The 131,679-nt window shown below is 42.5% G+C and overlaps 1 protein-coding gene across 1 annotated transcript; it reads left to right on the forward strand.

Annotated features, from left to right (window-relative positions):
- Positions 1-67,825: 67,825 nt before the first annotated feature.
- On the forward strand, positions 67,826-112,778 carry LOC122236312 (vomeronasal type-1 receptor 90-like). The gene is made up of 4 exons (XM_042977174.1): positions 67,826-67,875; positions 93,475-94,204; positions 112,182-112,295; positions 112,674-112,778. The coding sequence occupies exons 2-4, from the start codon at positions 93,491-93,493 to the stop codon at positions 112,776-112,778; spliced, it is 933 nt and encodes a 310-aa protein (XP_042833108.1). The 5' UTR covers positions 67,826-67,875; positions 93,475-93,490.
- The last annotated feature ends 18,901 nt before the right edge of the window (positions 112,779-131,679 follow it).

Below are 131,679 nucleotides of genomic sequence, written 5' to 3' on the forward strand. Positions count from 1 at the left end.
CTATTTCTTGGAATAGCTTGAGAAGGATAGGTATTATCTCTGCTTTAAATGTCTGGTAGAACTCCCCTGGGAAGCCATCCGGTCCTGGACTCTTATTTGTTGGGAGATTTTTGATAACCGATTCAATTTCTTCGCTGGTTATGGGTCTGTTCAAGCTTTCTATTTCCTCCTGATTGAGTTTTGGAAGAGTGTGGGTGTTTAGAAATTTGTCCATTTCTTCCAGGTTGTCCAATTTGCTGGCATATAATTTTTCATAGTATTCCCTGATAATTGTTTGTATCTCTGAGGGATTGGTTGTAATCATTCCATTTTCATTCATGATTTTATCTATTTGGGTCATCTCCCTTTTCTTTTTGAGAAGCCTGGCTAGAGGTTTGTCAATTTTGTTTATTTTTTCAAAAAACCAACTCTTGGTTTCGTTGATCTGCTCTACCGTTTTTTTAGATTCTATATTGTTTATTTCTGCTCTGATCTTTATTATTTCTCTTCTTCTGCTGGGTTTAGGCTGCCTTTGCTGTTCTGCTTCTATTTCCTTTAGGTGTGCTGTTAGATTTTGTATTTGGGATTTTTCTTGTTTCTGGAGATAGGCCTGGATTGCAATGTATTTTCCTCTCAGGACTGCCTTCGCTGCGTCCCAAAGCGTTTGGATTGTTGTATTTTCATTTTCGTTTGTTTCCATGTATATTTTAATTTCTTCTCTAATTGCCTGGTTGACCCACTCATTCGTTAGTAGGGTGTTCTTTAACCTCCATGCTTTTGGAGGTTTTCCAGACTTTTTCCTGTGGTTGATTTCAAGCTTCATAGCATTGTGGTCTGAAAGTATGCATGGTATAATTTCAATTCTTGTAAACTTATGAAGGGCTGTTTTGTGACCCAGTATATGATCTATCTTGGAGAATGTTCCATGTGCACTCGAGAAGAAAGTATATTCTGTTGCTTTGGGATGCAGAGTTCTAAATATATCTGTCAAGTCCATCTGATCCAATGTATCATTCAGGGCCCTTGTTTCTTTATTGACTGTGTGTCTAGATGATCTATCCATTTCTGTAAGTGGGGTGTTAAAGTCCCCTGCAATGACCACATTCTTATCAATAAGGTTGCTTATGTTTATGAGTAATTGTTTTATATATCTGGGGGCTCGGGTATTTGGCGCATAGACATTTATAATAGTTAGCTCTTCCTGGTGGATAGACCCTGTGATTATTATATAATGCCCTTCTTCATCTCTTGTTACAGCCTTTAATTTAAAGTCTAGTTTGTCTCATATAAGTATGGCTACTCCAGCTTTCTTTTGGCTTCCAGGAGCATGATAAATAGTTCTCCATCCCCTCACTCTCAATCTAAAGGTGTCCTCAGATCTAAAATGAGTCTCTTGTAGACAGCAAATAGATGGGTCTTGTTTTTTTATCCATTCTGATACCCTATGTCTTTTAGTTGGCGCATTTAATCCATTTACATTCAGTGTTATTATAGAAAGATATGGGTTTAGAGTCATTGTGATGTCTGTATGTTTTATGCTTGTAGTGATGTCTCTGGTACTTTGTCTCACAGGATCCCCCTTAGGATCTCTTGTAGGGCTGGTTTAGTGGTGACAAATTCCTTCAGTTTTTGTTTGTTTGGGAAGACCTTTATCTCTCCTTCTATTCTAAATGACAGACTTGCTGGATAAAGGATTCTCGGCTGCATATTTTTTCTGTTTAGCACACTGTAGATATCGTGCCAAGCCTTTCTGGCCTGCCAAGTTTCAAAGGAGAGATCAGTCACGAGTCTTATAGGTCTCCCTTTATAAGTGAGGGCACGTTTATCCCTTGCTGCTTTCAGAATTTTCTCTTTATCCTTGTATTTTGCCAGTTTCACTATGATATGTCGTGCAGAAGATCGATTCAAGTTACGTCTGAAGGGAGTTCTCTGTGCCTCTTGGATTTCAATGCCTTTTTCCTTTCCCCAGTTCAGCGAAGTTCTCAGCTATAATTTGTTCAAGTACCCCTTCAGCACCTTTCCCTCTCTCTTCCTCCTCTGGGATACCAATTATGCGTATATTATTTCTTTTTAGTGTATCACTTAGTTCTCTAATTTTCCCCTCATACTCCTGGATTTTTTTTATCTCTCTTTCTTTCAGCTTCCTCTTTCTCCATAACTTTATCTTCTAGTTCACCTATTCTCTCCTCTGCCTCTTCAAGCCGAGCCATCGTGGATTCCATTTTGTTTTGCATTTCGTTTAAAGCGTTTTTCAACTCCTCGTGACTGTTCCTTAGTCCCTCGATCTTTGTGGCAAGAGATTCTCTGCTGTCCTGTATACTGTTTTCAAGCCCAGCGATTAATTTTATGACTATTATTCTAAATTCACTTTCTGTTATATTATTTAAATCCTTTTTGATCAGTTCATTAGCTGTTGTTATTTCCTGGAGATTCTTCTGAGGGGAATTCTTCCGTTTGGTCATTTTGGAGAGTCCCTGGCGTGGTGAGGACCTGCAGTGCACTTCCCCTGTGCTGTGGTGTATAACTGGAGTTAGTGGGCGGGGCCGCAGTCCGACCCGATGTCTGCCCCCAGCCCACTGATGGGGCCACAGTCAGACTGGTGTGTGCCTTCTCTTCCCCTCTCCTAGGGGCGGGATTCACTGTGGGGTGGCGTGTCCCATCTGGGCTACTTGCACACTGCCAGGCTTGTGTTGCTGGGGATCTGGCGTATTAGCTGGGGTGGGTAGGCAAGGTGCACGGGGGCAGGAGGGGCAGGCTTAGCTCGCTTCTCCTTAGGTGATCCACTCCAGGAGGAGCCCTGTGGCAGCGGGAGGGAGTCAGTTCCGCTGCCGGAGGTTTGGCTCCGCAGAAACACAGAGTTGGGTGTTTGCGCGGAGCGAGCAAGTTCCCTGGCAGGAACTGGTTCCCTTTGGGATTTTGGCTGGGGGATGGGCGGGGGAGATGGCGCTGGCACCTTTGTTCCCCGCCAAGCTGAGCTCTGCCATCCGGGGGCTCAGCAGCTCTCCCTCCCTTTGTCCTCCAGCCTTCCCGCTTTCTGAGCAGAGCTGTTAACTTATGACCTCCCAGACGCTAAGTCGCACTTGCTGTCGGAACACAGTCTGTCCGGCCCCTCCGCTTTTGCCAGCCAGACTCGGGGGCTCTGCTTGGCCGGCGAGCCGCCCCTCCGCCCCGGCTCCCTCCCGCCAGTCCGTGGAGCGCGCACCGCCTCGCCGCCCTTCCTACCCTCTTCCGTGGGCCTCTAGTCTGCGCTTGACTCCGGAGACTCCCTTCTGCTAATCCTCTGGCGGTTTTCTGGGTTCTTTAGGCAGGTGTAGGTGGAATCTAAGTGATTGGCAGGACGCATTGTGAGCCCCGCGTCCTCCTACGCCGCCATCTTCCGGAACCTCCTCTATTTAGAATATAAATAATTTCAGTGTCCCAAACAGTAACTTTCTTTTTTTAAATATGAAATTTATTGTCAAATTGGTTTCCAAGCAACACCCAGTGCTCCTCCCAACAGGAGCCCTCCTCAATGCCCATCACCTAGCCTCCCCTCCTTCCCGTCTCCCATCAACCCTCAGTTTGTTCTCAGTTTTTAAAAGTCCAAAGAGTAACTTTCACTTCAGTTTTTCTTCTCCATGGTGTTTACTTAAGAGTAATTTTAGCATACGCTAAAAGTGAAACTTATGATTCATATATAGTTATGCTATATTTCAGGTATGGAAGGCTGAACATAAGTAATTTCAACCTAGAACATTACTTGAACATCACAAAAGAAAAAAGAAGACAAAAAAGATTTCTCCTCACATCACTTGGACTACTAGACTATTCATAGAAAAAAAGAAAAATATAAAATATATAGTTTTCAGCTCCATGTAATTATCCAGAAATAAAATTCACTAAATGAGATAAGACACCAGGATTATGAGTATGGAGTACTCAGAATCGTTCAAAGCAGATGAGAAGACACTTTGGGGAAATGAAATCCATCCCAAACAATATAATTTTATCTCATCAACCCTCTAAACACCACAACTTCACCGCTTATACCATAAGCTTTCTCAACAGTTCCCATTTTCTTCTTCTCTAAAAAAAAAAAAAAAAAAAAAAAGTTTTAGAGTCCTAATTTCCCAGTGGCATTTCAACCCCCTTATTTCACCCTAGTTCTATACTCCTCATTTATAAAAGACCCTAAAGTAATCATTTTCGTCACCTAAGAAGTTAGAAATGACCATGTATTGACTCAAAATTGAGAAATTAAAGGTTAAAAAAATCAACTGAAAATACACTTATTAACATTTATACTTTTATGTAGTAGGGACAGCACATAATAACTCATTCTGATTAACCTCTGGCTCCTGAGATAGTGAGGTCAGAAAATTAAAATGAGTAATAGATACGTAAAATACTTGAAGTGTGCATCTATCTTGAATAGGATGAGTTAATAAAGTGACTGAAATTATATGATTATAAATGTTTATTCTAAAACAGTACAAGATTGATGTTGTCAAATGGGGAAAAAAGAAAAACCTTTAACTTAGACTAAATATCTTCAGTACTGTGGAAAAAGGTCTCAAGGTTGAATAGTAACTAGAGAACAACAGCCACAAAGGAAGACCCTTTCATGCATGCACACACATGAAATAACAAATAAGGAAACCCCAACTCAGTACAGTACATCAATGACTGATACTTAAATGATATTTTGATATATAAAGAAAAGCTAAAATGTTGACTGCCATTGATAAAAAAGCATTTCACCAATTCATACAAATGATACTAAACATTTTTTTTAAAAGATGTCCTGTGAAAACCAAGCCACAATAAGTTACTGTTTTCCATTAAACATGCTGAATTATTTGATCCCATATCCATACACTGTTATTGTGTTAAATCCTAAATGTTGTGACAGCATGTTTAGTAACTAGGATACATTAGTTTACATCTTTTTATAGATAATCTAAGAGGGTTAATTTTTCTTTTCCAGTTTTTAACCTTCTTCACCTCCTCCAAAGAAAAACAAAGGAAACATTCCTAGAATACTCACACCAACAGCTTTGCTATGTTTCTACTAACACGTATTTACCACGTGTCCACTTGTTTTGGTGTAAAATCAGGAACTGACAAGCCTAATCTGGAAGCAAAAGCTTCAACTGTGCCTGCAAATTCTAGTCCAGATAAATCTGACAACAAGATTTCCCAAAGCAGCAGCTGCCATAGTTGATATTCCCCCAAAATTCCAATAGACATCTCAATATGCCTGCAACAATCGTAATCGCATTATCCAAGAAGCCAAGCACTATGAAAGATATTGCAATGTGGATGAATACCTCTCTCAGTTATCCTGTTGTGGGTGATGGCGCTTCCAATTTTTCCTGGGCGATGGTAATGGAATGGAAGGGGTGCAGCTCCTTCAGCAGCCAGCTCCTCTCTGGAGTGCAGGTTGTACATGAAGTTGCATGCATGCCTGGAGCTGTGTTTGGCACCTCCATGGGCTCCTTGGGGCGGTTCACCAGGGGCCACTAGAACCAGCAGCCCCCACCCACAGCAGCACCAAGACTGCGGGTGGGGCGCAGCTGCCTGACCAGGCCTCAACCTGCAACGGTGTCAGGCTCCTCAGCAGGCAGAGCAGCCTGGACCTGGCTGGCTGAGGAGCAGTGACAGGGAGCAGAGAGCAGGGACCGCCCACCCCTCCCCCCCCACCCCCGCCTCCGTGGCAGTCCCAGAGAGCAATTTCTGGCAAGGCGGGGGAAGAAGGAGCTTGACTCCCCCTAATATACATTCTTAAGAAGACCCAGACTCTTTGTTCAAGTTCTTCTATAAGCGCTTCCCCACTTACAGTGGACCTCCCTTTTCTATCTCCTACTTTCTCAGGGTGGGCTCACTCCTGTGTCCAATCACCAAGTGGCTCTCATCTTGGTGTCACTCCTGTATCCATCAAGAGGAAGTTCTCAATGTATCTTGCTCACTTGCCCAATCACTAAGAGCCTCTCATATTGATCTTAACCAGGTGTCCAGTCACCTGGTGGCTCTCACCTGGCCCTCCTCCCTTCCTCCCCCAGGGGTCATCTTGGATCCGCAGTGCAGGGAGGACACACGACAGCCTCTTGAGCGTCCTCTTTCAGCACAGAGCCTGGCTTTCTCTCCCCTGTGGCCCAGCCTTCCTGTCCCAGTTGAGAAACTGGAGGTGAGGTCAGTGACCTGAGGCTCACAGGCCCTGGGAGATATGGTGTAAACGGGTTGGACATGCCCTGCAGTCGTGGTGTTTCCTTTGTCATCAAGGCAGGTTATTTAGTCCTACAAAGAAGTCAGCGTCCTGTGGTTGTGTCTCATTTCAGGAGGTGGGGCTGCAGGTGCACCAAAGTTGGGGTGTACATGTTTGTGTCAGGATGTTAAGGGGTGTTTCTGTGGAAACAAAAGGACAAAGGTTAAATATTGGGGCAGATTATAACCCCAGTTCTGAGTTCTGAAGGCAGCATGTGGAAATTACTAGATGTTGGTTTGGAAGCCTCCTGTTGTCCCACCTCAGCCTGCATGGCTTTGGGAAAAGGCCAGTTTAGTCCTCAGCGATTCCAAATCAGAAATAGGAGAAAATTGCACACATGGGTTTGGAGACTTTTTGTGAGATGTTGCAAGAGCCTGGAAGGATCCAGCCCTCACATAGTTTACAGCAAACAGTTTACAGTGAACAGGTTTAGAATCCAACATCCACACGAATGTGTGGTGAATCTTCATTGTTCTCTTAAGTTAATCACCCCAAATATACATGCTAATGGTCTCCAAACTCACTCTGTCATGACTTGAATTCCATTTTCTGTGATCCCCGTCCTGCCTGTGGGGACTGAGGACCGTGGTACTGTGTCCACTCATCCTCTGTCTGTCTCTGTCAATTGAGGGTTTTCTTTACAAAAACTGTAGGAAGGTCTGTACACAAAAAAACTCTATTTGCAACTACTCAGGTCATGGTAAATGCTGAAATCACAACTACGATAACCTAAATTATTCTCCTCACTTCCAACTATGGTGCAAGTGAGACTAATTTGTTTGCAAAGTAAGTGTATTTTCACGTCTTGTCCTGGTTCTTTACATAAGTGCAACAAGGATAGCCCTCGATCATGCAGGCTATTTTCAACCCACTTTGCTGGAACTTATCCTATGAAATCTCAGATTAATTTCTAACAGCTGCTCAATGGCAGAGGCCAAGCCAGATACTTGCCATCAGACGTTGCCTACAGTTCCCACTGATTTGGGTTCACTCTTTTCTTCTCAAGGTCTCCAAAATATCCCGAAGTTCTGGCACTTTCCCAGAAGTGGGTCCTTCACTCACCTGAATGGGCTGCTGGGAACCTTGCAAGCAAGGTATCTGGCTGCTGTTTCCTGGGGCTTCATTCCTTCAAACTGTCTGGTCACACCTGAGATAGAGAGAGTGTGAGCAGGGGAGGGGCAGAGACACAGAATCCAGTGCAGGTTCTGTGCTGTCCCCACACGGGACTCGATCTCACATGCCCTGATTTCATGACCTGAGACAAAATCAAGAGTCCTACATTTAACCAATTGGGCCACCCAAGCACCCTTCGGTTTACTGTGATTCATGAATATTGTGTTGGTATTATTTTGGTATCTCCTCTGCAATGTCTAGTAAAGATTTACTAGCCCATCATTGCCTTGGATGTGGCATGAAGAACTTCTGGGCTTCTCACTGAATCATTGTGTGCCTGGCATGGGTCCTGATTCAGTTCTTTGATGAGACCTAGTGGGTGTGCCCCTGAGGGCCAAAACCATGGGTAGGGTTAGGATCAAGCCACTGGAGGACATAGCCTCAGAAATAACAGCCATGTAGGGATTAACCTTCCCAGAGGAGTGAGTTGAGGGTGTGTGTTAGTGTTCTGGTCAGGCATAGCATTTGGCTCCAGGGTGTGGCCAAGTGTTTCTGAAAGACTGAGGTCTGGACTCATGATGAGTTTCTGCAGAGCCATACAGCCTTGTACTTGTCAGGACAAACTTCTGGCTTCCTCCCTGAAGAAATCTCAGGTGGCCATGAGCACCAATTCAGTTCCTGGCCCACAGAAGCTTAGGAACAAAATCGGCTTATTTCTTTGAGTTCTGGAGGCTGGAAATGTGACATCCGGTTCTTCTGAGAGCCCTCTTTCAAGGTACCGATGACTGACTACGTGCTGTGTCTTCACACGGTGGAAGGGACAAGGGATCTCTCAGGAACCTCTCTGAAGTTGGCACTAATCTCATTGATGAGGGCTTCACTTTCATGACCTACTAATTTCTCAAAGCCCCTTCCTCCTAACATCATCTCCTTGGGGGTTATCATCTCAATGGATGAATTTGTGGGAACACAGACATTCAGAGTGCAGAAAGATGAGTAAAATATTGTCAATCTGCCAAGAAAAGTTGGGTTACTGAGGCACGAAAATCACTGTGTGCATCAGACAAGGAGGTGGGAGAGGGAGGCATGGAAATCCCAAATGTGGCCAGAGTTTCAATGGCCTCAGAGACAGGCCATAAAGAGAATACTTGCATGCCAGAGGAACAGATTTCATTCTACATGATTGCATTTTTGCAAAATCCATTCTCTGCTGTGGGGAATCATTGCATGGGAGCTAAATCAAGGAGAGGAAAATCAGAAGAATATATCAATAATGCAGCATGCTAACAAAGTAAATGGATCCAGAGGGATGCCAAGCCAAGAGGGAGAAAAGGAGAAGTCGCTCCAATTGGAACAGTCATGCTCTAGGAAACAGTGTAGTTGATTGCTTTTAATTTGTCTGGGCCAAGTGGCCAGATAATTGTTCAAACATCATTGTGAATGTTTCAATGCGAATGATACTTAGATGAGATTATGAGTGAAATCAGTAGACATTGAGTCAAGCACACCATTCTTCCCATTGTGGGTGGACCCCATCTAATTAGTTGAATGTCTGTATAAAAGGCCAAACTCTCACAGGCCATGAGGCTCTCTCCAGCAGAGTACCCTTGGGTTCCATCTGCAACACTGGCTCTTCCCAGTTCCATGGTGGAAAGCCTTCGAATTTGAACTGCAACTTTCTCTTGAGTCCTCAGCCAGCAAGCCTTCCCCTTCAACCGTAGGACTCACCAAACTTCCACAGCCCCAAGAGTGCATTATTTTAAAAGAATCTCTGATAGATAGATAGATAGATAGATAGATGATAGATAAATAGATAATATATACATAGATAGATAGTAGATATATAGATAAGCTGATAGATGATTGATGATAGATAGATAGAAGAATAAGAAAGATGGGTGACAGGTGGATGAGAGCTAGCTAGCTAGATTGATAGATATGTGATAGATAGGTGATAGGAAGCTAGATAAGATAGGTGATAGATAATAGATAGATGATGGATAGATGGATGGATGGATGGATGGTTGGATGGATGGATGGATAGATAGATAGGTAGATAGATAGATGACTATTTATTATTGGTTCTGTTTCTCTGGAGTTCCTGAAGGCAAATTGCTTAGAGAGAAAGAAGCAGCATCTCGGCTTATTCACTCCGTACAATGAACACTGAAGTGCATAGCTGAGTGATGCCCCATAAATGACATGGTAAAATCCAGGCACACAGCAAGGGTGTGTGTGGTGACAGTTATCTACCCTAGACTGCCTTTGATGACCTACAGAATGAAGACTACCCTCAGCTTCCACAGCTTCTTTGTTCTTTAAAGAGCTCCTGGATGGTGAAATGGGAATATTGGAATAAAATCCCTTCCCAGGGGCAGGGTCCTTGGGCATGAAGATGATGTATTTGGTCCAGTGGACACACAGGCTAGTGACAGAAGTGCCCCTCAGGTTGACCTGGATCATTTTCCTTTATCTTTTCAAATATTTATTTATTTATTTATTTATTTATTTATTGAAAGAGAGTTAGAACATGACCTGGAGAGGGGCAGAGGGAGAGAGAGTCAGAATCCAAAGCAGGCTCCAGGCTCTGAGATGTCAGCACACAGCCGACACAGGGCTTGAATCCACAAACTGTAAAATCATGACCTGAGCCGATGTCGGAAGCCACCCAGGAGGCCCAGTCTTGGGTAATATTCCATCCACTCCCTTTCCCTGCCTGTGGCTGTAAAACCCATCTTGTATTCAAAGTAAAGTTCTCTCTCTCTTCCCTGTTGCAGGAGTCTTGAATAAAGTCTCACTTGCCTGTTCAGCTGGCGTGGTGTGATTTCTCCTATACAGGTCTGTGACACATCTGGAGTTCTCTTTGAGTCCTGTCTCCATACCGCACACAGATCCCAACACATATGACTTTCCTTTGCCAGCACATGCATGATTCCTAATGCTAGGTGTGTTTTTATTTTTGGCGTGTTTAGTTTTGAGAGAGAGAGAGAGAGAGAGAGAGAGAGAGGAAGAGGGGGAGGGGAAGGGAGAGGGAGAGGGAGGGCAGAGAGAAGGGAAGACAGAGGATTCAAAGCAGGCTCAGTGCTGTTAGTACAGAGCCCAATGTGGGGCTCAAACCCATGAGCCATGAGTTCATGACTTGAGCCAAAGTCAGATGCTTAACTGGCTGAGCCACCCATGTTCCCCTTGATATGTTTTCATACCTAGAATTGACATATCTTCTCTTGTTTAACGGTCACTGTTTACTGTTGCCCCTTTTGCATCTTATGCAGAGGAGGGAAGTAAAACCAAATGGGCCTACTGGGAGGAAGCAGCTAAGAGTCCTTGGTCATCTGGTACTTACCCCAGTGCAGAGTGGGAGCACCACCAGAAGCCTGGCTGCCTGGCAGTCACTTACAAGCCACACACCTTGGGATCAATTTTAACCTATTGCATGCTTTGGATACGTCATCTGTACCAAGGGCTGTAAGGGTTAATCATGTGAGCCATAGGGTTTTGGGGATTCGAGATAGAACCTGACACTTGGAATTGCCAAAGTGTGATTCTGATCTTGGTGCATCAGGTGAGTACCTGGAACCTAAGACTTAGAACAAGGAAGACCTTTCTAATTTGTGGGATCATCAGACAGTGAAGGGGCGGGTCTCTGAAGCAGTGCACTCCCTACCCTGCTGCAAGATTTCTTGCTGACTCAGCAGGCAAAAGAAAAGCTCCCCATGGTAGCCCACACAAGATGTCAGACAGTCCTCATCCCGCAAAAGCTGGGGGAAGAGGTCAGGCAGAAGCAATTTCCTGCCCACCCATACAGCTTCTGTGTGGTCTGTGGTCTCACCTCACTTGTCCTTTAGCTAAATTATTTCTCTAGGACCTGACAGAGGTAGGGTCCTCTGGTTTGGGGGAAAAGGTGTCCTACTGTCTGGATATTGAGAGTCTGAGACCAGGATGCCAGCATGCTGGCATGCTTGGGTTCTGGGGAAAGCTCACACAGCTGAGAAAGAGAAAACAAAAGAGCAAGCTGTGTACTGACTTTATAAGGCTGCTGATCCCATGGGCTCCACCCTAACCACCTCTCCAAGGCCCTGCCTCCTAATACTTTCCCACTGGAGGCTAGGGCTCCAACACAGGCACTTGTGGGCAACACAACTCAGTTCACAGCAGAGGGGATCTCAGCTGTGCCCTGCCTGCAACTCAGGATCTCACCTTAAGAAGGCACCTAATGTCTCACTTGTCTTGGCCAATCCAAGCTTAGACCGGGAGCTTACAAAAGAAACACTTGCAAAATCCCTTGTCCCTCAGAGTGTCCATGCATCTGTGCTGGCCACTCACGATCTGAAAGAAGTGTCTTCATAGGACCCATATAAATGAGGAGGACATGATACAAGCAAAAATGGGCCAGAAGGACAGCCAGTGGTCAAGTATGTAGTTACCTACTGGGAATTCTTCCTCTCCCTGCACCCCAGCTCCAGAATAACCCCACTCATCTCCCCCCACTTTCTCTCTTTCCCATGGTGACCCCATACCCTGAGAGCAGATGCAGGAGACATCGGCAGAGATGTGCCTCCACCTTATTGGGCCTGAAGTAACCAAACAAGGAAGTAGACAACTCCTCCCCCTCCAATTTACCCAGGAAACACCTACCTCATTTTATTGTGCTTTGCTTTCTCGGTCTTTGAGGACACTACGTTTTGTGCAAATTGAGGGTTTGTAGCAACCATGAGTAGATCAAATCTATGGGGGCCACTTTTCCTAGAGCATTTGCTGCCTCTAGGTCTCTGCTAAGTTTTGCCCCTTATTATATTCTTTTCATTATTATATCTGCTCTGGTGATCTACAATCACTGATTACCTATTGCTGAAAGCTCAGGTGAAGGTTAGCATATTTTTATAAAAAGAACATGTTTTTAAGGGGCACCTGGTTGGCTCAGGTGGTTAAGCATGTACTTCAGCTCAGGTCATGATCTCACAGCTCCTGGGTTCGAGCCCAGTGTTGGGCTCTGTGCTGACAGCTCAGAGCCAGGAGCCTGCTTTGGATTCTGTGTCTCCCTTTCTCTGTGTCACTTCCCCACTCATGCTTCATCTCTCTTTATTTTTTTTTCCCATGTCTATTTTTTTTTCAATATATGAAGTTTATTGTCAGACTGGTTTCCATACAACACCCAGTGCTCATCCCAAAAGGTGCCCTCCTCAATACCCATCACCCACCCTCCCCTCCGTCCCACCCCCTATCAACCTTCAGTTTGTTCTCAGTTTTTAACAGTCTCTTATGCTTTGGCTCTCTCCTACTCTAAACGCTTTTTTTTTTCCTTCCCCTCCTCCATGGGTTTCTGTTAAGTTTCTCAGGATCCACATAAGAGTGAAAACATATGGTATCTGTCTTTCTCTGTATGGCTTATTTCACTTAGCATCACACTCTCCAGTTCCATCCACGTTGCTACAAAGGGCCATATTTCATTCTTTTTCGTTGCCATGTAGTACTCCATTGTGTGTATAAACCACAACTTATTTATCCATTCATCAGTTGATGGACATTTAGGCTCTTTCCATAATTTGGCTATTGTTGAGAGTGCTGCTATAAACATTGGGGTACAAGTGCCCCTATGCATCAGTGCTCCTGTATCCCTTGGGTAAATTCCTAGCAGTGCTATTGCTGGGTCATAGGGTAGGTCTATTTTTAATTTTCTGAGGAACCTCCACACTGCTTTCCAGAGTGGCTGCACCAATTTGCATTCCCACCAACAGTGCAAGAGGGCTCCCGTTTCTCCACATCCTCGCCAGCATCTATAGTCTCCTGATTTGTTCATTTTGGCCACTCTGACTGGCGTGAGGTGATATCTGAGTGTGGTTTTGATTTGTATTTCCCTGATGAGGAGCGACGTTGAGCATCTTTTCATGTGCCTGTTGTCCATCCATCTCTCTTTCAAGAGTAAACTGAATATATTAAAAATGTTAACAACCATAAAGTGCTTTTTAATTATGGTATGTACGTTATTTTTTCAACATAATGCTATTGTGCATGATAGACTCCAGTCTAGTGATAACTTTCATGCCCATTAAGAAACCAAATGATTCATTTGAGCTGCTTTGTGGTGGCATTCATTTTATTGCAGTGTTCTGGACCCAAACTCACAAATTCCATGCATTCCGGAGAGATTTCTCAATTCAGACCCCTGGGAAGATGCCTGCAGTTGTGCGGGATCAGGCATTGCAGCCAGATTTGGATGGAGGAAATGACTCTGGACTGTTCCTTCCTCATGAGCTTAGGAATGACCACGGTTGGAAGGATTGCACTGGGTCTCAGTGAACCTAAAAAGGAGGTGGCATGTGTCACATGCTGACCTCATCCCCCCAATCCATCCCCTGGGTGAGCTGGAGTAATCCACCAGTTAACATGCTGGACCACAAGGGGGAAAAAAAAAGACTATGATTTTGTGTTTTAATTTAAATGCAATGCTAAGCCATGAACACAAGCTGACCTATTTCATTTTCATTTCTTATTGTCTCTCAAGTTGCCAGGCCACGCATTCTTTCTAAACCCGGTGATCTAAAGGACCACCTTTTCCTCCTGCACACTGCATGGCTCACCTTGCCGCACCAGATTTCTTCTCAAATCTAGAACAAACAATCCTAATATTTGTATGGAACCACAAAAGACCCCGAATAGCCAAAGTAATATTGAAGAAGAAAACCAAAGTGGGAGGCATCACAATCCCAGACTTTAGCCTCTATTACAAAGCTATAATCATTAAGACAGTATGGTATTGGCACAAAAACAGACACATAGACCAATAGAATAGAATACAGACCCCAAAATTGGACCCACAAATGTATGCCAACTAATATTTGACAAAGCAGGAAAGAGGAGCCAATGAGCAAGACAGTCTCTTTAACAAATGGTGCTGGGAGAACTGGAGAGGAACATGCCGAAGAATGAAATTAGACCACTTTCTTACACCATTCACAAAAATAAACTCCAAAAGGATGAAGGACCCGAATGTGAGACAGGAAACCATCAAAACTCTAGAGGAGAAAGCAGGGGAAAAAAACCCTCTTTGACCTCAGCCATAGCAATTTCTTACTTGACACATCTCCAAAGGCAAGGGGATTAAAAGCAAAAATGAACTATTGGGACCACATCCAGATGAATAGCTTCTGAACTACAAAGGAAACAATCAACAAAACTAAAAAGCAAAGGATGGAATGGGAAAAGATATTTGCAAATGACATATTGGATAAAGGACTAGTATCTGGTATCTCCAAAGAACTCACCGAACTCCACACCCGAAAAACAAAGAATCCAATGAAGAAATGGGCAGAAGACATGAATGGACACTTTTTCAATGAAGACATACTGATGACCATCAGACACATGAAAAGATTTCAACGTCACTCATCATCAGGGAAATACAAATCAAAACTACAATGAAATGTCATCTCACGCCGGTCAGGGTGGCTAAAATGGACAGATCAGTACACTATAGGTACTGGTGAGGACGTGGAGAAAAGGGAACTGTCTTGCACTGTTGGTGGGAATGCAGACTGGTGCAGTCACTCTGGAAAATAGTGTGGAGTTGAGTCCAAAAATTAAAAATAGAACTACCCTATCGCCCAGCAATAGCACTGCTAGGAATCTGCCCAAAGGATACAGGAGTGCTAATGCATAGGGGCACTTGTACCCCAATGTTTATAGCAGCGCTTTTAACAATAACCACATTATGGAAAGATCCTAGTCCAACCACTGGTGAATGGACAAAGAAGATGTGGTTTATATATACAATGGAATATGACTTGGAAGTGAGAAAGAATTAAATCTGGCCATTTGCAGCAATGTGGATGAAACTAGAGGGTATTTTGCTAAGTGAAATAAGCCAGGTAAAGAAAGACAGATACCATATGTTTTCACTCATATATGGATCTTGAGAAACTTCACAGAAGAACACGGGGGAGGGGAAGTAGAAAAAAAGTTACAGAGAGGCAGGGAGGAAGACCATAAGAGACTCTTAAGGACTGAGAACATACTAAGGGTAGATGGGGGTGTGGGGGAGAGAGGAAAGTGGGTGATGGGCAGGGAGAAGGGCACTTGCTGGGATGAGCACTGGGTGTAGTATGGAAACCAATTTGACAATAAATTATATTAATAAATATTAAAAAAATAAAAAATCAAACCTTCAAAAAATAAAATAAAAAATGACCTCCATGCAGGGGAAGGGCTTCTCCCCATGTGACCTATGGACCCCTTGGATCTCACTGCGTGCTTCTGAGGATTTGCCTTGCTTCCTCACCAGAGAACCACCTGGTATTGAGCTCCAGAATTTCTGACTTTGCACTCCCCTGTTTATAGAGTCCTAATGGTATTCAAACTATCTCCTTTATCACTGTCAGTGGTTTTGGGGAACAGATTTCTTGTTCAGTCCATTGTGACTGTTTCTACTCTTTCTCTTTCTGTCCAGCTACTTTTGTGGGGAGTACTTTTCCTGTACTGTCCCTTTGTACCATACCCTCCCCCCCTTCTCTGTCCTCTTGCTGAAAAAACAGCTCCCTACCCTCCATGGCTTCTCTCTCCCAGTTCACCTCTCCAGAGCACATACCTGCTGAATTCTGAGGCCAAGTTATGCAGATTGTTAATGTCAATCCTCAGATCAATTTCCTAGGTAGGCAAAATGGTTTGGAGATGCTGTAGCTGCGTTTCAGAAGCTGAGAACATCCATGCTGTTCAGCCATCTTGGCCTCCTTTAAAACTATCCCTCAGTGGAGATTTATCTGATGTGTTCCCTCATAATTAGAAAGGGGTATGGGTTTGAGAAAATACAGAGATCAAGTGTCATTCTCCTCACATATCAAGGGAGCATGCTATCAACACGATGTATCACTGTTGATAGTGACCATAATCACCTGGCTGAGTTCATGCTTGTCAGTGTCTCTACTGTGAACTGACTCTTTTCCTCACATTTCCATACTGTATTCTTTGGAAGGAAGCTACTATCTGCAGCCCATGTTCAAGGCTCCTGAAAACAGAGTATTTACCTAAATTATTTAAAAATTTCCTACATGGAGAGTTGTCTCTTTTCTCCCATTTATTTATTTATTTATTCAGTCAGTCATTTATTTATATCAGTATGGAGCTCTAAATATGTCTTATTCTTGGGTTAAATCCAATACTAATTTACTGATTTTCCCCCCTCAGATTGTTTAAGCTTTGTCTAATGCAAGCTCTTTCAGTTGTCTCTTGTATACCTTTGACATGTCCCCCATCCTTTTCCAAGCTCTTCTTTCTTTGTGGCACTACAAGATGTTCTTGTATATTCCTTGCCATAGCCCTGGAATCAGGCATTTCTCCTAGGACCCTTGTTTCCTTTTATTGGAGAATGGAATTAGAAACCAAGATATGGGTGACAAGTGTGCTCCTCTCTACTCATGTAGTATTGTATCTTGGCTCTCCCAGATGACAGAGAAGAAAATAGATCTATAGCTATCACTCTGTATATATACCCATGTGTATCTATCTATCTATACATATACACACACACACACACACACACACATTTATGTATATTTATTCCCCCCTCTATATCTAGTATATCTGTGTGTATCATCATGAGGGTGTGAGGGACTCTGAGACAAAGCAAGTAATGTCAACAAATTTCCTCAATTTTTATTTTTCTGAGAAAGTCTTTATTTTTATTTCACTTCAAAGCATTTTTTAAAGTTTTTTTTTTTATTTTTATTTTGAGAGTGAGACAGAGAAAGAACTGGCCAGGGACAGAGAGAGAGAGAGAGAGAGAGAGAGAGAGAATATCCCAAAGCAGGCTCCATGCTGACAGCAGAGAGCCCATTGCAGGGCTCAGTCTTCCTAAGCATGAGATCGTGACCTGAGCCAAAACCAAGATTCAGAAGCTTAACTGACTGAGCCACTCACTTACCCCTTCTTTCGCTTTTTAAGAATAATTTTGCTGTCAGGGTGCCTGGTGACTCAGTTGGTTCAGCGTCTGACTCTTGATTTTGATTCAGATCATGATCTCATGGTTTCATGAGGCTTAGCCCCATGTCTGCCTTCACACTGATAGTGCAGAGACTGCTTGGGATTCTCTCTCTCGCTCTCTCTCTCTCTCTCTGCATCTCCCCTGCTCATATGTGTGCACTCTTTGATTCAAAATAAATAAATAAACATCTAAAAAAAGAATATTTTTCTGGATACAGAATTCTATGTTAAGTTCTTTCAATACTCTAGATAGTTCACTCCATTCTCTTCTTACTGGCATGGTTTCTGAAGAGAAGTCCAATGTAAATATCACCCTGTTCTTCTATAAGTAAGACACTTCTTCCTCTCATTTCTTACCAGAGTTTCTCTTTATCTTTGATTTTCTACACTTTGAATATGATGTGCTTATGTATATATGGAGTTTTTGAAAAAAATAGTATTTGGTGTTCCTTGAGCTTCCTGTATCTGTGATTTAGTGTCTCTCTTTGATTTTGGAAAAGTCTCAGCAATTATTACTTCAAATATTTCTGTGATTCCTGTCTCGCCTTTCCTTCCAATATTCTAATTATGTTTATGTTATTCCTTTAGTAATTGTCTTACAGTTTTGGACATTCTGCTCTTTTTCATTCCTTCTTCATTTTGTGTTTTTGTTTTACAAGTTCCTGTTGACTTGACTTTACACTTACTGATTCTTTTCTTCCTTCTGTCCAGTCTACTGATGAACGCTTAAAGGCATTCCTCATTTGTTACTATACTTTTTATTTCTAGCATTTCCTTTTCATTCTTTCTTAAAGTTTCCATCTCCCTGCTTACATTGCTACTGCTTTATTGCACATTGTCCACTTTTCCCATTAAAGCCCTTATCATATTTCATATATTAATCTTTAACTCTCGCATATAATATTCTCAAAATGTGCCATATCTGAGTCTGGGTCTTATACTTTCTTGGTCCCTTCTGACTGTTTATTTTTACTTTTAGCATGGCTTGTATTTTTCTGTTGAAAGGTGGATGTACAATATTGAATGATAGAAACTAGAGTACATAGGCCTTTAGTGTGAAGTTTTATGTTTATCTGGTTAGGGGTTAGGCTGTGTTATAGCTGTAGGTGTCAAAGAATAAAACTTCTATCATCTTTGTTTTGGTGTTCTCTGTTGTCTTTGGGTTTTCCTAGAGACTAATTAAAGAGAAGCTGCCTTCTTTTCACAATAACCACCTATTATTTTGCATGAGTGCTCTTCATACAGTGTTAAGATGTGGTGGGAAAGGAAACCTTGGGTAGTTGTATGATTAGGTCTCAGTCTTTCAGTGAGCCTGTACCCCTGGGATATGACCTTCACAAGTGCCTTTCAGTTCTCTATTATGGTATTGCAGGGAAGGTCTAGAGGTATTGCAGGGAAGGTATAGAGGACCAGAGGTGGGTATTACCCTTCGCTCACATTTGTTACCTTCCAAAAAAACAGTTTCTCTTGAGGGCAGGCCTTTTTAAGAGCAGAAGGCTGTGGGGGCATCTTTTTTTGTGTGTTCCCTGTTGTCTTTGGGTCTTCCTAGAGACTAATTAACGAGAAGCTTCCTTCTTTTCACAATAACCCCCTATTATTTTTGCAGGAGTGCTCTTGATACAGTGTTCAGATGTGGTGGGAAAGGAAACCTTGGATAGTTGTATGATTAGGTCTCAGTCTTTTAGTTATTCTGTACCCCTGGGTTATGACCTTCACAAGTATCTTTATTTCAGTTCTCTATTCTGGGGTTTCAGGAAATGTGGAGAGGGCCACAGATAGGTATTACTCTTCCCTCAGGTTTGTTAACTTCCAATAAAATAGTTTCTCTTGAGGGCAGGCTTTGTTAAGGGCATAATGCTGTGGGGGGGGGGTATTTCAGAATGGTTACTTTCCCCTCCTCCTGCCAGAAGCACTAAGGGATTTTCTTCCCATCTTTCACATGAGAACTTGATTTGCGACTCCTGGAGGTAAAACTCACAAAAGCATGGGTCCTTCATAAGACCAGATCCCCAGGAGTTTTTAATTCTCAACTAGTTCTCAACTTACTTTTATTTGGTTCTCAATAATTTTAATTCCCAATTAATTCACGTGGTGCCTCCAGCAATTCTTGAATTACGGTTTAAAGTGTTCCTGTCAGCAACTTCTACTTGTGCCTTTCTGCTCAAGTAAACTGTGTGCCACTCTGTGTTGGGGGCAGCACTCTGCCCTGTGACCTCAGTTCTCTTGTGGATCCTAGAAGAGTTTTGATTTCAAGTTTTTTTTTTCTTTTTGTGAGAATGGGAGTGATGACCTCCCAACTCTTTACATGCTGGACCAAAATTTGGAAGTCTACAATCAATCGCCTCTAAATCATGCAAACAACGTGGCTTATGCTGAGCACTTGCCTTGTACTGGGGAGTCGTTTTGGTAAGTACAAGGCAGCGGGTGTCTAGATGGCTAGAAGGCACCTTAAGGTGTTGAGTCTCTGGGGACACGGTGTAAAGACCTGTGTTGTCACAATTCATTGCTGGAAGAAGTAAGCATTGCCTTTGTGACTCCACTGGGAGATAGTCCTTGGCACCTTGCACCTGGCTTCCCCCTGGCTTTGATCTTATGCCTACTTCTTTTGCTATTTTTCCCTTATTTCCTTTTCGTGTAATAAATCTGAGCGACAAGTATGACTGTATCATGAGTTCTGTGAGCTGTCTTGGGGAATCAGTGGGCCTGGGTAGGTAAAAACAAAACAAAGGAAAACAAAAGAAAACCAGCAAACGTGTTCAGATTTTAATAGAGGTATCATTGAAACTGAAGATCACTTTGTGTAGTGGTTCATCTGAACAATATTAAATCTTCTAATTGAGGGAAATGAAGATTTTTTTTTCCATTTTATTCAGGTCTTCTAAAATTTCCTTCAGCAATAGATTACAGTTCTCAGTGCACAACTCTGTTGTCTCCTTGGTACGTTATTGCTATTTTATTCCTTTTGATGCGATTGTAAGTGAAATTGTTTCCTTACTTTCATTTTTGTAGTGTTCATTTCTACTGTATAGAAATGCTACTGATTTTCACATATTGCTTTTATACCCTGAAACACTGTGGTGTTTGCTTTTTAGCACCAATAATATGTCAAGTTTTTCTTTTTTAAATATATAATATGCCGGGTTTTTTTTGGGGGGGGCGGGGGGAGGATGTTAAATCTTTGCATGTGTGTGTTCCAATCAAACTTTATTTATAAAAATAGGCTGTAGCAAACTGATTTCTGCCTTAAATAAAAAAACTGGGGATAATTTTTTCTGACCGTGAAAGAGGCACTGAGGACAGAACCCAGTTGTGCTTCTTATGTGAGCAAATAAGCCTTTCTTCCTCCATTACTGCCTTTTCTTGCTTCATAGCATAAAAGTCATTTTATTATTTTAACTTTATTTAATAAAATGTAAATATTTAAGGTATAAAATATTATACTTTGAGACATATATACATATATATAGTTATGTATATATATATAACTATATATATACTATACTACATATTGTTATATATATATAGTTATATATATACATATATACATAGTTAACTATATATATATAGTTAAATGATTATATATATAGTTATATATATACATATATACATAGTTAACTATATATATAGTTAAATGATTATATATATAGTTATATATATATATATATAGTTAAATGATTATTACAATCAAACCAATTAACATGTTCATCTCACATAGTTACTTTTAGTTTTTGGCAGTGAGAGCATCTGAGAACTACTCTTTTTAAAATTTTTTTAACATTTATTTATTTTTGAGACACAAAGAGAGACAAAGCATAAGCAGGAGAGGGGTAGAGAGAGAGGGAAATGAATCTGAAGCAGGCTCTAGGCTCTGAGCCCGATGTGGGACTCGAACTCATGAACTGAGAGAATATGACTTAAGCTGAAGTTGGACACTTAATCGACTTAGCCACCCAGGGGCTCCTGAGAGCTACTCTTCTGGCAAATTTCTAGTACGCAATACAATATTATTAACTATAGTCAATCTGATGTACATCAGATCTCTAGAACTTGTTCATCGTGTATAACTGAAACCTTGCCCCGTTGACCATAAGGTAAACCATCCTTGCAACTGAGAATTCCACTTGTTCAAGGTGAATTCAGCTTGCTAGTATTTTATGGAGGTTTTTTTGCATTTTTATTCATCAGGAATATTGGCCTGGAGTTTTCTTTCCTTGTAGTGTCTTTTTCTGGCTTTGGTATCAGGGTATTTTTGCCCTCATTGAATTAATCAGGACATATTCATTCTTCTTCAGTTTTTATGGGGGGGATGATTTAAAACATTTTTCTTTTTAATGCTTATTTATTTTTGAGACAGAGAGAGACAGAGCATGAACGGGGGAGGGTCAGAGACAGAGGGAGATACAGAATCCAAAGCAGGCTCCAGGCTCTGAGCTGTCAGAGCCCGATACGGGACTCAAACTTACGGACCGGGAGATCATGACCTGAGCCGAAGTCGGACGCTTAACCGACAGAGCCACACAGGCGCCCCTATGGGGGGGATGATTTTGAGAAGGATTGGTGAAGTCATTCAGCCCCAGGCTTTTCTTTGTTGGGGGTTTTGTGATTATTGATTTAATCTCTTTACTATTTATGGGTCTATTCAGATTTTTTACTACTTCATGAGTTAGTTTATGTTGATTGCATGTTTTTAGCAATTTGTCCATTTCACCTAGGTAATCAAATTTTTGGTGTATAATTTATCACAGTATTCTCTTATCCTTTTTATTTATGTATAATTGGTATAATCACTTTCATTTCTGATTCTAGTAATTTAAGTATTTTTCTGTTTTTTCTTTTTTTGGTGAGTCCTGTTTGTCAGTTTTGTTGATTTTTTTTTTTTTTCAAGGAACCAACTTTGGTTTCAGTGATTTTATGTATTGTCCTTTTATTCTCTCTTTTATCTGTATCTGCTCTGATGTTTATTATTTCCTTCCTTCTACTAGTTTTGAGTTTAGGTTACCCTTTTAAAAAATTCCTTAAGATGTACAATTACGGTATTGACTTGAGATCTTTTTCAGTGTACGCATTTACAGATACAGATTTCCCTGCACTACCTTTGTTAAGCCCATGAGTTTTGGTATGTTGTGTTTTTGTTTGTGTTTGACTAAAGGCAGTTTCATTTTCCTTGTCATTTCTTCTTTCACCCATTGGTTGTTTAAGCGTGTGCCATTCAATGTCTACCTATTTGTGAATTTTCCAATTTTTCTTTGGCAACTGATTTCGAGCTGTGTTCCACTGAGATCAGAAAAGATGTTGTATAAGTTTGGAATCTTTTAAAATGTATTAAGACTTATTGTGTAGCCTGGGGAACCTGGGTGGTTCAGTTGGTTAGGCATGTCACTTTGGCTCAGGTCATGATCACTTGATTGGTGGCTTTGAGCACCATGTCGGGCTCTGTGCTGACAGCTCGGAGCCTGGAGTCTTCTACAGATTCTGTGTGTGTGTCTCTCTCTCTGCCCCTTCCCTGCTTGCACTCTATCTCTCTCTCTCAGAAAAATAAATGAAATAAAACACAGCAAAAAGACTTATTGCATAGCCTAACAAATAGTATCCTGGAGAATATTCCATGTGTTCTTGAGAAGAATGTGAATTCTTCTCTTCTTGGGTAGAGTATTCTGTATATGTTGGTTCTGTATGTATACAATTGGTTTATAGCATTGTTTAATTCCTCTGTTTCTTTATCATCTCTCTGGTTGTTGCATCCATTATTGAAAGTTAGGCATTTTAATCTCCAACTACTATTGTAGAAAAGTCTATTTCTCCTTCAGGTTTTGCTATATATATCTTGGGGGCTGTGTTGTTGGTGCCTGTATGTTTATAATTGTTATATCCTCTTGTTGTGTTGAACCTTTTATTAATAGTCTCTGTTTCTCATAACCTGTTTTGATTTAAAGTCTATTTTTTCTTTTTCCTTTTTAAAAATATTTTTAATGTTTATTTATTTTTGACAGAAAGAGAGAGAGAGAGAGAGCATGAGCATGAGTGGGGGAGGGGCAGAGAGAGACACACAGACTCTGAAACCTGCTCCAGGCTCCAGTCTCCGAGCTGTCAGCACAGAGCCCGAGTGGGACTCGAACTCTTGGATCCCAAGATCATGACCTGAGTCAAAGTCAGATGCTCAACCGACTGAGCCACCCAGGCGCCCCTAAAGTCTATTTTTTTCTGATAGTAATATAGAAACCCAGCTGTCTTTTGGTTACTCTTTGCATGAGATACGTTTTCCATCTTTTTACTTTCAATTTGTTGTGTGTACTTACATCTAAAGTGAATGTCTAGCATCTGGATGGAGGATGTATTTTATCCCACATTTCAATTTATGTTTTAATAGGAGATTTATTTTCATTTAAAAAGTTTGCTAATAAAGAAGGATTTACTTCTCTTTACCTGTTTGTTTTTAGTACATCTTTTATGCTTTCTGTTCCTCAGTTTCTTTATTACTGCCCTCCCTTTTCTGGGTACTATACCACTTTGATTCCCTTTTTAAAAGTTATTTCTTAATGACCTTAGAGATTACAATTAACATATAACAGTGTAATTTACATAATGCTGATTTAGTTTCAATAGTGTATACTCTGATCCTGTATGTCTCTATTCCTACCCCAACTAGTATTGTCACAGATTAATCTTTATGCATTTCATAGACATTAATATTGATTTAAAATCATTGTGTTCTGCATTTGGCTATTATATAGGAAAAAGAGAGAAGTTGCAAACGATACCAAAAGTACACTAATACTGGCTTTCATATTTACCCCTGTGGTTACCTTTACCAGTGTTCTTATGGTAACCTTACCTTTTTTCTTATGACTTGGAGTTATACTCTTTAATGTCCTTTCATTTTAGCCCAAGAAATTCTCTTTAGTGCTCCTTTTTCGTATGTATAACTTTTTAAATGTTCTTAAAATTTTATTTTTGAGAGAAACTGGTAGTGGGGGAGGGGCAGAGAGAGAGGGAAAGAGACAGAATCTCAAGCAGGCTCTGAGGCTCTGCACTGTCAATGCAGAGCCTGATATGGGGCTCAAATCCACAAGCCATGAGATCCTGACCTGGGCCAAACTCAGTGCTCAAGCGTCTGAGCCACCCAGGCACCCCAAGGGAAATCAGCTCTTCATTTTAGGGAGGATCCTTTGTAGGTGATGAATTAGTTTTCTCTTCCTGCTTTCTAAATTCCTTCTTAATGTTTCAACAAGTTGACTGTAAAATGTGTCATGGTGTAAATCTCTTTGAGTTTATCCTCCTTGGAATTGATTGATCTTCTTGGATGTATACATTCATTTATTTCCTCAGACTTGAGAACTTTTGGAATGTGATTTCTTCAAATATTTTATCTGCCCTTTCTATCTCTCGTCTTCTTTGGAACTCCTAAAATGAGAATGTTGATGACTTTGATGATGTCCCACAGACTCTGTTCATTTTTATTCATCCTTTTTTTTCCTTCTTTTCTTCAGACTGGATAATTTCAAGTTCACCAATCCTTTCTTCTGCTTTCTCAAATTGACACTGAACCTCTCTACTGAGTGTTTTGTTGTAGCTATTGTACTCAGCTTGAGAATTTGTTTGGTTTATTATTAAATTTCCTATGTCATTATTGATATTCTCCTGTTTTTCTCACATCATTTTCCTTATTCCCTTTAGTTCTTTGTCCAAGGTTTCCTTTAAATTCATTGTACATCTTTAAGAGAGTTGATTTAGCATCTTTGACAAATAATTCTAATATTTAGTCTTCCTAGAGGATGATTATTTCTAAATTCTTATGTTTTTTTTCCTGTAAATCAGCTGTATTTGCCTGTTTCTTTGTATGTTTTACTATTTTTTGTTCAAAACTGGACATTTTGAGTGTTGTGTAATTCTGAAAAAGTAATCCTCTCAGCCTTCAGTGATTGCTAAGTCTTGCTTGTGAAGGGTTGAATTTATCCATTTGTGACTTTTCCAAACTTTTTTCTTTCTTTTCTTTTCTTTTTTTGTAAAGTGTCTACTCCTCATTGTATGTAGTAATTGAAGTTTATTTTCTGTTACCTCTGTGATCAGCCAGTGGCCTAAAAACAATTTTCTTAAATGTCTGACTCCCAAAAGAGCATGGGGAAAGTACTGCCTTTTAAATCTCCTGGGAGCTGCTTCAGTCTTTGAGGGTTAAAACTGCAGCTGCCAGTTTTTGTGCTGGCCCCTCAGTGATCAAAAGGAACATGGGCCCGAAGAACACACAATCTAGATGTAGGGAGGGGAAGGTCCTTACTGCCCACCCTGGCTCCAGAAAGCTGTACCAGGAACAAGTTCAGCTTCCCCCAATGCCTCCTACCAGGAGGATGGGGAGTAACACCCCACCAAATGCTGAAATTTGCTAACATTTATCAGCCTCTTCATCATCTTCTTCCCTGGGTGTTGACAATGTTTGACTGACTCGTAGAGTTCTAGAACATTTGATTCAGACAATTATGCCAGTTCAATACCTGTTTACATGGAGGAATGGATCTTTGGAGCTTCCTACTCTACCATTTTCTTTCTGTAGGTAGGTTTTTACTTCTCTTGAGTAAATATCTGGGAGTGAAATGGGAAGTACATGTTTAATTTTTGGGAAACTGCCAAACTGCTCTCCAGCATGGTTTCCAAAGTACCATTTTAAACAAATCCACCAGCAGTGTGTGAGAGCTCAGTTGCTCTGTATCTTTACCAGTGATACATATGGTCAGACTTTAATTTTAGATTTTCTGGTAAGTGTGTAGACATATCCCATTGTCATTTTAATTTGCATTTCCCTAATAACTTGTGATGTTGAACATATTTTCATATGCTTTTTGCATCTGCATTTCTTCTTTGGCGAAGGATCTGTTCAATCTTTTGCCAATTTTCACTTGGATTGTTTGTTTTTTCCTTAGTATTGAAAGTTGAGACATCTTTATATATTCTGAGTGAAAATCCTTTATTAGATATTTTATTTGGAAATATTTTCCCCCAAACTGTGGTTTGCCTTTTCATTCTTTTTATTATTATTATTTTTTAGAGAGTGAGAGAACGAGAGATTGGGGGAGAGGGGCGGAGGGGGAGAAACAGACAGAATTTTAAGCAGGATCCACGCTCAATGCAGAACTCAGTGTGGGGCTCTATGCCATGACCCTGGGATCATGACCTGAGCCTAAATCAAGATTTGAACTCTTAACCTCCTGAGCCGCTGAGGAGTGTCAACCTTTTCATTCTTTTAACATATCTTTCAATGACTATTCTTAATCTGCTATTGATTATTCTCAAAATGTAGATTATCTCATTTACTTATCAGAAAATAGTAGAGGAGCTATTGTAGTTTTGCAGGTGAAGAAACTAAGGCTCAGAGTTTTCCACTTGTGCAAGGTCATGTATTAGTAAGTAGTGGAGCCATAGGTTGAAACTAGGGCCTTGTGAATCCATGGACTGGGCTCTTAACCCCAGTTCAAGATTAACACCGACAGTTTGGTTGTTGAGATTAAGTTTCCTTCTGGGTAAATGTTTGGCACCATAACCTCTGCTGCTAGAATGACGCAGGTGTGCCAAGCCTCTTCCATGCACCCACTTTCCCATCTTCTTTTCTCCAGACTGGTTGAGGAAGTGAAGGAGATGTGTGATGGACTGGAATTAGAAAATGAGGATGTTTATGTGGCAACGACCTTTGGGGACTTCATCCAACTATTAGTGAGGAAGCTACAAGGGGACAACAAAGAGAGCGAGTGAATCATTGACTATGTGAGTCCTGGGACCCTCCACGTGGCCTTGGCCCTGAAGACCTCTCAAACACTCACATCCGTGATCTCAATGACACATGGGGAAAAACTGAGCATCCCAGAATCCAGGGCACTCAAGAGCCCACCTTCAATGTCCCAAACTCTCCCTGGTAACCCTGATAGCCTGAGGCTGCCAGCACAGGTAGGCAAATGCAACAGAGGAAATTGTTGTCTATGGGACAAATTTTGACCCCCAAAGATATGAGAGTAGGATATTAAGAAGTGACATTTACAGAGTACTTCCTACCCTCTATGTCCTATGGTGATTTTTCCAAGTAGTTGCCTCCTCGCTGCTGTGGCTCCAGCCTCTGCCAGATCACCCTTCCAGTATTCTAGTTTTGCTGGCGGACCCTAAACCCTAGTTCTGGGACCACCACTTCCTCCATTTGTCCTTTTAATCTATTAATGACAGGGGTTTCCTGCTGTTATCAATCTCTGGTTTGACTCATAGCTTCTCAGCTCTTTCATCACCTCTGTAATGAACTGCATGCATTAAATTATTTTTGTTGAAACGTCAAAAGAAAGAGAGAAAGGGAGAGAGTGAGGTAGCTATATGGAAAGAGAAGGAGAGAAAGAGACAGAGAATGAGTAATTGAGAACATTTTCCCAATAAGGGAAACAAGTGATCTTATACATTCAACTTGCATATATGGAAGTGTGATGGTATAATTGCAAACTTATTTTTAATTTTTAAACATTTTATTCAATTTTTAGAGAGAGAGTATGCGGGGAGGGACAAAGAGGCAGGTAGTGGAGTATCTGATGTAGATTCTGTGTTGACCGTGGAGAGCCCAATGCAGGGCACTAACTCACGAATCTTGAGATCACCCAAGCACCCCTGCAAGCATATTTTTAAAAGAAACTCTTGAAAAATCATCCTGAGGTGTCTTGGCAGGCTACGAGCTGCCATAGGAATTAAATTTGGGATACTTTGTTTGGATCAAAAGCTGATGAAGAAAGTGTAGGTGGCCAGGATGGATACCAGGCTGGCCTTAGGACTGTGGTCAGATGACTGATGAACAGATTTCAGGAGACAGATGGTGTTTCAGAGGATGCCATTCCGTCTGGAATTTCAGGTCTACAGGGAAATGAGCGATGGAGTTGGTGTCATGTCTGGTGACTCACAAGTGTCTGTCTGCCAGCTGGCACTTCCTACTTGCAGATGCCTAGCAACCAATCTGAGATCACACAGCGGGTAAGTGGCAGGACAGAGGTTGCAGCCCAAGCAGCCTGACCTCAGATTCCATGCTCATCATCGCTTCTTATTGTTCAGCTGCCACCACTGCCTACATAACAGCTCCCTGGGATAAGGAGGGCAGAAGGACTGGATTTGGCTAAAGAGACCTGACAAGGCCAAGGGGCCTTGAGCCCTGACCCTTTGGTGTGTGTGTGTGCGCGCGCATGTGTGCATGAGTGGTTATCTATCTGTCTGTGTTTCCTGTGTCTCTCTGTGGGTTCATATCTGTCACTAATGCACCTTGTGAAGACTCCACACTGCAGTGAATCTGTGCAAAAATTCCCTTCCCAGGTGGAAAAGGTGGTGAAAAAGCTGACCCTCCAGATGCCCAGAGCTCTTCACTCGGGACGTGTTTGGGGTGCCAAGACCTAGAAGACCGTCAACCCAACAGATTGATGGGTAAGTACACTTCCTGCACTCCCTCCTGCTCTCCCTCCACCTTCCCCCTGCAAGGCCTCCTCTCTCATCTACTCCACCTGTTGTCTGGGATGCTGGATTAAGGAGCCTCTACTTGCACACAGAATGGTTGCAGTCAGTTTACACTCCTTCCACAGGAATGGCTCAGAGGGGAGCTGGAGCTGGGAGGAGGGAGGATTCCAAAGGTCTGGAGCCTGCTTCAGAGACTGGGACCAGACCTAACATCCCCATGGAAGAAATGAAGCCATTCCTTCCCCTTCCACGTGTCAACAATAATCTCAACATGGGTGTTCCCTTCTTGAATATGTGACACTCCACTGTTGAGAACTCTTCCTTGAATCCCATGTTTGTCAGACTTTCTGGACCTTGGCCTTTTTATGTCATGACCCAGTATGCACATATCATATTCACGCACATGCACACACGCAGACACACACACACACACACACACATACACACACCTACCTGAAACAACACTTATTCCTACAGGTGCATACTCAGTTTTCCATTTTGCCCTACCTATATCATCCCTCAGGGCCTGCAGAAAACAGCACAATCAAATGGGTCAGTTGAAGGTAGTTTAAAGAAAATAATTGACAAAGGGGTATACCGGGTGTGGGGACACAAACAAGGGGATCCTCAGGCAGAAACATGAGCTGCTACCACCTTGAGGCCTGTTTGGGGAATCCCAGAAGGGAAGCTGTCTGGACAGGGTTGCCTGGGTTCTGGGCCCTTGGGCAGGGAGGGTGTACCATGCCTGTGGTAACAAGCAGGGTGCTGGCCTTGCTGCCTCATTCAACCTCCAAGTCCCCATGGTGGAGGTTCACCCATTGCTGGTTCAGAATGGAGCAGCCCCTGGTTCAATGAGGAAACTAGACCACCATGGATACATATTATGGAATACAGAATACATTAGAGGGTTGAGACATTTTGCAATTGTGGGAGATACTAGGAAGAAAAATCCAGGAAAGTAGTTAAAGTCAATAGACAGGCCGCAAGAACCATTGAGGGAGAAGATAGAGCCTCTCAGGAACCTAGAGGCTAGTGTCCACAGCTGCCAGAGTGGGGCCACCAAGAGCTGGTGGCAGAGTCTGTAGGAAGCTGTCACCTTTTCTTTAGACACTTCCTTAGGTTCACAGACAAGCATCTGGTGGTGGCCCAGGTTGATGGGAGTGAGGCTGAGCCTGTGTGGCACCACACACTTGCCCTTCCTCATGGCTGTCCTGAGGACCTCTGGGATGATGGTGGTTGCTTCACTGCCTTCCCCCTGGTGCTTTCTGTAGACAGGATGCTGGAGGCAGAGGTACAACTCAACAAAGTTGACAGTGAACAATCCTACTCAGTTCTCGTTGAGCCTCCCAAATGGCGTGCTCAGGTGATAGTTACTTCAGGGCTTTATGACATGGCATCATGTGCACGTGCAGGTGACATTGTTTGGAAGAATTGGAGGGATTTGGGGCTAATCGAGGGGAAAGATCAGATCAGACTATGAGAAGTAGAAACACGCAACAGACTTCAGGAGGCGACATCCCCTTAGTGGGAGACCCTCCAGAGACTGTAGTGGGGCGGTCTCTACTCAAAATGGGAAGGCTGCAAAGGAACTTTTGGAGGAACTCCCCTGCCCAGGTGTCAGAGTGTAGAGTGAGAGCCCTGCATAGCCCATGTGCTTGGAGCCCTTTCCTTGGGCATAGGCCTGAGAAGGGCTGGACAGGGGGACCAGGGCCCACTTGGCTGCCAGTCACAGGAATTTTCATGGTCACTGCTCTTCCAGATGCCTCCTGAGGAGTCTGTCCCCATCAGACTGAGGAGGATACTAATGCAGAGCCTCCCAGGGAGTTGGGGGACTGGGAAAGCTGTCCCTATATGGGCGGGTTTATGTGTCTGCTAGAGCTGCCATAACAAAGTACTGAAACTAAGAGACTCAAGCAGCACACATTTGTTGCCTTAGCATTCTGGGGCTGGAAGTTCCAGATTTGGTTGTCAGAGTGTTGGTTTCTTCTAAGGGTATGAGGGAGAATCTGCTCCAGGCGTCTCCCCCAGCTTCTGGTGGCTTACTAGCAGTCTTGGGTGTTCCCCAATCTCTGCCCTCATGTTCACTTGGTGTCCTTCTTGTGCATGTCTGTCTGTTCACATGGCTCTGTTTTTTGAAGGACATCAGTCCTATTGGGTTAGGTACACACCCTATTTCAGTATTACCTCGTCTTACCTAATTACATCTGGGATGGCCCAATTTTGAAATAAGGGCATTCTGGAGTTAGGATTTCAACTGCGAATTTTGGGGAGTACAGTTCAGCCATGACAGTGGGACTTTCTGACGTCCATTCTCCTTTGGAGCCTCCACAATCCTGATGACCTCACCCTCTTCTCTAGACACACTCACCGTGCTCCATCCTCTTTCTCATCCTGTTGGGTCTACTGGATGTACATGGGGTGGGGAGTGGCTCTCCAAACCCCTGAGTGTACCATGTTGTTCCCAGGATGGTGTGCTGGTCCCCAGATTGTCCTGACCTCAGCCTTCACACACGATCTTCCCCCTTCCTGCATTCAGCTAAGTCCTCTTTTGGGAAACATTCTGTGGTGATGATGATCATTAATATGATGAAGAATACAAGCTAGGCAGCCTGAGCAGCTCTGTGTGGATGGGCTTATTAATTGTCTGACACTGATAAAGACAGTGCCTTGTGTTTTACAGGAGTCAGGGGAAAGTAGGCTGCTGGGACCACATGTGTCATCATTAGGCCCCCCAGGACCATGAGGGGCTTCGCTTTGATGGAGACACTGCTCACCCAGAGGCTTTCTCTGGGACCAAGGGGGAACAGAGATGCTGGGTACCATCTCTTAATGCAAAGCAGACAAGACTTTTTAGGCCTCCTCAGCTGACTGCTTCCTTTTCTCCATGGAACTACACCCTGGCCTCACCCAAGAGGACCCTAGCTGACTTCCTCCTGGCCCACCCATTTCCAACTCCCTCCCATATTCTTTCTGCCCACCTGGGTGATCCCTGTCCTTCTCCCTGGCCCTGCCTGCTGTCAACCCCTCACTGCCTGGTGTCATGCCCTACTGGACTGTCCTTAGGCAGGTCTGACAGTTCCAATGAGAAACGTGTTCCCTGGCATTGTGCCCTGCCAGGAAGAGGGGCTATTGCCACACCGGACATACTGCCCATCAGGGACTGGAAGGCCAGGGGTGAACTCTCTCAGGGGGACCTTGGGCACCATATCAAGATGCTTGTAGTGGAAAAGGGGTCAGGCTGGGGGAGAGGAAGCAGTTGGCAGGTGCAGTCTGGCACCCAGGCCAAGTGGAGAAACGAAGACCCACTTCTTTGTACCACAGGGTCTGTGGCATCGTCATCCCCTGGAACTACCCCCTGATGATGCTCTCCTGGAAGACGGCTGACTGTCTGGCTGCTGGGAACACAGTGGTGATCAAGCCTGCCCAGGTGGGTCTGGGCGTGGTCCAGGTGGGGCCTATGGACTGTAGAGGAAGAGACAGGTGCCCCGTTGGGTCCTCTGCCCACCCAGGACTGGTACCTCTTCAAGGGAGGAAGGGTACTGTTGATGAGGGCTGGCCTTCCGTGGGCTCCGCTCACAGTGGCAGAGTCAGCACGCAACAGGGGTTAGTGTGGGCTATATGCAGTGTCTGTCCACTTGACCAGGGGTGGCTGAGTCAGGTTAGCTGTGTGTGTACCTGCAGCTACTTGGTGAGCAGAGTTAGGGATTTTCCCATAGACACCAGCCCTCTGGATTTGGGAGAGAAGAAACCCTGTTTCGTATCCCTTGTCCAGGCCACATGCTCTGAGAGAGCTTTGGTGCTTTATTTGGCTTCAGAGCCTGAAAGTCCTGGAGGGAGCAAGGGAGTGGTGGGATTTGTACACCTGCACACCCCCCCACCCAGCCCCTCACATAGAAGCTGCATTGGTAGATGTCAGGGTCACTCAGGCAGGCTGGAAGGGCCTGAGCAGTGTCCCCTGGGGATGAGGACACTCCCTGCACGAGCCTCAGCTTCTTCACCTGTATACTGAATGCAACAGCCTGTCCCCTGCCTGCCCCCAGGGGTGTTAGGGACTGAAGGCAAGATACTCCATCATGTGGCTCTGGACAGCATGCTCAGGAGGTCTTCTGGCTGCTTTGGGGCAACTTGGATCTAAGAAAATTACAATTTAAAACCCAACAATAGTGACAGCTAGCATTTACAGTATTAACCCTGTGGCAGCATTTTAGTCCATAACAACTTACATGAAAATTAAAAGTTTGCATAGGTTTGCTTATTTCAACATGGCAACAAGCCTCTGAGATGACCCATAACCTCTTGCATTATTGGGGTTTGCTGTGCACAGATCCAGGAATTGTCCCTAGAAGCCTCGGTGAACCTAATGATCTAAGAAAATGAGTAAATACCAAAGAGTTGAAACCTCAAGAAGTCCACCAAGAAACATGCTATGGACTACACTATGCTCCCACCCCATTCACAATTTTCCAGTTCTATCCCCATGAACTTGCATGTAGGGACTTGGAAGGTAATGAGGTTATGTTAGGTCACAAGTTTAGGACCCTCATGATGAGGTTAGCATGCTTACAAGGAGAGATGCCAGAGAGCTGGCACACTCTCTCCATGCACACATACAGAGAGAGGTCATGTGAGCACAAAGCCAGAAGGTGGCCATCTGCAAGCCAAGAAGATGAGTCTCCCCAGAACGTGACCACACTGGTGCCCTTGTTGGATTTCTATCCTAGAAACTGTAAGAAAGTGCATTGTGGATATTTATCCATTGGCTTAAACTTAGTGCATTTTTACACATTGCAATAAAGCAAGATTCAGAAACTAAAATACATGGTGAATTGGACTTTATCAAGATTAAAACATTTTGCTCTTTTTTTTAAAAATTTTTTTTAACGTTTATTTATTTTTGAGACAGAGAGAGACAGAACATGAACGGGGGTGGGTCAGAGAGAGAGATGGAGACACAGAATCTGAAACAAGCTTCAGGCTCTGAGCTGTCAGCACAGAGCCCGACCCGGGGCTTGAACTCACGAACTGCAAGATCATGATCTGAGCCGAAGTCGGACGCTTAACCGACTGAGCCACCCAGGTGCCCCATTTTTAAATTTTTTTTAACGTTTATTTATTTTTGAGACACAGAGAGACAGAACATGAGCGGGGGAGGGTCAGAGAGAGAGAACATTATGCTCTTTAAAGACCCTGTTTGTTAGCTAACTTAATATAACATATATTATAATTTTATTAATTATATAAATAATAAATATAATTATTATAATTATAATGATGATACTATAATGTAAATTATATTAAAAATAATGTAGGGGCACCTGAGTGGCTCAGTCCATTAAGTGTCCGACTTTAACTCAGGTCAAGGTCTCCTTGTTCATGTGTTCGAACCCTACATCAGTCTCTGTGCTGACAGCTCAGAGCCTGGAGCCTGCTTCAGGTTCTGTGTCTCCCTCTCTCTCTGACCCTCCCCCACTTGCACTCTGTCTCTCAAAAAAAAATAATAAACATTAAAAAAATATCCTGTTAATATGATAAAAATGCAAGCTATACACTAGGCGACCATGTTTGCAAACCACACATGTGACAACGAACTTATATCTACACAGTATAAAAAAATTCAGAATGCAACAAAAAATAATAAGGAAAACATTTTCCAAATGGGAAATGGACAAAAGACATGAAGAAACATTTCAGCAAAGACAACATACAGGTGGCATAAGCACATGAGAAAATGTTCTACATCACTAGCCATGAGGTAAATACAAATGACAACTGACTGAGTTATCACTCCCTGCCTGTTAGAAGAGCTGGTTCAACTAATACAGTGAAAAGATAAAATGTTGGAAAGAGGCGGCTCTCTCATGCATTGCTGGTGGGAATGTAAATAGCACAGCCACTCTGCAAGACAGTTTGATAGCTGAACATAAACCCTACAAGCTAGCGGTCAGGTTCCTGGACATTTATTTATCCCAGAGAATTTAAACTTAAAATCCCACAAAACACTGAGCACAAATGTTCACTGCAGGGTAATGTGTAATAGCCAAACCACTGAAAGCAAACAAAATGTCCCTCGAATGGATAAACAAAGCATTCCATCCACACTAGGGAGCCCTACACAGTGATAAAGAACATATATACATATATACGTATACACACACACACACACACACAGACACACACACAAAGTAAACTCAGCTAAACAGTCTTCTCAGTGGAGATGCAGAGCCAGGAGGGAGGCATCAGCATAATGTTCAAAATGAAATGGAAACATCATTCACTTACATTTCAATACGTGCCATGACATGGAGACACACGTCAGGGTTCTGGTAGGTAGGAAGCTGCTTCCAAGGAGAATGCAGGCAAATGGTGTGTATAGAGCCAATGAAGCAGGAGTCCACTTCTGGGATGAGACTGATAAATGAGGCAGAAAACTGGTAAAGTTTTTAATGCTAGCAGAGGTCATTGCCTTTTGTATAGCATGAGATCATTTACATTGCCCCTGGGGGGAGAAAGGTTTTGCATCTCTATTCTCCTAGGCTTGTGGCTTAGTTTTCTCTTCACTTGTGCACTTGAAAGAGTCCTAACAGGTCCTCATTGTACACAGTATGTCCAAGTTGCCAGAGTCCAGAGTCCCTTGGTGGGCTTGTGTGATGGTGCCCTTACCATGACCATGATGTCCACAGACGAGTTTTGTGTTTTTCCTGTAAGTCCTGTTGCTAACCTGTCCAGTCTGGGGATGCCTATTTGCAAGTCCTCAGGTGAGGACATGTGATGAAGGCTGGAGATTGGGACTAGCCTTCGATGATCTATATTTCCATGACTCCCTGCTCTCCTTCCAGTGCTGCGTAGGTTCGTGCCCTTGATGCTCCTTTCATATAAACCCTTGACTACTTGGTCTCTCTACTCCTCCTCACCCTGTATGGTAGTCCTGTGGCTACCCTTGAAACCTCAGGCATAAGTTTTCTTGCCCACCTCCGCACACTGGCCCGCCAGATCAGGGTCTGGTACACCTTATACGTTCAATAGATGCTTGTTGAAAAATTGCACATAGGATGCCCTGTCTCTGTCACCAAAATAAATAAACATTGAAAAGAAATTGAAAAAAAAGAAAAGAAAAATCACACGGATGAGTTGGGATCCGAGGCACACTGTGAAGAAAACATGGGAGTTGGAGGTAGTGAAGGTGGAAAGGCAGTTCCACGGAGTTGAAGGACATGACAAAGTCAGCGATGGCAGGGTGGACTTAATGGTGGTGTAGTCCAGGTAGAGCCATGGGAAAGGCATGCAGAGCTGAAAAGCACCGACATTTCAAGGAGGAGGGAGGTGGAAGGAGTCTCGTATTCCCAGAGTGTCTCCCTGTCCCTCAGGGCTGCCCTTTCAGTCATGGGTTATGAGTGGGGAGGGTGCACAGCCGCAGATGTTAGCTGCAGATGTTAGTTAGCAGGAATCTGAGGGAGACTGAGGAACAAACACAGAGGCCTAGGATGCAAGAGGGAGCACTAGGTTCATGTACAGCCACCTCCCTGTGAAACCAGCTTTTCAAAACCTTCCTGGGTCTCTTCAGGGATGACAGGTAGGTCTCCACCTGGGAAAGAGACACCTGACAGTCCCTCTCCCACTAGCCTGGTCTCTGGAGCCCTCTCTCTGGCTCCTGGCTGTCAGGTTGGTGGGCAGGCCATCATACCATCTGGTGGGTGCACAGAGGTGTGGTGTTGCAGACCCTGGCGCCCAGCAGCTGTGTCCCCTGCAGGGGGAGGGGGAGGCGGGGTGGGAATTGGATCCTGGATCCAAGAGGTGTGCAGGAGTGAGCCCACAGGTGAGCATAGGCGCATGGGTCAGGAGCGGAACCCGGTGAGGGATGCAGCTGAGGGTGCAGCTGTGCTGTGCATCCTGGCTCCCAGACCACCTGCCACCCCAAGCTCCCAAGTCTCTCTGCCAGCCAGCGGCTTTTGCCCACCCACTCCCCCACCAGGGACATGGCTGTTGCCTGGCACCTGTGTCCAGGTAGCTGTGGAGGTAACAGTAGTGGGGCACTTGCAGGGAGGACTGGGAGCCATGAGCCTCCAGCCCCGGAGGGTGGTGGCCCTGCTGCCCCTGCTGCTCCTGGCGGCAGAGGCCAAGTCCCAGGACGTGCTCCCAAAGGCGCCTCTGAGCTGCAGCTGTGCTCCTGGAGCACCAACACTGCCAGGGGCTGAGCATGATGCGATGCCCCCAGGTGCCCCCAAAAGACCATCTGGAGAAGCCTAAAGGTGGAGCAGCTGAGACCCACAGCCTCCCTCCAAGACCTGCCTCAGTCGCGGCGCTGCCAAGGTAGGGATCCTAGTGACAAGGTGCCATGTGGACTTCCCCCTCCCCCTCTCTGTCTTCCCCTTTCATCCCCACCTCCCTCCCTCACGCTACGGGGTTCTTCTTGGGCTCCTTTCTGGCTGCGGTCATAGGAGTGACCTTTATGGGTTGTACCCTGGTTCCCTGGAGGAGGAGGGTCCGAGATGGAGTAGGGGGTTAGGCTCCGGTGGTGGAGAGAAGCACAGGTACAGAGAGGGGACGCCCTGAGTGCCCTTGGAGGTCTGACTGGGTTGGTGGCTGGAGGGTGGAGGTGCGAACAAACGAAGGAAAGAACGCGTGGACCTGCGGTTGTCGGAAAATGTCAAGGCAGGGCCAAGGAAGTCACAGTCATGAGCAGGATGAAACAATCCTGCCTGTGAAAATGAAGCGCAGGGACCTCAGTTTGCAGAGAAACATTCCAGGGAGAGTCAGGGTGGTGGGCTTGAGTTGCTGGAGCCCAGCCAGGGAACTTGTTGAAGCCATTTAGAGTGGAAGCGGCAGGTCAACACAAGCCTCTTGCCTCCCCCCCTCCACACCCCCTGCCCTGCCCCACCCCGCCCCTGGCAGCAAGGTTGCACCCTCTGATGGGGCAGGGAGATCCCACCCCGCTTTTGGCTAAAGGCGGTCCTCTAACATGGGAGTTAATGGGACTATGGGGTATGGAGTCTGAATTAGGGGTTGTGCAACTCTCTTTGAGCTCTTCATTTCTGAAGGCAATTTGCATTCAATCTATGAACTCAAAGCAAATGGGTGATGAACAAGTGGAGCTTCGTTCTTTTAGAGGGTGGTCCAGACTCTTTCATACTTGGAGTTGTGTGCTGGAGAGGACTGGGTTTTTGGGATTCAGCACAAAATAATCTTTGGGAAAAATTCGGTGGGAACGTCTTCTTCACAGTCTCCCAAGGAAGGCAGATGGAAAAGCTCCTTGTTCCAGGCAGACTTGTCGGTTTTGTTCTTCATATCTGGGGGGCGTGGTGCTTCATGTTTCTGTGGAGCGCCTCCTCTCTTGCATTCATCCCGTGTTCCAAGAGTTTCATACCTTAGGAATCACATCTCCTCTGGGACTCACCAGGCAGCACGAGGGAGAATTGACTCTGAGACCACCATGTCCCTAGAAACCAGTGCATGTGTATGTCAGCAGGCAGTGCTTACCTCTCAGCCTCCTTTTGAAATCAGCTCTTGAGCAAATGCTCTTTCATTCCATGGGTTCTCCCTCTCCCAGTTTGTTGGTGTGTGTGTGTGTGTGTGTGTGTGTGTGTGTGTGTGTGTATGTGTGTGGTGTTGTGGACTGTATGTAGTCTGGACCACGATAGGGTCCCAGTTCTTTCCAAAGACACTGTTTTGTTGCATGGGAATATCTCAATTCAATAGACTGTTCCAATCTTGTCTCAAAGGTTGAAAACATCCTGAAGGCAGCACCATGACCTCACTGAAAGCAAAAGCCTAAGAGCAGAGGCTTTCACAAACTTACATATCAAGATGATTGGTACTTTAGGTTTTCAGTAACATGGTGTGGTGTAGGCCACTTTCAGCAGCAGCTGCTCCTAAGCATCTGTTTTGTCCTTGGGGGGTGGGAGGGTGAGTTGTCTCTCTCAGAAATTAAGGAGATTATGATTATCTTGAATATTGTTATTTTCATGATTACCATGATTGCTATATTCTTCATATCCCATCGCATGGAATTTGATACATGTGCTCGATACCCAAAATGTTTTCATCACAAAATGCTCACTACAACAAGGAGGAAAAACTCACTGTTGTGCGATGGACAATGTACCTTATCTTTATTGTACTGTTTTAGTGGTATGTACATATGTTGACTGATGAGAGTGTCCACATAGATCTAAGGAGATTTTTCTGATATAATGATACTTCAATACACCATAAAAATAATTGCAAATCTGACATAGCTAGTAATCTAAGCACTCTGTCCTCTTTGATATGAAATACTAAGTAAAGAAATCATCTTTCAAAAACTTCTGAGTCATCATAATTCCTTATTATTCAGGTAGGTCTGGTGAATGTAATGGAATGAACTAAGGTCTTTGAAATAGAGGAAGCTAGAATTTGAGCTATTGAAGTCATATTTACTCTCTATTTCCCTGTTGACATGGTCTTTTTTTATTTGCTGATGTCTTTTGCCCTTTATGTCTTTTGTCTATTTCCCTCCTTCCTGCTCCTCACCTTTGCAATCATCTTTATGTATTTATGAGTTTGTTTTATTATGTTTTGAGGATTTTTGTATTTTGTTTTCTTATTTTTGTTTCAGTTTCTACATATATGTGCGAGCATTTGGTATTTGCCTTTCTCTGTGTGATGTATTTCACTTAGCATAATGCCCTCCAGGCTATTAAAAACAATGTGGCATAATACAGGTGTGAAGGTATTTTGGGGAGTTAGTGATTTCATGTGTTCTGAGTATTACCTAGGGGGGTAATTGAGGGAAATTGCTGGATGATCTGGATGTTCTAGTTTGAATTTTTTGAAGAAACTTTATATTGTTTTCGACTGCTGCTGCACCAAGTTCCAATCCCACCAACAGAGCACAATGATTCGCTTTCCTCCACAGTTTACCCGACGCTTGTAATTTCTTGTCTTTTTGATAAGATCATTCAGACAGGTTTCAGGTGATATCTCTTTGGCTTTGGCTTTTCATCTCCCGAATGTGGAGTGACATTGAACATCTCTTCATGTATGTGGTGGCCATCTGCGTGTCTTCGTTGGAAAAATGCCTCTTGAGGACTCTGCCAGTTTCATCATTGCTCTTTGCTTTTGCATTGTTGTCCTGTAGGAGTTCTTCATATCTTTTGTGTATTATCCCTTTGCCATGTATGTAGTTTGCAAGTATTTTCTCCCATTAACTGTGTTGCCTTTTCATTCCTTTGAAGATATTTTTGCTGTGCAGAACTCATTTTTCTTAGTTTCATGTAGTCCCACTTCTTTATTTTTCCTTTGTACCTTTGGCTTCTGGTGTCGAATCCAAAAACTCAGTGTTTAGACTGAGATGAAAAACATTGTCCTGGTTTCGGCATTTGGATTTGTCCAGCAGAGCCAAGGACAGCAGAAAGGATTGCTTAAGACTTCATGCAAGTCAAGAGAGGTGAAAGGGAGTTTAAGGGACATCTCCATGAGCTGCTCTCAAGCTCCCTTATTCATTAAGCCTACATACAACGTACAACACGTTAGTGGGCCACATATTGGAAAGAAAGTAGTGAAGACATGGTGAAAACCAAATATAGATAAGATAAAATATTCCATGCAACAACATGATCTAAACACTTTGTGAGCACATGCAGAACCCAACCCCTAGATACACATCCACTGGATCAGTGAAGTCTAGCCTCCCCCCCAGATACACACCAACTAGGTAAGTGAACTGCTGCTGGCTGTTTGCACCAAGGCCAGAGAGCAGTGATCTGCTTTGCAAAGCCTTCCCTATAATCTCCTAACTCAGGACATAGTTGTGTGATCCCACACCTTCTGCCCAAGTTTTTATCCAGGATATTTCTGGTTTTAGGCCTTAAGTCTTTAATACATTTTGAATTCATTTCTGTGTGTGTTGTTAAATAGGCATCAAGTTGTTTTTCTTTGCGTGTTGTTTTTCTGTGCCCAGTGTTTCTGACACCACCTATTGAGGAGATTGCCTTTTCCTCATGTTATATTCTTGATTCTTTTGTTGTGAATTCATTGGTTACATATGTGTGGGTTTCTTCCTGGGCCTTCAGTTCTGTTCCAATGATCTGTGTGTCTGCTTTTACCCCAATACCGTACTGCTTGGGTTATTGTAGCTTTGAGAGCTAGTTGAAAATCAGAAAGCATGATGCATCCAACTGTGTTCTTCCTTCTCAAAATTACTTTGGTATTCAGAGCCTTTTGTGGTTCTGTCTGCATTGAAGGATTATTCTAGTTTTGGAGACGTGCTTAAACTTTGATAGGGATCATAGCTAGGGAATATGCAGATGGCTTTAAGCAGTGTGAATATTTTGACAATCTTAATTCTTGGGATCCACTAGCATGGAATGTCTTTCCGCTTATTTCTGTCTCCAAATTCTTTCTCCACTGATTTCTGGGTTTCAGTACAGAGGTCTTCATCTTCTTGGTTAAAGTCATTCTTTTCTTTTTTGAGTTTTCTATGTTTATTCTTGACAGAGAGAGAGAGAGAGATACATAGACACAGAGACAGAGAAAAAGAGAGAGAGAGAGTGTGTATGAGTGGGGAAGAGGTGCGAGAAAGGGAGACACAGACTCTGAAGCAGGCTCCAGACTCTGAGTTGTCAGCAAAAAGCCCAATGCAGGGCTCAAAACACAAATCATCAGATCACGACCTGAGCCAAGGTCAGATGCTTCACTGACTGTGCCACCCAGGTGCCTGTAGGCTAAATTTATTCTTAAATATTTTATTCTTTTGGAGTGATTTTAAATTATTTTCTTAATTTCTCTCTCTGATAGTTTGATTCATGTATAGAAATGAAGCACATTATATACATCAACATACATATCTTAATTACTGAAATCATTTATTAGGTCTACCAGTAATGTTCTAGAGTCACTGCAGTCTCTATATAGCATATCATGCACTCCTAATAAGTGAAATGTTATCTGGGAATATAGGATGATGTGATCAAATTTAGATGAGAGTAAGCAGATATATGGAGCGATACTATACAAATTTTCTGAAATGTTTTGTGGTTGATATAATCAAAGAACTCCATAAATAAGGTTTGTTTGGATATAAGTTTGTTTTTTTTTTTTTTTTTTTTTTTTTTTTTTTTTTTTTTTTTTACCAGACACAAGAGCTGTAACATAGGCATATGCTTCCCAACACATTCCCACAACACACCCTGTGCATCTTGGGAGGTAGCCACCCTGTCTCTATTTTCTGTCCTGGAACCCAGTGCCTGACTCAACCACTCAGTGAGTTCATCTCAGAATACTGCATTTGGGAAGAGACCTATATTTTTCATAGGCTTCCTGAAAGGCACCTGAAAAATCATTGAATTTTACAGTGATCTGCCTGGAATCCTCTGAGGATGTCTAAGTTGGAATGGCACTTTCTTTGCTGAGAGATCAGGGAGCCCTGAAATATTCCTGTGTGTCTTGTGGTCAGCAGAGGGTGTCGTGTAGCTGCTCATGACAAGGACACTGCTCCCCAAAGATGGGGCTGGCAGGTGCAGGGCGTCACTGCTGGAGGAGCCTGAAGGGTGGAGGGGCTTTACTCGGTATCAAACCCTTGACTGAGTCTCCATCCTGCAGTCTCCTTGAGCTCCTGATGTGCTTTGTAAAGGACTCTCTTCCTTGCTGAGGTTCAAGTGGGTCTTGCTGTTGTCACTCAATCCTCAGGATGAACACATTCAGGTCATGGTCTTTAACTCATTGACCTGACCTGCACTTACAGGTACTTTCCAGAGAGTAAGGGACACAGCCTGGGTGGAGGGCCAGCAAGCAGACAGCAGTGGCCCAGCCTGCATCCTCCACTGGCCTGAAAGCAGGGACTGGCTGCTCTACTGAGAAGCAGAGCTATGGAACAGGAGGTGCACAGGTGGCTGGGGTTTGTCATGGTATGGGGCCTGGATGAGTGTGTTCCAGGACATGGGGCAGGGGTGCTGTGCAGAAGGTCAGAATGAGGGAGTGTGGTTTCTTTCCTGCCCCATGGGTCACTCCTAAGTACCCTGATGGCCTCAGTGCTGGCTTGTCCTCCTATTTCTTCAGGTATCCACTCAGTCCCAGGGGTCCCTGCTTTTCACATAAGGCCCCAATGTATAAAGAGTCTGTAGATATTTGAAAGTGGAGGCAGCACCCGAACAATGGATATGAATAATGTTCCAAAAATTGTGCTCGGTGTACATGCCTAAAGAAAGAGAGATTTGTGGTACAGATGTAACCTTTTGTACAATGATGAGAGTCAAAATATTGGAATGGGCCCAGTCATTCAGCTTCTGGAAACGCAGAGTAAATGATGATGTGTGGCCACTGAGAATGAAGAAGGGGACAGGACTGTGCCTGCCCACTGTGGGGACATCACGTACTACAAGACCATAGTCCTGGATCCTTACACGCCCAACCTGTCACACCACTCGTAGACACAAACACAGACACCTGATACACTCAAAGCAAAAGGACTGTGAAGATGACACCATGTCTTATGGGCAATTATTTCTTTGAATAATATAATTTTTTTCTCCGTATTTATTTATTTTTTCATATTTATTTATTTGGAAAGAGCGAGGAGGAGAATCCTGACCAGGGCTTCAAGCTGTCATTGCAGAGCTTGACTTGGGTCTTGATCTCAAGAACCATGAGATCATGACCTGAGCCAAATTCAACTCGGAAACTCAAACGATTGAGCCACCTTGGTGCCTGTCCTCATTATTTAAATCTTAATTTTACTACTTAAACGTCACTTATAGAAAACCTTTAAGAAATTTATATTTTATTGCCTAATAGATTAGCATAAATGGGATATTGACTATCTCATTTGGGTATTCTTATAATATACACATTAGACCGATATCAACATGGCCTGTCCAGGGAAATGAAAGATTTTCAAGGTATCACTCTGGTCCACACATTTCCCTTCTGGCTTCTGCTCTTGTGTCAATCCTCAAAGGGTCCCCATGTCAGATAAAGAAGATATTTCAAGTAGGAGTTTCACATAATCTTTGTCTTTTGGGGAATATTCCTCTGTCATAAAAATATTAGTTTCATTAAATATTTAACCAATTATTAATCGCTCTCATGTTATGTAGCCAGACACAACAAGAAATGTTGTGTGTTTGCACACACCTGAAAATTTTAGAGGAGCTAAAGCAGCAGAAACCTAGATAGGTGGTTTCAGAGTACTGGGGTGAGGGAATGAGCTGTGGGTGATTAGTAGTATACGTTTTTCTGTGATGCAAATGTTCGAGTACATAGTGGTCACAGGTGTAAAATCCTGCGAATGTACGTAATGAGATTTGAATTTGTAAATTAAAAGGATAAGAGTAAATTTTTGGAAGTTAATTTATGTTTTATTTATAAAACAATACCTAAGACAGTAAATACCTCTATAAAAACCACAAAAATTACAAAGAACACAATGACAGGGTCAGGGAATTCATCGTTTGGGGCTGCAGCCAACATGACCCACTGCTTGGGAGCAGAGGCTGGTTGCTCAGCTGCAGCAGGTGGTTGCTCCAGCCCTTCCGTGACCCCGCCAGCTGGGGCTGGAGGCTGCTCAGATTGTGAGTCCACCAAAGGGGCAGGTGGCTCTTCCAGCTCCTGACAGTGAAGCAGAGCTGGGACTACCACCTGCACTGGTGGTGACTCTGCAGGGAGCATCACTGCTTCTAATTGCTGAGCTCCAGGATGAGTGGTGGCTTCAGGCAACCTGGGCTGTGAAGCTGAAGTGGGCACCACAGAGATAGTGGGGGCTAGCTCCTGAGTGATGTCTGGATCTTGCTCTGGAGCTGGTGTCATAGCTTCAAGAATAGAAAGTGTCATCACCGTGATTGCCATTCCATGGCCCTTCCAAATAAAGGAAACCTCTCCCATAGACATTGTGAACTGAGTCAAAGAACCCACCAGGAGGAAATCTCCCAGATGGCAGGCTAATGGAACAGTGATCTGAGACTACTCACAACTCCTAGCCCACCCGCAGTCTCAAAAAACGTGCTCTGTGTGGCATACCCTGTCACTTCCACATCCCCACATCTCCCACCCAGAGTCCTCCTCACCCAGGGACTCTGGCTCATTGGGCTCATGGTTTCTCCACAATGAGTAGAGAAGGCGAGTGTGGCGCTGCAGTTCGGAGCCTGGCATGTGGACCCATACATATTCCTGCAGCATCTTACGGCTGATGAAATCTGGGGGCTGGAAAAAGTCCTCCGGGTAGTGGTCCAGCCAGGTGCCCAGGATGGAAGACATGGCTCTGGGGATACAAAAGTAGCCAGAACAATCAACATGGGGTGTTCCTCTCCCTGATGTCTCAGGACAGCCCTGGGGGGACTGGCCTCTATACTCCTGCTCCTGGATGTACAGAGGGTGGTTCTATACCTTGTCCACCTGGGGTTTGGCAGTCCCACCTAAGAGAGTTCTGGTCACTGAAGAGGGACTGTCAAGACTCTGTTTGATGGGAACCCCTTACCCAATGATGTGGCCAAGTCTGTCCTTCTTGGGGAAGCCAGCCAGATTCCTCAGTGTGTCCCCCTGCCTACCTCCCACTAGAATTCAACTCCGTGCGTGAGTGAAGGGGTTGTGTCAGGATGAGTCAGTGCCTTCACTACATACCTTAGCGCTCCATGAAAATCTGAATATGGGACAAAGGGACTCTGTCTCTTACCTGGGCTTGCTGGGACCCTCCTCATACCTTCAACGTGACGACCTGTGCCTCTATGCTGCCTCATTCACTCAGTGCACATGTGGGTGTCCTCCCACTGACACTGGTCTCCCATAGTGTGGGTGATATGTGCTCCTTGAGCCCTCACTGTGTCTCCTGAACTCATGCTAAGCACACACTGTTGATGTTCTACAAGGTGGTGAGCGTGATGTTCCCCAAAACCTTTATCTGGGTCCCCTGATGGGGGTGGAGGCAAGGCTGTGAGTGGGAAAGGGATGGGGTTGGACTCTCTAAGGGGCTGATGCTGTCCTCTGGTGCTGTCAGCTGTCTCACTGTGCCCACAGCCCGTCCTCTACCAGACAGGACAAGACCCCTTTCCTTGCTCCCAAGGAGAAGCCCTCAGGCCTTTGCCCTCTCACAGGACTCTCAGATGTGTGGGATGCTGGGTCCTGCAGGCCCTCCCACGCACAGTCTCAGCATTGCAATCTTGGAGAAGGAAGGCCCTCCAGCATGATCTCAGCTTACTCAAATTTTCTCCTGCTCCCAGGGTCCGCCATCCTCCTCAGTCTCAGGAAGGAAGCAGTCATATCTGGAGGAGGCCAGAAGGGCATCATATCAGGTGTCCTGTGGATACTACCTCTTGTCATATCCAGAGTCACTGACTGCTGACTAGAATGGAGCTCTGGAGGGGAGGGTGCTGTCTGCTCTGTGCATTGGATCCCAGTCAGCTCCTACAGACGTGCCTGCATGTAGTGGGGCTTCCTGTATGTTTGATGAATGATAGGGCCCCAATCAGCTCCATCACACATATTGGTGTGGGTTTGGGCCTGCTGCTTATCCTGGGCATCCTTGACTGGTTTGACCCAGGACTCAGACACACAGATAGAACCTCCAATCTCCTTTTCAAATGGGGAAACAGCACAACACAACACCTGGTGACAGTGAGGGATGAGGCAGAAACCTGATCATGGGGAAGAGGACAAAGATCACCCAGCACAGACACAGCCCTTCCAGCAGACATTTCCGCAGGGCCAGGGTGACGTTCCCTGCAGTGCCCCCACTGAGTGCCTGGAGTTATTCTACTCTTATGAGAGGAACGAAATCAGACTCAAGGACATTTGGTGAATTTCCTTAGACTCAAAGCTTTAAGGGGTTGAATCACACTGGGCTGTGAAGGTCAAGGTGCTCACCTCATAAACAACAGTTCCAGGACCTGCTGGGTGGTAGCAAAAGCTGTGTACGTGCCCATGAATGTGGAGACATACATGGGGTCTCTCCCCAGGAAGGCAGGCACGAGGTGCTCCACTCGCTGCTTCAGCAGGCCTGCCTCGATGGTCCACCCCACACAGTTCTCATTCTCATTCCCGGGTGTGACCTTTGTACCCTGAGGTAGAACACAGGAAGGACACAGAATCAGACACAGCACTATGGCCAACAGGAGGGTTGGAGTCCAGAATGCAGACCAAATCCCCAGACCCCAGTGACTTGTGGCAAGCGTGAGACCTGGGTGCCCAGAGGAGGAAAAAGGATCTTGGCATTCACACGAGAATTTGAGGTGGGGAATGACTGAACACGTTAGGATCTCAAGTCAGATTCTTAGATGAGTATGGACAGCACCTCCCTGCATTAACAGCATTGTCCCTGTGATTTCTAACAGTACAGCCCTTTCTAGGGACCAGAAGACAGGAACATTACCTGGCAGAGGTTGGGTCAGGATAATAGGACATGTAGGATGTTCAGTGCAGCACTGTGACATGGCAACAGAGGGAATCATGTCACAGTCCCGCATTTGTGAAGGGCTGAATGGGTGAGGTAAGTGATCTCATTTCCAGAATGTAGTCTCAGTGGTAAGGCCTTTGCTCCTGATCTGGAGGGGCCCCAGGCGTGTGTTCCTTGGCAACCAAAGTGCAGAGCAGTAGACATAATACCATGAGCCCCATGCCCTTTGTGTAAAAATCTCCCTGCTCATCATGAACATGTGTCAGACGTGGAGAAGTTGTGGAAGGATGGTCAGGTGAACCAGGACACCTGGGAACAGTTGTTGAGGAAACATGTACGACAATGCCAATATATTCTAGACAGAATGGGACGTGAAATGGTTTCACATCTCTTTTCTGATATTCCTACAAATAAGTGGAGAGTGATGTTGCATCTGGCCATGGCAGAGGCTGGGCCATGAGGTCATGTTTGGGGAGCACATGGGGTTCCAGGTTCATCTGGGAACAGGAGTCTACGAGAGATACCAGGAGAGTAGCAGTGTGTTTTCTGTGCCCTGGGATTCTTTTCATTGCCTGGGGGCCTGGGTGTTGGGTTTCCCTGGTACCTGCACTCACCCTGAGCCAGCGCAGCATCCTCCTGATGGCATGGGGCTTCTTCCTGTCCTTCAGGGAAGTAGAGCAGGGGCTCTCATCATTCAGCTTCTCCTCCCTCTGTGGCATGTGGCTCTGTAAAGACAGTGCCCAGCAGGCAGGCAGGAGTCCTCAAAGCCCTGTGTGCTTGCTTTTGCTTCTCCTCAGACCCATGTGAATTCATTCCAGATATGACACCACAGTGTGCACACACCTCCCCCAAGAAGGAGAAGCAATGTGGTTTGAGGGCCTTGGATTAAACCTGTAATCGGTTAGCGGCATCTCAGAGATCCCTTTTCCCTCCTTCCCAGCATGACATCTACATGGCCATGATGGGTCCACCAGGTCGTCCACTGCCATCCAACCTCCTTCAGTCCAGGAGAGGAGCACCTCACATGTCCCCCTTTCCCTGGAACTGAACTCGAGGGGATAGGGGTGCCCAGAGATGGCTCATAGCTGTGCCTTGACCTGACCTGACCTGCCATGCTCTAGGTGCTCTGTGTTACCTTATGTGACCTCCTGGAAAACATCCTGAGACATCGCCAGTGTGGGTTAAGTAACCCTCTCCAACATCCAAATGATACTGCACACTGGGGTTTCTGGTATCCAGAGCCCCGGTACCTGGGAAAACAACAAGAGAACATCCCAAACTCTCTGTGTCTGTACACAAGTGAGCCTGGTATGGGACCTTACTAGAACATGGGTGCCAGGTTACAGGAGTCCCAAGATCTCCTGGGGCCTATTGTGAACAAAGTGATGGCACTGCCTATGATCCACCTCCTGAGATGGTCCCCTCCTAGGATAACACCTATGCAAATAGTTCTCTATTTGCTGACTGCTCACCCCTTTCTCCATGAACTGTCACATCGGTCCACAGTTACACCAATGCACCCCTCTCCACAGCCCCCTGGAAAGGTATAGGGGCAGCCAGGGTCCCAGCCATGAGACATATCTGGGTTGAGACATAACTCTTCATTCTTACCTCTTTCTGGTCCCAGATTCGCGATTGTGCTTCTCAGGTATGGTCCATGTCTTTTCTGCCCAATGGAGATAATTCTAGCATGTACTTCCTTAGGATGTCCTCAGGCATATGTGGGATGATACCTGTGAAATTGGAGGAGTGGTGTCACCCATTGGAAATTTATCCAACCACATTTACTTCAAGTTCTCACCTCCTCTGATTCTGCTGCTCCTCTGATCCCAAGTGTGCATACATGTGTGCATATGTGTGTGCGTGCAAGTGTGTGTGTGTGCGTGTATGTGTGTTTACCGGTGCTCATTTTCTGGAGTCCCAGAAGACAACATCCCCACCTAGGGAAGGATGGCCAAAAATTTCTTAAGAGCTTAGGTTCTCTAATTTCTAAAGCAATCCCTACAGATGGGATTGCAGTTGTGGTCTAGTAGGACAGAACTCAATTTACCTAGACTTTGTTAGTTGTGTGCCATGAGCCATTCCCTCCCATTCCACTGGGTACAGTGGGGACAGGGTTGTACTCAGTGGGTTGCCATAGCCTGGAGTGCTCCTCAGAGAAGAACATGCTGGAATGCCTCCTGTTACACTCCTCTTCAGCCTCACCCCCACGCCACCTCCATGTCTGCACACAGTTACAGTAACACAACCTTTTCCAGAGCCCCCTCAGAAAACCTGGGTCAAGTCAAGGACCCCATTTCGAGGACATGGAGTTGGGTTCATGCCTGGTTCGGACTTTTTACCAGTCTTTGGTTCTGGGCAAGGCACTGACCCTGGAAAGGTCTTCACTTTCTCCTCCACTCAGTGGCTCCCTGGGATCCCCACATCTTGTAAACACATCCTTGTGTAATTTCCTCTCTGGACTGTGGTATGGACTTAGTGTTTGATTTATGTTCCAAAGAAGATGGCAATGTGACCCCCCACACCACCCAAGTTTGGTGATAAAATGTCTATGACACAGCCACGTGCACACTGTCACTCTCTGTGTTGTCTCTCGGATCCTCACACTGGGGAACAATGCCTGTGTTGAGTAATAACACAGACAGTACACACACCCTAGCCTTGAGAGACAGCAACAGACAGGGAAGAACTAAGGCATTCAATGTGGACTGAATCCTGCCACCACCCTGAAGTGAGCTCAGGGGTTGAGTGAAGCAGGTTCTGTCTCAGTAATGATAGCAGCCCTCATGTCCTGAGAGGCTCTGGCAAGAGCCCTCAGCTGAGCACTGCTGAATTCCCGGTCCCCTGGGCCTGTGAGATGGTAAGTTTATGGGGAAGCCATTAAGGGTGAGGGAATATTGTCACACAGCACTAGAGCAGAGTACTGAAAATGTCCTCCTGCCCCAGGCCCTGGCCCTCCTCACCCTCCCTCTCTGCTCTCCTCCCCAGCTCTTCCCGGTCTCCCTGGTATCCTTTCACATGTCCACCCTGACAACACCGACCTCTGCCTCCGAGGGTCTGCACCACTGTGCCTTCTGCCAGGCTGCATATACTCGGATTTGTGCAGGGCTGACTCATTCTTGCACTGCTGCAGGAGGTATTAATATTTCCTCAGCACAGACTTGTCAGACCCTCACCTGGTGGAGCTCAGGACCCTGTATAGCACCTTGATTTTTTTCTATGGAGTCATTGCTCATGTCATTCACATTTTTCTTTCATGTTCTTTCCATCTTCCTTCCTAGATCTTGAGCTTCTAGAGGGAAGGCCTGGCTTCCTTACCAGCACTGGCACTATCTGAATGCTCAGATGTTCATTCCCAGTGGCTGAATGAAGAGGTAAGGGGATCGATCCCACCATTTAGCAGCCCAGTCATTATAGCCTGATTTACTTGGGTCATTTTTCAATACTTATTTTATTTTATATTTTTTCAGTCTATTACAATCCTAACTTGGGGTGTAAAATCACACTCCAAGATCAAGAGTCTCACGCCCTACTGAGTGAAACAGCCAATTTTAATGGAACTAGACTGATTTCTAAGTTATCTTAAAGGTTAACATTTTGTAGGTACATTAAGTTATGCTGAATTACCAGAGAACGGGCCAAATTTCAATAGCTTGTCCCCATAGATTTCCTCACATGACAGTGCTGGGTGCGTGTTTAGATTGGAGACTAAACTTCTTCATATGGTCATTCAGGAACCCAGTGTTCCTCCATTTTGTCCCGTCTCCCTCCTGAGGATATCAGGTACTTCCACAACCAGTGGCACAAGGGGTGATAAAGGGGAAAGGGAACAAAGAAATCCACATGGGAGCAAGTTATCAGCCAGGTCTAGAGTGCCTAAAATATCTGCCTTTATACTCATTCCTTGTTTTAAAGGCAAGGGTTTTTAGGTAATGATCTGTGAGAAACTATGTCCCACAAAACATAGAAAATGCATCCCTAGATATGCACCACAAAATATACAAAAGGTAATTCCTGAGCTGAAGGAAAATTTTCTCCCTCCAGTAAACATTTATGAAGGAAATAAGAAGAGTAAAAATCTATGTGTATGTTTGTGTGTGATTTATACATATTAATGAATATGACGTTTAATGAATATATATGAATATTTTAAGTGAATGATCATTGACTTTTAAATAGAATAATTAGTAAAACAATAAGTTAAAAATAAGAATTAGTGAGCTTACAGACATATAGTATTAAGATATATGACAGTATCGAGGCGCCTGGGTGGCTTAGTCGGTTGAGCGTCTGAGTTCGTCTCAGGTCATGATCTCATGGTTTGTGGGTTTGAGCCCCGCATCGGGCTCTGTGCTGATATCTCAGAGCGTGGAGCCTGTTTCAGATTCTGTGTCTCCCTCTCTCTCTGCCCCTCCCCCACTCACACTTTGCCTCCCTCTGTCTCAAAAATAAATAAACATTAAAAAATTTTTAAAGAAATTACATTAAGATAAATGACAGTATGAATTAAACGATTGGAGGTTGAGAAATCAATTAAGTGCCTCTTAAAATTGTTTTCAAGTATGAAAACTCTTTAAACCACTTGACTGTAAGTATAGTGTAAATATTGAAACTCCAGCACAATTAGCCAGTTAAATTGAAATAATTACATATATCTATGTTCACTTACACTTAAGCACCCCACTCTTTGTTTCTATTCAGGTCATGATCTCTGGGTAGTGAGAATGCTGAGAGACAGAGGAAGTTCAAAGGAGCCCCCTTGTGTCTTGGTGCTGGTGACATGGAGGGGGCTATTGTGGGACCCCATGTTTTCCTAGGTGTCCCCAGTCCAGGAATATTACAACCCTCCCTAATTCCCCTGCACAAACCTGGCTAGGCAAGGAAGTTGTGGCTGCCGCAACTTCCTGTAAGATTTGGCCCAAGATCTCTACATATTTGACCTAAGATCTCATGAGATTTGCCCCTATATCTCATGACATCTATCAACAGGACAGAGTTGGCCCGTTGCTCTGAGATGAGAAGAAACACTCCCCTGAAGGTTCCATAGCCCGAGAGAATCAATGAGGGCTTATTGTGTGTTCAGAGGAGACAGGTCCTGAGCACTTTCCTTTCCCCTATGCATCCTCACCTCCCGTTTCAATCCCCTCTAGCTTCACCAGGCCAAGTCTTCCTTATTTTAGTGGTGGTTCTTACCCCCACTGCTCTTAGAATACTGGATGAGTTGGAAAGTATGAGCCAGGGACCTCATATCCTTTTGGTGGTGGCCTTGGGTTGTTTGTGGGACCCTGGGTGTTGGTAGCAGTCCACAAACCAGGAGTGTCCCAACCTACCTATTTACACTTCATAAAGGTGACTACACTAAGGAGTTCTCATGCCTGCCTCCTTCTGGCTATATTTTGCCTGACATCTCATGAGATTTGGCCTGGGGATCTCATAAGATTGGTCAACAGAGCAGAGGTGGTTGCATCTTTTCGAGTCACAACAGACACAGACTGCACTAAGTGTCCATGGCCTAGGACAGCACTCAGTGATACTTTTTCTGTGTTCACAGGAATCAATTTCTGTGCACTGTGCTTCACCCCACTCCTCCTTCTCTCCTGTGTCTTGTGCCTCTAGTTTACTGGGAATAGCAGGCTAGTCTGGTCGAGCAGCCCCTGTTTCTGTGTCCAGGTGTTTCACCCACCACATCTAGGATGCTGAGACAGACAGGAAATATGAACACGACCCCTCGTGTCTTGGTGCTGGTGACATGGCAGGGTCTATTGTGGGACCACAGGTTTTCCAAGGTGTCCCCAACCCAGGCATATCACAACTCTACTATTTTATCCTGCACAAAAGAGGTTATGCTACCTAGTTCCTGCTCCTGTCAAGTTCCCAGGAGGTTGGAAGAGATCTTGCCAAATTTGGCCATAGATCTCATGAGATCTGCCCCTAGATCACAGGAGACTTGTCAACAGGGACAAGGTGGCTGTGTTCTCTGGTGGCAGGAGAGACACAGAATACCCTGAAGTTCCTGCACCCTAAGAGGTGCAATGGCAGACTGCCTGTGTGTTCAGAAGAGGCGGCACTTTCTTTCTCTCCGTACCTCCTGACCTCCTTTTTGTATCACCTCTTATTTAGCATGAACAATATGAAGTCCAGCTGTTACAGCAAATGCTGTGCCCAGAAAGAGACAAGCCACAGAACTCAGGGAATCAGAAAAACTGTTTATTGTGCACCCATGACGCCCCAGCAGAGTCACCTCCAAAGGCTGAGCCCCGTACCTTGGCATTCACCTCCTTATCTGGCTGTGATGCTAGGCAGTTGAGAGACAATGGAAAAATAGAGGGGTCCTTACCAGTGGTGCTACATGGATAGTTGGTGGAGGCAGGAGGAAAACAAGATTACAGAAGAAGCCAAATGAAGGCATGGGAAGCATGCAGCCTCAGGCATCTGGCTGGTCCCTTTTATCTTGTTGTTGTTGTTGTTGTTGTTGTTTTTCCTAGTTTTTCTTCTGACAGCCATTCTCTCCTAGGTCAGTGGTCCTTGTTACCCCCACTGCTCCTAGAATGCTGGGAGGGATAGGGACTACTAGTGAGACACTTTATGGCATTTTGATGGTGGAGTTTGAAGACATTTGTGGGACCCAGGTGCACCTAGGTGTCCCCAATCCATGAATGTCCCTGCCATGCACAAAGCAGACTTGGCTAGGGAGTTCCCCCTCCTGCTGTGTTCCTGGGAGATTTGGCCCAAAATCTCCTGAGAGTAACAGTGAGATCTTGCAAGATTTGGCATTATATCACACGAGAATTGTCCCTAGATCATGGGATACTTGTGAACAGGGGACTGTGGCTTCGTTTTACAGACTCAGGATGGAAACAGACTATGCTCAAATGTCCAATGTCTAGAACAGCTCTCATGTAGCCTCTTTGTGTGATCACAGAAGCCACTTTCTGTGCACGTTGTTTCTGCCTTCCCCTCCTGCCCTCAGGTTTCTCTGTCCTGTAGTTCAGTGTTCCAAGTGGGCCTCTGGTCCATTTGTTCTTATTTCATTGGTCTGTGTTTAGCTCTAGTGTACCTAAAGGCTGGGAGCGGCAGGAAGTATGAGTGAGGCCCTTCGTGTGAATTGCTTATGGTATCTGTTGGCTTTTGTACAACCCTGGATGTTGCAGCAGTCCCCATCCAAAAATGTCCCAGCCCTGGTGGTGTGCCTTGCAGGTACCAGGCAAGACCAGGGAGTTCCCTCTCCTGCCAGTTTCCTGTGAGATGTGACTCAAGGTCTGGTGAGCTTGGGACACATGTATTCTGAGGTATGACCTTAGATCTCAGGAGATTTTGCCCTTCATCAAGCGCTTTTAGTCAACAGGGAAGAGTGGCTGTGAATTCAGGAGCAGGACGACACAGACTGCGTTGAAATGTCCAAAGCCTGGGAAAGTTCTCAGGGACTCGGTTCATTTTTCAATCATCTGTATCTGTCAATGACCACTCTAGGAGCCTCCTATTCCTATTGTAACAGATTACTAGTTTTAGTTTCTTAAAACTACACCAACTTATTCTTATGGTCTGAACATGAAAAGTCCACAATGAGGCTCACTGCACTAAAGTCAACAAGGCAGCAGGGCTGCGTTTCTTTCTGGAGGCTCCATGGAAGTATCTGTTTGTTGTCCCTTCCAGATTCTAGAAGATGCCCACATTATCAGCTCAGAGCCCGTTCCATCTCCAAAGCTGGCCATGGCTGATCAGTTACTCTCAAAATACGGTATCTTGACACTGACTCTCCCTCTTTCACTTCCATGGACCCTTGTGATTACATTGGCCCCTCCAGGCTAATCTCCTCAGATCAAGTTCCTTAATCTAATCACAACTAAAAAGTCTCTATGCCATGTAAAGTAGCATATTACCAAATTCATGGGGTGATCATGTGGACATTTGTGGGAAGCTCTACTCTACCATAGCCACCCCATCAGTGAACACATTTCTAAAGCATGTCAATCAATGCAGTCTCTGCATTACTGTAAATCAGCACGTTACCACATCTTAGTCTACTGCTTTTGAGTGCCAACCTGTCAGCAGCTGACACCAGCTCATTTATGTTCCTGACATTCACCATTTCCAGAACTCCACACTTCCCAAAAATTCCACATAAGATCAGCAGTGTGGCCAGTTCAGAGAGACCGTGAGTGACTAACGGGGCTTGTCCTTCTTGAAGGAAGCAATACATTCAGCTCTGTGCTTGGTGCTGCAGAAATTATGAGGAGAGATTGTCATTTTTCAGCATATTTCAGTATTATGTGTATACACTTACCAGAACATAACTAAATGAAAGGGAAAAGAGAAAGAAAGACCATGTACGTACCAGTGTTGAGGCATTTGAATTGGGGAGAGAGAAGGAGAAAATCTGTGGTGAGATGAATCTGAGGATCCTGTGCTTCAAAGGTTCTCAGGGATCAGAGCTGTGTGCTGCAAGCAGTTTTAAGGGTGGCCAGGGCTGAGGGAGTGGGTATGGATTGACTGTGTCCTGTTAAAATTCATACGTTCAACTCTAATGACCAGTGTGACTGTACTTGCAGAAAGGCCTTTACAGAAGATATAAGGTTAAATGAAGTTAAAGGCATGGGGCCCTTGATCCAATAGGTTTAATGTCTCTGAAACAGTGAGCTTAAGCTCCCCACCTCCCACCCGAGCACAAGCCCCCCAGAAAAAGACACATGAGACCACACGGCAAAGAGGGTTCTCTGTGAGGACAGGAATAGAGCTCTCACTCAAACCTGAATTGCTGAGAACTTCCAGTCTTGATCTTAGATTTCCAGCCTCCAGAATTGAGAGAAAACAACTGTCTCTTAAATCCATGTAATATGTGGTATTCTGTGAAGGCAGCCCAAGCTGACTAATGTGGGTCTCACTCAGTCATTGGCCTCAGCAGCTTATCCTACCTGGGCATTTCCAGACTCGAACTCAGTTTTGTCTATATTCCGGAACTGGCACTCACAATCCACTTTCCCCTTGTGAAGAATGATCTGTGAATTTATTTTTTTAAGTTAGCTCTATGCCCAATGTGTGGCTTGAACTCACTGACCCCAAGATCAAGAGTCACATGCTCTATCAATGGAGCCAGCCAGGTGTGACTGACCTGTGACTTGTCACATGGTGGATTTTCTTTTGATCAAGTTTGACCTCAAATATCAACCTAGAATGACCTGGGAAATCTAGATCCAGATTCTGCAGGGTGACTCCTTGAACCCACATGGCATGCTCTTCCTTTTCTTTTGGAAAATTTCTGTGCTTCTGACTCTCCAGAACCACAAGACATGTATTTGACTACTGTTGAGGGAGCTGGGCTTAGTCTTGGGGAGACACAGTTGAAAAGGAAAGAATCCCCAGAATCAGGGCATGTTGGGGTGGATAGAATTATAGAGGATGTTCCTGTGGGAGGAAAAGAAGTTGAGGATGAGAGCCCCTCTCACACTCCACTTTTTTGAGGACCAAAAATTTTCTTTTCTAGGAGCAGCAGATGAGACACTTCCAGCAATAGTAAATAATAATAATAATAATAATAATAATAATAATAATAATTTATAGAAGCAAGGATTCAGTGCAGCCTCTAGGTTTGAAGGCCTGGAGGCTCTTACATAGATGCCAAGCCAGCACAGCAGAAGAGGACCTCAAAGTCCGTGAAGTGTGAGTTCACCAAGCAGATAAGGAGCTCTTTGCAGATAGCCGGAGTGTGCTTAGTGGAGGTGATCTTGCAAATGAAAACTCAGGTGGGAAGAACATGCACAGGACAATGGCACTGTGGGCTGAGGGAGAAGACAGTCTGTTCCAGCGCAGGTGTATCTGCTCATGGCCACCAGCTCCATTTGGGCAGGCACAGGTACTCTGCTAATCTAGGTTTGCTTGGCTCCGCCTTGAAGTCTTCTTTTACATAGGCCAACACAGAAAATGCTGTGTCAGCCTGAGGGGAAGATGAAGGAAAACTTTCCACCAGCAAGAAAAGCACTAATCTTTCTCCCTGTTTGATCAGATCCTGGGGAGCGCAGCATTCATGGCCACCTGCCCCCAGACCCTTCCCCCTACAAGACTAGGCATGACAGGTCTTAGGCCAATGTTGGGGGAAGGGTGACCAAGAGTCAGGAAGCCCCGGGCATTCAGGATGACATCTGCCTGCAAAATCTCCACGCACTGAACATTGGGTGCCTGCTTCTACATTGTGGGTTCCGAGAGCAGGACCATGGCGCCCCTCGTGGCCTCTTGGGGGAGGCGCACCAGGATCCCAGGATTGAGGCAAGGGCATGTATAAAGGATACAATCCCACCTTCCCCTCTAGACCCAGCTGAGAGTTCACAGCAGGAGGTGAGCCGGGTTCCAGGCACACCTCATCCTTCCCTTCAGTTCCTCCACAACTGTACTTTGGATGAGATTTCTGCAGTCCAAATCAGCCCTTGGAAGGAAAAATACCATGTTTTGAAAACAAAACAAAACAGCTATTCCGAAGACACTAGAAGAATCTGGGCAATTTTATGTTCATCAGCGGACACTTCTAGGATTCTGATTGCCTATGTCTGGATTGCGCCTCTAGGTACTGTCTTACTTTTACATACATACACACACACACACATATGTATATACATACATATATACACATATATATGTATATGTATATGTACATATATATGTATATATATTTCCAGAATCAGTTGCTCTAGTAATGAACCCTCTACCTTCACTGCCCTCTTTTAGCTTCTCTCGGTCTTCTTTCTTGCTACCATTTCCTTTGAGCATCTATTGGGTCATTATTATGTCTGAACTGCCAGATTCTTTGTCCATTTAATAGGCTTCATGAGGTACTGTACTGCATCTTTGTGAGATCTGTGAGATCATTTTGGTGTCTATTTGTATGGTATTTGTGTTGTACTTTCTTATGATCCTGTTGCCAGAGATTGATTCTAGAGCTGCTTTAATTAAGTGGGCTGGGTTGTTGGTGCACTACTAAGAAAGAATGAATTCATCAGTAAGTATATTTTGTCATGAAGCCCTTGGCTTGCCTCCTATGTCTTCCCGATTGTGTCTTACTTGAACATTCAGGACACTCTCTTCTATAGATGTGATCTGACTGGCTTTATCACAAACCTCCTGTGGACCTTGTCATATGCAGATAAGATAAGCCAAGAGATTCACATTGAGTTTTCAGTGACATTAAAATCTTTTGACAAGGGCTCCTGGTAACCCACAAATCCTCACAACAGTTGTGGAGATGTATACTGTAATTTACATTTTTTGAAAACTGTAAATGGGGCGCCTGGGTGGTTCAGTCAGTTGAGCGTTTGACCTTGGCTCAGGTGATGATCTCGCGGTTTGTGTGATCACCGAGTTGGGTTCTGTGGGGGGCCTGGAGCACGCTTCAGATTCTGTGTCTCCCTCTCTCTCTGCCCCTCCCGTGTTCATGCTCTGTCCATCTGTCTGTCTCTCCCTCTCAAAAATAAAACGTTAAAAAAAAACCTGAAATTGAGGTCAATGCACTTATTGTAATTCTATTTTACATTAACTTTCTTCATCTCATCTTGTTAAACTTGTCAACATCTGTTTGGGTGGTGTCTCCGTCCATTTGGACTGCTCTAACAAAATAGACCAAAGAAATTTATTTCTTATGGCTCTGGAGGCTGCAGATGTTTTGGGAAGAAACACAAACTCCACACACACAGGCAGAAACACACATACACACACACAATGAGAGTTACAGCACATGGATTCACATGTAGACACACCTACTTCCCTGCACACAAACTCACACCACCTAATGACACTAATGTGCTGCCAGGGACACTCCCAAGTGAGAAAAACTCCAATGTGACCATCGTTCTTTTCCTGGGAAACCCCTATGGACTGCCATGTCCCTTATTCTCTTTCCAAAAGGAGGTATAATCATAGTGGCCCTGCACAATAAGCCTGCAAAACAGCCCCACCTTTCTCATATTCCAGATTTCTCCTCACATAGGTAGGGGCTGCAGAATACATTCCCCATTCACATTCCCGCAGTGTGCTCTGCAGTGTCAGAACAGAAAACACTATGAGGAACAGATCATGCTGTGTTTTTTTGCACATCTCTTTTGTTATGTTAGTGACAGGAACAAACCAGATGGGAAAGAGTGATAGAGGCCAGGGAACCTCAAAGTAAGAGCAGAGCAAATATAGTCACAGACAAAGATATCATATATTCCTACAGGATGTGCGTTTCAAGTCCTTTTTAAATTTTATTTTTTAATGCGTTTTGGTTTTAAGAGGGAGAGACACACAGAGTGAGGTCAGGATAGGGGCCTAGAGACGGGGATACACAGAATCCAAAGTAGGCTCCAGGTTCTGAGCTTCAGGACACACCCCTATGCAGGGATCGTCTTCTTGCTCCGTGACATCATGACGTGAACCAAGTTCGGGCATTTAACAGACTGGGCCATCCATGCACTCCACAAGTTGGTTAGGAAAAATGATATCCAAGAATGTAATTTGGATGCTCGTGAAAAGCTCAGGATCCTGCAGACAGTAACTGATTCTGCTATTTTTCAACACCTTTGTAATCATGTATCTGTTGGTAATGGACTGTCACTGGACATTGTCACTTTTGACTAAGTGGTATATAACAATCAGTGTGCACACGGTTAGAATCATATACCTTAATTCTATTGAAGGAGAAAGAAAATAATCTTCATTCTTACATAAGGAAAGGGAAGCTTACCTCCGAAGTCGATGTGGAATCTCCATCTCTGTTCTCCATGGAAATTCCATCATTCAGGTCACTGATGGAACCTAAGAAGATACACAGATAGTTTCAGGACACCAGTGGGAGTGCTCAGGAGTGTTCCCTGGTTTTTGCTTCGTGGAGTTATTGACACAAGTATATGGAGACCGGTGGTTCCTGAGTATCAACTGACCTGCTGCTGGGTCATCCTTGGTACATAAAGGAAGGTAAAGGAAAGGAGCAGGGAAGCAAATGGAAACAAGGCCTGTGAATTTTCGCTGCAGGGAATATAATCAATGGGAAATATTGGAAACAGTGAGATGCATGCTATGTTTTGCTGATGGATTCCAATGATCCTAATGCTTGTTTCAAGATCAGGAAATGATCCTGCATTGCGGACATTTTCAAGACAATGTGTTTGCCCTGACTGTGCAGGACATATGCAACCAGGGTGGTGGGAACAATCCTCACTACCAAAGTTTGCTCTGGGTTCCTGTTTACCACGGTCCTTTCAGTGTGCACGTCAAGGTTTGAGTACTTCCTAAGGCTTATGGTACTGTTATGAAATTGAGTAGAAATCTTCCTGATTCTTCGCTGCCTAGACCCCATATGAGAGATGCTGTTAAGTGTGAAAGATGTTGGGCCATTTTTTTTTCTTCTTTATCTCCACCTCCCTAGAGGGAATACCAAACAAACTTTCAGGTGTAGCTGTCCTGAGGGAAGAATGTACTGTTGTAGGCAGTGTGCACTGACCCTGACTTAGAGTCCTGGAAATTGGTCACCTGAATTGTTGTGTGTGAGTAGTACATATCTTCTGAAGAAACACCCACTCCACACACACACACACACACACACACACACATCACAGAGAAACATCCACCACCCTCATACACAAAAAACACACCAGCTAAATGGTCTATGTGCTGTCCATACCTGTAGAACAAGGGTTTTGTTTTACCGTACAATCCGTTTTCCTCACAAAACCCCATCTGCCACTCCCAGCAGGAACCCAGAAATCAGGGATTCTCTCCAGACCAAAACAGATGAGAAAGCCTCACCCTCAGAGTCATCGAGAGTCTTTCTCAAGAAGTTTCCAATTCCAGAATATATACCATGAACGTTTACTGTGGCTTCACCCTGTAATTACAGAATAGGCAACAGTATGAGGTTCACATCATACTGTGCACAGGGTTTACACATGGATTTTGTTCTCTTGGTGATGTTAGCAGCTAGTCGGGATGCAGGTTTTGAGTCAATGACTTCAAACAATCATACAAAGGTTACCTGTGAAAAGGCTTCCGTTTTCAAGGTCACATCTCCCAAGTCAGTTTAATCAGCACATACAAAATTCTTTTCCACAGAGGAAAATGATCTCCTGACAAATGCTGACTACCATACAGTTTCTCACTGGTGGTGTAATTATTACTTTTTTCCCTTAGGAAAATCACATCAGTTGGTGATAGAATCACAGGAAAAGCCTTCAGCAGTAATTAATTGGATATAACCTCACAGATGGCCAAGCACAGATGTTCATATCTTAATTCCCTTGAAATCAAAGTAAAGCAATCATGCTCTTTCAGGTACAGAAAATATCTTTACCTCAGGAAGAGTTATGGGTGCTTCCTCCACCTTTGTGCTGGGAAACTTTTGCATCAGGTCTTCAGGGGCAGCTAGGAAGAATCAGAGCAACCATCAAGACACTGGTGAGGCAGCTCAGGAACTAGTCAGAGGTTTTATTGATTGAACATGAGGCAAGCGTGTGCTTGTGGGTGAAGAGTAATTATGGACTGTGCTGCAGCTGGGCATTCTCTAGGGGGACCAAGGATGGCACAGAAAAGGAGCAGGGAACAAATGGGTTACAGGGGGTTTGTCTTTCCAGCAGAGACGATCCTGAGGGAGATGAGATAGTTAATGAAAGTCGTGGAAAGCCTGAAGTGCCTTGCATGTCAAGATTGAGTCTCCTGGCCTCTCTTGATTGTTTGAAGGTCAGCCCATTTATCACTGTCTGCCTCTTTGAAAATCTGTTCTTCTGCCAGAATCCCCATCGTGTATTTGCTAGGATTTTGTATTCATCATGTCTACTTTGGAATTTGTCCTTGACGAAATGCAACTTTAAATGTGAAGGTGTATTTCATCCTAGGAAAAGAATCCTCTTAGATTTCCTCATGAATCATTTTGTCATAAAGATTATTACGTCTAGAAGCCTTGAAAATACTGACATCCCATCATGTGAAAGGAAACACTATTGATCCCCTTGCTATACTCCTCCCAATTTTCTTTGGTCTGTAAGATGTACGTGTGTCCAGGGTGTCAGTGCTGTCTTTCATGGCCCATGTCATCCAACAAATGACAAGTTCCTTGTGGAGGGGAGGCCTGAAATGAGCACTGAAAATGTCTACCATTGCCATGCAGGAGGTTTGAAATAAAAGTGCTAGACACGTAGCTTACTACCCAGTTTTACTTTGAGTTCCTCTTTCAGAATGGCCTATGGGTGTGTGCTTACAGTTTTGTGGTATTTCTTTCCTTTTGTGTTCATGGTTATTTCTTTAGTTTGAGAAAGTGCATGAGATGGGGAAGATCAGAGACAATGAGAGACAGCATCCCAAGCAGGCTTCGTGCTGTCAGCATAGAGTTTGACGTAGGACTTGATCTCCAGAAACTTGACAACATAACCTGGACCGAAATAGTCAGACGCTGAACCAACTGTGCCACACAAGAGCCCACAGAATTGGAGCACTTTTAATGCTTATGGTAATGTTATCAAATACACTAAATTGTCTCTCTTCCTTTTCTGCTATTGGCTATGTGTAAACAATGACCCCAGCTATGAGAGATGTGGACTTGCACTGTGCTCCATGCAGCATCACACTTTCCAGAATCTCTGGGCTGACCACAAGAATGTGGTCCTTTTATGTGCATTTGAGACAACGACATGCCCAAATCATCTGCGCCTACTTCTCTGCCCTGCTTATGTGACTACTTAGGACACTGTGTAAGTTTAGGAGGTGATTTGGCCTTGTAGAGTCTAGCACTTCCAGGCATCTACACATTGCTAAAATTCCTTTCCTCTGTGACTAATGGTGCCATGGCTTAGTGCTAGATGTATATTAGTAGTCCAGAGCAACTGAGGACTGACTCCTGGGTTCAGAACTGGGCTCTCCATGTAATAGGGCAAGTTTTAGGGTCATAAAACAAACATGGTCATAGTGCTTTACTGGACATCTCTCTCAGTACACCTTAACCATCATTCCCAGGAGGAACACAGACACAGGACGCAACCTACTTTATCCCTTAGAGTTTTCCACAAAGACTGATTTTCCTAAATATGAACACTTTGCCTTTGCCCCAGCATCGATCTGTAGTTGAGAAAATAAAACACGATGAAGATCACACCATCCTATACATTTTGGCATAGGTCTTTCATTTGGTGAAGATCAGGAGATAAAACACTATGTACAGTGGTTGAGTTATTTCCCACCCCCAAGTTAAGGAAGACACATGTAAAGATTTTGAGCTTGTTATGCCAGATGTGTCAAGTTCATTCTTATCATCAAATCCTAAATTCTTTTTAGTAGGAACATGTCCTGCTGAGGAAAGTGTTCACTTGCATATAGTTTGAAACAGGTGCTCTCACATTTTATTGCCCCTTTGTACTTGCTGTCACTGGGTAATAGACTTTCACTCAGCATTCCCCCAAGCAAAGAAACTGCATATCTCATCATTAAGGTTCATTGTCAGATTTACCTCTCTCCATTGGATTGAAGAGGTAATAAAGGAAGTAACACTTCTCATAGAAAGTGAAGTGAGCTTACCTTGGAAAGAGATGGGACCACTTCCTCTGCCCTGTCTCCGGGAAGGTCCTCAGATGGCTCCTCTCTGGCATCTAGGAGGACACAGAGTAGCTGTCAGGACATTGGTTGTGCTGCTCAGGAATGACTCAGGGAGATTTGCTTGAGTGGACATGGAGACACAGTGCATGCATGTGATTCCTGAACAAGCAAGGCCTGACCTGCTGATGATCCAATGTCCTTGGTGGACAAAGAGGAGCAGGAAGGAAATGAGATAGAGAGCCTTTGATTTCAAGCCAAAGGGTTCTACTCAATGTGAAATCATCAGTCTCAAATAGGAAAATGCTCAATGCACACTGTGTTTCAGTGATGGAGTCCGCTGACTTGTCCTGCCCACTGGAAAGGGCCATTTCATCTTCCTGGCCTGCATATATGCCGCTAGCGAATTTGTCTTCTATCCTTCTGCATTATTAGGTTTGTACAGAATGAAATACACATTAATTTGATCCTTCTATGATGCTACAAGTACACATTGGGTGGCATTCTTTACAAGAATAATGCTGTGGACTCAGCACTAACATCTACTTCCAAGACGTTTCCATTCTATTGTAAATAACTTCTCTCTCTCTTTCCACTGCTGCAGCCATCCTACCTTCTCCTTTCTGAGTCTACAAATTTGTCTACTCTAGTTTCCTCATAGAGTTGTATGTCTTTCCAGGTGTGTCTTCTTTCAAAGAGCGTATTACTTATTCAAAGTTCATGCATTTTTTAGCATATGGTAAAATTTATGATATTTCATGTTTGAATAATTTTCCATTGACTGCACGGATCATATGTTATTTACACTCTCATCACTTGATGGACTTTTGGGTGGTGTCTCTATGTCAACTGGAAAATCTGCTGCCATGAATATTTGGTGCACAATTTCTGTCAGTTACTGTAATGGGGATACTTGTAATTCTGCATTTGTCAGTCGCATAGAACCCTGAAGCACATAGAAGGTCTTTCAACATAAACTGTGTTTTGACTTCATAAGAAGTATGTATGTTCTTTCCTGAATTCTGATATATGTAATACCCTCATGTAAGATGTTGTGAATGGGGGAAAGTGGAGGGGTGGTATATTGGAACTTGATGTATTATGTGTTAAAAGTTTATGTTTAAAAAAAATTTTTTTTTAATTTTTTTCTTTTTTTTTAATGTTTATTTATTTTTGAGACAGAGACAAAGACAGAGCGTGAGTGGGGGAGGGGCAGAGAGAGAGGGAGACACAGAATCCTAAACAGGCTCCAGGCTCTGAGCTGTCAGCACAGAGCCCGACGCGGGGCTTGAACTCACGGAGTGTGAGATCATGACCTGAGCCAAAGTCAGACGCTTAACTGACTGAGCCACCCAGGTGCCCCAAAAGTTTATGTTAAGTGAACATGTTGCTAATCATATCTACTATTTTCAAAAAATCGGAAAACACTGTTTCATGGGGAGACCTAGATTGATCTCTGTTCAAAAGGTAGCTAACATGTATACATTCAGGTACTAGACACTTGTGTACCATTCAACATGGATCCTTCATTGATATAGAAATGTTTCTTAACTTCTATAGTTATTGTACTATGATTGACTCAAGGAGTTTAAATTTTTAGCCTTGAAATTGCTGAAATGCCTGCCTCGACATTTTATACTGTTCTGAAAGTACAGGACAATGAATGAAAAGAATTATTCTTAACTTAATGAGTAAATTTCCACGGTACCTTCCTCTGGTACAGGAAGATGGTGCACCCTGGTGTGCGACCAGAAGCAGTCTCTTTTCTTTATGGATATTGTTGTCCTGGGTGGCACATCTTGTGCTTCATGTCCACAGCAATTTCCTGGGCAATGCAGAGAAATAGTAAGGTTGGCATCTTGATGGAAGAAGACCATAGAACAATTTGTCATGCTTTTCTCGTAGTTCATCCTTCCACTCTCCCTGCTCACCAGCTGCCTGACAAATCTCATGCATCAAAAATGGACTTAGAAAAATGTTGAGCTTTGGTTTGCACCTCAAACGGTTCACAGCCAAGTTTGGAGGGCCAATCCTGTTATTTAGCAGAGACATTAATAGAAATGCAGTAAAGCACAGTCACCACACATGATGGCCAGGGTTGACATCACAATAAGAATCTACACATACCTGACAGAGGTAAGAGAGGGCTCTGTTCCTCAGTTTCCTGTTCTCACATGTGAACGTGTTAAGATGCTGTGCTCATTCATGTGCTCTGATGGGGCTAAAAGTGATGTACTACAAGTGAAACCTCGAGAACAACAAATGTTGGGTGCTTTACAATTTCTCTGTAAGTGTTCAGTTACTGCATGTCTACAGGAGGAGTTAGGCACATGATAATGGTTGACTCCAGAGAGGATACTTGGAGGGCTGCACCATGTTGGAGGGTGGAAGCTCACTGTTTCGCCTTCCCACGGTAGTGATTCTCTACAGCTCAGAGAATACATGTATTATCTACTCTTATCATCCCCGTGTCAGTACTGTTGGGAGGGCAAGCAGAGGCTGTCACCAATATTTCACCAAGGTTGACAAAGAAATTTAGGGACACGAAGTGACCTGATTGGAGAGTCCACCATGATGTATGACATATCCTGGAGAGCAAGTTAGTTACGTCTCTGGTTCAGAGATCGCTGACCACCTGAGACCTGCCCAGGGTCTGTGAGGAAGTGCTTTGTACCTCTGAATCAGGAACTGTCCTCACTTACAGACATCCTCCTGTCCCAAGATTCTGTGGGAGACAGTGGGTGCCAGGCGGGAGGGGCCTGTGCTACGGAAATAATCTGCATCCTACCCCAGCCTCCTGCTTTCAGTTTCAGTCCATGACAGAAAATATGGTACAGTTTTTCCAAATGAAGATCCAATGGAAGACCAGGGAAGTGTACCTTTAGCCATCCCCCCCCCCAGCTTTTCAGAAAGTCAGCTCACTCACCTAGGGCATTCCCAATAGCTATTTGAACATTCACATGGACCAGTGGTCTGCTTGGCCCCAAAGATGATTCAATATTTGGGCCATTCCAAACAAACTGCCACACTAGGACTCAGACAAGAATTTGCTTCCCTTCAACTGACCAATCCTGATGAGAAGTTTGTAGGGATGAACAGGAAAGTTACCATCTGTGCTGGGGCTTGCTGATTGAATGAATGAAGTTTATGATGCTCAGAGTGTTACTATTGATCTGAGGAAAATCCTAAGGGGCCTGGAATAAGGTCTGGCCTAGAGCCACTGGCTTGGATTCAGTGGCTGCAGTGAACACCTCCTTGCTCCTTCCTTCCTCTCCCACATCTAGTCTTTATTTTTAGGTCTCTTTATCCTATCTGGACACTGTAGGTGTAGAGTTCAGACTCCTGTCTGTTTTTAGAGCGTCTCCTCCTTGTGCCCAGCCTGGAGACCCCACCTGAGGTCTCCCTTTGACTGTTATCAGGCAGTCCGTTACTAAGTTGCCAAACATTGCCAAACATTTATTCCACCCACCCAATGGCATGTTCCCTTCTCCTTTGCCCTCAGGCATCACCCAGACAGCTCGTGGTCCCTTCCATACCAGCCCAGGACAATACCCAAGAAATCCTAGTTTCTTTCCATATAAAAATGTCACGATTTAGACTACTCATATTTACGTTCAGAATTTGACATCTGCATTCAGAAGAGTTGAGCTCCAATTCCCTTCCCTGTCATGTCTGTTGCTGGGGTGGAATCAAGATTCTCCTGACCCAATGAGAGCAGTGTGGGTGTGTTCTCTGTGTGTGTACTCAGTAAGACTGTGTACACACTGGGAATTCAGAAATCGTTTTCTGTATTGAGGAAGATCTTTATGAAAGCCAGCTCCATGGAAAAATCAAACGTAGAACTTAAGTTTTACAGCAAAATAAGATAGTACATTCATAGAACTCAGTTGACAAATTAGGGGTGGAGGTGAACAGCAAGAGAAAATTTCAGTGGCAAATAGCCTACTTGAAAGAACAGAAATCAGAAAATGAGTAGGAACATACCTAAAGAACAACAATTCACATTTCCCATCATGGGGGAACTTCTCACCAGTGACCAAACTGCAACAGCTCAGCTCACACAGTGACAATTGGAATGGAAGCAAAGGTGCATCATCACATCTCCATGGTGATGGGTCATCAGACAACTTTCAGAGTGAAGGCACCTCTACATTCTGTGGTTCCAGCTTGCTCCTGTCTCGCCTAGTGTATGTCCTCATGGGCAAGTGGGCCATTTAAGACGGTATGTTTTGTTTTCAAACATGATTCCTATCCCACACCATATTATTCTCTGTGAAAACAGGGATAACAGAAAAAAAAGAAAAGAAAGAAAAAGTCCTGCTTTCTAATGGAGTTAATGGTGAAATTTTCAGTGTGGGGAGGAATAAATGGAATATGTTCAGAATACAAAGATATTCCTTTCTTGAGTAGAAATCCCAGCTCATCCCATTTCTGATATTCCTCATTGATGGGACAAATTTAGACAAAACAATTCACATTTGTTCTAGAGAGAAAATGAGCATCAGTAGGAATTCAATTTTAAAAAATTATAATACTTTCTCAGAACAAAACTATCAAGTTATATCTTATCATCATCCTATATTACATATGTTTACACTGTATGCAACAAAATCTTTACACTTAGTTAACCCTTCTGAGCTCCTTGAATATTGTCACTGTTGCAATACATATACAGTGAGCAATTAATAAAGTAAGACTCAGAATATTCCCATCCAAGTGTTCAGTAAAAACATAATCAAGGCTATTTTTGTCTCAATGTAGTTATAAATGTGTTTATTGATTTCTTTGTTCATTTCCATGTGTATTTACCTAATTTATTTGGAGAGCTTGAGATGGGGAGAGGGTGTGAGGTAGAGAGAGAGAGGGAGAGACAAAAGCATGCTTCATGCTAACGTGGAGGTCAACGTGGGGCACTAGGGAGACCCTGAGAAAGCCAGGATTTGTGCAGGGTCACACTCATGGTCAGGGGCAGGAGCCTGGCCTCAACCCAGCCCTGTGTCCTCAACGCTGAGGCACTGGCTGCGCCCAGGCCTCCTGGGGGCTTTTGGTGAGGTGTGTTGGTGTCACTGTATGGACAGGGTATGGGGTGGAGTGGAGCCCTTCTGCAGCCTGAGGGCATGGTTCTCGTATGAGGAAGAAGCCTGGTAAGGGGAACCCAGGCAGTGACCACACTTCCTTGACAACAGAACACAACAGAATTCACAACCCAGTAACCAGGCACCCACATTCTGGAGACAGCGTCTTGCTTGGCTTATTTGTTTGGAAACCTGCACATAAGCAACATGCTTTCCTGCTGTGTGCCCATGTCACAAGGCTATCAGCTCAGGAGAGCCAACAGTGACACTGTTTTCCGATCTTGGAGTCAGTGTGTCATGTCTCACACTGGGCGCCTCTGGATTCTAGCTTGGAAAGACCCAAAGGTAACAGAGAGAGTCCCAGATCTGGCCAGTGAAGCCTGATACCTCTTTTACTGACCTGTGTGGCCCCACTTCCCCTCCCCATGTGTGTGTCTATGTGTGGAAGGAAGGGTCATGTGTGGCAGGCCCACCTGAGGAGATACAGTCTGATAAAGGGTCAGATGCCCGGTGGATGGTCATGCTCACAACCCAGGTTAAGGCTGGCTGAGAGGGACAGGGTGCTATGGGGCTTCCCTCGTGTCCCCAAGGTTCATCCTGAGACCTGAAGTTGTATGTCACTGCGTCCTGGGTGCAGGGCTGTAGACAGGTTAGTTATCTATCTGGGAGCATCCGTGGGAGAAGGCAGAAGGACCCTGACGATGGCTGAGCAGGTCTGTGATACCTCTGGGACAGCAGCTATTCAGTGCCTTTGCAGAAGACTACAGATAAGATCAGGGATTGGCTGGCAGACCCGTGCTCCGTCTACCCTGTTGAGGTGCCCATGTGTCCAACCTCCCAGGAGGGCCACTCTGGACACAGGGAGAAAGTGACCAATGGGGAGTCTCCAGAAACAAGGGCTGACCCTAGCCCTGTTCCTGCTCCTGCCCCCAGCCCTCCTACAGTTCCTGCCCCTGGCCTTGCTCCTGCCCCTTTGGTGCCACTGCCCCTGCCTCTGCCCTTGGTCCTGTTCTTGCCTTGCCCCTGCTCCTGCTCCTGCCTCTGCCCCAGTCCCTGCTCCTGCCCCTGTTCTTGCTCTTTCCCCTGACCTTTTCCCTGTCACTGCCCCCACCAGGATCCCAGAGACATTGTGAGCCCCCACAGCCCCATGGGGACACCCAGTTGTAGGATGACCCTTAGTTCAATCACCCAAGCCCAACACCTCTCCCTATTTGTGCTTTCTTCCCCTAGGATGTCCACATCCAAATCTTCATATCTCTAATGTGAGTACAATATTTTATGTGTCAATTGTAGAAGAAAGATTAATAACTATCTGATTTTACAGTGAGATCATTCTGAATTATTAGGATAAGCCCAATGTAAATATGATGGTCCCTAAGTGTGGAAGGAGGAAGAAGAAAGGGTCACAATTTCTAATGGGAAACCTCACCTGGACATTATTTTTCCCAAATATTTGATTGACAATTCTTTACCATTAACATAAAATATACAACAGTGCAACTATACAAACACTTGTGCATTCTTTTTATGACTATTAGTATTCTTGGTGCTGAATATGAGACAGGATAATTCAGAACAGAAAGTAAAAAAAAAATGCATGTACCATAGCAGTGTGAGAAATGGATACATTATCTTGACATGAAGTTGAATATGTTGCGTGAAATCTATCTCTCCCTCTCTCTGTCTTTCCCTCTTTCTCTCTCTCTCCCTAGTTAGTGATAAATAGGTGATGGATATAGATTGATAGATAGATAACATACAGATTTCAGATACGTATGTACATATGTAAAATACTCACATACTCAAATTGGATGTACAAATAATGTTGAGAATGTATTTCTAAGACAACACAGCTTTTCTGACAAATTGGATGAAATACATTTGAGTAAAATAAAAACTGTGATATGGTGATGACTTTGCCAACAATGTAAATCACATTAATGTTGTGAGGTCTTGTTTTTCAGATACACAAAATATGTTTTTTCTTGGTGCCTATGATAAACATATTTTCCATTTACATTACTATTAAACTATGCCAACTTTTACAAATAGGCATTAGAATCAGCCAACCCAGTCCTCCTTCTCTTCCATACCTTCATACTCCTGCATCACAGGCCTAAACCCACTGACCTTATGATTGGTCACTTCGCCCTTGTCCACATAACGAAACAATTGACTATACTGTTTATGATGTCTACAGATCTGATTGAAATGTTAAACTTTTGGAATATTTCAAGTGTAAGGCTTTATTCTGCAAAGACACTTGGTCTGTCTATGAGCACCACCTGCCTCCTGAGCATCCTCTAGGCCATCATCATCATCATCATCCCCAGCACCCCCTGGTTGGTCAGATTTAAACAGAAATGCACAGGGGCGCCTGGGTGGCTCTGTTAAGTGTCTGGCTTCATCTCAGGTCATGATCTCATGGTCCATGAGTTCAAGCTCCACATCGGATTCTGTGCTGACAGCTCAGAGCCTGGAGCCTGCTCCAGGTTCTGTGTCTCCCTCTCTCTCTTCCCCTCCCCTGCTATTGCTCTGTCTCTGTCTCTCTCAAAAATAAATAAGGATTAAAAACTCTTTAACAGAAATTCACAAAGTACATCTTTCATTCTTTTATCATCCAATGGCTTCTGTTTGTCTCTCAATAATAACTGTATCTTCCATACTTCTGCTTCTAACGTGACCCAGAGGAATCTACTGCATGTCAGTAAATACTGTCCATTTTACCACATAAGCTTCATCATCAGGTGCTGTTTTTCATTTTGACATTATCCAGGGATTTTTTCTTCATAGGAGTCAGGCTGCTCTCAAGTGCATACATGGTGGCCTTCTTGTCCAGGCATCAGAGTCAGTGCCAACACCTTCACAGCACCAGCCTCTCCTCAAGAGTCTCCCCAGAGACAAGGGTCACCCATACCGTCCTGTTGTTTGTGAGTTTCTTTGTGGCCATGTACTGGGTGGACGACATCATTTCCTTCTCCGCAACTCTGTTATGGACATAAGATAGAGTCATCCTGGATTTTCAGAAGCTTGTGTCCAATGTCTATGCCACTATCAGTGCATTGGTGTTAATTTGTTCTGATAAAAGAAAAAAAAATGTGTTTCAAAAGTGTAGGAAAATGACAGTCAATTTACAATTATTTATTCATGAAGTAATTACCTTGAAAATTGGTTCTTTTCCTTTAATCAAATGTCAGATTATTTGTTTATGTAACATTTAAACTGTAGTTTTAATTTAAAGGTAATTTAAAATTATATTTTGGGGGGTACCTGGGTGGCTCAGTCAGTTGAGCATTGGCTTCAGCTCTTGTTATGATCTCACACTTTGTGAGTTACAGCCTCATATTGGCCTCAGCTTCTGTCAGCCTGTCAGACTGCTAGCAAGGTGCAGTGTTTGGATATTGTGTCCCTCTGTCTTCCCCTCCCCAACTTGCGCTCTCCCCAAAATGAATAAATATTTATAAAAATAGTATCAGGAGTTCTGGGTGGCTCAGTGGGTGTTAGCGTCTGATTCTTGATTTCCTTTCAGGTCATAATCTCATAGTTCATGTGTTCCCATTGGGCTGTGTGCTGACAGTGCAGAGCCTGCTTAGAATTCTTTCTTTCACCTCTATCTGCCCCTCCCCACACTCTGGTGCTCTCTCTCTCTCTCAATATACATAAATTAGGGGCTCCTGGGTGACTCAGTGGCTTAAGAAGCCAACTTGAGCTCAGGTCATGATCTCATGTTCTATGAGTTCAAGCCCCACATCAGGCTCTCTGCTGACAGCACAGGGCTTGCTTTGGATTCTGTGTCTCCCTCCCTCTCCCTCTCCTTCTCTCCTAATTCTGCTCTCTCTCTCTCTCTCTCAAAAATAAATAAACACTAAAAAGTTAAAATAAATACATAAACTTAAAAAATTAAATAAAACAAAAAATATCATAATTTATCTAAATATTTTTGAAACCTGTGATGTGAAGGAGCCTCCAGTTTGTTTAGTTTACTATTCAGGAAGATTAGATATTCCTATGCATTTACAATTCCTGTCTCTTTCACTTTAATTCTCAAACTCCCTTTAGGAAAATTGTCTCTTGTACAAGAAAATTACACTCTAAATTATTATTGTGAATTAGTACAATGTTAGTATTACCTATTGGTTATGCAGTATTTTTAAACTTAAATTTACTCTTATTCAAGAGACTTAGCTATGTATCCAATTTTACTTAGCAACAATTTCTCTCTGCCCTCTTTATACTTACTTCTCTGTGTTCTGGCTTCTATTAAGGCTGCAGAGATTTTACCCTCACCTTTGTAGTTTTTCTCTATTTTATCTTTCATTGGTTTTAGACCTCTCCCCGCTTTTCTCAGTGCTTTTACATTTTTTTTTTGCTTTTCTTTTTTTTTCTTTTTTTAATTTAAATTCTTGTTAGTTAACATACAGTGTAATATTAGTTTCAGAGACACAAAATAGTGATTCAACACTTCCATACATCACTGCCTGCTCATCAAGACAAGTGCACTTTTTAATCCTCATCACCCTTTTAACACAGCATCCACCCATCTCCCCCCTGGGAACCATCAGTGTGTTCTTTATACTTATGAGTCTGTTTGTTGGTTTGCCTCTCTCTCTCTTTTTTCCCCCTTTGTTTGTTTTGTTTCTTGAATTCCACATTTCAGTGAAGTCATATGGTATTTGTCTTTCTCTGACTGACTTATTTCACTTAGCATTATCCTCTCTAGCTCCATCCATGTTATTGAGATTAAAATGTTTTTGATGGCTGAATAATATTCCATTGCATACATATATGTCACTTCTTTTTTATCCATTCATCAGCTGATGGACACTTGGGCTCTTTCCATAGTTTGGCTATTGTTAGATATGCTGCTATAAACATCAGGGTGCATGTATCCCTTTGAATTAGTATTTTTTTATCCTTTAGATATTTCATTTTCTTTCCTGTTATCCAGTTCGGTTAATATTTTACGTGAGTAATTTTAATACATTTTTGTTACAATGAATTTCTGATTTGCAACATTATTGTCTAATTTTGAATTTATAAATTTATTAATCTTTTCTTTAATTTTATTTTCTTATTTTTATATACTCTAGTGAACCAACTTTTTTCTTCTCATTTTGATCTTCCTACATCTGTAGTGAAAAGTGAGTTCCTCATAATACTCCAGTCTTTAATGTGCTTGGTTGCAATATTGCTTCTCAAGATTCTAGCTATTATATTTTTCATCAACTTAGATGAATTTTAAACTTTTAAAATTTATTATTTAAATTTAAGTTCATTAACATACACTATAATATTGGTTTAAAATGCATAACCCAGTGAATAACCACTTACATGCAACACCCAATGCTCATCCCAACAAGTGTCCTCCTTAATGCCCATCACCCTGCTGCCCCATCGTTCACACAGCTCCCCTCCAGCAACTCTCAGTTTGTTCTCTGTGTTTGTCTCTTATGGTTTGCCTCCCTCCCTGTTTTTCTCTTATTTTTTCCCTTTCCCTATGTTCATGTGTTTAGTTTCTAAAATTCCACATATGAGGGAAATCATGTATTTGTCATTCTTTGCCTGACATATTTTGCGTATCATAATACCTTGTAGTTCCATCCACATTGTTGCAAATGGCAAGATTTCACTCCTTTTCATCAATGAGCAGTATTTCACACTGCTCTCTCTCTCTGTGTCTCTCTCTCTCTCTCTCACACACACACACACCCACAAATCACCTTTTCTTTATCCATTCACCATTTGATGGATTTGGACTCGTTCTGTAATTTGGATATTGTTGATGGCACTGCTATAAACATTGGTGAGCATATGCCCCATCATAACAGCTTTTTGGTATCATTTGAATAAATCCCTAGTAGTGCAATTGATGGGCCACCAGGGTACTTCTAGTTTTAATTTTCTAAGGAAACTGAATACTGTTTATCAGAGTGCTGCATCAGTTTCCCTTCCCACCAACAGTGCAAAAATATTCCCCTTTCTTTCCCACCTTGACAACATCTGTTTTTTCCTGAGTTGTTAATTTAAGACATTTTTTTTTCAGGTGTTACATGATACCTCATTGTGGTTTCAATTTGTATTTCCTTGATGATGAATGATGTTGAGCTTCTTTTCATGTGAGCATTAGCTCTCTGGATGTCTTCTTTGGAAAAGTGTTTATCCATGTCTTCTACCCATTTATTCAATGGATTGTTGTGCTTTTATTTTTTTGTTTGTTTGTTTTTAATTTCTGGGGGTGTCTGATAAGTTCTTTATAGATTTTGGATACAAACTCTTTATCAGATGTGTTATTTGCAAATATCTTGTCCCATTCAGTTTACTTTTTTTTTTTTTAGCAGAAGTGTAAATTTGTTTAATACTTATGGAAAACAATTGATAATTGGCAATATTGATAAATGTAATGTCCCCTCTGGCCTAGAAATTCCATTTTTAAAAATTTTACCATAAAGATCTATCAGCACACACACATGAAATTACATTGATTTCAGCAATATTTGTAAAAGCAAAAGATTGGAAACAACCCAGATACCAGATGTCCACGCACAAAACTGACTATGGTACATTCATATAGTAGGATAGTATGCAACTATTAAAAAGCATGAAGATGTATACCAAATACTTTTTTTTCAACATATGAAATTTATTGTCAAATTGGTTTCCATACAACACCCAGTGCTCATCCCAAAAGGTGCCCTCCTCAATACCCATCACCCACCTTCCCCTCCCTTTATTTTTGCTGATTGTTTCCTTTGTTGTGCAGAAGCTTTTTATCTTGATGAAGTCCCAATAGTTCATTTTTGCTTTTATTTTTCTTGCCTCCAGTGACATGTCTAGTAAGAAGTTGCTGTAGCTGAGGTCAAAGACATTGTTGCATGTGTTCTCTTCTAGGATTTTGATCGTTTTGCGTCTCAAATTTTGTTCTTTCATCCATTTTGAATTTATTTTTGTGCATGGTGTAAGAAAGTGATCCAGTTTCATTTTGCTGCATTTCGCTGTACAGTTTTCTCAAAAACATTTGCTGAAGAGATTTTTTTAATCTTTATTTATTTTTCAGAGAGAGAGACAGTGCACAACTTGGGGGAGGGGCACAGAGACATAGAGACAGAATCTGAAGCAGGCTCTGGGCTCTGAGCTGGGCTCTGAGACCCTGATGTGGGGCTGGAACTCACGAAAGGTGAGATCATGACCTGAGCCAGTGTTAGATTCATAAACGACTGACTCACCAAGGCACCCAAGACTGTTTTTTTCTTCCATTGGATAATCTTTCCTGCCTTCTTGACGATGAGCTTACTATATAGTTGAGGGTCCATATCTGAGTATTGTATTCAGTTTCAGTAATCAATCTGTTTTTGTTCCAGTACCATACTGTTTTCATGACTTCAGCTTTGGAATATAGCTTGAAATTCAGAATTGTAATGCCTCCAGTTTTATTTTTTAGGATTTCTTTCGCTATTCAGGGTCTTTTGTGGTTCCATACAAAGTAGGATTGTGTGATCTAACTCTGCATAGAATGCTGGTGGTATTTTGTTAAGGGTAGCATGAAATGTGTAGGTTGATTTGGGTAGTCGTTTTCAGATTGATTTGGGTAGTATTGTTCAGAGTATACACCTCTTTAGTTAGGTTTATTCCTAAGAATCATATGTTTTCTGTTGCAATTGTAAATGGGGTTGATTCCTAGATTTATTTTTCTGTTGTTTTGTTATGTTGTATAGAATTGCAACATACTTCTGCACATTGATTTTATATCTTGCAACTTTGATGAATTTGTGGATTAGTTCTAGAAATTTTTTGGTGGAGATCTTTTGTGTTTTGAATATAGAGTAGCATGTCATTTACACATAATGAAATTTTGATTTTTCCTTGCCAATTTGTATGCCCCTTATTTCTTTTTGTTGTCTGATTGCTGAGGTTAAGACTTCTACTACTTATTAATTAGTAATGGTGAGTGTGGGCATCCTTATCTTGTTCCTGACCATAGGAGAAAGGCTCTTGGCTTTTCCCCAATGAAGGTGAAATTAGCTGACGGTCTTTCATTCATTGTCTTTGTAATGTTGAGGTATGTTACATAAACCCCTACTTTGTTGAGTTTTTTTTTTTAATCAGGAATGGATGCTGTACTTTGTCAAATGCTTTTTGTGCATCTATTGACAAGATCATATCATTTTTATTCTTTCTTGTATTAATGTGGTTCTGTCACATTGAATGATCTGCAAATATTGAACCAGCCCTTCAGTCCAGGAATAAATCCCTGATCATGATGAATAATTATTTTAATGTACACTTGAATTCAATTTTCTAGTATCTTGTTGAGAATTTTTCCATACATGTTTATCAGGGGTATTGACCTGTAATTCTCCTTTTTAGTGGGGGTCTTTGCCTGCCTTTGGAATCAAGGTCATATTGGCTTTATAGAATGAATTTGAAGTTTCTGTTCTGTGTCTATTTTTATGGAATAGTTTGAGAAGGATAGGATGCACTCATATATATATATATATATATATATATATATATATATATATATATATATATGGCAGTATTCCCCTGGGAATTGATCGGGCCCAGAACTTTTATTTGTTGAGAATTTTTTGAAACTGATTCAATTTCCTTGCTGGTTGTGGGTCTATTTAAATTTTCGATCTTTACTCTTTCAGTTTGCAAGTTGGTAAGTGTCTAGGAATTTGTTCATTTCTTCCACATTGCCCAGTTTTTTGGCATATACTTTTTCATAGTATACCCTTACAACTATAACAACTTTGTTATAATTAACTTTAAACTTTATCCTTGTCATAACTGCATTTATGTTTCTGTATCAAACACCATGGGTTACTTCACTGGTGACTTTATCCTATAAACAACCAAAGAGGCTGCATATGCATGACTTGTACTCTAAGACATTTTGTAAATATCAAAATTGCAGAGAAATGAAAATATCAATGATTGCCCACCTTTACAAGAAGAAACAGTGTTGAATATTTGGAATACAGGGGACTTTTAGGACAACAGGGACACTGTGTAAGATTCCAAAATGGTGCCTAGAAATAACTATCCATTTCTCCAAACCCACACAATGTGCAACACCAGAAGGGCACAATAATGTAAACTCTGGAATTTGGGTGATTATGATGTGTCAAAGTATGTTAAGCAATTGTAACAAATTGTGCTACTCCAGTAGAGGATGGGTATATGGAGGAGGCTATGCTTGTGTGGAAACAGAGTATATCTGTAGCTTTATCTCAAATTTTCTGCAAAAAAATAATTTGAAAATTTGAAATGTTTACAAAACATAAGAGTCACTACATAATCAAAGTGAATAAAAGTCTATTTGCACCACTTTCCACCCAATCATAAACAAGGTCATCAATGACAGTCCCAGAACTTTCTGGTTGCAAAATTAAAAAAAAATCCACCACCTAGGAATATAAACTAAGAAAAAATAGAACTATTAATGAATTCAAGAGCAGATTCTTTAAAAAGATTTTCAAAAATGATGAGGCAATTGGAAAATAGATAAAACTCAGAAATTGAGCTAGACTTCTCAAAAAAAGAGAAGACAACTAAGTGAAACCATAATGAATGGGGAGAAATAAGAACCGAGAACACACAAATGGAAATAATTATAAGATTATATTATTAAAATTATATGCAAACAAATTGAACACTACGGAATAAACTTATACATTATGAGAAACATATAATCTTCCAAACTGAATCAGGAAAAATATAGAACATTTGAACAGACCAATAATTTGTAATACAATGAATCATCGAACAAAAAAATCTCCCAAAAAGCAAACTCCAGGGACTGCATTGAATGTGTAGATTGTTTAGGGTAACATAGATATTTTACCAATATTAGTTCTATCAATCCATGAGCATGGAATGTTTTTCCATTTCTTTGTGTCTTCTTCAATTTCTTTCATAAGGTTTCTATAATTTTCATGATACAGGACTTTTACCTCTTTAGTTAGGTTTATTCCCAGGTATCTTATGTTGTGTTTTTTTTTTTTTTTTTTGGTGCAATTGTAAATGGGATTTATTCCTTGATTTCAATTTCTGGTGCTTCATTATTGATGTATAGAAATTCAACCAATTGCTATACATTGATTTTATATCCTGTGACTTTGCTGAATTTATGTATCAGCTCTAGCCAATTTTCAGTGGATTTTTTTGAGTTTTCCCTATAGAGTATCATGTCATCTGTGAAGAGACAGAGTTTGATTTCTTCCTTGCTGATTTGGATCCTTTTGATTTCTTTTTGTTGTCTGATTCAGAGCTAAGACTTCCAGTACAATATTGAACAACAATGGTGAGAATGGACATCCCTGCCATGTTAAGATCTTGGGGAGAATGCTCTTAGTTTTTCCCCATTGAGGATGATATTAGCTGTGTGGCAGATATGAACAACTCAGGAAACCACAGCTGTTGTTGAGGATGCAGAGAAAGGGGAACTCCTTTGCACTTTTGGTGGGAATGTAAACTGGGGCAGTCACTCTGGAAAATAGTATGGAGCTACCTCAAAAAGTTAAAAATAGAACTCCTCTATGACACAGCAATTGCACCACTAGGTACTTACCCAAAGGATACAAAATGCTGATTTGAATGGGACCATGCACCCCAATGTCTATAGCAGTTCTATAAACTATAGCCAAATTATGGAAATAGCTCAAATGTCCATCAACTGATGAATGGATAAAGATGTGATATATATAATACACACACACACACACACACACACACACACACACACACACACAATGGAATGCTACCCGGTAAAAACATCTAACAGTTTCCTCTTCCCCTCTCCCATGGTCTTGTATTAAGTTTCTCAGGATCCACATAAGAGTGAAAACATATGGTATCTGTCTTTCTCTGTATGACTTATTTCACTTAGCATAACACTTTCCAGTTACATCCACGTTGTTATAAAAGGCCCAATTTCATTCTTTCTCATTGCCAGGTAGTATCTCAGCTGTGATTTGTTCAAGTACACCTTCAGCCCCTTTTTCTCTCTCTTCTTCTTCTGGAATTTCTTTGGTATGGGTATTGTTCCATTTGATTGCATCACTTATTTCACTAATTCTCCCCTCTTGATCCTGGATTTTTTTTTTATCTCTCTTTTTCTCAGCTTCCATTTTTCCATAATTCTACGTTCTATTTCATGTATTCTCTCCTCTGCCTCTACAATCCATGTTATGGCCATCTCCATTTTATTTTGCACCTCATTTATAGCATTTTGTAACTCCTCATGACTATTTTTTAGTCCTTTGATATCTGTAGCTATAGATTCTCTGATGTGCTCTATGCTTTTTTTCAAGCCCAGTGATTAATTTTATGACTATTATTCTAAACTCTTGTTCTGTTGTATTGTTTAAATCGGTTTTGATCAATTTGTTATCTGTCACTACTTCCTGGAATTTCTTGTGAGGAGAATTCTTCCGTTTTGTAATTTTGGGTAGTCCTTGTGGTAGCTCCAAAGTACAGGGCATTTTCCTGTTGTCCAGAGAAACTTGTGTTGGTGGGCAGGGCCACAGTCAGACCCGATATCTGCCACCAGCCCACTGCTGGGGCCACAGTCAGGCTGTTGTGTACTTTATCTTCCCTTGTCCCAAGGGAAGGACTCACTGTGGAGTGGTGTGGCCTCTGTCTGGGCTGCTTGCACACTGCCAGGCTTGTGGTACTGCTTCTATGGAATCTGGCCCAGGGCATATTAGCCTGGGAGGATAAGCAAGTTTCACAGGGGCAGGAGGGGCAGGCTTAGCTAACTTTCCCATAGCTCGTGCCCTGGGGAAGGGGCTGTGTAGCTCTGGGAGAGGGCAGTCCTGTCAGAAGGATGGATTCACAGAAGTCTAGTGTTGGGTGTTTGTGTGGTGCAAGCAAGTTCAGTGATGGGAACTGTTTCCCTTTGGAATTTCGGATGGGGGATAGGAGAGGGAAATGGAGCTTTCCAGCACCTTTGTTCCCCCAGAGTTCTGTCCTTCTGGGCCTTAACAACTCTCCATCCTGGCACCCTCTGGCCCTCCTTGCTCTCCGAGAGCAGAAATGTTGACTTTTAACATTTCAGAAGTTAAGTCCCACTGGCTGTCAGAACTCATGCAATCTGGCTCCTTCTATTTTGCCAACTAGACTTCAAGGGCTCCATTTGCCCAGCAGGCTGCCCCTCCAAAGCCCAGGCTCCCTCCTACCAGTCAATGTAGCAAACACCTCCTCTTTGCCCTTCCTACCATCTTCCAGTTTTAATACATACAGTATCATGTCATCTGCAAGTAGCGAAAGTTTGAATTTTTGCCGATTTGGGTGTCTTTTATTTCCTTTTTCTGTCTGATTACTGAGGCTAGGACTTCCATTACTATGTTAAATTCCAATGGTGAGAGTGGACATCACTGTCTTATTTCTGACTGTGGAGGAAAAGCTCTCAGTTTTTTCCTTCCCATTGACGATCAAGTTAGTTGTGAGTCTTTCATACATGATCTTTCTACTGTGGAGGTATATTACCCATACTCCTACTTTACTGATGACTTTTCTCAAGAAATAACACAGCAGTTTGTATACATTTTTTCTACGTAGTTTTAGAGGACCATATAGTTCTTATCCATTTTTAATTCATATTGTACATCATGTTGAAATTTGTGAATATTGAACCACCATTTCAGTCCAGGAATAAATACCACTTGAATGATTCTTTAAATGTACTGTTGGACGTCACTTGCCAGGGTCTTGTTGAGAATTCTTGCATCCATTTTCATTAGGGTTATTGCCCTGTATTATCTTTTCTAGTGGAGTATTTTCTGGTTTTGTATTCTTGCATTGAAAGGTAAAGATTGCCTTGTAGAATGAGTTTGGAAATTTCCTTCATTTCTATTTTTTTTGGGGGGGAGCTGCTTGAGAAGAATGGGCATTAACGCTTCTTTTAATGTTTGGTGTAATTCCCCTGGAAAACCATCTGGCTGAGGACTTGTTTGCTTGGGGCGTGGGGTTGATTACGAATTCAGTTTCTTTGTTGGTTATAAGTGTATTCAAGCTTTCTATTTCTTCCCGTTTCAGCTTTAGTAATTTGTATATTTTTAGGAATTATCCAATAATTCCAGATTGCCCAACTGGCTGGCATTAATTTTTCATAATATCCTTTTACAATTTGTTGCATTTCTGTGGTGTTCATGGTAATCTCTTCTTGCTCATTCGTGATTCTAATTATTTGGTTCCTTTCTCTTTTAGTTTTAGAAGTCTGGATGAGGGTTTATGAATTTTACTAATTTATTCAAAGAAACACCTCCTGTTTCATTGATCTGTTCTACTGATTATTTTTCTTTTTTTCTATATCATTTATTTTAGTATAATTTTTATTATTTCCATTTTTTCTGCTAGCTTTCAGATGAATTTGTCGTGCTTTTTCTAGCTCTATGAGGCGTAAATTATGGTTGTGTATTTGACCCTTTTACTACTTCTTCAGGGAACCCTATATTTCAAAAACATTCACTGTTATGATTATTTGCTCCATCCCAAATGTGGACTGTCATGTATTCATTATCATTTGTTTCCATGTATTTCTTCTTCTTTTTTTTTTTTAATTTCCTGGTTGGCTCAGCCATTCTTTAGTAGGATGTTGTTTAGCTTTCATGTATTTGTGATCTTCCCAATGTTTTACTTGTGGTTGACTTCAAGTTATATACTGCTGTGGTTGGAAAATATGCATGGTACAATCGCAATATTTTGTACTTATTGAGGTAGTTTCTAAGTATGTGATCTAATCTGGAGAATGTTCCATAAGCACTTGAAAAGAATGTGTATTATGATGTTATAGGATGAAATGTTCTGAATGTATCTGTTAAATCCATCGGGTCCTCTGTCTCTTTCAAAGCCATTGTCACGTTGTTGACTTTCTCCTTAAATCATCTGTCCATTGTTGTAATTGGGGTGTTAAAGACTCGTATTGTATTATTATCAAAGGGTTCCTTTATGTTCGTTAGCAAGTGTTTTATGGATTTTGTTTGTATCAAGTTGGGGCATAAGTATTTACAATTGTTAGATCTTGTCAGACCTCTTTATTATGATATAGTGATGTTCTTCATCTCTTGTTACAGTCTTTTGCTTAAAATCTTGTTTCTTTGATAGAAATATTGCTACTCTGGCTTTGACTTGACTTCCATTTGCGTGATAAATGCTCCCCAGCCCTTTACTTTCAATCTACAGCGCTCTTTAGGTATAAAAGCAATGTCTTGTAGGCAACATATTGATGAGTGTTGTTTTTCTTATCCATTCTGACACTCTGTGACTTTTGATTGGAGCATGTAATCATTTTACATTCAGATTGATTATTGATACATATGAATTTAGTGCCATTTTATTATTTTGTCATTGCTTCTGGAGACTTTCTCTGTTTCATTCTAGTCTTCATTTCATTGGGTCTTTCTTCTTGAGTCCCCCTTTAATATTTCCTACAGGCTTGGTTTAATGGTCACCAACACGTTTCATTTTTTTTTTTTTTTTTTGTCTGGGTAAGTCATTATCTCTCCTGATATTATGATCAACAGCCTTAGTGGATAAAGTATACTTGGCTGCATATTTTTTCCCATTCAGCATGTTGAATGTATTATGCCACTACTTCTGGTCAGCCCAGTTTCTATGGAGAGGTCTTGTGCTAACCTCATTCATCTTCCCTTGTAAGATGCAGACTTCTTTTCTCTTGCTGCTTTTACAAAGTTTTCATTATGTCTATATTTTGCAACTTGTACTATAATATACCTTGATGTTTGCCTCCTTTTGTGATTTTGATGGCACTTCTTTGTGCCTCTTGGATTTGGATGTCTCAGATGAAAGAAACCTTCATTTATAATTTCTTTCTCATGCAATTGTAAATGACATTTTTTTCTTTCTGCTACATCATAATGAATGCATGAAATGCAACAGATACCTGTATATTTGTTGTGAATTTTACAACTTTACTGAATTAATTTTCAGTTCTAATATGTTTATGTGGATTCAATAAGGTTTGCATATAAAATGTCATGTCCTAATTCCTAAACACCCACACTCTTTCAAAACTCAATAAGGAGGAAATAGAAAGCTTGAACAGACTCATACCAGCGAAGAAATTTAAACAGTCATCAAAAATATCCCAACAAATAAGAGTCCAGGACCAGTTGGCTTCTCAGAGGAGTTCTACCAGACATTTAAAGCAGAGATAATACCTATCCTTCTCAAGGTATTCCAAAAAATAGAAAGGGAAGGAAAACTTCCAGACTCATTCTATGAATCCAGTATTACTTTGATTCCTAAACCAGACAGAGACCCAGTAAAAAAAGAGAACTACAGGCCAATATCCCTGATGAATATGGATGCAAAAATTGTCAATAAGATACTAGCAAATCAAATTCAACAGCATATAAAAAGAATTATTCACCATGATCAAGTGGGATTCACTCCAGGGATGCAGGGCTGGTTCAACATTCGCAAATTAACCAATGTGATACATCACATTAATAAAAGAAAAGATAAGAACCATATGATACTGTGAATCGATGCAGAAAAGGCCTTTGACAAAATTCAGCAACATTTCTTAATAAAAACCCTTGAGAAAGTCGGGAAAGAAGGAACATACTTAAACATCATAAAAGCCATTTATGAAAAGCCCACAGCTAACATCATCCTCAATGGGGAAAAACTGAGAGCTTTTTCCCTGAGATCAGGAACACGGCAGGGATGTCCCCTCTCACCGCTGTTGTTTAACATAGTGTTGGAAGTTCTAGCATCAGCAATCAGACAACAAAAGGAAATCAAAGGCATCAAAATTGGCAAAGATGAAGTTAAGCTTTCACTTTTGCAGATGACATGATATTATACATGGAAAATCTGATAGACTCCACCAGAAGTCTGCTAGAACTGATACATGAATTAAGCAAAGTTGCAGGATACAAAATCAATGTACAGAAATCAGTTGCATTCTTATACACTAATAATGAAGGAACAGAAAGACAAATAAAGAAACTGAACCCATTCACAATTGCACCAAGAAGCATAAAATACCTAGGGATGAATCTAACCAAAGATGTAAAGGGTCTGTATGCTGAAAACTATAGAAAGCTTATGAAGGAAATTGAAGAATATATAAAGAAAAGGAAAAACATTCCATGCTCATGGATTGAAAGAATAAATATTGTCAAAATGTCAATACTACATTTGCACATTCAGTGCAATCCCAATCAAAATTGCACCAGCATTCTTCTCGAAACTAGAACAAGCAATCCTAAAATTCATATGGAACCACAAAAGGCCCCGAATAGCCAAAGTAATTTTGAAGAAGACCAAAGCAGGAGGCATCACAATCCCAGACTTTAACCTCTACTGCAAAGCTGTCATCATCAAGACAGCATGGTATTGGCACAAAAACAGACACATAGACCAATGGAATAGAATAGATACCCCAGAACTAGACCCACAAACGTATGGCCAACTCATCTTTGACAAAGCAGGAAAGAACATCCAATGGAAAAAAGACAGTCTCTTTAACAAATGGTGCTGGGAGAACTGGACAGCAACATGCAGAAGGTTGAAACTAGACCACTTTCTCACACCATTCACAAAAATAAACTCAAAATGGATAAAGGACCTGAATGTGAGACAGGAAACCATCAAAACCCTAGAGGAGAAAGCAGGAAAAGACCTCTCTTACCTCAGTCATAGCAATTTCTTACTTGACATATCCCCAAAGGCAAAGGAATTAAAAGCAAAAATGAACTACTGGGACCTTATGAAGATAAAAAGCTTCTGCACAGCAAAGGAAACAACCAACAAAACTAAAAGTCAACCAACAGAATGGGAAAAGATGTTTGCAAATGACATATCAGACAAAGGGCTAGTATCCAAAATCTATAAAGAGCTCACCAAACTCCACCCCCGAAAACAAATAACCCAGTGAAGAAATGGGCAGAAAACATGAATAGACACTTCTCTAAAGAAGATATCCAGATGGCCAACAGGCACATGAAAAGATGCTCAACGTCGCTCCTCATCAGGGAAATACAAATCAAAACCACACTCAAATATCACCTCACGCCAGAGTGGCCAAAATGAACAAATCAGGAGACTATAGATGCTGGGAAGGATGTGGAGAAACGGGAACCCTCTTGCACTGTTGGTGGGAATGCAAACTGGTGCAGCCACTCCGGAAAACAGTGTGGAGGTTCCTCAAAAAATGAAAAGTAGACCTATCCTGTGACCCAGCAATAGCACTGCTAAGAATTTACCCAAGGGATACAGGAGTACTGATGCATAGGGGCACTTGTTCCCCAATGTTTATAGCAGCACTCTCAACAATAGCCAAATTATGGGAAGAACCTAAATGTCCATCAACTGATGAATGGATAAAGAAATTGTGGTTTATATATACAATGGAGTTCTATGTGGCAATGAGAAAGAATGAAATATGGCCCTTTGTAGCAACATGGATTGAACTGGAGAGTGTTATGCTAAGTGAAATAAGCCATACAGAGAAAGACAGATACCATATGTTTTCACTCTTATGTGGATCCTGAGAAACTTAACAGAAACCTATGGGAGAGGGGAAGGAAAAAAAAGAAATAGGTTAGAGTGGGAGAGATCCAAAGCATAAGAGACTCTTAAAAACTGAGAACAAACTGAGGGTTGATGGGGGGTGGGAGGGAGGGGAGGGTGGGTGATGGGTATTGAGGAGGGCACCTTTTGGGATGAACACTGCGTGTTGTTTGGAAACCAATTTGACAATAAACTTAATATATTGACAAAAATAAAAAAATAAATAAAATGTCATGCCCTTTGCCCATTGTAAGTTTTCATTCTCCTTTACCAATTTGAAATACTTGTTTATCTTTGTCTTCTGTTATTGCTGTGTTTACCACGTTCAGTACTATCTTGAACAAAGGTGTTGAAAGTGGGTATTTGTTTTTCCCTCCTGATCTTACAGGAAGGGTTTTCATTTTTTCACTATTGAATATGATTTTAGCATGTTTTCCCCATATTTGAACCTTTAATATTGAGATATGTTCTTTCAAAAACCGCTTTCTGAGCCTTATTATAATGAATGAATGCTGTAGTTTGTCAAATGCTTTCTCTGCACCTACAGGGAGGATCCTATGGGTTTTACCCTGCATTGTTTTGATGGCATTTATCAAGTAGTTTTAATTGTGAATTTTCAACCACCCATGCATCACTACAAAAAAATCACAGTGGAGGATGGATAATGATTTCTAAAATTTAATATTGAATATTGTTTGGTAAAATTTGTTGAGGAATTTCTGCATCTATATTCATCAGAGTCATTGGCCTATAGTTTTTGTTATTTTATATTTTAGTTTCTTTGTCTGGTTTTTGATATCTGCGTAGTAGTGGCCTTTATAATCGATTTGAAAGTTTTTATCTTCTATTTTGTTTTGGTTACTTTGAGAATAGTTGTTAATGCGTCTTTAAATAGTTGATAGAATTCACCTGTGAAGCTATTAGATTGTGGATTTTGATTTGATTTGTGTGCATGTGTTTTGGCTACTGATTCAATTTCATTATCATAGAATGTTCAAACTGTCTATTTCCAGGAATTTATCTGTTCCTTCTTGTTTGTTGAGTTGTTACCATGTAATGTCTTTCTATATTATTTTATAATTCTTCTCATTTCTGTGTTTCTTCTGTCAGTTTAGTTTCTTTATTGCTGATTTTATTTATTTGAGTCTTCTCAATTAAATGTTTTGAGACTGGCTGTAGTTTTTCATTTATGATTGTTTTTTCAAAGAACAACCTCTTGATTTAAATTGTATTATTTTATTTTAGTGTTTTAGAAGGTTGATTTTTTTAAAATTTGAAAAACAGGAAATGCTGAGTCTGTTATTTATTGCCTGGTACCTGCTTAGGTAGCAAGGGTTGTAGATGGAGACCACTCTTCATTGTCATGGTGAAATAAATCTTACATTTTTAAAGACTATGTGCCAACAGTGATTTTTATTCAAAGAAAAATGAGAATAAGGTATGGAGAATTTCAATATACTTTATACTTCCACACATGCATGGCTTCCTCCAGAATCAACATACTCTACCAGAGTAGAACATTATTTACAATAGATAAACCTACACTGACACATTAACAATCAACCAAAATCCATAGCTTGCATTATTGTTCATTCTTGGGGTTGCACATTTCTTTTGTCTTTGAAAACATGGTATGTTGAGTTGTACGTACCATTATAGAATGACACAGAGTATTCTCATTGTCCAAAAAGTCCTCTCTTTTATAAATACTCCTCCCTCTCTATTTTTGCAACCATTCATGTTATTATTTTCTCTGCGCTTTCACTTTTTCCAGAAAGTCTTATAGTTGGAATCATACTGATGCATAATTGTTATTGGTTTATAAAAGAAGAAGTCATTAATCAAATACCGGATTAGTTGCTTGATAAAGAAAATGGACCACAAAAACAACAATCATTGTAAAGATTAAGGTTAAATTTAACAATAAAAATTTGCTGTGGATGGGTATTATTAAAGCAAACATTCTATAAGTCTCTAGAATTGTTTCCTTGGTGCAGCGTGTGTGAAATAAAGAAACTTAGAAAAAGAAACAACTGAGGAAAAGGATTGTGAGTGACAGAATACACCACCGCAGGAGACTACAATTCTAAGTCAAATGAGACATTGTGGCTAGGAGAGTGTACATCTCAACCTTAAGTGATGCTTGAATGTAGATTCACTTTTTATGTTTACTAAGTGCATCTGGCCAAGCTGGTGGAGGATTAGATTGTGAGAAGACAGGTTACAATTTTCACACCATGCAGATGCCCTGTAATACTACTGACTTCCCTCTACAAATGATAACTTCGAGGGAGGTGGGATGGCACAATTTGTTAAGAGTCTCTTGATTTCAGCTTTGGTCATGATCTCGTTGTTTGTGAGATTGAGCCTTGCACCAGGTTCTCTCTGCTGACAATGCAGACTGCTTAGGATTCTCTATCTTCCTCTCGCCCACCGCCTCAACACTCTCTATATCTCAAATAAACTAAAAAATCATTACTGCACCCAAGTGAAGTGGAGGAGACACTATTCATTCCCAAATGATATCACTTAGCTGTGATCCTGAGACTAATTTAGAACACGTGTGAAGTCTTCTGAACACTCTTGAATCATCAGAGATACACTGGGCAATATGACATGGTATTCTGCTCATTTGAAGTTCATGTTATGCAAAGACTTTGGGTTTTTTGACAGATATTGAGACCACAAAACTCCTAGAAAGGCTACCTAGAGAAATGAACTTATGTTGTAGAAAAGTTTGAAACCCAGTTGTTTCTTACTATTCCCCAGGAATTAGACAATTTCAGTTTTCCCTGTTGTGTCCGTACTTCCTAAAAACCCCAAAGTTAGGCATGCCCTGCTTCGACAGGTGACGTGACACACGTGGGCACTGGGGAGATGAGCTGAGGACAACCATTATAACCTCTTTTTGTAGTCCCATTTCCCACAATCTGACTCTAAAGTCTCATTCGTGTAGGTGATTGTTTCTAAGCTTCATTAATAGTGAGTGTTCAAGAGTCAGATGGGAGGTGAGATGAGGCAGGATTGTGTGTGTGTGTGTGTGTGTGTGTGTGTGTGTGTGTGTTAAAGTATTAGAATTCTCTTCGCATAGTTTCAGTCTTTTATTGAACTATAAGTACCATCAGTTTATGTTTCCAGATTAAAGGTGAATTTAAGTAATGTTATTAGAGTATAAACTTATAGATATATAGAATAATATTTGTGTTTTCCTGATATTCCATTTAAATTTGAATGCTTTTCACTTTTTCTCACTATGCTTTTCCCCAGTATTTCTGAAAATTAAATGCCTTAAAAGAACGATATCTTTGTCAGCAATCATTGTTTTCCTCTTAGTTCTGTACTAATTTCAGATGCTTTTCAGTTATTCAAAGGTATCTGGTGACTAAAATACATAATATTTTGGTATTGACACATTTTTCCAAAAACATTTTCATGGAACTCATCTTTGTAGTGTTTTTTTTTTTCTTTTTGAAATTGCCAACTCCGTTTCTCATGGTGCCACTATCACCACTGAACCAACCAACTTACTTGCACCTTTTCACTTGCAATTCTCATAACGGCTTTATGCTATCAATAACTAGTCATATGTATTGCAATTTTTAATAGAATATAGTAAAATTAGTTGGGGATATGATGTTATAGACTAATACAATAATAAAATAGAAGGTAGGATGTGCTTCGTCATTTTGATGATATATTGTGTGTGGACAAGTCTGGAAAGAACTGTGTAAATATAAGATATATTGAATACAACTCTCAATGCATTTTCTATACCACTGAGGAAATACATTTTTTCATACTTATTTCCTCTTTATAACATAAAATCTACTGAGAAATATAACTTGTGTTTTTATAAATGAATTCTTTTTCATTACCCCTTAAGTTTTCAGACATTTTATTTCATTCAAAAAAAAAAAAAAACCTTATGATGAGTGTTTGTGCCAGGTTTGTTTAATGGTGACATTTATCCACTATTATGTATGGGTATAATGATACATAATTTGGCCTTAAAAATTGAAAGTGCCCTCAAGTGACAGCATACAAATTAGAAGGAACTTCATATGCATCATCTGTCTTCTGGCACAATTCAGGTTTTGCACCTTCAGCACCAAACTTGTTGTCTCTTAGAGTGCTGAGATGCGTATTTAGGTTTATAAGTTTTCAACATTTGAGCCAGGTCCATGTTCCCCTTTACCTATTCACCATTCTATGAAATCTACATTTTTATATCTCATTTCTCAAGATATAGTCTACATTTTCCCTATTCCATGATTTTTCCTTAGTAGGGTTGCCAGATTTGCTGAATATAAGCACATGATGCAGAAATTGAAACTCAGAAAAGTGGCGATGACTTTTATGGACCACTATGAATACTTGTATATTTACATGTGATATGTGTAGGCAATAGTTGGGATATACATCTACTAAAATAATTATTCATCACTGATTGATAATGAAATTTAACTTAATATCTAGCACTTTATTCCCCGACTCAGATCTATGAAGAACATAGTACTTTCTTGTCCAGGCTCATACAAAAATTATCAAGAGTGTCACCGGATGAAGAAAAAAAACATTATTTATTTGTTCACCAGGAGTATGCCTTCAGTATGTGATAGACATTTACAGAAAGCAGACATGAATTAGAGGAGGCCAGACATATATACCATAAGCTGGTAGAATAAAATATTAATATTTTTCCATGTCATTTTATTGAATGTATTTTACTATATCTTTTTAGGACATGGCTTGGGATATATGTCGTATATCTTTAAATGATTCAAATATACACTTCTTAAATAATTACACCTTTATGTTAGTGGCCAACATGCTAATGTTTTAGTGAGACTCGACTGTGATCCCCCAGATTTGTATATAATTGTGCCTTTAAGCAAATATCATCCTAGTCCTTAGGGTGACAGCAGACCCCAAGTGTTCTGTGGGTACAGATATATGTTTGTAGCAACTATTGTACTATTGTAGTTTTTTGTTTGTTTCTTTCTTTATGATATTGAAGGTAAATTTTCTTTAGATAATAAAAGGTAATAAAATTTTGGAAAAATAGTCACAGACATTTAATCAAATGCACAATCACTTCATAAAAAACAAATATATCAGGTGATTAAGAGCAATGTTTTACTTCAGCAAAGACATTCTGAGTTCCAGTCAAGAGCACTTACTCTAAAAATTTCTTCATTGAAGACAAAACGTAGCACTCTTTCCTTTCAAGAGAAGAACAAATAGAATAAGTACTACAGCTAAATATTTCAAGCCTTGGATCACATTAATTGGGTAAAATAATTATGACTGCATACAGGGCAAATAACATGAGAAAATAATTGCAAAACTGTTCATTGGCATTTTATAAAGATTTTGATATTGGAAATGTTCTGATGAGGTATGAATATAAGCATTTTTATGGGACCATTTTTGAAATTGTTTATTTATTTTGAGGGTGTGGGATCTGCAGAGAGAGAGGTACAGAGAAAATACTAAGTAGCTTCTGAGCTGTCAGTGCAGAGGTTGACACAGGGATCAATTTTATGACAATGAGATCATGAATTGAGCTGAAGTCAATAGTCAAACCCTTAACCGATTCAGACACCCAGGCTCCCCTATTGAAGAATTTTTAATGGAATGAGAGTATATCCTTTTATTAAATAAAATTCCCAGAATAGATATCCATATAAGCATTTTGACACAAATTTGTGGATGTCATAAATTGGAAAATTGTGTGTTGTCTTCTTGTCCTCTTGAAAATTTAGAGCTGGCAATCAGCAATTTTTTACTGATATAAAAAGAAATTATAGAAGGAATCATTGTGAATGAAAAAAAAGTAATGATCCATGTTCATGTTGAATAAATTTTGTTAATATGATTTGTAATAAAAGAATATTTCTACCCCCTGGGATGCCTATATCCAAATCCTCATATCCCTGATATAAATACATTAGGTTGTGTGACAATGAGAATTTTTTATTTATTTATTTTTTTAATTTTTTTTTTATTTTTTAATATATGAAATTTACTGTCAAATTGGTTTCCATACAACACCCAGTGCTCATCCCAAAAGGTGCCCTCGTCAATACCCATCACCCACCCTGCCCTCCCTCCCACCCCCCATCAACCCTCAGTTTGTTCTCAGTTTTTAACAGTCTCTTATGCTTTGGCTGTCTCCCACTCTAACCTCTTTTTTTTTTTCCTTCCCCTCCCCCATGGGTTTCTGTTACGTTTCTCAGGATCCACACAAGAGTGAAACCATATGGTATCTGTCTTTCTCTGTATGGCTTATTTCACTTAACATCACACTCTCCAGTTCCATCCACTTTGCTACAAAAGGCCATGTGACAATGAGAATTAATGTCGTAGATAGAAGGATGATTAATAAGTATGTGATTTTAAGTTGAGATTATGCTGAGTTATCAGAATAAGCCAAATGTAGTCACAATGGTATCTAAATGTGGAAGTACGAAGAAGAGAAATTGTGAAAGTTTCATGGTATGTGAAGGAAAACTCACCTGGGCATTACATTTTTGCAATTATTTGTTTGGTAATCCTTTCCCTGTTAGTATAAAATGTATATCACTTCAACTATACAAACACCTATGCATACTTTATATAGATATTGGCATTCTTAATGCTAGATATGAGACAGTATAAGGCAGAACAGGAAAGCAAACTTTCTAAAAACGAGTATAGGGAATGTTACATTATCCTGGCATGAAGAGTATAGGGAATGTGTACATTATCCTTGCATGAATATCTATATGAGATATCTCTCTCTCCTTCCTATATTTCCTTCTCTCTTTCTCCCTATTTAGATAATACATATATTATAGATGACAGATACATAGATAGATAGATACTACATAGATATGAATGTGTATAATATATGCCTACACTTAGAATTGGTATACAAAAACTTTTGATACTGTATTTCTAAGACTTTTATGACATAGGTTTAATGATTGATTGGGTGAAATAAAAATTGTGTTGGGTTGATGGTGAATGGCATTGATGATGTAAGGTCTAATTCTTTAAGATACAAAAAAAGTATATATTTTCTTGGCCACTGTGATGATGACATCTTCCATTTATATGACTATTAAGATAGGACTATTTTTACAAGTTGGTATTGTAATATTTGTCACCACCTTCTTCCTTCTTTTCCATATCTTCACACTCCTTCTGGATTACAGGCCTAAATCTTCTGACATGATCATCTGTCTCTTGGCCCTTGTCCACATAATGAAACTCTTCACTGAACGGTTTCTGTTGTCTACAGACCTGTTTGAAGTTCTGAACTTTCTGAATGGTTTCAAAAGTAAGGCTTTATTCTTCATGATCACAGTGTCACAAAGAATCTCCGTGAGCAACACCTGCCTCCTTACCATCCTCCAGGCCATCATCATCAGCCCCCGCACCTTCTGGTTGGCCAGGTTTAAACATAAGTACACAAAGTACATCTTCTGTGCTTTTATCATCTTATGGTTTCTTAGTTTGTCTCTAAATAGTAACTGCCTCTTGTTTACTGCTGCTTCTAATGTGACCCAGAGCAATCTACAGCATGTCAGTAAATACTGCTCATTTTCTCACATAAACGCCATCATCAGGAAAGAGTTTTTCACTTTTTTTCTATTATCCAGAGATGTTTCCTTTATAGGAGTCATGCTGCTCTCAATTGCATACATGGTCATTCTCTTGTCCAGGCCTCAGAGGCAGTGTCAGAACTTTCACAGCACCAGCCTGTCTTCAAGAGTCTCCTCAGAGACAAGGGCTACCAAGACCATTCTGTTGTTGGTGAGTTGCTGTGTCATTTGCTGGGTGGATGTCATCATCTCCTCCTCAAGTCTGTTATGGATATATGACCCTGTCACCCTGGATTTCCAGAAGCTTGTGCCCAATGTATATGCCGCTGTCAGTGCATTGGTAATAACAGGTTCTGATAAAAAAGTAAAAAAATGTGTTTCAAAAGTGTTGGAAAATTATAATCAAGTTATAACTGCTTATTCATGAAATAGTTATTGAAAAAATGATTGTTTTTATTTTATTCAAATGATAGAGTATTTATTTATATAACATTTAAAATTTAATTTTAATTTAAATATAATTTAAAAGTATATTTTACTTTTTCTAAATATTTTTGAAACCTGTGATGGCAAGGACAGTCCAGTTGCTAGTTTAGTATCAAGAAAGATTCGATATTCCCATGTGTTTACAAGTTCCTTTATCTTTCATTTTATTTCTCAAACTCCCTTAAGGAAAATTTTCTCTTTATACAGGAAATTGTACCCTAAGCACTACTATTATACTTTAGTTCAATGTTAGTGTTCCCTATTGATAATGCAATATTCTTAAATTCAATTACACTTCTTACTTCAAGACATTTAGCTACACAACTAATTTTAATTGAGCAACAGTTTCTCTCTGCACTTTCTACTTATTTCTCTGTGTTTTCTGAGTTCTGGCTTCTGTTAAGGCGGCAGAGATTGTACTCTCACCTCTGTAGTTTTTTCTATTTTATTTCTCTCATTTTATTACACGGCATTTCTGTTTTGTAACATCATGCCTAGGTTTAAAATTAGAAATTTATTTATTTTTACTTTTTAACTCAATTTAATTTTTGAGTGAGAGAGAACACGGGGCAGGGTGGGGCCGGCAGAGAGTGGGGAGAGAGCATCCCAAGCAGGCTCCATATTGTCAACGCAGATCATGATGCAGGGCTTGAACCCTTGAATTGTGAGATTCTGATCTGAGTTGAAATCAAGAGTCAGACACTTAACCAACTGAGCCATCCAGGCGCCCCTGAAATTAGAACTGTATTAATCATCATTTCTTTAATTTTACTTGATTATTTTGTATACTCTAGTGAAACTATTAAATGTTTGTTAATTCTTCCCATTCTGATCTTCATTTATCTGTTGTGACAATTGTATTCTCTCTCTTTTTTTTAATTTTTTTTTTTACTGTTTATTTATTATTGAGAGCGAGGGAGAGAGAGTGAGCACAAGCAGGGGAGGGGCAAGAGAGAAAAAGAGACAGAGACAGAGAATCTGAAGCAGGCTTCGCACTGTCAGCACAAAGCCTGACGTGGGGCTCAAACCTATGAGCCCGAGATCATGACCTGAGCTGAAGTTAGATGTTCAACCAACTGAGCCACCCAGGCACCCCAACAATTCTATTCTCTATAAATGATCTTACTTTAATGTCCTTGGCTGCAATATTTTTGCTCAATATTCTAGTTTATTATTTTTCAAATCACCTCAGACTAATGTAATATTTAACAAAAATATTGTGTTCTAAATTGTGTCATTTTATTTTTCAAGATGTAATTATATTAGGCTCCTTTTTAATATATTTGACTATTGTATAGTTTCTTACTCTTTCCACATTACTTTGATTTCCTATTTTTCCTGCCTTTACTTAACTATTTTAAACATATTGCCAATATCTTTATTGTGTGACATGTAATTTCTTCTCCCTTTTACTCAATACCTTATTCAATGGTGTCTTTCACCCTTTCTAATTCCCTTATAAAATTTGGGACATATCAAAGTGGGTATCCAGTCACTTTGTTTCCTTTTTGTACCAATCATCCTGAGGGCAAGTTGGAGTACCAAACAGGTTTGAACTCCTTGTGGTCAGCAAGGATCTGGATGAAGAGTTGTCTTTTTATTTTGATTAATACTTTTGACGTATAAATGACTTTGTCTATAGACAGACACATGAAAAGATGCTCAACATCACTGATAACCAAGGGAATATGAACAAAACCAAAAGAATTCCCATGTCACAGTTGTCAGAATGACTAAAATCAACAACACAAGAAACATCATATGTTGGTGAGGATATGAAGGATGAAGAACCGTTTTTGCCCTATTGGTGGGAATAGAAATTGGTGTAGCACATTTGAAAATAGTACAGAGGTTTCTCAAAAAGTAAATATATAAAACTGCCCTATACCCAGCAATTGAACTACTGGGTATTTACCCAAAGGGTAAACAAATGCTGATACAAAGGGGTGCATATACCTCAATATTTATAAGTACCCCAATTTTAACACAGTCATCTACAAATACCTGAATTATGAAATCAGCCAAGATTTCCATTGAATGATTATAAACATACACACACAAAAAAATACCCCCCACACACCCACTCGAATATTACTCAGACATAAAATCAACAAAATCTTGCCATTTGTAAGCCATAGATGGAGCAAGAGTTTATTATGCTTAGCAAAATAACTCATAGAAAGACATATACCACATGATTTCACTCATATGGGGAATTTAAGAAACAAACCAAATGAACAAAGAAAGAAAAAGAGAGAGGGGAACCAAGAAACAGATTCTTACCTACAAGAGAACTCACAGATAGTTATCAGAGGGGAGGTGGGGAGGATGGGTTAAATGGATGATGGGGATCAGAGTGCACTTGTCATTAGCTGTAGGTTATATATGTAGTTGTGGAATCATCATACTTACACCTGAAATTATAGTACACTGTAAGTTAATTAACTGGAATTAAAATAAAATATTAAAATAAGTTACATGGTGATTAATGAAACAATTTTAGCTGTAGTGGACAATTTCGGCCACAAGCACAGAATGCTGTTAAGGTAACTTCCCTTTAATGTCACTGAAGTATGTAACAGAATTCACTTTGCAGTGAACTGTCAAAAAAGGTCCTTGCTATGTGCTTTGAAACAGTTATGGGTTTTAAAAAGATATGTATCAATGACCAATCTTGCTATTGATCAATTGATAAAGCAATATATTTTAATTCTACTAGTAAAACATCAACACATGCAGTAACACTAGTAACACACCAACACATACATGACACATAAACATGAAAAAGAAAACACAAAACCATAAAAAAGCAAATAAATTTAGCATGTTATAAAATGGAGTGTTCCTTGAATAAAGCCTAACACTAACTTAGATAGGTTTTGTAGGATTTCATGTCTACCCACCATAGACAGACACATTATAGAACTGTCATGATTCTGTTAGGTTTTGATGACCTTCAGAAAGGGGTTCTTCTGTGCCTTCCGTGCCACCAGTGGTTCCTTATATATCTGGTCAACATCAAATTCCCTACTTAGAGCATGTCAGACTCAACTGAATTATAAATACAAAATGCTTAGTACCCACCAGCGTTCTGAAGCCAATTGTTCACAATGGACCATTGGTAACGTTACGATACTCAACAATGTGGCTATTTCATTTCAATTTGCAACCATTCAAATAAAAGGGATTTACAAACACTTCAAAAATTTTGTTATAAGGATTCGAATGCCTACATATCCATATAATTCAAATAACAGTTTCATGTAAAAGAGATGTCAGTTTCTTTGCATATAATCCTATGTTGTCAATGCTAGGCACCCATGGATCGTCATTTAAGTAAACAATTATGAGGTTTTCCACCCAGGTCACCTGATTTATTATTACAACCCTTCCCTTATTTAAACCTAGCCCAGGAAATCGTGGTTTATTTGTTTTTGCTTATTTGTTTGTGTTTGTTTTGTTTTCGTTTTCTTAAATGTAAGCCAAACATATTTAGTAAATATGTTATAATGATATTTCTGTTTCCTAAACAGACTGAAGAATAGATGTTTTAAATTTAATCTATTTGGATTTTAATCCAGCTTTCTTTGATTTTGAATCCTATTAATACTGTTTCTCAACAGTCTTGCCAACACTTGTTATTTCTTGTCTTTTGTGGTGAAAGCCGTTGTGACAGGTGGGAGGTGATAGCTCTTTGTGGGGCAGATTGTTATTTTCCTGATAATTAGTGTTTCAGCACTTTCCATGTTTTCATTGGATGGATTATTGTTTTGCTATTGAGTTGTGTAAGTTGTTTTATTTTTATATTTTATATGCTAGTCCCTTTTTCATATTATGATTTGAAAGTATTTTCTCTCTTTCAATAGGTTTCTTTTCATTTTAATTGATGGTTTATTTTGGTGTGCAGAACTTTGTAGTTAGATGTAGTACCACTTGATTATTTTTACATTTATTTCCTTTACTTTTGGTGTCAAATCCTGACCCCCCAAAAAATTCACCACAAAGACTGATGTCAAGCTGCTTTTCACCTATGTTTTATTGTGGCAGTTTTATGGTTTCAAGTCTTATGTTTCACTCCTTAACACATATTAAAGTGACTTTTGCATGTGGTTGAAGAAAGGGTCACAGGTTAATTTTTTTCATGTGCCTGTTTGTTCTTCCAGCACCATTAATTGAAGAGACTGTCCTTTCCTCATCGTGTGTCTTTGGCTCCTTTGTTGTAAATTCATTAACTATGTGTATATGGGTTCATTTCTATTCTCTCCATTCTCCTCCATTGATCCATGGACTTATTTTTATACCAGTACCATGATATTTTGTGTACCTCTTTGTAATTGGAGTTTCTTTTTTATTATTTTGATACGAGTTATTTTATGAGTAGAAAATGGATTTTAGTAAGTGGCACAGCTGCAGGTTGTCTCCTTAGCGATGCCCATGCCAGCTCACAAATGGGAGTTAGGCTCAGAGAAGGAGAGTCATTCCTCTGTGCAGATAAAGTAACTTCTAACTGCAGCCACTTTCCCCACATCTTAAATCCTGGTCATGTGAGTATTATGCTGTGTATAAAAACACAGTTGAACATGAATATAGCTTACAATGGTTGTGTGATTCAGGATGTGTGGCCAATAGTGTTTTTCTAATAAGTGTACATTCAAAAGTTTGAGATAACTGAATTAAAGCACAGAGGAACCTGTTGTCTGGAACGATGATGGGGCACATATGGGGTGTGTTAAGTCACAAAGAAAAGGGGTGGGAGAGATTTAAAGCAGCATCTAGCTGTGAGGTGAGGTGGCTGTTAGTCATGATTGTTTGAAAAGACTGGCCCTGTTGACGTCTTGGCGAATGGTGACCACCAGGGCCCTAATGCATAAAACTCTTTAGTATCTACGTGTTGTCCTGAGATAAGGCCAGAAAGTTGACTGTGGTCTTCCAGTCTCTGTATGTTCCCCTCTCTCTTCCAGATGCATTCTCTTTTCTCTAGCCAAAGACACTTTTTCTCTTTGGTCTTCCAAGCACCCTTCCCCAACCATGCATCACTTCCTCTGTGGACCTGTCCCTGTTCCCCTTTATAACATGTACCAGTAAATCATGCTCCATGAAGTCAAAGACCAGCTGTGCTCCTCTCGCCCCTCTTGTGTCTATATTGTTAATACAGTGGTAGGAGATAGCAAGTGCTTGATGAGTGTATGCAAAACAAGGAAGGAGTCAGTGGTGTGGCAGGTCCTGTCTCTGGTGCTAGCAATAAAGAGAAAATCATCCCTGTCTTCAAGGAACTCCTGAAAGTGCAGTAGAAGAAACAAGTAGCTGGCAGGCAGTTGCCGTGCTGTGGTCTCCACGCTCTGGCAGAAGAAAACCCAGGGCACTCTGAGAACACACGTGGACCTTGTTGTCAAAGAAACCTTCCCAGAGAAGAGGAAACTCAAAAGGACATTTGGACACAACCAGGGGAAAGGGAAGGGAGAGGTGTTACCTATAAGCTCCCTCTGCTGGTGGGTAATCACCCACCCTGTCTTCTCTCAAGATTCAGCTGCATAGCCACATTCTCATTTCCTGTCTCTCTCCCTGTGGTCTGTTTGGGCCTCTATTCTACTCCCTCCAGTGTGTCATGGCAGATGCTTGCCAGCTTTTCATTTACATTAGGATACTGCCCATTGAGGCCTCTGGTTTTGTCCTTGTAGTTGCTTGCAAATGACTGTTGGTGGAACAACTTTCTTGTGATCATGTCTTCTTATTGTGGGACGGAACCTTGTAGACCATCTCCTCATTGTATGGATGGACAAACTGAAGCTAGGAGGAAAAATTACTTGCTAAAATACAAACCCTTGGTTGGTGCAAATGAAGACCAGCACTTATTTTTCCTGACTGTTGAGGCAAAGACTCCATCCTAGGCATACTTCCCTTTTTTTTCCATGTCTTCTTTTTCTTTTCTTTTTCTTTTTAAATTCAGGTTAGTTACAGTATATTCTTGGTTTGGGGATTAGAAGCTAGTGATTCATCTCTTATATATGACACCCAATGCTCATTCTCTAAAGTGCCCTTCTTAATGCCCATCACCCATTTAACTCCTCCAACCACTCCCTCCCCTTCCAGCAACCCTCAGTTTTGTTCTCTGTATTTAAGATCTCTTATGGTTTGCTCCATCTCTGTTTTTATGTTATTTTTCCTTCTTTTCCCCTTGTTCATCTGTTGTGTTTCTTAAATACCACATATGATTGAAATCATATGACATATGTCTTTCTCTGACTAATTTCACTTAGCATAATACACTCTAGTTCCATACATGTCATTGACAATGACAAGATTTAATTCTTTTTTATGGCTGAGTAGTATTCCATTGTATACACACCACATCTTCATTTTTAAATTTTTTTAATGTTTATTTATTTTTCAGAGATACAGAGACAGAATGCGAGTGGGTCAGGGGCAGACAGAGAGGGAGACACAGAATCCGAAGCAGGATCCAGGCTGAAAGCTGTCAGCACAGAGCCTGACATGGGGCTCGATCTCACGAGCTGCGAGATCATGATCTGAGCCGAAGTTGGACACTCAACTGACTGAGCCACCCAGGCACCCCTACACTACATCTTCTTTATCCATTCATCAGTTGATGGACATTTGGGCTCTTTCCATAGATTATCTATTATTGATAGTGTTGCTATAAATATTAGAATGTATGTGTTTGAGGACTTATAACTTGATACTTAAATCTGCTACCATCTGCCCTATACAAACAATACACAACACAATAATAAATTCATTCCTGTTTTTGAGCACTCTTCCATTCTTGTCCTATGTTTTACTTGACATTTGCTACACGATCAACAGTATATTGCTTTTATAGTTACTTAAACTTTCTAGTATCTTGTAGCAGAAATTTTTAAATGAGATGATGAAAGCCTGACATATTTCCTATTACTGTTTCTACCCACCTCATTCTTTCCTAGATACAAGTGCTCATCTGGTACCATTGTATGTTGGCCCAAAGAACTCCCATTGACTTTTCTTGTAGCGTGAGTCTATTCTCGGACACTCTCAGTGTTGATATGCCTGAAATTTATTTATTTGTCTTCATTTATTAAAGAAAATTCTGCTAGACGTGGAATTCTGTGTTGGCAGGGTCATTTTTATTCTTTAAGATTTTGAAGATGTCATTCAATATTATTAGTTTGCATTTTCTTCTAAAAAAGTTTTCGCAGTTCATTTACCCCTTTTTCCCATGTGTATCATGTGTGTTTTCTGCCTGTTTTCAGATTTTCCCTTTCTCACTGATTGCCACAATCTCATTATTTCAGTCCACTGTTTGCTTTTGTGTGTGTGTCTTTTGCTTGGGGTTCACATAACCACTGATGTGTGTCCTTTGATGGGGTTTCATGACCCATGTATTGATTCACATTGGTGTGTTATAGTGAATGGTGATTCTGAGTGACACGTTTGGCTTTGTTCCAGTTGACTCTTTCAACATCACCATGAATGTACTATAAATATATCCCAAATATTAATTTTCACCCTGAAGAAATGTTAACATGTTTTCCTTTAAAACAGGGTGTCCAAGCAATGATGTCAGGAGGGCTAATGAGAAAGCCATCTGTTATTGGATAGCTGAGCTGCCAGGTGATTGGCTGCATGATCAAGGCCAACCTAAGAGAATCCTGGTGATAGGCCAGATATGGTTTTGATGTCACAAGAGAGCAATATGATGAACCAGCGCTTTAATAAAGGCAGGCAACAGCTCAGGCCATACTGAGGAAAGAGATGGCAAGGCCACCACAGCTCTTCCTGCTGTTCCTCAAATTATCTGTCCTGTTCCCTGCCCGTGATGATGGCAAGATGTGTGCTCACTCCCCAATGTGAGGCCTCTTGCTGACCTCTGCACTCCACATGCATGTTTGTTCTTACCTTTACACCCTTATGTAGTTCTGAGGGTCTGTGTAACCACACCTCATGTTTCCAGGACCTATTTCCCACTGTAAGTTTGGCTGGGCCACTCACCTATGCATTCCAACTTGGCAAGTGGGTCGGGGCACTAGTAAAGAGAGTACAGTGGATTTTCAGCCAGGTGGGAGAGCCCCTCCCAAACTTCTGTGATCAAAACAAGGGTCAGCACAGGAAAGCCAAGGCCATGTCCTGAGAGAACCCAGAACACCTTACTCCCCTTGGAGTCCTGCAACTCAGCACAGGGCATATAATGCTTGGCACATCAGGCTGACCCAGATGTTCACAATGTGGACAATGCTCACAGACACCTGGAAAAGAGGAGATTTTTTTGACACAAGAAAGTACTGGGAGGAGTCACCACAACACTGGACACAGTGGAGGTCTTTGTAACACAGAACAATGAGCTGTCTTATCCAGCTCAGTGGTGGGAAAACAAATTCCCAAGACACTTGGGTGACCAGAAGCCATTAGAGCACTACCATTCCAACCCAGAATATCACAGTACAATAGAGTCCTCAGAATACCGGGTTTGTTGGGAGCCACTCTACCATGAGTCCTGCATACCAGCTCAGTATTGGGCAAAAGAGTCGCCTGGAAACCAAGCTGACTAGAGGCCCTTGAACTATGGGACCTTCAACTCAGGATAGAGGACAATTGAGTGCTCGGGACACTAGATTTGCAAGGTGCTTTCAGAAAACAAGCATTCCAATTGAGAAGAGGAGACATCAATCAAGTCTCCAGAATACTGGTCTTGCCAAGACCCATCAGACCATGATTTCTCCAACCCAGCTATATACTAGACCAAGGAGTCACTTGGACACTGAACTCACCACATGTCATTGTACCTGTAGCCCAAAAAGCCATGTCTGCACTAGGCTATGTTCTCACCTGGTCAGTGAGCTCACCATGTGCCCTTAGGCCTGGAGTCCTCCAAAAGAGCAGAGCGCTGGACAATCAAGCCTCCAGAATACCAGGTTTCCCATGAGCCTTCAGATTATGAACCATTCAATTCAGCTCTGCATGAAGCCAAGATGTGACCTGGACAGTGGACTCACTATTTTCCCTTGGACCTGGAGGACTCCAAAGCAGCTCAGTACTAGGCCAAGGAGTATCTTAGAGAGTGGGGTCACCACATGCCCATGGATCTGGAGCCCCACAATAGAGCGCAGCACTGGGAAATAAATTCTCCAGAACCCCAGGCTTTCCAAGAGCCATCAGACCATGATTCCTACAACCCAGCTCTGAACTAGGCCAAGGTGTCACCTGGACAACATGCTCAACACATGCCCTGGAACATGCAGCCTGAAAACCTTCTGCACTATTCCATGGAGTCATCTGGTCGGTGAGATCACGGTGTACCCTTGGACCTGGAGCCTTCCAAACAGACTGCCAGGGCGATCAAGTCGTCAAAACACTGGGCTTACCAGGAGACTTCAGACCATCAGGCATTCAACCCGGCTCTGTACTAGGCCAAGAAGTGATGTGGACATTGGGATCACCACCTGCCTGTGGACTTGGAGGCCTCCAAATGGCTCAGAACTAGGCCAAAGAGTGTCCCGTTTAGTTGGCTTATCACGTGCCCTTGGATCTGGAGCACTCCAACAGAGCAAAGCACAAGGCAATCAAGTCTCGAGAACACTGGGTTTGCCAAGAACTTCAGACTACATGCCATCCAAACCAGTTCTTCCCTAGGCCAAGGAATAATGTGAAAAGGAGTCTCACTATGTGACCTTGTAACTGGAGCCATCCACCACAGCTCTACACAACATCATGTAGTCACCGGGAGAATGAGCTCACTATGTGTCCTTGGACACGGGGCTGTACAAGAGAACAACACGACTCTAATCAAGCAGAGTTCAGGGCAACTGAACACAGAGCTTGCCAGTTGGCTTTAGTCTATGAAACCTCCAAGCCCAGCTCAGCACTGCACCCACGTGTCCACTGGACCTTTGGCCAAATGGGAGCCTTAAAACCATAAGCCCTCCAACTCTGCTTAGCACTGGGCAAAAAAAGTCCCTGGAACACTGGCCTGACCCAATCGTGTCTCTCTAGGAGCCCTCCAACCAAGCACAAAAGTGAGCAATTGAGTTATCAGGACATCAGTTTCACTGGTAGCCCTGTGACCTCCAAGCCCTCTATTCTAGCTTGACACTGGACCAATGGTTACCCTGGACACTGCGCTAACTGGGACTTTCAACCAAAATCTCCACATCCCAATAAAGCACAGGAAAACTGAGTCCCTTTGCACCCAGGACTGACTTCAAACATAAGTCCTTGTGGTCTGTAACCTGTGAAGCCTTCCTCTTTTGGGAGTCCCCCTCTTCAGAAGAAACAAACACCATCCAATAAAAGAAGAGACAGACCATTTTTTTGAAGACTTTGTACTGAAACTCATGGCAGAACATGAGCAGGGGAGCTGGGAGGAAGTTGTAGAGGAAACCTAGGCCCTTAACACAGAGTAGTCATTGAATGAAATCCTCCAGATAAAGGAATGGTGTTCCCACCTGGAGAAATGGGGCCTTAGAAGAACAGGCCAAGTAGTGAGGAGGGAGACAGGCTCAGCTCCATGAATTAGAGAGATTCTTTGTGCACGTGGCGGTCTTACTGGATGCTTTTTACTTCCAAGCAATGTCCAAGGAGTGCTGCCCCCCGTCCACACAAGATGACATAAAAGGAAAGCATCAAAAAGTGTGGTCATCTCCAGAAGTGGGGTCATGTCATAAGTTTATAATTTACATGAGTTTTAAATGAATAACTGAGAATGATATTATAAGAATAATGACGAGGAACCATCCCTGGGTGATTGTGATGTGCAGATTGGCTCAGTCAACACTGCTTTATGCCACATAACATCATCCTAATGGTGGACAGTGTCTCCACGGCTCTGAGAAAGTGTAAGTGAACTACAGGGAGATGACCTTGATCACAACATGCCTGTCCCCATGAGCACATTCACACACAGTGACTTCTCAAACCCAAGGTCGGTTGATCAAGTCAGCTCTATTCTGATAGAAAGGATAAGAGAAGCAGTATGTCTGTACTCAGGTATTTCTGCATAAAGCATTTCTGTCCTGAGACGTCCCAGACACGTTGTTGCTAAACTTGAGTATGGACCCTGATGCCATGGCTTCAAACACAAGCCGTGGAAGCGGATGTTTCTACACTTAGGTTTCTTTTCTGATCCAGGCCTTTGAAGAACAAATATCACACGAATACCAGATAACCAGAGAGGAGGGAGGCCAGGGGCATTGGATAATTCCCTGTCTCTGCTTGAGGAGGTGCAGTAAGCAGAGAGTGGTGTGAGGGGCCATGATGGTGGGTTCTGTTCTGACAAAGGAAACATTGAAGGACTTGGGACACACATGTGGGATTCAAATTGGGTGTTTTAGATGCAGAGGTTGGGGACAGAGGAAGGCATAGTGTGAAAGAGGTGGGAACAGTTGCATCTTGACAATTGTAGGGTGTGCATAGGCATGACGGAAAGTGGTCACTCTCAAGAGGCAGAGCTAAGATTCCTTCGTGAATTGGGCACTGGGGTTAGAAGATACTTGGAGGTTAAATTTTCAGGCTCAACCCCTCCTGGGAAATGGTCCCTCTTAGCTCCAGGGATGTGGGGTGGAAGCTCAAGTGTGGTGCAGAACCAGTGAGGTGGGGCCCACCTATAGTTCCACCTGAGATGCGAGGGAAGTGTCTAGTCCAGTGGCTCCTGAGCTCAGCTCAAGGCAGTGTGCTCCCAGCCACTGGGCATAAACTGATGGGAACCATGAGGAAACTAGCTGTGGAGGTGGAATATGAAGTTCATGAGGACATAGGAAGTGTAGGATTCTGTCTTTAAGATGGATGGTGTCTGAGCTTATATTAGAGCTGCTGCTTTTAGGAGCCTGTGGGGAGGCTGGTGGAGTCTGGGTCACTTAGATGTAAGGGAGATGTATGTCGCTTATGTGATCCCACCATTGGAACATCCTATGTGTGGCTGCTCACACCCTGTTCATCACACCCTGGGTTTCCAGAAACATCAGACTGCTGGTTGAGCTGAGACCCCAGAGCTGCTCATCCCCAAGTCCCCATTTTGTCATGTGTAGAATGTAGACAACTTGGGTGGGAGGTGTTTATGTGAATAAGAGGCAAAAGATGGCAGGTTTGGGAAGGGGATCCACAGGGTACAAGAGAGATGTTTTCTAATAGATGGAAAAAAGTGGAAGGTCCGCTTTGATCCTGGTCCTTTCTTCCTAAAGGGAAAATTTCAGGTCTGGGAGGATAGAAGCCTGGGTTCTGCTTCTATCCCACACCTGGCCTACACTGACCCTCAGGATTACAGTTTGTCACAGGGCAGCACTTGCCCAATCACAGCCCAGAATCAGACGCCTCTTGCTCCTTCCATGCTGCTTGATGCCCACAGCTTATGGTCCTGGGGAAGCTTGGAACTCCAAGAAGCCAATATGGGACTGTTAGCTTTTCTGAGATGTAATGACATGTATGACATTAGTGAAGGTAGATAGGTATATAGGTAGGTAGGTATTTTTGTAGACTTATAGGAAGCTTGAGGTTTTACAGAAAGGTCCCTTCACGAAGGCACCTTTCACTCTCTCTACCACAATGTAACATCTGCTAAAGAATATTAACATCAGGAAACCAACAGTGGCATGATTGGCGTGTCTGGGTCTGTCAGTTTGTCATCTACATTTATGTATCCAACAGCACAATCTATGTGTGGAACTGCTCTATCAGCCTAAAGATTTCCCTAATGCTATTGACTCCTGCCCCAGCATCCCTGGCCATGGCAATAACCAATGTGTTTTACATTTTGGGAGTTTGGGCATTTTGTTAAGGAGGAGAATCCTGCAGTTGTGATATTTGATGTAGGTTTTGTTTATTGCTTGTTTGTTTTGGTTTCACTCAGCATAATGATCCTCAGATCCACCCAAATCTTGTGCATGAATTTTTTAAAAAATACTTTATCATTGAGTAGGGATCCCTAGTGTGGATGTAACATTTAATTCAGCCATTTGAGGGACATTTTGTATGTTTCAAGTGGTTCGGCTATTACACATTACCCTGCCGTGAACATTTGTACACAATGTTTTGTGGGATCTTAAGTTTACATTCTCTGGGATAAACGTCCAGGAGCCTGACCACTGGGTTGTATGGTTTATGTTTAGCTCTCAAAATGACTTTCCAGAGTGGCTGTGTCATTTACATTACCATCAGCAATGTATGAAAGAGCCACCTCTTTACAATATTTGATCTTTTAACTATTTCATTTTAACCAGCTGTTCTAACATTTTGGAAGTAATTATGCAGTCAGGGTTTCATCATTTCATTTCATTTCATTTCATTATTCCATTCCATTCCATTTCATTTACCTCATGGCTAGTGATGTAGAACATTTTCTTATGTGCTTATGCGATCTGTATGTATTTTATAATGATATGTCTGTTCATGTCTTTTACCCATTTCCTACTTGGACAGTTTTTTTTTCTGTTGCTTTTTAAGTGTTTTAATACTGTGTAGATACAAGTCCTTCGTCATTTATGTGGTTTGAAATATGTTTGCCTAATTCATAGTCATATTTTCTTTATTTTACATCTTTTTTAAAAGTATAGTTATATATTTTGAGAGAGTACAACCAGGGGAGGGCCAGAGAGAGAGGGAGAGAGATAGAGAATCCAAGGCAGGCTCCACACTGACTGCACAGAGCCCAATGCAGCGCTCAAACCCACGAACCATGAGAACATGACCTGAGTCCAAACCAAGAGTCAGACGCTTATCCAACTGAGCCACCCCAGGCGTCCCATGTTTTCTTTTTTGTTTATATATTTTTGAGAGAGAGAGACAGAGACAGAGACAGGGACAGAGACAGAAAGTGAGCAGTGGAGGTGCAGAGAGAGACACACACACAGAATCTGAAGCAGGGTCCAGGTTCTAAGTTGTAAAGACATAGCCCAAACTGGGGCTTGAACTCATGGACCGCAATATCATGAACAGAACTGAAGGAAGTTTGACCGAGTCACCTGGATGACCCTGTAGCTTGTATTTTCATCCACCTAATAGGAGCTTTACTAGAGCAAAAGGTTTTAATCTTGTTAAAGTCCTAATCACCATGTGTTTTAGCTTATAAGTCATGTTTTCATATAATATGTAAAATGCACTAATTTTAGGCCAATGACTAAACATCCGTATTGTACTTTCTCACAGTTCTGTAGGGTAGAAGTCCAACATAGGACACCAGTGTGGTCATGTTCCAGCAAGGCCCATATTCCTGGCTTTCAGATATCCACTTTCTGGCTGTGTGTTCACATGACCTCTCTATGTATGTGTGCACTGAGAGTGCCAACTCTCTGGTTACTCATCTCTAAGTATCCTAACCCCATCATGAAGGTCCTAACCTTGTGCCCCAAGTCACACTCAGAGTCTCCTGAAGCCCCACAAGCAAGCTCATGGGAATAGAACTTGAAAGATGTGAATGGGATGGGTGCATAATATAGTCCATACCATGTGTCTTAGGGGATATCTTGGGGTTTCAAGTCTTTTGTTTTTAATCATTTTCATAGATCATTAGGTTCATGTTTTTGGTCAAATTTGTGCTATTATTAGCCATTTTTTGAAATATTTTAATCCCTATTTTTTTTTATTCTGAGATTCCTGTGACATGAATATTAGGTTTCGGTTTCTGGGTTTTTGTTTGTTCATTGGTTGGTTATTTCTTGTAGTTTCTCATGCACGGGGGGCTCTGTTCATTTTTTTTTCCAGTCTATTTTTTCTCCATTGTTCACATGCGGTACTTTCTGTTGTTCTACCTTCATGTTAACTGACTCTTTCTGGTGTCATATCCTTTGTCCTTCTGAGCCAATTGACTGTTTTAAAAGTTTTACTTATTATATTGTTCAGTTCTATTAATTTCTTCTTTACATCTTTCTTTTCAGAGACTTGCTCTTATTAACTTCAAACACGTTTGAAGTTGCTTCTTGAAGCATTTTTCTGATGGTTCCCTTCAAATCAATTGGTAATCCCACATCTAGGTCAGAATTTGATTTGGAGATCTATGGATTGTGTGACATGTTCAAGATGACATTTTCTGGGCTTTGCTTTCGAGAGTGTTCTTAATTATACATTTTTCGTATGTGAGGTGTGTCATAAGACTCTATATCTTCTTAAATCTGGTGTGTCAGCAGGTGGTGGGTCTACAAGGCTGTGGCTAGCAAGTGAAGCCCCATTAATGTTCCCAAACCAGAAGAAAGTTATAGGACTACTGTGTAGAAAGACACATCATCATTCTGGCATTCTTTCCTGCAGGCAACAGTGAATGTACAATGCAGCTAAAAATATTTTGTCTACTGACTATTTCTAAGATGGAATGATGAGACTTTATAAAGACCAAAAGTCTGGTTGGGAGTGGGAATGTTTCAGGAAAAGTGTGTTCTGTGTGTTGAGGATATTGGAGAATTTTAGTTTACACCACAGGAAGTAGGTAAGCATACACTTTACTGGGACATTTGGCATTGATGTTGGGCTTGCTAAAACCTTAAAGCAAGGTGGCCTCTCTTATTAGTGTCTTCAGCTTAGATAGCATATCCCAGGGTCTGCCAACACAGATAAGTTCACTGGTGGGGATGAGCCCTGAGCTGTTGTGGTTACTTGTGTGACACGGGATACACTCCTCTATACCCACTCTCCTCATATGCCTGCTTGGGAATGACTTTTGCCCACATCACCACCAGCACAGTAGAATCACAGAGGGAGAAGAACCTAGTGGTCAGCTCACCTGGAAGCCTAAAGGCCATTCTCTCCTCCTTTGCGGATGAACCTGGGGCAAGGGTGGGGTACTCTGACATATACCTTGACACCACCTAGAGAGTGTGGATCTCTCAAAACTGACTAAAGGACCAGAGATCTAAAGGAGGGTTATCACTTCAGACATACACCGAGGACCATTCCCAGTTCTGATCCAGATATCTCTCCTCTGCCAGCCACAGGTATTTATTTCCTGATGATTAAATCTTCCTCTGTTTAACCAAATCAAGCATCCCCACTTGAATTGGAGAACCCACGTGACATGGAGCAGCTGGAATAAGTTGACTTTTCAGATCATCCCAATTAGACAGGATGAGACTATCCTTGTGACTCCCAATGTGTGTATCATTCATTTCAACCCAAGTCTGCCTTTATGAGAACTGCCCCTACAGTCCATCAGTCTGGCTCCACAGATGGGGGAGTCCATTCATTCTGGGCAAAATAAAACATATCTTTGGGGGAAAATTTTTTGCCAAATTTACCATTACCATTTCCTGCAAGGAGTGGTTTTCCTGAAAATGGAAGTGATGTCCTTAGTCACTTTTCAAAGTCAGACACTTTAATTCCACACCGGAAAACTGAAGGTGAGTTCATCTTGTTAGTGCTATGCTCCTGAGTGTGGCAGCAGTGGGAAGACTGGACTGCAGGGTGGAGGGATGGAGAGACTCTCTGGGAACTGGTATAACGATGCTCCAGGTAGACTCACCAGCAACAGAGTTGTTAGGATACTACAGGACAGTGAATCTGAAGGTGGAACATGCCTGAACCTCACCTTGTATAAGCCTTTGTAGACACCTGCTTTCTGCTGTGTAAATGAAGAAAGCACTGTGGGGTATTGCTATACAAATCCATGGTGATGGTCACCCCAACTCCCATTCATCAAATGGCCACAATCTACCTGCTCATGCCCACGACAAAAGTGTCTCCATAGACAACCTTCCTGCACACACACATCTCCCTGGCTTTGTTTCTCTCTGCCTGAGCAACTGTTCTCCCTGTGGCAGCCTGAATAAAGCTGAGCAAATCCCCTGTATCCCACCATAGCCCTGAACAGTCCTCATGTGGATGCCAGGACAAATGTTCCTTGTTTGACCCCACCCAACAGGGTCCCCCAGTCCTGCATTCACCCACTCTATCACTATCTATTTCCCCTGGATTGCTCCTCACCACTGCCATGTGCTTGGGGCATGCACATTCCTTAAGAAACTCCCAAAGATCTCTCTCCACAAACTAATCCATCACCCAGCACTCTACATCCAGCCCCGGATCTAACACACTGGCCCCAGGATTCCTTACGATTACCTCATTTCACTGTCTTAGTTCTCCCAGAACATTATCTCCATGAGCACAGAGACTTAACCCCTTAGTCTGGTCAGTGTCCAGCAGGTATCTTTTTCACTAATTATCACATTTTTTTAGATCAAGCCACATTGAAATATACAGTCTAACTAAATCTAGGTCTATGCAATATGGAGTAACATCTGAACAGTAGCTCTTCATCCAAGGGCTCCACTGACCCCACAATCTTTATTAAATGCCTTAATGCATTGTCCTTGTGAACAGGACAGAGAACTACCCTGAACCCAGAGTGGGCTTGATTTGTTGTTGGGTAAGGATTCATTAAATTCAAATGGATATGAGACTCAGGGCAGATGGAGCCTCAGGACAGGACCATTGTAGGGAGTGGGGAGTAAACTACAGCTCTGAAAGGCCCAGGACCACATATGCTGGGCACATTTCAGACTCTGTGTGCCTCACACAGATATCAAGTATGCACTGCCCATGTGCACCTAACAGTCCGTGCTCCTGAGGGCAAAAGTTGAGGTGTGGTGGTCACTGGTGCCCTCGTGTCCCAGTTTGAGTTCTGTGCCTCACCTCCATTTTCTGCATCCTGTGTGACTTCAGCCTTCTGTATGGACTACTCTGCATAATGGCTCACTTTGGCTACTGGCTCAGGGGCAGAAGTGCTTGCCTGGTAGGTCACCCCCAGGGCACTCTGAGCCTCTGTTTGGTTGGCCTTGGGGGATGCAGGAATTACTTCTGCCCAAAATTCTGCAGGAGCATATGGTTACCATACCGGACACAGCCTCTGGCTTGCTTTGCAGGTGGATGTGAAGTCCATTGGGGAAGTTCTTCCAGCCAGGATGGCTGTGAGAACACTTCAGACACAGCATGAGGTTGGAGAAATCTCCGTTCCAGATAGGACAGCCCAGGAGCAGGCATGTTCTCAACTCACAGGCATTCAGGTTCCTTCAACTCAAGCCACTGAGCATAACAAGAGCTTGGGACAAAGGTGGGTGGAATGGTAGGTTAACTGGCTTCTCACCTTTTGAAATAAACAGGTACCTATTTTAACTACTCCACTGCCCTTTTTTATACAAGTTGAATTTCCCCTCCCTGTCACCTTATCTGCTCCTACATTTCTTCAACCAAGTGATCATTTAAGAAATGTCTTGGATGCCTTGTGGCTCTGCAGCCTCAGTGGGGCTGAGACCAGGCAACTGTGCAGCTGTGAGTGAGGGGTTTCTGGGGTGGGGCAGCCTGCTCACACACTAAGGGCTGCACTGTGGCCTCTGGCTCCTGTTGTCCTCTTCTAGAAGAAAGGGATCTTGGCAGCACTGAGCCAAAACCAGAGGCTCACATGCCCAGAACCAGGTTTGTTCTTTGCCCCTCATCACTCCTCCACCTACAGCACAACCTAAAAGACCAAGAACAGACCTTGTGGAACTAACAACACAGTCAGCATCAGCACCAGGACCTGGACTACTTGCTCTCAGTGCATTCAGTGAGGGGCCAAAGGAAATCTCAGGAAATAGGATTTGGAGATGGGGTGTGGTGACAGCTCTTGACCTGTCCACCAACATGGAGACTCCATCCTCAGGATGAAAAATATTTGGCCATGATCAGGATTCCAGGGAAACCATGGCTCCCTCAGGGCTCTAACAGATCTGTGCTTTCAGAACTGTAACCCCACCACGGCCAAGCATGGATGAGGAAAGGAGAATGGAGGAGCCCCATGAATTTAGGGCCTTAGCTTTAGGCATTGTCTCTTCCTCACACTCAACCATGCACTGCTGGCATAAGGCACAAGATGTCCTTGGACTTAAGTCCCCAGAACGAACTGCTAAATGAAAACCCAGTCCTTTTCTCCTGACACCTTGAAGAGCAAACATGTCACCTGTGGTTATCTTGAAAGCTCAGTGGGCAGAGGGAGCAGGTGGCTAGCTGCTGAGTCAGAATTAGCTTGATTTTTTTTGTTCCTGCTTTCCTTCCCCATTGTTGTCTCTGCAAATTACTGATTTTGTGCTTGTGGCTTCCATCAAGTTTTCCAGAACAAAGGAGTCATTCAGGTAAACAATCTTGGCAGCAGCAGCAAAACATCCTGAAGTGTTGAATTGTCATTTTGTGGCCAGGGCCCAACTGTCTGAGAAAAGGCCCAGGAGGTCTGATTACCCCATGTCCTGGATCCCAAGAACCCCGTGTACTGTCTAGGTGACATGCTACACTGAGATCACACGGAATTTGTGTTCTCCAGGATGATGGGAAAGCATCTGTGATGCTGGCATATTGGTGGCCTTTCACTCACAGATTGATTGTTGAAACTCACAGTCAAACTGAAGAGGAAAGCCTGACATGCCTCCCTCCCTGCTGACCTCTACCTTAACACACAGCAAACAAATGTAATCATGTTCTCAGGCATATCTGGGAGACTGCATCATCAGACTCTGTCCTGAGGACACACAAATTCACCTTCCACTAAGGTGTGACAGCAGGGAGACAGGCAGGCTGTGGGTGGGCCTGGCCTCACCAGGGAGGGGCAGGCAAAGGATTTATGAGCTTCAGGGGACCTCCCATTCTGGAGGTGCGAGAGTGCCCACCTGACACTTCACTTCCTCCTGCACGGGGGTCTTCACATCAGTGTCCATCTGCACCTGGAGGAACAGAGGCAGGATATGGGTGTCCATAGGGCACCCCACAGATAAGTGCAGAAGCCTGCTGGGACTTTGCCTCACTCACTGCTGTGGCCTATCCACCCACTAGGTCCTTGCCAGCATGTCTCAGCCGTAGGCTCCCATCAGCACCACATGAAACACATCACCCACCTCCAGAGTGGGTCATCCCCTGTGACAGGATGGAGCATGGGCACCTGCATTTCCAGCCTGTTGCTTCCCGGGACCACCATGCTGACCCAGGGCCAGCACACCCCTCAGCAGGGGTCACAACTTCACTCACCTCCAGGCCTGCTATGTCCACTTCACTCTGGTATCACACCAGGAATTTTAGGAGTACTTTTCACATAGTTTCCCCACATCTTTTTTGTATCCTGAAATCTTCATGAGGGTAAAGTTAAGGGTTGAGTAAAGTTAAATTCTCTACTGCATATCATGACCATTTCCAAATATGATGAAATAATGAAATGTTCTTAGTCAACATGAGTTTACCCATTTTTGGCTCCCTCAACATACAAAACTGGAAGGTAAATTTAGGTCTCTTAATAAACTCATTTTGTGCTTTATTGAAAGATTGTACTGTGCAGATGCCCACATTGCTGGGACTTAAGAAATTTTTTTCTGAAATATGCCGGTGTAATGGATGGTGGTACAGCAGATTGTCTGCAACTCCTTACAATTAGTTTTCACTAAAAGTTAGGGTTAAGAATTCTAATTCATGTAGTGGTTGAAGCTACTAGAATAAATAAGGGGAAAACCTCCATGCAAAAAAGTAGGATTCATGCTTTCAGTAAAAGAAGATACACTTTTTTCCTGAGGAAAAAAGAAGTAATTGTATCCTAAAGTGATGCTGATTATTTAGTGAGAGAAAATTTAGGGTTGCCTGGGGGGCTCAGCACAGAGCCCACATACGGCCCTCTATCTGCCTCTCTCTCTGTCCCACCCCCACTGGTTCTCTCTCTCTCTCTCTCACTCTCTGACTCTCTCTCTCCATAATAAATAAAGAAAGTAAAAAAAGAAAGAAAGAAAGAAAAAAAATTAAGAGGGAAAATTTAGGGCAAGAGAGAACTCCAGACTCAAAGCCAGTGACAGATGGTGACCCTGATGTGTCTAGAAGTCAACGTGACTAGAAGTGCACATGGCCAGAAGCTGCTGCGACTCAAGGACAGCAGAACTCTGCAGAATGACTAAAGATCTCTACAAAAAAAAAATGCTTCAGACCTCAATTTCTTCCTGACGAGGCCAGAGAAAAGTGAAACGATATTAAGATTTGCTGCCATGGGACTTCTGAGAGAATTTTTATGGGAAATTCCCTATCCTCAGAGCAGAAATAATACATCCATATTTTACAATCATTTGGATAGGTTCACCACTGTACTCAATCAGAAAGCACTCTTTAAGTTAAAATGATTAACAAGCAACAATGCACTTGGTTCCCAAAACAAGGAACTTATGATCTGGATATTTGGGAATGAGTACAGAAAACATTAAAAGCTCAATATTCTGAGGGTGCTAATGCCCCCTCCCCCACGAGGTAATCCTCACTCAGTCTCTTGTCCATTCTGCCCTTCTCCCATTCAGTTCAGACAATGTATATGAAGAGCTAGAATTACCAAAATAGAAGAAAAAAAACTAAGCTTTTTATAGTCAGCCTGTGCCTTTGGTACCTTTATAGCCAAAAGATACTCCCCTCATCCCATTCAAAGGGTTGGACAATATTGAGCCTCTACAAACCTCACTGACTAGTTCTGATATAATCCTCACCATAATGCAAAAGTACATTAAGGAAGCCCATAAGGCCGGTGACTTCCAGCCATTTCACACTGTCAGGCAAAGTGGGCAATATGTCCATGAAGTCCTGCTCTGCAAAATAGTAAAAGAATTGCAGAAATCAGTTCAGTTGAATGGTCTCCATAACCCTTTTAAAACCAGCAGTTTATGGGACCCAAGGAATTTAACAAAAATCCCCTACCCCTGGACAAGCAGATCAAGACTAACTCCATTTTGTGCTACACCCACCATCTCATGTATAACCCCCACATGACCTACTTATTGCTTAAGACACTCCCCCACCCTAGTCAAGCTGCTGAGCGCATCCTTACTGGAAACTGGCTCATATAGGAAAGTGGAACCCCTAACCGCCAAAGAATGTAAACCCCGCCTTTTGCCCGCCAAACTTGCACGCCAATTCTGACCAGAGTGATAGGCTAGTTCAAACAGTTACTATAGGTAAATTGTAATTCAATTGGCCACCTGCGTGTGGACTGTCATGACTATGCAACTTTCTGTGTGTGTTACAATCTCATTGGCCACAGGCCCCTATAAAACTGCTACGCCTCTTAACTTAGGGGTCCAAGTCCCTGCTCCGCTGTGTCGGGTATACTTGGGCCCAAGCTCGAGCTTGCAAATAAACCCTCATGCGTTTGCATCGGTATCTGCTCCTTGGTGGTCTCTCGGATTCGAAATCGGGGGCATTACACAGTTTAGAACCTATTTGTGGCACTTATTCTATGTCGGCTGGGATGGGGGCACTCTTACGAAAATAATTTTGACCCCAAGCATCTATGCTGTGTATGCTCAAGAGTTTTATAATGCTAATGTGACTCATGCCATGCATAACTTTGATGCTGCTATCCTGGTGTCTTTTGAACAATCATCTGGCCCAGAACACTATTCCCAACTAAGGCAGTTAGCCCAGCTTCCAATAATTCTCAAACCACAATGCACTAACATTTTACACAGACTATCCCTACACTCTAACTCTCTCTCTGTTTCTGCCAATACACTCTGTTTACTCTAACTTATGTGGGAGCTTCTCTCTCATTCATTTCCTGGGCCAATGACTATGATGATTAGAGCCAATTGTCTCTGATTAGGCTACCTCGGGATGGAGACTTTAAGGTATATTCCCAAGCAGCCGCTGAAACTTTTTTTTTGTTTTGGCGAAAGTCCCTGTCTTCTCTGGTCTGACGTGGACTGCCCAATCCACAAGCGGAAAACCAAATAAACAAAACAAAACAAAAATCTGTATCTGCTCATCTATCTGAGCTGACATGCTTTGGGACCACAGGAACTCTTTCTCTACCCTCTGTGCCTTTGTCTGCCTCCAGGCTGTGTGGTGACACCTCACTTTTTCTGCCTTCCTTTCCCTCTCCTCCAGTTTCTGCACCATCTGAGGTGAGGTCTGCATATCTAGCTCTTCAGTGCCTCAAGCAGCATCACCTCCTACACCCCACATTGTAACAGAGCAGTAAATACCCCCCCCCCTTTGACTTTCACCACCCACTTCAGATTTCCTCACTGGTTCCACAGGAGAAAAATGACAAAGGTAAACTTTCAAGAGGATACAAATTGAAAGGCCTACGCCGGCCGACTCCATCTTGTTCTGTGTCCTTCACCTTGACCACGCCTCCTCCCCTTGAGTAAACTCTCGCTCACCCCTTCAAATTTCCTGATCAAAACACACCCGGCGACCTGTGTAACAGGACTCTGACCCTTCCCCAGGCAATAGGCTGAGGCCACAGCCAATACCTCACCAACTGCCCCTAGACCCCAATGAAACCTTTGTGCTTTTGTAACTCGTTCTCTCTCTCCGCCTGGTATCTCACTTCTACGTGGTGCAGGTAGGGGATTGAGCTAGAGATGCTCGAGTAAAGGCTCTTTTGCATTTGCATCAGACTCAGCTCCCTGGTGGTCTTTGTGGATCACGAATTCTGGGCATGACACAAATGAAATAGAATTAAGATAGATATGCATTTCATTTATTTTTAATATAACTTATTGACAAATTGACTTCCATTCAACGCCCAGTACTCATGTCTTTTAAATTATCATAATTGAATAATAAATATTCATTCTACTAAGGTTTACTGAAGGTCAAAGTAGCTCATGTTATCTGTGTTGCAATTTGTTAGCAAAAAGATAATTTAAGGTAATGGTTAACTTTGTCTATCTCATACTTTTCATGGGTAATTGTTTAAATACCCTTCAGGGACTTTGGTACCCTTACACTTTAAGTTTTTATGTAAATGATAAATAAAGTGAAATCCATTATACATTGTGGCCTCTTCCATATCAAATAGAATGCTGAACAATGGCTTAGTAAACATAGATTTTGTACTACGGGTTTCTATGGGGAAAAAAAGGATATTTATATCTGTTAAAAAATGCTTTGTGCATAATGGATTCATAAGTCTGCCACCTACAAAATTTCTGATATAGCAGAGTTCACAAATGTTACTACTTAGTTTTCACTATAGACTAAGGTTTCTAAGAGTTAAAAATCTGTTAAATGTAATTAGGCTAATGTAAATCAGGGAAATAATTCTGTGTTTAAAAGAATAAGAGACATGTAAAAAATGTATGAAAGTAAAAATATATTTTTAAAGGTAATAAACAAAAAAACAAACATGATCTTAACAAATAGGGTAAAAAAAGAGTAGCCTGCCCTTTTGAGTTGTTTACTTAAGCCTTGGTTGGAATTATGCATTCCGTTTAATCTACAAAGTGAAGCAATTGTAAAATGAGCACATAATATGCTCAAATATATGTTAAAAAATGGGGGATGCCCTGACTGTCTGCATAACAACCTCAGCTCCTTCTTGATCCTGCTGTGATTATTCTTAACTTTTAACGTCTTAATCCTCAAGGACTGACCAGAGCTAAGCCACATTCTTCAAAATCAGATAAACCCTCTCATCCTATGGTGCTATACAAAACCCCTGATATGGGGCCCACACAGACTCCGCCCACTAAACTTCCACCTGGGTTGAGGATATGTTTGTGTTTTCATATTCTGGACTTCTGTGGTCCCCTCTCAGTTGATAAAGCTGTACCATGGCATGGTGGAGACCACCATGATATCTTCCAAATGACCAGGACTTACAGATAATGACTCAATGGGCAACCACGCTCCCCTTTTTGGAAGATCCCTCTTCATTGACCCTTCACCCTGAAGCCACTCCACAAATGCAAGTCTTTGTCCCTGATATAACATTGGGAAGTCTCAAATGTCTGTCTAACCAGGCAAGCATCCTCTTACAACACAATGGTATTGCATATACTTCTGAAATGCATCTGATAGCCATGATCTCAATCACGGACAGGAATTCGATACAGGTAACCCTGATTCTTCTCCTTGCCCTCATTTGTCCAGGCCAAGCTCAATATTTAGGTTATGCTCATCTACATAACACACTTATATGTGACAAGCTCAACACTCCTAGATGGGGATATACCTATAAGCAATAATCACTAGGAGATCATGGGAGGAGCCAATCTTAACCCACCCTTCCAAGCTGAACAAGAGCATTGGCTTTATATGACCAGACCACAATGGTGGCTTACTTCAGAACCTCCTTTGGTGTGTTACTAAACTTAGTAACTTATGTGCTTGTCTCAAATGAAGAATAACTGGCATTTACATGTACAGCTCAAAACCTCTACAAGGCCAGACAATTTAAAATTTTTCTCAGCCACAAATTTTGATATACCTCAAAAACAAACTTATCTCACACTCCTAATGTTCTAGCTTGCTCTAGCCTCAAGTATTAATACCACCGCTGGAATAATATTCCTTAGACAAACTGGTATGGAGAGACTGAGCATAATATTCGCTAGGTCACTTGGACTTTAATTGACTGGGGTCCCAGAGGCCACCTTGAAACAAAATATTTGAATAAGACCATATCCTTCGACCAATCTAGTAAGAATAATATTTTTTTTGGAAAGACAGAGGTTGGTCTGGCCCTATATTTCTACTCATAAAGGAAAATGTAAAATGGTTGTTAATCTTTGAGACCTAGGCCTTCCCTTCTTGACTCATAGTGTTAGCCATGATGAAATTTATATAAATACACATATTAACAAAACATGGGTCTCCCTGACCAATTTACATGGGCCACTATTTGCATTCCTTCTCCCTACATTCTCTTTATTACCTCCACTTTACAAACCCAACAAATAGAAATAAGTATAACATTTCTACCATCATGGACTGGTTTATGTCCTGAATAAATAAATATAACTTCAACCAATTAAATCTCTCCTCTTTGTTAGTACTTAGTGTGTCTCAGCCTGGGTTTCTGTTAATAGCTCTGAGCCCTATATGCATCCATCAGGACGAGGCTCACTTTCCAAGCTTGTTCAACACTCGTATTCAGCCGTAAGGCAAAAATGATTTGTTGGCCTGTTAATCATGGGCGCCTTAGCAGCAGTAAACATTATCACCTCTGCCACTGTCACTGGAATCAGCCTGCACCAAACAGCCCATGTCCTCAATAAATTTATGGTCAACAGTACCAAAGAATTAATAAACCAAATTTCTATTGATATACAAGTTTTGGCCTGCCTTGAAGCTTTTGTGCTGCAGTGGAATTTATTGGAAAAAGACAGGAAACCTTGTTCCTCCACTCTAAACTGCCCTGTGACCCTAAATACCAGCATATTTCCATAACTGCCATTCCTTATAGTCACTCCCAAGCCTGGGATGCTTTCCAGACACACCTTTGCAGTGTTTTGTTTTTCTTTCTGTCTCTAAGAATATAGGAAATTTGGATGTGATATTGAGCCAACAGCTACAATATTACAAACGACAAAATTAGAAATGAATGGCCTGATTCCTGGGCAGTGTGGCATGACTTAAATCTTTTCTCACTTATAGCCAGCACACATATCAAATTCTGGATAACTCTGTGAAGCAGAATACTTATACCGTGTCTCTTTTTATAACTTTGCAGAGTCACCCGCCAAGCCACCCAAAAACAAAAGAAGGACCAGGAGCTTGTCATGACGGTCTGTGAACAAAAAAAACTAGAAAAAAAAACAAGAAAAAAAAAAGGTGGGATTGTGGGAATTGAGTATAGGAATCCCTGAGCTTGTACCAATGGGTTAACAAGGCTAAGGACGAAAGCATCCATGATTAGGTAAGCAGGGCAAAACCGCCCTGAGCATGGAAATAGAGGAATAGGAAGCCGCAGGATGAAAGTATCCAGAAGAGGTAAAGAGGGTGAAAGCACCCCCAGCATAGAACAAAGACACAGGAATAGGAAGCCACAGATGAAAGCATCTAAGATTAAGTAAACAGGGTGAAAGCACCCCTAGCATAGTACAAAAGCAGAAAGCTGCTTTCACAGGATAGAAGGTCCAGAATAGTTATACAGGTAAAAAGGGCTAAAGACAGCCTCAACAGGGTGAAATCACCTGGAGCAGAGGTAACTAGCAACAGAAACCTGCCTTCTTATCCCTGAGGTAGGATTCTCTGTCTTATCTGCTAGACAAGTTAAGATAAACAGACAATGTGTCACATGCTGCTATAAACAGCCATCTGCTAGGTGCCAGGATTTTCTTTTCTTTTTTTCTTTTTAATATTGACCCAAACCCCCAACACCACATAACATCAAAACCCTCTTTCTCTCACACACGAGTTAATAATCACCCTTTTATTCTCTCTTTCTACATGTCCATCTTGTTTGTAAGCCTTCTGATGCTAAAAATACAGAGCAAGGGCCCTTATTCAGGACTCTTTTCTCCTCCCTGACAGTAGCCACTCTTGTATTCAGTTCTGAATCCACTCTCTTTCTGGACAAGAGAAACCCCAAGAATCCAAGTCTGCACAAGAGCAAGACCCTCCCTGTTCCTTGTTTATAATTTTGTCACACAGAATGTGGCCCCCACCTCCCCAACTCAGGACAGAACATGATCAAATGCAAACAGAGCAGACTGCAAGCAGGGACACAGTATGGGGACTGTCACTTTGACAGCACAAGTGTGTGTGGCAGGTGCTGTTAGGATCTTGGTCTTGGATGTGGGAAACTGAAGCTGGCAATGCACTGCAGTCCTGATGACACCTCATGCCCCCAGAATCCACCTGCCCCTATATGAGAGTCGCAAATGTGACCCTGCACTCTGCCAGAGGACTCGGTCCTTCCCCACAGTCACAGTCACATCCTCTTCTCGCAGTCTGGGAGCACAGATATCCCAAGGACCTCAAGCCCTTGGGACAGAGCGGGTCAGGGGGACACGGTCACACAGCAGACCTGAGCCTCATCAAAGGGGACACAGCACAGGAAGGTGCAGACTCTGCAAAGGAAGATGCCTCATGTGGTGACCCCCTTGGGGTCATGTTCACGGATGGAGTCAGTGTGCTGGGCACATGGCAGGGACCAGAGATCACCTGCTGAATAAGGAAGGAGTGAGTGAATGAGGGAGTGAATGAGAGAGGGATTCAGGAAGTGAATGAGGGAGGGTCAAGACCACACAGCAAGGGAATTTGTTTGGGCTGAGATCAGAGGGTGTAATAGCCTGGGCCCTGGAAGGTGGCACAGGATGCATCCTGCTCTCCTCCCATGGCTGACCTTCCTTCGTGTGGCACCTGCTGACATCCGAGATCATCTCCATCTCCTCAGAATATATGAATGTTCCCAGGAGCTGGGCACCAAGAAGAGGCCTGAGCAGGGTCTTCCAGGAGTGCGCTGCCCTAGAGGATCATGTGGCAACCTGCCAGGTGGCTCTTTATGTCTTGTAGGCACCAGGCAATGATTCCACCTCATCTCTTAGAGAATCCAACAAACAACCCATCATGATGGCCCAGTTATGTCCCCCAGTCAGAGATGTGGAAACTGAGGCTAATAGCACAGCCTTGGGTCACTAGTAAGACAAGCTAGGTAAGGATCGCAGTCCCTTTGACTTTTGATTGTCCTAACCTCAGGCCTGCATCTCAGCATTCTGGAAATCAGGTCCTGCCTCCGGAGCACCCAACCCTCCTGCCATGAGGTCCCTCTGAACTCAAGGGAGCTGAGCTGACCCATCTGCTTGGGACCAGACATGGTGGCTGGGGAAGGAAGACCCTGGGCTCTATAGGTTCTCCCAGTACTGGACCATCTGGGCTCTGTTGTCTCTCCCAGTAACAGACCAGCTGGGCTCCATGGACTCTTCTGGTACTGGACAGCCGCTCCCCTTCAGGTCAGGACTTCTCACAGTGGATATCCTGGGGCTTGGTTTCCTTATGCTGTCAAATCGCCTGCTGGTCCCCAGACCATAAACCACCATCTTAGGGTGATCAGCACTGCCCCCATAGGGTTTCATTTGCCTGAATTCCTTCCAGAAACATCCCACATCTCTGACACCTGCTCCCCATGGAGTTCACCTCTCCTTGGACTTCCATGTGTTTGCTCTTCATCCCAGGAATACATTGGCTTTGGAGTATTTTGGGAACAGAGGCCTGGAAACCCTTCTCTGGACTTAGGTCGTGAGGAACACTTTTCCCCCTTTGTGGTGTCATCGTCCAGCTTCCTGCATTTGCCTCTTTCTGTTTTGGCCACAGGATGAACATCCATGTCTTGTTGTGAGTCAGGCTGTGGTGTCACAGGAGGAACAGGGGTCTCAACCCCAAGACGTGCCCTTTCTTACCAAAGTGGTCTTATTTTTTCACATCAAATTTTTAACCCATTGTGAATTTCAGTATCAAATGAGAAAAATTCTATTTCAAATAAACACAAAATACAAAAAGTAATCTGTACCGTCTTAGAAAACGTGGGCAGACACAAAAGCATCTATTGCAAGGTTCCAGTTATAGGAAACATCCATAGTAGGTTAAGAGCAGGGAGAAAGAAGACTCATGGTTCACAGAGGCTGGGTGAGGGGACAAATGGGAAGTGAGGGCTTCAGGTACATGGTGTCCCTTGGGGACTGAGATATTCTGCAACAATATTCTGTGGCGTGTTTGCAGAGCATTGTGAGTGTACTGAATGCCCAGGAATCGTACAATTTCAATCATATACACATTTCTTAAAAAATTAATAATAAATACTATACAAAACACAAAATTATAAAATAATAGTTGAACTATAGCAGGAAGAAAGCACAAATGGGGAGAGGAAGAAGTATTCTGCTGGGGTGTTGGGGTTGGGTGATTGAACTAAGGGTCATCCTACAACTAGGTGTCCCCACGGGGCTGTGTGGGCTCTCAATGTCTCTGGGATCCTGGTGCAGGCAGTGACAGTGACAGGGGCAGAGCAGGAGCAAGAACAGGGACAGGGGAAGGAGCAGGGGCAGATACAAGGCAAGAACAAGACCAAGGGCAGGGGCAGGGGCACCAACATGGGCAGGAGTAAGGCCAGGGGCAGGAACTGCGGGAGGGCTGGGGGCAGGAGCAGGAACAGGGCCGGGGGCAGGAGCAGGAACAGGGCCAGGGGCAGGGGCAGGGGCAGAACAATGGCAGAGGTAGGAATAGGGACAGGGGCAGAAGCAGTGGCAGGGGCAGGAGTAGGAACAGTGGAAGCCACAGAGGCAGGAGCAGGAAGAGTGTCAGGAGAAGGAGCTGGAATAGAAGCAGGAATAGTGTCAGGAGCTGAGGCAGGAGCAGGGGCAAGAATTGGAGCAGGAGCTGGTTCACTCTGCACAGGTGCTGGCTGTCCCTGCACATGTGCCAGATCACCTTCTGGCTCCTGGACTCCTGCAGGAGTCCCTCCAGACAGCACCTTCCCTGCAGAGCGGCTGATGCCAGTGATCATGTGGCCTGGAGACACAGTGGCTTCTGCTCCTGCACCTGACTCTTCAGAATAATACAGAGTGATATTTGGAGCAAGTCTAAGTCCTCAGCTGTGAGATGAGAAAGATCACCCCCATGCCTGCCTCTCCAGGTGCCTTGGCATAGAGAGAACACACCCCTGAGCATCCCAGACAAGCCACAGCCAGGAACCCACACCAGGACCTGTTCCCTTCTGCAAACCACAGCTGGGTACTCTGAGGCCAGAGTTTGCTCCTGTCCCCCACCATGACCTGGGGGCTCCTCCCTGGGTGAACAATTACTGACTGGCCCCATACACCCACATCACCCATCCTTAGCCTTCTCACCCTCTGGATCTACCTCCGCAGGCTATAGCTCCTGGACCAGTGACTGGCTGACCATTGTCCTGTACATTGTTCTGGACTGTGACCCCTCCAAGCAATCTCCACTCCCTGTTTCTGGAGACTTCCCACTGGTCACTTTCTCCCTGTGTCCAGGCTGGCCCATCTGGGTCGTTGGACACATGGGCATCTCAACAAGGTAGACAAAGCATGGGTCTGCCAGCCGCTTCCTGATCCCATATGTAGTTTTCTGTAAAGACATTGAATAGGAGCCATCCCAGAGGTATCACAACCATGCCCAAACATCCTCAGGGTCCTTCTGCCTTCTCCCACTGATGTTTCTAGATTGGACACTGACCTGTGTACAACCCTGCACCAATGACACAATGACATACAACTTCAGTGCTCAGGATGAACTTTGGGGACAAGAGGAAAGCCTCAGAACACCCAGTCCCTCTCCGACAGCCTTTACCAGGGTTGTGAGCATGACCTCCCACCAGGCCTCTGAATGCTCATCAGACTGCACCTTCTCAGCAGGCTCTCCACATGACCCTTCCTTCCACACATAGACACATACACATGGGGGGGGGGTAAGTGGGGCCACACAGGTCAGTAAGAGAGGTATTGGGCTTGACTGGCCAGATATGGGACTCTCTATGTTACCTTTGGTTCTTTCCAAGCTAGAATCCAGAGGTGCCAGTGTGAGACATAGCACTGTCTCCAGGATCGTGAAGCAGTGTCACTTTTGGCTCTCCTGAGCCGAAAGCCTGGTGACATGGGCACACAGCAGGAGAGCATGTTGCTTATGTGCAGGTTTCCAAACAAATAAGCCCAGCAGGACGCTGTTTCCAGAATATGGGTGCCTGGTTACCCGAGTTCTGAATTCTGTTGTGCTCTGTTGTCAAGGAAGTGAGGTCACTGCCTGGTGGCTCCTTGCCAGGCTTCTTCCTCATGCAAGAGCCAGTCCCTCAGGCCTCAGTTGAGATGGGCTCCACTCCACCCCATGCCCTGTCCATACAGTGACACCAACACACCTCACCCAAAGACCCCAGGAGTCCTGGGTGCATCCAGAGCCCCAGCGTTGAGGACATAGAGCTGGGTTGAAGCCAGACTCCTACCCCTGACCATAAGTGTGACCCTGCACAAATCCTGGCCTGCTCAGGGCCTCCCAAGTCTCCCCATCTTCACTGTGTGGTCATTCTGGCATCTACTTCTAGGCACACTATCAAGGGAGTGGCCTATAGAAACGCCCATACTTGCTATCACATGAGGCTTATGAATACACAAGGCCAGGGAAGGGTGATAAAAAGGTGACCATGGCATATAACACACTCTAAAGGGCCCGAGTTGGCTCTGGGGTCCAGAAAGAGCCACCCCTTCCTGCCTGGTTCCCAGGGACAGTGGGAAATTTTAAATGAACTCATTCAGATCTTGTCCCACCTGACACACACTTACAGGGGCTCCCATGATATTTGGGCTCAGGTCCCAGTGTCTCCTCTGGGCCAAAGTGCTGAGCAGGCCCCATAATGTCTCCCAGTGTTTCTGAATCCTGGTCACACTTCCCTCCACTCCCGGGTGGGTGGCCCATCTGACTTTGTTCTAAGGGATAGAAGAGAATGATGGTATGTCATTTCCAAGCTGCTTTGTGCAAGTCTGTGGTTTCTCCTGGTTTCCTCTCTCCTTTGTCCATTCTCTGTTTCTGCCTCACACTGTCTGTCTCTGTGTCTCCACATGACCAGAGCTGGTGGAATTCAGATTCCAGATGAGAATCCTCAGAATCCTCCCTGGTGCCCTGTTTCCCACACGTGTCTTTGTATTCATATCCCTCCTGAGGCATCCTCCCGCATCCAGGACTGCCTCTGGAACCACTTCCTAGGGAGGACCTGAGACTCCAGCAAAGAAGCTCTTGACCTTGGTCCCCACAATGGCATCCATTGCTCTGCTGCGTTCCACAAACAAAGGTCCTCAGTCCTCCAAGTCCAGGTTTTCCTCTGTTCATGACCTTGAGGGAGTAGAAGCATTGTCCTCGGATGGGATATATGCAGTATATTCTCCACATCCATCCTGTTATTGCAAATGGCAAGATTTCCTTCTTCTTTAAACAGTATAATGCTAAGCAAAATAACTCATAAAATAAAAATTCCATTTTATTTCACTCATATGCACAATTTGGAACCTAAGCAAATCAATATTAGAGGAAAGGAGAAGCAATCCAAAAAACTCAGAAACAAACTGTTGGACACCAGAGAAGAGGTGAGTGGGAGATTGAGTGAAATGGGTGATGGGGATGATAAATATATATATATACATATCTTGAACATTTTTGGCATTTGAAATATTTTGTGATTAATGTTGAAAATGTAAAAATAAAATGTATATTCCCTTACTTCTAATTGCATACAGGAAAAAAAACCTCTAGAAACAGCAAGAAATGGATGACAAAAGTTTATTCTCAGAGAGTACAGATTTACAGTGACTGAAATTGTATATTTATATTTATTTTCACATGAGAATACCTTCCTATCATCTACCTAAGATTACTTCTTTTTCATTGTAACATAAATCCTAAAAATCATTCACCATCATGTGTCTTGAACCTGTGAGGGTGTGATAAGCCCAATTAAAATTTTAAAAATTCTGAAAAAAAATGTTTTAAGAAGATGGCAGTGTAGGAGGACGCTGGGCTCACTGCGCATCCTGCTGATCACCTAGATTCCACCTACACCTGCCTAAATAACCCAGAAAACCGCCAGAAGACTAGCAGACTGGAGTCTCCATAGCCAAGCACAGACCAGAGGCCCACGGAAGAGGGTAGGAAGGGCGGTGAGGTGGTGCGCACTCCACAGACTGGTGGGAGGGAGCCGAGGCGGAGGGGCGGCCCGCCGGCCAAGCAGAGCCCCCGAGTCTAGCTTGCAAAAGCAGAGAGGCCGGAAGGAGTGTGTTCTGACAGCAAGTGGGACTTAGCATCTAGGAGGTCATAAGTTAACAGCTCTGCTCAGAAAGCGGGGAGGCTGGAGGACAAAGGGAGGGAGAGTTGCTGAGCCCCAGGAGGACAGAGCTCAGTTTGGCGGGGAACAAAGGCGCTCGCCAGCGCCATCTCCCTCGCCCATCCCCAAGCCAAAATCCCAAAGGGAACCAGTTCCTGCCAGGGAACTTGCTCACTCTGTGCAAACACCCAATGCTGTGCTTCTGCGGAGCCACCCCTCTGGCAGTGGGTCTGACTCCCTCCCACTGCCACAGGGCCCCTCCTGAAGTGGATCACCTAAGGAGAAGTGAGTTAAGCCTGCCCCTCCTGCCCCTGTGCACCTTGCCTACCCACCCCAACTAATACTCCAGATCCCCAGCACCACAAGCCTGGCAGTGTGCAAGTAGCCCAGGTGGGCCACGCCACCCCACAGTGAATCCCGCCCCTAGGAGGGGGGAAGAGAAGGCACACACCTGGCTGACTGTGGCCCCAGTGGTGGGCTGGGGACAGACATCAGGTCTGACTGTGGCCCGCCCACCAACTCCAGTTATTCAAACAACACAGGGGAAGTGCCTTGCAGGTCCGCACCACTCCAGGGACTATCCAAAATGACCAAACGGGAGAATTTCCCTAAAAAGAATCTTCGGGAAATAACAACAGCTAATGAACGATCAAAAAGGATTTAGATAATATAACAGAAAGTGAATTTAGTATAATAGTCATAAAATTAATCTCTGCGCTTGAAAACAGTATAGAGGACAGCAGAGAATCTCTTGATACAGAGATCAAGGGATTAAGGAACAGTCAGGAGGAGCTGAAAAACGCTTTAAACGACATGCAAAATAAAATGGAAACAACCAAGGCTCGGATTGTAGAAGCAGAGGAGAGAATAGGTGAACTAGAAGATAAAATTATGGAAAAAGAGGAAGCTGAGAAAAGGAGAGAAAAAATCCAGGAGTATGAGGGGAAAATTAGAGAACTAAGTGATACACTAAAAAGAAATAATATACACATAATTGGTATCCCAGAGAAGGAAGAGAGAGGGAAAGGTGCTGAAGGTGTAGTGTACTTGAAGAAATAATAGCTGAGAACTTCCCTGAACTGTGGAAGGAAAAAGGCATTGAAATCCAAGAGGCACAGAGAACTCCCTTCAGACGTAACTTGAATCGATCTTCTGCACGACATATCATAGTGAAACTGGCAAAATACAAGGATAAAGAGAAAATTAAGAAAGCAGCTAGGGATAAACATGCTCTAACATATAAAGGGAGACCTATAAGACTCGTGACTGATCTCTCTTTTGAAACTTGGCAGGCCAGAAACGATTGGCACGAGATCTTCAATGTGTTGAACAGAAAAAATATGCAGCCTGAGAATCCTTTATCCAGCAAGTCTGTCATTTAGAATAGAAGGAGAGATAAAGGTCTTCCCAAACAAACAAAAACTGAAGGAATTCGTCACCACTAAACCAACCCTACAAAAGATCCTAAGGGGGATCCTGTGAGACAAAGTACCAGAGACATTGCTACAAACATAAAACATACAGACATCACAATGACTCAAAACCCGTATCTTTCTATAATAACACTGAATGTAAATGGATTAAATGTGCCAACCAAAAGACATATGGTATCAGGATGGATAAGAAAAACAAGACTCATCAATTTGCTGTCTACAAGAGACTCATTTTAGACCCGAGGACACCTTTAGATTTAGAGTGAGGGGATGGAGAACTATTTATCATGCTACTGGAAGCCAAAAGAAAGCTGGAGTAGCCATACTTATATCAGACAAACTAGACTTTAAATTAAAGGCTGTAACAAGAGATGAAGAAGGGCATTATATAATAATTACAGGGTCTATCCATCAGGAAGAGCTAACAATTATAAATATCTACGTGCCGAAAACCAGAGCCCCCAAATATATAAAAACAGTTACTCACAAACATAAGCAACCTTATTGATAAAAATGTGGTAACTGCAGGGGACTTTAACACTCCACTTACAGAAATAGATAGATCATCTAGACACACGGTCAATAAAGAAACAAGGGCCCTGAATGATACATTGGATCCAGATGGACTTGACAGATATATTTAGAACTCTGCATCCCAAAGCAACAGAATATACTTTCTTCTTGAGTGCACATGGAACATTCTCCAAGATAGATCATATACTGGGTCACAAAACAGCCCTTCATAAGTTCACAAGAATTGAAATTATTACCATGCATACTTTAAGACCACAATGCTATGAAGCTTGAAATCAACCACAGGAAAAAGTCTGGAAAACCTCCAAAAGCATGGAAGTTAGAAAGAACACCCTACTCAAGAATGAGTGGGTCAACCAGGCAATTAGAGAAGAAATTAAAAAAATATATGGAAAGAAAAAGAAAAATGAAAATACAACAATCCAAACGCTTTGGGACGCAGCGAAGGCAGTCCTGAGAGGAAAATACATTGCAATCCAGGCCTATCTCAAGAAACAAGAAAAATTACTAAATACAAAATCTAAAAGCACACCTAAAGGAAATAGAAGCAGAACAGCAAAACCCAGCAGAAGAAGAGAAATAATAAAGATCAGAGCAGAAATAAACAATATAGAATCTAAAAAAACTGTAGAGCAGATCAACGAAACCAAGGGTTGGTTCTTTGAAAAAATAAACAAAATTGACAAACCTCTAGCCAGGCTACTCAAAAAGAAAAGGGAGATGATGCAAATAGATAAAATCATGAAATAAAAGTGGAATTATTACAACTAATCCCTCAGAGATACAAACAATTATCAGGGGAATACTATGAAAAATTAAATGCCAACAAATTGGACAACCTGGGAAGGAAATGGACAAATTCCTAAACACCCACACTCTTCCAAAATTCAATCAGGAGGAAATAGAAAGCTTGAACAGACCCATAACCAGCAACGAAGAGAATTAGAAATTGAATCGGTTTATCAAAAAATCTTCCAACAAATAAGAGTCCAGGACCAGATAGCTTCCAAGGGGAGTTCTATCAGACGTTTAAAGCAGAGATAATACCTATCCTTCTCAAGCTATTCCAAGAAATAGAAAGGGAAGGAAAACTTCCAGACTCATTCTATGAAGCCAGTAATACTTTGATTCCTAAACCAGACAGAGACCCTGTAAAAAAAGAGAACTACAGGCACAATATTCCCTGATGAATATGGATGCAAAAATTCTCAATAAATATACTAGCAAATCGAAATCAACAGCATATAAAAAGAATTATTCACCATGATCAAGTGGGATTCATTCCTGGGATGCATGGGCTGGTTCAAAATTCTCAAATCAATCAACGTGATACATCACATTAATAAAAGAAAAAGATAAGAAGCATATGATCCTGTCAATCGATGCAGAAAAGGCCTGTGACAAAATCCAGCACCCTTTCTTAAATTATAAAAAACCCTTGAGAAACGTCGGCATAGAAGGAACATACTTAAACATCATAAAAGCCATTTATGAAAAGCCCACAGCTAACATCATCCTCAATGGGGGAAAAACTAGAGAGCTTTTCCCCTGAGATCATGGAACACGACAGGGATGCCCACTCTCACTGCTGTTGTTTTAACATAGTGTTGGAAGTGCTAACATCAGCAATCAGACAACAAAAGGAAATCCAAGGCATCAAAAATTGGCAAAGATAACAGTCAAGCTTTTCACTCTTTGCAGATGACATGATACTATACATGGAAAATCCGATAGACTCCACCAAAAGTCTGCTAGAACTGAAACATGAATTCAGCAAAGTTGCAGGATACAAAATCAATGTAGAGGAATCAGTTGCATTCTTATACACTAATAATGAAGCAACAGACAGAC

Source organism: Panthera tigris, assembly GCF_018350195.1.
Source record: "Panthera tigris isolate Pti1 chromosome F3 unlocalized genomic scaffold, P.tigris_Pti1_mat1.1 chrF3_random_Un_scaffold_71, whole genome shotgun sequence".
Lineage (NCBI taxonomy): Eukaryota > Metazoa > Chordata > Mammalia > Carnivora > Felidae > Panthera > Panthera tigris.

Excerpts from the sequence above, each read along its gene's own strand:
- LOC122236312 (XM_042977174.1), top strand. The coding sequence starts at position 93,491 with ATGATCATCTGTCTCTTGGCCCTTGTCCACATAATGAAACTCTTCACT. Across the intron at positions 94,205-112,181 it reads ATGCCGCTGTCAGTGCATTG|GTGGATGTGAAGTCCATTGG; the intron begins GTAATAACAGGT and ends CTTGCTTTGCAG. Across the intron at positions 112,296-112,673 it reads ATAGGACAGCCCAGGAGCAG|AAGAAAGGGATCTTGGCAGC; the intron begins GCATGTTCTCAA and ends GTCCTCTTCTAG.